This window comes from Cygnus atratus, chromosome 30 (assembly GCF_013377495.2).
Source record: "Cygnus atratus isolate AKBS03 ecotype Queensland, Australia chromosome 30, CAtr_DNAZoo_HiC_assembly, whole genome shotgun sequence".
Taxonomy (NCBI): domain Eukaryota; kingdom Metazoa; phylum Chordata; class Aves; order Anseriformes; family Anatidae; genus Cygnus; species Cygnus atratus.
In genome coordinates this window covers 1-135,632 of record NC_066391.1, presented here as the reverse complement: position 1 = coordinate 135,632, position 135,632 = coordinate 1, and the positions used below count along the sequence as shown (strand labels likewise).

General features: G+C 59.9%; 5 protein-coding genes across 10 annotated transcripts in view; 4 read left to right on the top strand and 1 right to left on the bottom strand.

Moving 5' to 3' along the window:
* The window catches only part of SLC44A2 (solute carrier family 44 member 2), a 14,240-nt gene extending 5,216 nt beyond the window's left edge, over nucleotides 1-9,024 (top strand). For 2 of the 4 annotated variants that reach the window (XM_035572586.1, XM_035572585.1), the window contains exons 10-22: nucleotides 201-313; nucleotides 504-635; nucleotides 893-992; nucleotides 1,121-1,213; nucleotides 1,479-1,563; nucleotides 1,880-2,142; nucleotides 2,211-2,305; nucleotides 2,566-2,669; nucleotides 3,088-3,161; nucleotides 3,283-3,353; nucleotides 3,501-3,589; nucleotides 3,903-3,987; nucleotides 6,089-9,024. In XM_035572586.1, coding sequence (XP_035428479.1) covers nucleotides 201-313; nucleotides 504-635; nucleotides 893-992; nucleotides 1,121-1,213; nucleotides 1,479-1,563; nucleotides 1,880-2,142; nucleotides 2,211-2,305; nucleotides 2,566-2,669; nucleotides 3,088-3,161; nucleotides 3,283-3,353; nucleotides 3,501-3,589; nucleotides 3,903-3,987; nucleotides 6,089-6,195 — 1,411 coding nt within the window. In that variant the 3' untranslated portion in view covers nucleotides 6,196-9,024. Of the gene's footprint in view, nucleotides 1-200; nucleotides 314-503; nucleotides 636-892; nucleotides 993-1,120; nucleotides 1,214-1,478; nucleotides 1,564-1,879; nucleotides 2,143-2,210; nucleotides 2,306-2,565; nucleotides 2,670-3,087; nucleotides 3,162-3,282; nucleotides 3,354-3,500; nucleotides 3,590-3,902; nucleotides 3,988-4,384 lie in introns of all 4 variants that reach the window. The other 2 variants (XM_035572584.2, XM_035572583.1) reach the window with 1 other exon arrangement.
* Nucleotides 9,025-11,079: 2,055 nt separating this feature from the next.
* Nucleotides 11,080-18,965, bottom strand: LOC118261675 (uncharacterized). The gene is made up of 14 exons (XM_050716012.1): nucleotides 18,833-18,965; nucleotides 18,240-18,408; nucleotides 17,444-17,536; nucleotides 16,851-17,001; nucleotides 16,516-16,670; nucleotides 15,977-16,124; nucleotides 15,532-15,671; nucleotides 14,907-15,083; nucleotides 14,501-14,656; nucleotides 13,405-13,506; nucleotides 12,933-13,035; nucleotides 12,695-12,754; nucleotides 11,962-12,064; nucleotides 11,080-11,179 (listed from the first exon to the last, which is right to left on the bottom strand). The coding sequence occupies exons 7-14, from the start codon at nucleotides 15,583-15,585 to the stop codon at nucleotides 11,080-11,082; spliced, it is 855 nt and encodes a 284-aa protein (XP_050571969.1). The 5' UTR covers nucleotides 15,586-15,671; nucleotides 15,977-16,124; nucleotides 16,516-16,670; nucleotides 16,851-17,001; nucleotides 17,444-17,536; nucleotides 18,240-18,408; nucleotides 18,833-18,965.
* Nucleotides 18,966-29,766: 10,801 nt separating this feature from the next.
* On the top strand, nucleotides 29,767-91,262 carry BRD4 (bromodomain containing 4). Of its 3 annotated transcripts, none has more exons than XM_035572195.2 (22): nucleotides 30,518-30,623; nucleotides 44,516-44,609; nucleotides 53,283-53,399; nucleotides 55,042-55,360; nucleotides 56,664-56,801; nucleotides 59,009-59,144; nucleotides 63,707-63,990; nucleotides 64,544-64,903; nucleotides 67,056-67,184; nucleotides 72,788-72,997; nucleotides 73,715-73,914; nucleotides 74,940-75,241; nucleotides 76,536-76,646; nucleotides 84,134-84,186; nucleotides 84,405-84,789; nucleotides 86,267-86,812; nucleotides 88,643-88,755; nucleotides 88,938-89,097; nucleotides 89,209-89,339; nucleotides 89,719-89,930; nucleotides 90,156-90,432; nucleotides 91,179-91,262. In XM_035572195.2, exons 3-22 carry the CDS (start codon nucleotides 53,380-53,382, stop codon nucleotides 91,245-91,247), a joined length of 4,155 nt encoding a protein of 1,384 aa, XP_035428088.2. In that variant the 5' UTR covers nucleotides 30,518-30,623; nucleotides 44,516-44,609; nucleotides 53,283-53,379; the 3' UTR covers nucleotides 91,248-91,262. The 3 variants fall into 3 exon arrangements, with proteins under 3 accessions (XP_050571982.1, XP_035428088.2, XP_035428089.2); XM_035572196.2 differs by lacking the exon at nucleotides 30,518-30,623 and adding an exon at nucleotides 30,781-30,888; XM_050716025.1 differs by lacking the exons at nucleotides 30,518-30,623; nucleotides 84,134-84,186; nucleotides 84,405-84,789; ... (5 more) ...; nucleotides 90,156-90,432; nucleotides 91,179-91,262 and adding an exon at nucleotides 29,767-29,797 and having other exon boundaries at nucleotides 74,943-75,241; nucleotides 76,536-76,718.
* Nucleotides 91,263-95,960: 4,698 nt separating this feature from the next.
* Nucleotides 95,961-99,550, top strand: LOC118261373 (epoxide hydrolase 3-like). The gene is given in 7 exon segments (XM_035572194.2): nucleotides 95,961-96,179; nucleotides 96,181-96,207; nucleotides 96,743-96,828; nucleotides 96,909-97,228; nucleotides 97,806-97,909; nucleotides 98,075-98,223; nucleotides 98,740-99,550. Coding segments are annotated over 7 exon segments (1,125 nt in total). The 3' UTR covers nucleotides 98,960-99,550.
* Nucleotides 99,551-100,567: 1,017 nt separating this feature from the next.
* Nucleotides 100,568-132,974, top strand: NOTCH3 (notch receptor 3; the record flags this gene model as incomplete). Its single annotated transcript, XM_035572200.2, is given in 38 exon segments — nucleotides 100,568-100,634; nucleotides 102,666-102,747; nucleotides 104,206-104,348; nucleotides 105,274-105,378; nucleotides 106,031-106,153; nucleotides 106,894-107,127; nucleotides 108,143-108,298; nucleotides 108,887-109,072; nucleotides 109,637-109,750; nucleotides 110,236-110,349; nucleotides 110,711-110,944; nucleotides 111,274-111,384; nucleotides 112,002-112,194; nucleotides 112,763-112,908; nucleotides 113,551-113,670; nucleotides 114,172-114,324; nucleotides 115,144-115,223; nucleotides 115,225-115,373; nucleotides 116,243-116,444; nucleotides 117,194-117,347; nucleotides 118,643-118,827; nucleotides 119,244-119,376; nucleotides 120,176-120,412; nucleotides 121,546-121,658; nucleotides 122,212-122,232; nucleotides 122,234-122,511; nucleotides 122,513-122,594; nucleotides 122,596-122,768; nucleotides 124,291-124,647; nucleotides 125,859-126,007; nucleotides 126,312-126,525; nucleotides 127,222-127,306; nucleotides 127,833-127,995; nucleotides 128,458-128,762; nucleotides 129,574-129,666; nucleotides 129,668-129,722; nucleotides 130,387-130,484; nucleotides 132,000-132,974. Coding segments are annotated over 38 exon segments (6,582 nt in total), but the record flags the coding sequence as incomplete, so codon positions are not given.
* Between the last annotated feature and the right edge of the window lie 2,658 nt (nucleotides 132,975-135,632).

The following is a 135,632-nucleotide window of genomic DNA, read 5'->3' as shown; positions in this document are numbered from 1 at the left end:
AAGGGTGGCAGTGGGTGTAGAGACTGAAGTAAAGTAGGTCCTGAAGGACTGAGCTGTCCCCTTCCCACACCACAGAGGTCCACAGGAGTGGGAAGTGGCACGGGGTTTTTTGGAGCATGTTGGAGCAACTTCGCCCCCACCCCAGTCACCCTCTGTCACGGAGAGTTTCCATTTCTAAGGCTGCCTTCTTCCTCCCGCAGAGGCCTGGTGATCGCAATGGTGGCCAGCTTGATCTTCATCGTCCTGCTCCGCTTCCTGGCCGGGATCATGGTCTGGGTGATGATCGTGCTGGTGATCCTGGTGCTGGGCTACGGTGAGCGATGTCCTCAGTGGTTGGGAGCCTTCTCCATGCTCTCCCTGTTTTCCTTTCCCTATCTTAAGCAGGGTTTGCATGCAGAACCCCCCCAGGCAGAGTCCTTGGACCCAAATATCGGCGGGGTTGGGCAGCACCTCACTCTATGCTGTTGAGTGCCAATACGACAATTTTCTGCTTTCCACCCCAGGAATCTTCCACTGTTACATGGAGTACGCCAATCTGAAGGGGGAAGCTGGTTCTGATGTCTCCCTGACGGACCTTGGGTTTCAGACGGACCTGCGCGTCTACCTCCACCTGCGGCAGACGTGGCTGGCGTTCAGTGAGTCCCTGTCCTCCTGCGGACATGGAGAACGTGCTCGGGAGGGGAGAGCACAGAGACTTCGGGGCCTTCTTGGCCTCTTGGTGGCCCTCTCCAAAAAGCTGGGCTACGGAGGGTGGCTGTGCTCAATGCCACAGGATGGAGCATGTGAAGGCCGTGCTGGATGTCCCTCAGGGAGCGCTGGGCACCACGGTGGATTGGGAAGGCGAGGGTGGACGGTGCCCATGCGCTGACGGGGCTCCCCTTCTCCCTTCCAGTGATCATCCTGTGCGTGGTGGAGGTGGTCATCATCCTGCTGCTCATCTTCCTCCGCAAGAGGATCCTCATCGCCATCGCGCTCATCAAGGAGGCCAGCAGGTACGGGCCACCGTGTCCCCGGGTGGAGGTGGCTGTGGTCACCCGTTGCGAAGGGAGGGGACAACGAGGTGTCCCCGTCTTCATGAGGACTTCCATGGGTTCTAACCGCCTTCCCCCGTCCTCGGCAGGGCTGTTGGCCACATCATGATGTCGCTGCTGTTTCCGCTGTGCACCTTCTTCCTGCTGTGCCTCTGCATCGCCTACTGGGCCAGCACGGCCGTGTATCCTTTCTCCTTCCTTTTCCTGCGCGTTGGCTCCAGGGGAAGGAAGCCGTGGAGACACTGAAAGTCTTCCAGGGTGCTGAACTCATTCCAGAGTCAGGGATGCATCCGCTTGCAAAGCCGCCAGCTGCGGCCTCTGGGTTAAAAGAAACAAAACCCATCGTAGGGAAGCAGAAGATTGGCAAGAGTAAAGCTGCGCTGGGCGTGCTGAGGATCCAGGCTTGTGTTTTTGTGAAGTTGTGTCTCCTTAACTGCCGTGCTGCAGCTTCCTCTCCACCTCCAACGAGGCGGTCTATAAGGTGTTCAACGAGTCAGCGTGCCAGTTTTCTGGGCAGACCTGCAGCCCAGAGGTGAGGATGTCAAGAAATTCATTCCAATGCTATGCTTTACCCGTGAAAGAAAAGATTGTTTCTTACACAAAAAATACTTCGGTGGTCATTCAAGCCTGTAGGCTCTTACAAGCGAAATTCCACTTCTGAACTCATTTGCATCGTGCTGTTATTTTTCTTTAAGCTGTTTTATGTGCAAAGCTTGCTTTTTGATCTGAGCAAATGTGCGAAACGTTGAGCAGGATCAAGTCTTCTGAAAGCCAGCGTGGCTTTGGGTTGACCACGAGATGTTGTCGATCCGCCTCATGGTGCCTAAAATTCTTCTGTCCCCCCCCAGAAATTCAACACGTCCAACGTCACCAAGCTGTGCCCCGACGCCCAGTGCCTCTTCGCGTTCTATGGGGGAGAGACGGCATACCACAAGTACCTCATCATCCTTCAGTTCTTCAACGTCTTCATGTTCTTCTGGCTCGCCAACTTTGTGATCGCGCTGGGGCAGGTGACGCTGGCAGGCGCCTTCGCCTCGTACTACTGGGCCTTCAAGAAACCTGATGACATGCCTGCCTTCCCCCTCTTCTCCGCCTTCGGCCGCGCACTCCGGTACGTCCCTTGAGGAGCACCGCGAGCTTCTCGGGGTTTTCCATGTCTAACTGGAGCGGTTTTCCCAGGTACCACACTGGCTCACTTGCCTTCGGGTCGCTGATCCTTGCCATCGTCCAAGTCATCAGGGTCATTCTGGAGTACCTGGACCACAGGCTGAAAGGTACCAAAATGGGGCTGGGAAATGAGTAGGTGGGCACGGCTGGTGTCTCTGCGGTACCAGAGCCCCAGGGGGACGTCTCCCTCCTTGGAGATGCTCCCTTGAGGTGCTCCAGATGTCTGGAGGTGGTCGTGGGCACCCTGCTCGAGCAGGGGTTGGACCAGATGGACCCAGAGGCTGGGACAGGGACGTGGGCACCTTGAGGCTTGCAGAGGGCCTCTGGGTTCAGCTGCTCATCCTCCTGTCCCATGGTGTTCCTCCAGCTGCAGATAACAAGTTTGCCAAGTTCCTCTTGAGCTGCCTGAAGTGCTGCTTCTGGTGCCTGGAAAAATTTATCAAGTTCCTCAACAGAAACGCCTACATCATGGTAAGGGTCTGCCAGCGTTGGGCACCCAAGGGGTCATGGCTATGGGGGGTATCGGCATACGCGGGGCTGTCTTTGGGAGGCTGTTGAGACCTGTGCCTCTCAATTTCATGGGAAAACGAAGCTTTTCAGCATTTTCTAGCTGTTTTGCTGGAAAGCCTCAACGTTCACTGTGTTGCCTTGTCTTGGGCACGAACCTTTTCAGAGACACCGGGGTGGGGGGGGATTTGGCTTTTGGCCCAATTCGGGTGCTGATGCTTGACCTGCCGGTGGAGGAAAAAGTGCTTCCAGGTTTGGGATTCCTCCAGCCAGCTGAGAATTTTACTCAAGAGATGGGATGAATCGTGGCCTCTTCTCTGGGCTGAATCCTGCACAATGCTGTTCCTCACCTCTCTGCTTCCGTTTCTGTGACCCTTCCTAGATTGCTGTTTATGGCACCAACTTCTGCACCTCCGCCAGGAACGCCTTCTTCCTGCTGATGAGGAACATCATTAGGTGAGGTCCTGCTCGAAAGCCTGGCCTTAGGGCGAGTTCCTGGTGTCCAAGCCCCTCCTGCTGTCAAAAAGGCAGCCAAATGTCCGCTGGGAGCAAGCGCTCACATCTCTCTCATTCCCAGGGTGGCCGTCTTAGATAAAGTCACCGATTTCCTCTTCTTCCTCGGAAAACTCCTCATCGTGGGCAGTGTTGGTAAGTATTGGCCAATAAGCTTCTCCTTGGGGCATTTGCTGCACCCTGAGCCTTCCCAAACCCTGTTTTTTGGTAACGGGAGCCTTCCCCAAACCCCCTCGTTCTGCCCAGGGTCCTGCAGCCATTTATGTGATTTTTGTTTTCCAGGAATCCTCGCTTTCTTTTTCTTCACCCAGCGCATCAAGCTGGTCCAAGACACAGCGCCGTCCCTGAATTACTACTGGGTTCCTATTCTGGTGAGCTGCTTTCTGCTCTGCTGGGGAATTTAGATGTGACCAAAAGAAATCCTTAGCAAGAATGCCTTAAAAATGCTGCTCTGCTGGCTGTCTCTGCAGAGCTGCTTTGTGAAGGCTTATTTTCCATCCCCACTGAAATGAGCCTTTGTTTCGGCTGCTGGCTAGGAGGCGTCTTGCCATCCAGGCTGGCTCTGTCCACCCTTGCTGCAGACGCCTTTTGTTCCCTGTTCCTTTCTGTTCCCCCTCTCCCCAGGGAATTTGGGATTCTCTCCTCCTTGCCAGGTTCCACCTAACCACAGTGTTTCTCTTTCAGACGGTGATTGTGGGCTCCTACCTCATTGCCCACGGGTTCTTCAGCGTCTATGGCATGTGCGTGGACACCCTCTTCCTCTGCTTCTGTAAGTGTCCTCCTCCCGCTGGGCAGCAGAACCTCCCTCCGCCCCAGAGCCATCTGGATCCCAGGGTTTGCTCCCCTGGCCTCTCCGTAGGGTTTTCTCCCACTCTTTCCTTCCCTACCTTCCACCTGCCTTCCTACCAGCCTCTACTCTCCCCTCTACCTGGAAGCCCACAGCCTGTCTCTGGGTCTCTCTGTTTCGGTGCTTTGGTTTTGGGGGAACCTAACTGCTACTAACTTCAATTTTCCTTTTTTTTCCTTTTTGTTTTGTTTCCTTCCCTTCCTCATGTCTCTCCTCGCTCTTCTCCTCCTCTCACCTCTGCTCTGCCTTTCCCTGGCCTCTCCCACTGTTTTGTTCCCCTCTCCCCATCCCGGCTGCTTCTTCCTGGGGTTGTGAAAAGGTGAAGATCTGGAGAGGAACGATGGATCTCCCGAGAGGCCTTACTACATGTCCCCCGAGCTGAGTGCCATCCTGCTGAAGGGGACCCTAGAGCCTTCCAAAAGCACCGATAGCCAAGGCTAGGGCTGGCCCCAGGGTGGCTGCGTGGCCCCAGCAGCCTTCTCCTGCGGCCGCGGTTGGTGCAGAGCTCCCAGCTGGATGTCCTCCAGGTCATCCCGGCCGGAGGGGTGCTGGCTTCTCCCTGCTGTACCAACCCCATCTCCCCGCCCAATAATGAATACTCTTGTATGGAAGGAACAAATCTGGAGTTAATCTGGGCTCCTGCAGAGCTGGGCACATGTGGCCAGGAGCTGTTGAGCCATGCGTGCCCGGTGCTGGTGTGCGGCCAGGTTCGCTCCTGGGGTGGTGGAAAACCGGTGCCCCCGCTCCTCGCCCTGTGCCAAGCGGGTCAGCGCACCCGAGGAACCCCGTGCATGGTGGCGGACGTTTCGCTTTCAGTTCCTGCAGAGTGTTGGGTGTGAAGCAGAGCACGCCCTTCTCATGGGTGAACCCCCCCCCCCGCTGTTGTTGTAAGGAGGTTAAAAGGAGCAGCTGGCGGTGGTTGCAAACTGCCGAGGCTTTTACTCACAGCCTCCTGCGTTTAACAAAGATTTTGGGTCCTCCTGCTGGTGGAGCAGAGGTTGAGCCCCTACGTGGAGGCTTGCCCGGTGCTGTACGAGCTCTGCTTGCTCCAGAGCTGCTTTGGTCGGTGGTTTGGCTGATCTGTGGGTGGAGGAGCTGCTGGACCACGATGGCTTCGTGACGGCTGGGTCCTCTCCTTGTTTTCTCTTGATGCCCCAAGGGTGAGCAAGGCTTAAGGAACGCCATCCTTGGCGACTCACCCTGCACGCCATCCCACAGCTCGTGGTACAAACCCCGAGCAGACGGAGCGCCACCTCCAGCAGGACAAAGGCGCAGTGTTGATGCTTGGATTCCCATCCCGGCGTCGTCCCTTACAAAACGTCCCAGAGCTCTCTTTGCTCAGCTCTGACGCTGGTGCTTTGTGGTTTGTTTTTTCTGTTGTTGTGGTTGTGACTTTCTCGCTGGAGCAGCTGTTTGGCGCCGAGGCCAACCGGTGCGTTCAGTGCTGGGAATGCACCTAATTACTGCGTGCACGTCGCGTGTTGGCGAGGGCATTGTGTGCTGGGCGAGCAATGCTGAGCAAAATCCCTTTGTACTCGTCGCTGGAGCAATTCGGGACGCAGAAGGAGCAAAAATCACTTTGTGCTTGTGGCCCAAGCAATTCAGGACACGGGAGGAGCAGGGAGGGAGGTGGAGGCAGCACTCCGGGGTGACCTCTCCTCACAGCTCCTTCCTGCAGCACTATTTAAACTTTCCCAAGGGAAAAAAAAATAATAATTACGAAACCTTTACTTTCTTCCAAGTAACAATCAGGAAGTTTTCAGAGCACAGCACTCCCTTTAAAACAAGGAGCGGCTGTGACGGTTCGCACGCCGGGAGCCTTTAGGTGCAGCAGAGGGAAAATCCCCTCTCCCCACGATGAGCTGAAAGACCTTTATTTCCACGGGAGCGCCCCAAAGGAATATTTCTTAGCCGGGTGGCACAGTGCTCCTCTGCCATCTCGCTGCCTTTAAGCTCCGTGCCCTGGCCGTGCCAACCCCTGTCTGTGGCCCCCGCTGCTGCGCGGGGGGGTTTCTCGTTGCAGTGGAAGACCTGGAGCGAAACGACGGCTCGGCCGAGAAGCCGTACTTCATGTCTCCCGACCTGAAGAAGCTGCTGAAGAAGACGAACAAGGGCCAGCCGGAGGCGTAGAGCCCGCCGCATCCTCCCCGCTCCTCCGTTTTTTCCCTTCCCGCGCCGGGAGCAAGGTTGCGGGGTTGCACCCGGCGCTCAGCACTGCTTGTCCCAGGAGAAAATGCTGTCTCGATGCACCCAAACCACCAGTGAGGCTCTGCGCAGAGCAGCGGGGAAGGGCTCATTTCAGAGAGGACTGTGTGATTGTTAACGATCTGGCGTTAATTGCCAGGGCGGTATAACTCAGCACGGCTCAGCCCCTGCCCATCCCACGTTGGGATGTTTCTGGCCAGAACCTGCTGGCGCTGATAAAAGCAGCGTGGGACCGGCTCTGGCACGAGCACAAGGCAAAGTCCGGTCTTCAGGGGCATTGAGCCAACAGCAAAGTGAATTTTAAAGTAAATGAGAAATCCGACAATGCCGTCATGTTCAGGGCAGCCGTGCTCGGCTGCCTCGTAGCGCCTGGACAAACCCAGGCGTTGCAGTGACCGCCGAGCCAAGCAGCTGCCCTGGTGGTGGCTTTAGGCAGCTCTCTGGCTTGCTGCTGATTTGCAGCCCCCCCCCCCAAAATATTTGGGTGAAACTGGTTCCCACCTGGAGAGCCAGAACGTGCAGAAACAGCCTTGCTTCTCTTGCTGTCTTTCGAAGACTCTTTAGGGTTCTGCTTTGGGGTTTTTGGTGGGTGCAGATTAGAGAAGTAATCACTTTATGAATAAGCTCGTTATTGCTCTTATAACCATGTGCGAAGGTGGAAGGAAATCCCGGGTTGAAGGTGCCCAGCTATCCGAGGGGGCCATGAACTGGGACAGATGGGCGTACTCTGTGCAGTTATTTCATCGTGCTGAAAGGGCTGACAGCTTCCACCCCATCCTCTGAACAAATCCTGCGTTACGTTTTCCAAAATGTGGCAGCAAAGTGTCCCTAACACGTCAACAAAATTAGCTAGTGGTGCTTTGCCTGTGTGATGATCTAGGAAGACCCCCCCACCTGTCGGCATGGTAAAGTAGTGTGTGTATGTGTATATATATACATATATATCTATTTTTTTTTTTAGGTTTACATTAGGTAATTTTAAGCAAACCAAATGCCAAACAGGTTGCCTTATGTCCTGAGACGCCACGGGGCTTTCTGGACTTTTAGCTAGCTGCTTTTTCTAATAGGAAGGTGCAGACCTCTAGCAGCTTCCATCAGAAAAACAAGGGAGATTTTTGAGAAATAGATTGAAGGAGGTTAAATATCGCTGCCTCAGAGCATTAAAACGTAAATAAAATACCGAAGCTTCCTTTGAGCAGATCACGGGAGCTACACAGCCCTGCTGTTGTGAACGGGGAACTGCAGGAGCCACGTGTGCCAATTTCAAGGAGGCTTTGCCCAGGTGTAGTCACCTCCAAGGATTTTACCTGATTGCGCTTTATTCTGCTTTAAAATAAATTCGCTGAGGTGTGAAATGGAGAACTTAAGCAGCTCCCGAAGCACAGGGTGGGCAGCAGGAGGTTTGTGGGGCTGCAGGCACCTCCTTCTCTTAAAAATTGCAAAACTTCTTTATTACAAGGGTTTAAATTTGGTTAGCCACGTGTAACTGTAACTCGAGCTCAAAGGTATATTCTGCTTCTTTTATACGTATTTCTCAGTAATCTTTAGATCCCTGTAGTATTTTTGTAAGATACAAGAGACGTTTTCTATTTGCACTATTAACTGCTTTGGGGGGGTTCTATATTTTGGTTTTAGCCGTTTCCCGGTGGTTTCAGTTCTCCAGCCGTTGCTGTGATCCCTTCCAGTACTGCTTTAGGGACAGGTGTTGAAACAGTCATGTGCTGAGGTGATGCTAACTCGGGGGCAAAGCTTTAAAAAAAAAATAAAATAAGGCATTAAAGAGGAGAATCGTCCTCTCAGTTCAGGATAGGCGGTCAGTAGGTAAGTGGGAGCAATCATAGGAATGTATTAATTTTACAGCTGCAGTAGCAGCCATGAGAAAATACTTTCTGGGGCATGATTCTAGTCCTGAATTATTATTTTTTTTTTCCCCTTTCCTCTGGCATCCTTGCATATGTTTTGAGTTGTGTTTTTCCATTTTTTTTTTTTTTTTTTTTCCTGTTTGAAGTTTATGTATAGAGGGCAAATTCACTGCTTGCTCCTAGACATCAGCTGTTAACTTTTCATGCTTTGGTTGTGGAAATGCTGTCCAAGGTAACAGGACCATCAGTAACCGACATTTATGTGCATCAACATACACCACAGATTGTTAGGTCTGAAAATACGAAGGTTGAAAAAGGACTGTTAATATAGCAAAAGGTGCTCTTCGTTTGGGACATGGGGCTGGCTCTGCTGTGTTGTGTAAACTTGGGATTCAAGGGGCAGAATTAGGGGATCCTATTTATTTCCTGCTGAGGAAATGGTATTCACGCCACAGCAGGGTTTTAGCATCCAGAAAGGCTTCACTCGATGACTTCCACTGTTTCTTTCTGCAAGCGCGGGCTGATGCCTGCACCTGGGAGTACACCTCCTATGCCTAAGCCATGTATTTAAAAATATCTTTCATCTTTAGGAATAATTGCGCTCTTTTCTGTCTTGCGAGATGCTCCTTTTGCCCCTGTGATCCACGCATGCTCCTTGTTACTCCCCGAATCATCCCAGGGCCCTGCTTAAAAGCTGCAGGGCTGATGTTCTACACCCCCCTTCCTTTTAAATGTGTTTCTCCGAGGCATTAAGTACAGCTGCTGTGCACCGGGGCCCCTATGCAAGCACACACCTCCAGCTGGAACGTACGCGCGTGTTTCCGATGTCACATGCGGCGGTTGTGTTGATGTCAGCATTCCAACCAGAAATAAAGTGCCTATTTGGACCTCACTTCCACCACACGGCTCATTTGGGGCTCTGACGTGATGGCAAAAGCTTTGTCGTGTTCTCTGCAGCGACTCAGAGAGGGGTTGAGGGTGGAAGGGACCTCTGGGGACCCCCGCGTCCAACCCCTTGTTCAGTCAGGCCTCTGCTCAGAAATGGTACAATCGGTACATTCGCCTCACTCAAATTCTGTCAAACTTCCAGCTTTTCAAAGAGGCAAAGCCTGGACCTTTTTCTGGAAAGAGGTCTGGCAAAACCCAAGTGATGGGAAAGCAGGAAACATGCCCAACCTCGCTGAAGCTGGGAACTGTGTCGGTGGGGATGCTCCCGCTGGACCAAGTCGTTAACACCAAGCACCAGCTTCACTCGAGTGCCTCGGAGAGGTTGTGCAGGGCACGGGGCCCTGAACTGATCAGGCAGGCCGCAAAAAAGCGGTTTTGGGTGTGAGTGATCACGCTGTGTGATCTACCAGGCATGTTTACCCCGTGAACAGGCAGCAGTCTCCTGAGCATTAGCTCCTCTCCAGCACAGATCGCTTGAAAAGCAGATGAAAAAAGGCACCAGTTCGCAGCACTCTGCCTGCCTTCTGCCCCATGCTATGGAACAGCTGGAGAAAACACAGAGCGTGACTGTGTGGGTAAAAGAAACTGCTGGCTTTCACCCCAAAAATGGTAAAAAAAAAAAAAATAATAATAATAATAAAAAGGGTAAAGCTTGCTCAAGCACACTCAACTTTCTGCTTCCTATTTTCAGAGTCTGGGGCTTGATTTTTTTTTTTTTTTTTGACTGTTACAAGCTATTGCCCAAGAATCCTGTAACCACATGTGCTGGGTCTGGCTGGGATGGAGTTAACTTTCCCTGCAGCAGCCCATGCAGTGCTGTGCTCCACACGTGTAGCTAGAACAGCACTGGTATCACACCAGCGTTGTGCTCATTGCTGCACAATACTGGCACAGCATCAGGACTCCCTCCAAGCCCCCAAGAGCCAGCAGGCTGGGGGTGGGCAAGTGATGGGCAGGGGACATCACCAGGGCAGCTGAACTAAGCCCACCAAAGGGATAAAAGGTGGGAAAGGGGAAGGGGGGGGGGGGTAGCTGTCCTTCTTAAAACGTCCGTCCTACTCCCGAACAGCGTCTACGTGTATTGACGCCCTGCTTCAGGGACGGGGCTAAGCACCACTTGTTAGCGGTAAGTAGAGAGTAATTTCTTTCCTCTCTGTGCTTCCACATGGCCTCTGCTTGTTTTTTTTTCTTTATTCCCTCCAACCGCCGACACTTCACATTTTCCTTTAGTTAATTACTTTTTTCTTAATAATATTTGTGGCTAATATTTATTTTCCATTTAATTAAATTATCATTTTCTCAACCCATGAACTTTCCTCTTTTCTTTTCTTCTCCTTCTCTTCTGAGGAGAGGGAGTGAGAGAGCAATTGTGGTGGAGCTCAGCTGCCTAGCAAAGTAAAAACAAAATATAGAGTTAGGGTTGGGGTTGTTAGTGTTTGGAGAGAGAGAAAGAGCAGAGTCCTGTTGCGTGTGGGGTTGCATAAGGGCTCCCCAAGGGAGTTCAGGTGTACCCAAAGGCTTCCGTTGGGAGCACTTTGTCCATGGGCTGCAGGGGAATCTCCGCTCTGGCACCTCGAGCACCTTGTCTCCCTCCTTCTTCACTCACCGTGCTGGCTACAGGGCTCTTCTCTCACTGTTTCTCGCTCGCTCATCTCGCGACTGATGCATAGTGGTTTTTGTTGTTGTTGTTTTTTTGTTTTCCGCTCTTAGATACGCTGTCACACAGGCACCAGCAGCATCACTCACTGGTCCAGCTTTGGCCAGTGGTTGCTTTTGGAGCCAGCTGGAACTGGCCTTATCTGACACGGGGCATCTCCTGGTCCCCTCTCACCGAGGCCATTCCTACAGCACTGCCGCTACCACTGTTTATTTTCATTACCTCACCAACCAAGGGATCCCCCAGGCAGCACCTGCGCAGAGGTACACAAGTGGGGAGGCACACACCGCTGAGCTCGGCCCGTACCACAGATTCACTGACCCTGCTCTTTGCGCCTGTTTATCAAGGATTCATGCAGGTGGAGTTCACCACCGTGCTTTGATCTTTGCTGTACTCCCCATCAAGACAGGGAGAGAGAGACCTCCTCCTCGACCGTATTCCACTGAGAGAGGGAGTTGGGAGAATCTTATCAGGTAGAGATAGAGTGCTGATGGCATTAAACTAGGATGCCACTTAGTGTCTTTGCTAACTATGGCGCGTTGTGCAAATTAACTAAAGCAAGAAGCCTTGGGCCCCTTACCACGGTCAGTCTCCTAATAAGAGCGTGAGCCTGTCTTAAGAAACTGGTAGAAACTGGTCCTGCAGATGGACAAGAGCCAAGGAGCAACTGAGTCTGCGCAAAGACAAGAGGTCAACTAGCGGTGACGAGGAAGAGTCATCAATCCTCATCCCCACGACCCCCGACGACCACCACCAGGAGGCACTGCGCAAGCGCAGATGGGCGGAGTTTACGGAAATGACTCCTTGGAACTAATTTTAATAGGAAGCAGGGACGGGTTATGAATATGTATAGGCGCTCTGTGAAACTTCATGCACATGTAACTCTTTGCTGCATATAACCAAGGCAAGTCACCGCATCAGGTGCGCACGACTTTGGCGGGACTGCCCCCCATGCCGCCCAGCATTGAATAAACATACCTACTTTACAATCTCATTGATTGTGGAGTCCATTTTCCGCAAGTCACCCCTCCTAACCCATTCCCCACCACACCACCTAAAACCCTTACAGCTGCCCACCACGGCAGAGGCTGGAATGCTCAGCACACCATGCAAAGAATATCATGGCACTGCACATGTTGTTGGAGTTTTAATTGAATGCAGGCGTTTGTAGGTTTCTGCCTCTCCCTGGTTTAGGAGGGCCAGCAGCACAGTGCCCACAGGCACCATCTTGATGTTGGCTGCATCCTTGGATGTCTCAGGATGAAGATGGTCTGAGTTGCCAGAGAGACAACAGAGAGCTCCTCATCGTTCTGCAAGGGCTGGAGGACTGCAACGGAGAGAAACAGAGCAGAAATGAAACCCACCTGTCTGCAGAGACCGCGGGCAGCCCCTCCAGACCCTGCCACCTCACCACCTGTCACTTACTGGGAAGAGAAGGAGGGACCAAGGGGTTAGAGTCGGAGAATCATTAACTCTCCTGTGTTGGAAGGGATCATTGAGCCCAACTCCTGGCTGCACGCTGGGCAGCACAGGACCACGTATCTAACAGCTTTGTCCAAATGCTTCTTGAACACCCACGAGCTTGGGCACCACGCCTGCTTGCCTGGGGAGCCTGCTTCAGTGCCCGACCACCCTCTCAGGGAGGAACTTTTCCCCAAAATCCCATCTGAACATCCCCTGACCCGGCTTTAAGCCCCTCCCTCGCCTCCTATCACCGGTCACCAGAGAGAAGAGATCAGCACCTCCCTCTCTGCTCCCCATCACAAGGAAGTTGTAGACAGCAGTGTTTTGCTGTGAACATACTCCGAAAAAGCCCTTTTTCTTATCCACCCCGCTACTCGCCAGCTTCAACCCCAACTGAGCTTTTGGCCGTACAAACTTTCTCCCTTCCCTCTGAGAAAGGTGAATGCCCCCTGCCCCACCAGTCGTGGACCCACACCCCGCTGCCCTCACTCACCGCTGCAGATTTCGTGGATCTTCCTCTCGCTCTGGTCCTTGCAGTGCTGCGCGGCAAGGCCTAGGCACAAAGCTCCTGTCAGAACCCTGCAAGGTGCCCCCCAGGCCCACTTGCATGGGCACGGGGTGGCACGGGGCCCCTGGGGACCCAGTCCGGGGTGGGGGGGACTCTCTGGGCACTGCAGCAGCGGGGGCTGCCAAAGGCTGCCGAAAGAGGGACCCCGGGGGCTGTGGCTCACCGATGAACCTCACGGCTGCCTCCCGCAAGGTGACCTGAGTGTGCTGCAGGTACGGCAGGCTCTGCTGCAGGTATTCCTCCACCATTCTCTTGTCCTGCACGAGCTGGAGAGAGCACAAGGTTACGGGGCTTGCAGACCCTGCCCAGCTGGACAGACCACCCCCTCCTGCCAACACCCCCCCTTCCCCTCAGGCCATTCCCATCTCCCAGCCACCAGCCCTGTGGGGCTGAGGTTTGGAGAGAGCCGCTGGCCAAGGGGGCTGGCGGGTGCTCAGCCCCCTCCGTCCTGCTGCTGAGACCCAGGTGGGCCAGGGGCTCCTTCAGCTTCCAGGGGACGGGGAGGGGAGAGGGGCCTGCAGAGGAGCACTCTGGGCTCTGTGCTGGAGGGGAGGGAGCAAGGATGCGGCTTTAGGCGGCGTGCTCTGGGGAAGCTGGGCAGGATTATCGAGCTGGGACCAGGGCGTTGTCTTTACCAAGCACTCTGCGATCCTCCAGGTCTGCTCTGTCTGGGCCAGGCGCTTGAGCTCTTCCCGCTTCAGGAACGCTGCAGCGGTGACAAGGGCTTCCACGGAGGCCTGCAGAGCAGCAGAGGCTGAGGGATGGCACCACAGCCCAGGGAAGGGGACCTGGCAGCCCCCACCTCTCGGCAGGGCTGCAAGCCTTTCCCAGCCCGTGGTGGGGTAATGCAGTGGGGGGTGAGTGTGAACTGCGTTTGGCAGGGCTCAGCAGCTGAAGGGCACAGGAGGCATGGGCCTTCAGCTGCAGGCAGTGAGGGCTGTAGTTCCCGAGAGAGTGGGGCAGCCTGGAGCCAGCAGCACCTCCCCTGGGCATCCCCCAGCACGGCGCTTGGCTCCCCATCGGGGTCTGCTGCATCTCCTTTGTTCCCAGGCTGCGGGTGGCAGAGCTTTGAGCCCAGGCTGCAGGGATGGGGCCCCTGCGACTGCACCTCCCTTCCCACCACTCTCCCCTCTCCGGGCTGGGCAGCAAGCTGGCACTCAGCCCTTGGGCGTGCTGCACCCCTCTGCACGGACCAAGCTCTCTGAGGGCATGCTGATCCTGCCCTTGAGAGGCAGGCATTGGGGCTCAAAGACCCGGCCTCTGACAGCTGCAGGGACAACAAGGAAGCCTTGAGGGCCTCATGAGCACAGGCTTTGGAGGCCATGGGCGGCTGCTGCTGCTGCTGAGCCCTGTTGGGACAGGTAGGGCACGTCTGGGAAGTGTCTGTGCCCTGCTTCTGAGCCCCTGCTAGCACTGGGTCTTCAGGGACTCTTCCTAGGTGCTGCACTGGAGGAGGAGGAGGGCCGACTGGAGGGAACAGCGCTGGAGGGGACCCCGCTTCTCTGTCCTTCTGTGCAGCAGGAGGCCCAGAGGGAGGAGAAGGAACTATTGTATGGGCCTGGCATAAGAAAGGAGGGGAGCTCTGCCCCCATTCTCCATGACACAGGCGGTTGCACCCCAAGGGGACACACGTTCCAAGTGCCCGATTGCTTTCAGCCCTGGCCCTGGATGCCCAGGCAACCCCTGTGGTGTCAGTATGCTAGTCCCTCTAGTCAGGTGTGACATACGGACCTTGGCCACGCTCTGGGTCTGGTCACTCAGGTGAAAAAAGAGTGGGAGCAGGCCCCTCCGCACGATCTTCTTCATCTGTCTCTTGTGGCACCATAACACAACCTGCATCACTTTGTTGTAGAGGCAGATGGAGAGCTCTTGCACCTGGCTGCACTCCTGGTAGGGAGGAGGAGAGGAAGACTTCAGCAAGAGGTGCTCCCTGCCCGCGGTGAGCAGGGGCGTTAGGGCGGCTGATGTGAATGGAGGTGCTTCAGAAATCAGAGTCTGCTCAAAGGAGCTGCGGCCAGATCTGTAGCCACAGCGAAAGGACACAGCCCCACTAGAGGGAACGTCATAGGTCTCCGTCACGGGGGGCAGCTGTCATTGGAGTGCCCATTTGTGGGCTCAGGTCCCGCAGCAGCCTTACGTCATTAAACAGTGGCAGGATCTCCCCAGCCACTTGCAGAGCGATGGAGCTGGCCTGCTTCCTCTTCACATGACCCATCACGTTTCCGATGAGAAGCAGGGCCTTCATCTTGGTGTCAGCCTTGGCAGCCTGCAGGCCCTCCATGATGCCTGGCAGCAGGACTGGAATTTGTCTTGCCTGTATGAAGGACAGAGTTTCCTTTTGGAGAAACAATGAAAGGCCACCCTGGCCAAAACCCTGTGGTGCCAGAGCACCAGGCTCCCATCTTGCTTGTGGAGAGGCAGCACGAGAATTGCACCGGGAAGCAGCCACCAGACAGGCAATGGCCATGGGCACCCGTTGCGTATGTGACGGGAGCAAGGGTAGGAAAAGGAGGGCAGCTGAGCAAAGGCTCTGTGTCCCCTTTTCGGACCAGCCCCAAAAGGTACATGGCTTGGTAACCCTGCATGCATGGAAAGCTCCCCAGAGAGCTGCTGGGCCCCTCCATGGCCAGATCATTCCTTGATCATTTCTTCTGCGCCACAGAGCTGCAGGCAGAGCAGAGACCTCCCAGCTGGCCGTGAGTAGGCCATGATACCTTCAGGACACAGGCGCACCGGCCTTCACTTAAGTGTGCCCTGCTCACCATTACAGGTCTCTCTGACACTGGGAGGAGAACGCGGAGCACCAGTGAGTGCATCACTAGGCTGGGATGCTTCAAGAGCCTCTGGAGATGGCACACGGCGTCCAAGTCCTCTTGTCCAACGTCTCTGCGTGGGCCAGCAGCTGAAATGAACACAGCATTGAGAGACTGTCAGAGCCTGCAGGGCTGCAGGCACCGTGCAGCTCCTGGCTCTCCTGGCGGCTCAGGCCAGGGGCACCGGACCGGGGCCAGGCAGCCTGTCCTGGGGCAGCCGTGGCTGTGGAGGGCCGCAGGGCCCCTGAGTGCCCTGTGCCTGGCAGCACCCAGCAGCCTTTCTTTGCCTGCTCCTCCTGCACGTACGTCCTGGAGGAGCTGCCAGTTTGGGGGTAGACGGGCAGAGGCACACACACGGCCCTGAAGAGGAGCAAGGCCTCGTCCGGTAACTCACCGCCAAGTGACAGATGCAGTTGTCATCTGTGATGAAGCCAGAGAGCCTGCGCAGCTGCTGGTCCTGGAGCACGTCAAGTATCTCCCTCAGGACCTTCTCCATAGTCTGGTTCTGGGAAAACATTGCTTCCCACATGGCCAGGGCAGCGCTGCGAGGACAGAGCACTCAGTCAGCAGGGCACACTCCGCCACAGCGCCATGGCCTGCACAGGCCCCGCAGGCCCCAGGCTGTCCTGCAGCCCTGGCCCCGCCGCCCCCCTCACTTGGGGTGCCCTGAGAGCCCTGGCTGGGCAAGCAGGAGAGGGCAGAGATGACATTCACTGTGGGGCAGGCAGGGAGCGTGGTGGCGGGGATCCTGGCTGGCCTGGTCAGCTCTGGCTGCCCTGGCTGTGGCCAATGAACCGTGGCTGGGAAGCATGGCGGCATGGAGGGCCCTGCTCTGTCAACGTATCGTGGAGTTTTCTGTGGATCTGTCAGGCAGAAAGTCTCCTGTCCCCTCCCCTCCCATACAAGAAGCCCTTAAGGTTGTCATGCCAGTACCTGTCAGATGATGGCGAGATCTTCAGCAGGCTCCTGACCACCTTCTTTGGCCACTGGTTGGTCAGCCAGAGGATGAGTATGTCCAGACTCTGCCGGGCTGATGCCGTGCTGATGCACTCCACGCTTCCGTAGATGCATCTCATGATCTTTGGCACCTGGAGAGGAAAAAGTTGAGTGCAGCCATATTTGCAGCTACTACTGACACAACTGCCCTTCCCATCACTCTCTGATGGCTTCAGATGGCCTGAGGTGCCTGAGAGGGCTGGATTTGGGAGGGAGGAACCGGGGCCTGAAATGGGCTAACGGGCAGGGCAGTCCAACTACAGGCCACTTACATCGGTCAGCCAGGAGGCAGAGTCTTGGATGGCCATGTCCAACACACTGCTGGCCTCCCTGCTTGTCATATATGCTGGAGTCTCTCAGGGCTTCAATGGCCATGAGGATGACGTCTGTCCTCTGAGACGGCCGGAGGTATTGTCCGAAGTTCTACAAGGAGGAAGGGACGTAAGACACGTCACACCAAGTGCCCTGACGGTGCTGCAGAACTGAGCGGTGAGAGCAGCTCTGAAGACAGATGCCTGGCCGTGCTGGCAGCAGTGCCCACAGGAAAGCAGGAAGCAGGGGCTGCAGTCCCTGCGTGGTGGGGGCTGAGAAGAGCCCTCAGGGTGAGGGACTAGGGTTGGAGGCATGGGCCCAGTGTGCTGGCCCTGCAGATATCCAGGGCTTGCTGGTGGCCAGGAGGGCCAGGAGGAACTGCTGCTGTGAGGCTGGAGTACCGCCTATGGAGAGGTCCTACTCAGGGACAGCAGGAACGCTCGGGCCAGGAAGAGTGAGGCCACGCCAGCCGCACTGATGCTGGAGCCCTGTGCTCCCACAAGTCTCCTGCTGCTGATGGGACAGGTGTGCCAGCAAGGGAGGAACTCATTACCATGGCAATGTCAGTGGTAGTGGGTGAAGGAAGCCAGAACACGGCCTCTGGCTTCTTCTTGAGGCTCTTGAGTATCTTCTGGTGCTGTGCTTCCTAAACAGGACAGTGGAGGGGACAAAAGAAGATTCACAAGGACAAGCCACTTTTGTTAAGAGGCTTACCAACTGGTGAAAAAGAGCTTTTGAGTAGGAATGGCTGAGGAGGGAGGATATGATGCAGAGTCCAGGGCGGAAGTGTTGGACAGAGATGTAAAGCAAAGGTGGACAGGTGATGGGAACAACAGAGATCTCAAGAGAGCAAGGAGTGGCACGTGCCTCAGGTGTACGCACGCAAATGCTCCCGGCCTGGGACGCTCAAAGGCATGAGAGCCCTGCATGCAATCACACAACTAAAACGCTATTGGACTAACCGAGGTGTGGGGGATGGCTTGCATGGCTGGAGCGCTGTAGCGCAGGGATACAAGATCTTCAGGGGAGGTGGGGAAGATGGGGCGGGGGGGTCGTCTCCTTCGTGAAGGAGCAGCTTGGATAAATGGGACACCAACAGTCTGGGAGAGAGCATATGGGTCAGGAGCAGAGGTGAGGCAGTGCTGGTGGCATCGCGGTGGCAGCCTGTCCTTTAAAACCTCCCCGCTCAAGGAGAGGAAGTGAAATGAAGTCTTCCTCTCTCTAGGAAGACCACTCTAGAGGTAGCCTCTCTACAAGAATGATCCGTGGCACTACTTAGGAAAACAAGCAAGTGCATCAGGCAGTGCCTGTGTCTGGAGGGGAGGGCAGCCCAACACAGCTTCTCTTACTGTTTTTCCGGATGAATCGGAAGAGGTAATGAAGAGCATCCAAAGCCTCCCATCTTAGCTGCCAGTTTCTTGCAAGTGTGGCAAAGGAGGAGCCGTCCCACCAACTGTCCAGGACTGGCATATTGCACTCTGTGTATCTGTCCTTGTGTCCTCCAGAGATGCTGTGGATCTGGGCAAGGGAGAGAGAGAGGGAAGTGCTGTGGGAGGCAGCTGGGGCCAAAGTCCTGGAGCCAAGAGTCTGCCCAGGGCTGGGTCCCAGGTGTGTCAGAGCTCTGCAAGGCCTTGCCGGCCCCGCTCCCAGAGCAGCAGCCTTGGCCACGCCTGGTCTCTCCCACCATGCTCCCTGCGCACTTCAGTCCTGCACAGGACGGGGGGCAGAGCTGGCTCCTGAGAGTTCTCTCAGGGACGGGGAACATCCCCCACTCGGGGTCCATGGGAAAAGGAGGGATGAAGGCCCTTGCTTCAGGGCTGAGCCCTAGCTGAGGGCCCTAACCTGTAGCCGGGCTTGCCTCGGAAGCACCCCTGAGCTGCGGGCTGATGCGGTCTGCGGGGAAGGGGAGGTGGGCTGGCTGGAGGGGTGCGTGGCTCCTTACCTGCGGTGAGAAGCTTGCGGCTAGCCAGCTGGTCAGCTTCGTGATCCTCCCCACAGCCCTCTCGCAAATAGCTCTTCGCTGTGGGAGTTGGCAAAGGGCAGCAGAATCTGTGAGGGGAGAAATTGCTCGTCTGCCCTGGGAGCTGATGCCCGCTAAAGCAGGAGCATCAGTGCTGGGCTCCCGCACCATTCAGATCTCGGGAGGAAAGCACCACGGACAGGGAGGCAGTGGACAAGCAGCAGCACCAGGCGGTGACCAGTGCAGTGCCTCGGAAGAGGGGTCAAATTCCTGCCACTGCGCTGATGCAAAGAAAGCCCAGGAGTGCCACGGGCAAGGCTTTTTCTATGACACAGGAGGAGTCTGTGGAGGGGAAAGGTCTGCAGCCAGGGGATACTGGGCTGCCAGAAGACCTCAGTTGGCAGCCCCCGGTTCCCCCAAGGGGGAGGTGGGCACCCTTCCTGCACTATGCTGCCTGTGCGTGGCACTGAAGTAGGGTCTGTACATTCCGGAGTGGATGCTGAATTCCTCAGGGTGAGGAAGCGCCCCTGTGACCACCACTCTTGGCAAGTGGCAGACCTGCAAGATGTTCTGCAGCTCCCAGAAGCCGGTGGTGGGAGAATTTTTTATGAACAACTTCAGCATGCGGTCCATGGCGTCCAGGGTCTGCAAGGAAAACAAAGGGCTGGCAGCGGATCTCCAGTCCCTCTCTCTCTGCCAGGAGAAGGATCTGAATGCCGACTGCCAGGGGAGGACACGCATACTGCCTGGCCATGCCCAGGGAGAGGCTTGGGGCAGAAAAAGCTGCTGTGTGCAGAGCAGCCTGTGGCCAGATCCCAGGGAAGGGCAAGAAGGGATGAGGGTGGGAAAGCAAAGCTGAGCCTCTGCCCTGCCTTGGGTCTCCACTGGTCCCTCAGCACAGAGCAGCCAGGGATCAACCCAGAGGGATGGGTGTTCCAATAGCTCACCCAGAGCATACCTTGAAGTAGCGTATAAGGTTCGGGCCCTTCACATCCTCTTGTGAAGGATGCAAGAAGACGCTATTGAAGCACACATACATGATGCTGTTCTTACTTGCCATCCAGCACTGACTTTACATAGCTGCAAAGAAAGCAAGGGGCCTCGTTGTCACGGTGCTGGGAGCAGTGCCTCAGGGCCTCAGGGAGGAGGACACAGCGCTGCGGGGCCTTGGTCCCTGGGATGGGGACTGCCTTCCACATTCCAGAAGCCCCGAGGGTTGGAGAGCAGCGGCCCTGTGCATGGCACTGCCAGGCTCCTGCCTAGACAGGGGAAGCCTCGAAGCCAGGCCCAGGGCCAGACCGGGGGCTGGGCAGGTACCTCAAGTTGCCGAGTGCGAGCATGGCCTGCTGCCGCACCTCTGTGCGCAGATGTTCCAAGGGCTCCTCTTCCAGCAGCACCTGCAGAGCACAACCGGGATGGGACCTGGCATCTGGCGGCACAGGTCGGCAGCACCAGCAGAGCTGGTACAGGTCAGAAGGGCCAGTGGAGCCCCAGTGCCTCCACGCAGCTGTGGCACCCAGAGGGCCGCCCTGCCACCTCCCTGCTGCTGAGGTCTCCACTGGCGGGGCTTCTCAATGTCCCCAAGTCCGTCAGGGGCAGCTGAATGTCCGCACAACGTTTTGCCCCCGCCAAACCCCTCGAGAGGCCTGTCCCCACAGCTTGCCCTTGCACCCCTCCCAGAGCCACCAGGGGGTGTCCCATCACCTTAATATGCTCTGCCAGCTCATATTTGTTGCAGAAGACACTGAGGCCGCGCCACAGGCCCCTGTCTTTGGCAGTTCTGCACAGGTTGCTGATGCTCCTTAGGAACTGCATCTTCAGGTCTTCATCCTGGCAGCCGGGCGACAGAGAGACCAACAGGGAGTGTGAGAGGGGGGACCCATGGCCGGCAGCAGGACCAAAGCCTCGAGGGGCTCAGGGCTGTGCGGGGCTCCATGGAGGGCAGCAGCTCTGCCTAGCCAGCAGCCCTCCAGCATCCTGGCAGCAGAGCTGCGCGACTCTCAGGAGACACAGGCACAGCCACCAGGGCAAGGCCACAGCTACCTGTTGTGTGCTGCTGACAAACAACAGAATGAAGTACACGCTCTCCTCTTCTCTTTTGTAGACAGCTAACCTGCCAGCTTCTAAGAACACAGCAGAAGAAGGAGGGTTGTAGAGGGTGGCCAAAGGCAGGAGGGAGGAGAGGAAGGAGCTCTGGCCTCCCTCCAGCCCCGCGCTTGCTCCCCTGGCACAACCTCCCTGGGGGTGTCAGGGCTGGAGAGTGCCCGGGGGCTGGGCTGCCATGCCTGAGCACGGGGTTGTGGGGAAAGCCCCGAGTGCGCCAGGCTTCAGAATTCGCTTGCAGAGGCAGAAAAGGTCCCCATCCCACAGCACCGCTGCCTCCTGCCAGCCAAGAGGCCTCTCGCTGCCCACGCCTGGAGCAGGAGCTGGGTCCCCTCCGCTGTCTCCACTCTGGGGGAGGCTGAGCTGGGGCCAGCTCCAGGCCCAGAGCAGTCCCGGCCTTCAGGCACTATCATGCCCCCAAGCACAGGACCCCACTGCCAGCGTGCCGGGTAAAGGGGTCCTGACACTGAGCAGGGTGTTCTTGCTGCCCCCCCCGCTCACCAGCCCCAGCCCTGCTCGCCTGGACGGGGGCCCTCGCTCACCGTTCATCATCAGCTCCATGGTGCACTCCTCATGCTGTTCATCTGGAGATCTTTTCCACTGAGGAGCCCTGGCCTCCACCCAGGCCAGCCTGGGGCGTCTGGGGGATCGTCTCGCCTTCATCCTGCGGGGTGAGGGCAGAGAAGAGGCAATCTCAGGGAAATGGCTCGGCGCTGCTTGAAGACGCGGGCTATGCTCGGGGACTGCTCTGCAGCCTCGTGCTCCTGCCCTGTCCCGTCACAGCCATGCCGGACACTGGGTGGCCGGGGCTGGCTGCTCTGGCTTTGATACAGAGCAGTGGGGTGTGGCCAGACCATGTCACAAAGGGCCCTGCTGTGACCCGCTGCCGAGCCAGGGAGGGCCGGGTGTCCCCTGCACGGGGCACAGGGGCACCAGGCTCCTCTCAGGGTATGCCGAGGCCCCCGTTTGCTCTCGTGTCTCTTGCCATCCAGCGTGTCCCATAGCCCCGGGGAACACCCTTCAGCACACTGCGGAGCCCTGCCTGTCCCCGTCCACGAGGGTCAACGTTGAAGATTGACTCAACCTTAACAGACATCGTGCTTTTTGTGGCTTCTCTCTTCTCTTTGAAACAACGAGTATAAAACAGAATGTATGTAACATAGCAGGCTGAAGGGATTGCTGAAATTGATAAATTGTTGTATCGGCCTGACGCGATAAGACTCAGTTCTAGCCACAAAATCGAGGCTGAAGAAGGAACACGGTGCCCAAAGTAGAACTTAATTAAATTAGCCTTTCTTTGCCTGCTCCTCCTGCACGTACGTCCTGCAGGAGCTGTACATTTGGGGGGTAGGTGGGGAGGGGTGAGGGTTGTCATATTTACCCAGATATTACCCTTTACATAATCGTAAACCCTAACCTTAATTAGGACCCTAAAAAACAAGTATGGCGCCAATTTCTCCCCTCAAAAAGTGCTCCCAACGGAAGCCTTTGGGTACACCTGAAGTCCCTTGGGGAGCCTTTACACAACCCCACACGCAACAGGACTCTGCGCCTTCTCTCTTGCCAAACAACCCTAATGGTACCCTATCTATCTTATTCAAGAGATTGCTCGTAGGGCACCCTAGAGTACCCTGGGAGGCCTCTAGGGGATCCTAGAGGAAACTGGGGGTCACTGGGAGGTTTCCGGGGGAGCTAGAGGGCACTGGGTGGCCCTGGTAGACCTGCGGAGGATCTACAGTGCAGGGAAGGACCACAGGAGGCCTCCAGTGTTCTTGAGAGTGTTCTTAATTTTTTTTTTTGGCGTGTAATCTGTTATGCTCCTAGATTATTTTTGCCTATGTAAAGGAAGGTTTGATCTAATTCCGGTTGAAATAGTTTCAGTTACTTGTTTGGTCATATTGTCCTTTCAATGTTCAAAGCCGAAGCAAAAGCACGGGAATTGTTGCTTCTAGAAACAGCCCAGTTCTCTGTGCTGTGATTTGTACGCTGTTGAGCTAAGCCAGATAAAGAAAAACAACACAGCTGCTGCTCATCCTGCTTGATTTCTATTTTATTTTTTATTTTTCTTATTTTTTATTTTTTGCTTTGCCCCTCCTCTTTCCCAGGTTGGGTTCCAGGTGGGGCCTAATGGTATATAAGCCGCAGGTGTCCCATCAGAGAGCTCTCTCTGCCTGAGCTGCTCTTTGGGGTAAGTGCTTTGTTTTTCCTTCAGCCAGGTGCAGGGTTCTTTAGGTGTGTCAGAGTGTATGGGCTGATGCGTTTCCAAGTTAAGAGAGGTAAGCACGTCTTTTTGAGGTAACAGCTAGTAGGATCTTTCAGAGTAAAGCAACCTATGTAGTAGTAGGTGCCTACTGGGCTGGGGGACGTGGGTCTGGGGCTTCTTGGCCACTGGGGTAGGGGAGGAAAGAAGAGGAGTGGGTATAGGCTGTTTGGTGGATTGTCACGTTTGTCTGTTCTTTCTCCTTGGTCTAATCCACATGACCTTGGCTCGGCATGGCGAATGGAAGTGCTAAACCTCGATAGGGAAGATGAGTGGAGAAAAGTTGGAAAATGGGCATGATTTTTCATTTGGTAGTCTATTGGTCCACCTCTGGGTGACTCCTCTTTTCAGCGGATGAAGAAGAAACTGTCAACATCCTAGTTAGCCTCTGTGGTCCACACTGAGGATGGATTCAGACCCCTGAGAGTTAAGTCAAGGGCAAATACTGTGTGTGGTGGGGGGTGGTTGGCAGGGGGCGGCAGGGAGTTGTCCAGCGGTGTTCTATCTGCTTGAGTAGCAGAGCAGGTCAGTTGACTACTGTTTTGCTTCTGAGAAGGGTATTGCATTGGAAGAAGTTTAGCTGGCGTGCCGGTGCCTGATGGCACTTTGCTTCTGCAGGTGAAGAGGAGCCTTGTGCCTGAAGCAACGTCCTGGCTAGCCTTGGCGTTCCTTGTTGAGGATGGAATCTGCCTCCCAGCATTGCCAAGGTAAGCTGGGGTTGTGAATGGACACATAGGGCAAGGGTACGTGCTTCTAAGTTGTTGCAGCGGAAGGGGCCTTTCAGGATTGGTCACGGTCAGGCAGAGAGGGAGTGTGTGTGGGGGGATTTGTCAGGTACAGTGAGAGCATGTGCCACGCAGGGCAGTTCCAGTTTGGAAGGAGGCAAGGCGCAGAGTCCTGTTGTGTGTGGGGTTGCATAAAGGCTCCCCAAGGGAGTTCAGGTGTACCCAAAGGCTTCCGTTGGGAGCACTTTGGGAGAAATTGGCAACGTACTTTTTTTTTAGGGTCATAATTAGGTTTATCCTTTGCGTATACCTGAATAATGAAGAATTTCCTCCTCATGTCTTATCTAAATCTATCCTCTTTTAGTTTAAGACCTTTCTTCCTTTTCCTGTCTTTATCTACCTGAGTAAAGTGTCCTTTTCCATCCTTTTCTATAAGCCCCTTTTAGCTATTCAGACTGTGATGAGGTCTCCCTGGAGCCTTCTATTGTCCAGGCTGAACATCCCCAGCTCTCTCAGCCTTTCTTCACAGGAGAGGTGCTCCAGGCCTCTGATCATCTTTGTGGCCCTTCTCTGGACCCGCTTTATCAGGTCCACGTCTTTCTTGTGCTGAAGAACTGAGTAGCATGGTTTAGTGGTGGATTTTGGTACTAGGTTAAATGTTGGACTAGATGATCTTAGAGGTCTTTTCCAACCTGAATGATTCTATTATGTTACGGTTCTATGAAATGAAATTAAAGACAAGTAATTTTACCTCCACCAAAATAAATGTCTCCCAACAATTTAAGAAACTGCTGGGCATTTTCATCATTAATTTGTGTTCCGATGCTTGGAACGATGGATCTTACATTTTCATGGTTACTGATACAAATGTAGGAAGTATAAATTTTGGACCAGGTATTACTCTGGAAACAGCAACCCCCAATTCTTCCCATTTGTTGTGGGGAGCCATGATTAGATGGGCTAATCATCAAAACCCCTCCACCTGGGGGGAGTGGAGTACCTTGAAATGGTCCAATTTATCCTCCCTTTAATCAACTTTATTCCAACAAGCCATTCCTTCTCTGTTCCATGGTGATGGCCCTAGAGGAAACAAGCCAGTCCCTGGTCCATGGAGTGTGCTCTGAATTCCTCATGACAGTAAAAGGGACTCCTCCCAAATTCTGACCACCAGTGGTGGGAATCAAATCTGGCATCCCTATTCATGATCCAATCATGTTTATGGAGACCCGTGCCTCCAACTGCCCCTCGTATGCTGGTGGCACCCAGGAAGATGTGTAGCAGTAAGCAGGATATGCATCGCTGCCTCCAGAACCACACAACCCAAAAGAGGTTTAGTCAGGCCAACTCCAGGAGCAGTGTGAAATACCCCTACACAGGTGCACACTGAGCTACAGACCCAGAACGCACCCACCTTTTGTGTTCGTGTTATAAACAAAGGCCTAGAGGCTGATTACACAATTGACTGACCATTGTTTGTGAACAGTTAGTAAAAGGGGGAAAAAAAAAGGAAAAAACAGTCAGTAAAAGGGAAAGGAAAATCAATGAAAGATCCAGTTGACCCTCTAAGTCCGGAACCAACATCTCCCGGTGCTACAGTAATAGCACAGACATTTCCAAAATCGTACCCATCATTAGCCCCACAAAAATTGGGAAACTAAAAAGGGGAGGGGAATAAAATACAGTGTCTCCCACTCGAACCATATGAGCTATTTCTGCCTCCTCCCCCACCATGAATGTACATTTTAATGACGAACACTGGATTGAATTCCTCAGACACTGGTGCACAACCATGACGATACCCCCAACCTTACATAATGCCTATGAAATCACCTGGTAATAATGTTTTGGCGGCTGGTGTGTATGGGGACACCTCTAAACATCAGACAGCAAAGGCAAAGCTCCAGTTGTCTAATGGTAAAACTGCCCACACTGCTGTGGCCTTAGAATCCCATTACATTTTAGGACTAAATGTCCTAAAGGGGCAATTTTGGCCTGACAGTATGGGTTTCTGGCAGACAGAGGTAACGTGGGGGGTCTACCTCTCAGAACAAGCCTCCCTGATTACCAAATAGTAATGTGGCCAATACCTCTCAATATCCTTTACTTTCTGCAGCCAAGAGTGCTATCACTGAATTATGGGAGACACAAAACTGAGGGAAGGGTGATACGTGTCCACTCACCCTGTAATTCCCTGGTACAGCCAGTCCATAAGATCACTAGAGAGTGGAGACTAACTATTGATTACTGAAAATTAAATAGAGTCACTGACCCTCTGGTCGCAGGCATCCTCTCAGTTGTAGAAATTACCTCTGGATGGCAGTATTTGACATCTAAGACGTGTTCTTTATGTTCATGTCTTCGTCATGCAATGGGATCAGATTTGCCTTCCCATGGCAAGGCATACAAAAAACCTCCACTCCACTGCCACAAGGATTTTGGTATAGCCCTACCACAGCTCACAACATCCTTGCTCAGCAGGAATGATTCCCAATGCTTCCTTCACAGATACCCCTAGCCCAGTACATAGACACAACTGGGACGTCGATGGAAGGCCCATGTGGAGCAAGGAGCTCTGGCACGAATTACGGGATGTTGCTCAGAAAATCTCTGATGGGCACGTGGATGCCCACCAGCCCCTAAACACTAACAGGGCCAGGTGGAACAACCACACCGACTTGCTTGGATAATGCCTTCTTAGCTGTGAAGCTTCTGTTTCTTTCCTGGGGCCCTGTGCCTGACGTTCTCCAGGCTACAGAACCCTCACTGGAACGAACATCCCCTGCTCACCTCGCACCGAGCAGCAGCCAACAGCTTCAGCCTCTCTGGTGGCCGGTTGGGCGAATATCTCCATCAGACTCCAGAAGATTTGTTACGACGGACTATCAGTCCACCAGTCCCTCGGTTTTCTTTGGTCCCTGGCTAAGCTACAATTTGTTAGATGAGAGTTCTGCACGCCCCCAGTTATTCAAATAAATGACGATTTATCCCTCTCATGGGGATATCGGATTGATATTGCTGAATATACAGTCTTCTGGTTATGTTCTGAATCTTTAGGTGGGCATAATTATAATGGGTTTATACCTGTGGGAGAACTTTCATCGTTACCATTGTATAATAATGGTGAATTCTCACTTTTTCTCTGACAACTGTAGTAAATAATTCAGTGCCCAGACAACTTCTGTCTCCCTGGTTTCTCTAATTGGGCTATTGACTATGCTACGTTTAATATTTCACAATACTTCCACTATGGAAACTGCTGTTCAACGAACCATTTGCACCTCCGGCTCTGGTCTGGAAGAATACAAGATGGTCCAGCTGACTAGTATGCTACTCCAGTCAAAAAAATATAATTCCACCGTATTATAATCAACGTTGTTTTGTTGGCGCTGCTATTATTTGCAAGCGATGGAGTCGATTTCACAAGACTCCTTTGACCTTTCTGCTCTCTTAACTGGCCAAGTGGCTGCTGCTAAATTCACGTCCCCGCGTTTCCATGTCCCAGCACCCAATGCTCGTAACGTAGAAGCACAGAATATCCCAAGTTGGAAGGGACCTTCTAGGACCACCGAATCCAGCTCCTGGCTCCGCACAGCACCACCCAAAAATCAAACCCTGTATCTGAGAGCGTTGTCCAAGCACTTCAACAACTCCAGCAGGCTCGGTGGGGCGGTCTGGGATGGTTCTAGGGGAGCCCAGGCAGCACTGGGGCACACTGGGATGGCACTGGTGGTCTCTAGGCCCAACTGAGGAGGCACTGAGAGTATTCTAGGAGGCTCTAGACAGCACGGGGGCAGGACTGGAAGCACTTGGAATGGCTGTAGACAGCACCGAGGCACACTGGGAGGGAACTGGTGGTCTCCAGACCCAACTGGGTGGGCACTGGGAATGCTCAAGGAGGCTATAGAGAGCGCTGGGAGGTTGTAGGCAGCACGGGGAAGTTACTGAGGGGCTCTGGACAGCACTGGTGGGAGCTGGGATGGTATTGAGGGGCACTAGAAAGCACTGGGAAGCTTTAGACAGTACTGGGGCAGGCACTGGGAGCATTCTAGGAGGGTCTACAGAGCGCTTGGGGGGGAACTGAGTGTTTGTGGGGGCTCTGGGCAGCACTGGTAGACACTAAGATGACACTGGAAGGCTCTGAGCAGTACCGGGGGGCACTGGAACGATACTGGGAGGCTCTATGCAGAACTGGGGCATACTGGGAGGGTCTTCTGCGGCTCTGGACAGCCCTGGGGAGCAGCAGCAGCAGCGAGACGGAATCAATTTCCCTGCAACGCAAAGAGGAATTTTTGTGCAATTCTTCCCCCAGCCCTTGGGCTGCTCATTCCTGCGCCGAGCCGAGCCCGGCCTCAGCCCCAGCGGGCGCTGCGGGAGCACCCCTGGGTGCTGCAGGCGGCCCCGGGAGGCGCACGGGGGCCGCGCTGGGTGGGGGCCAAGGGGCAAAGCCCTGCACGGCGCTGGCGCGGCGGACTTCGGCCCTGGAACGCGCCCTGCAATAACAAAGGGACAACGATTGGGGTGGGGGGGGGGCTGTGGTAGTGCACCCCTCATGCACTGCAGCCCAGGCACCCCCCCCCCCCCCAGTGTCCCCCCCCACCCCATGCACTGCACCCCGGTGCCCCCCCCCGCACCACCCCATGCATTGCATCAGGGGACAGCCCCTAGGGTCCCGACCCCCCCCCCCCCTTCCCACATGCACTGCACCCAGTACACTCCTCCTGTGCCCCCCCCCCCCCATGCATTGCACCAGGGAACACCCCCCCGATTGCTTCTCCCCCCCCCCCGGTGCTCCCCCCCATGCATTTCACTCGATCCCCCCCCCCAGTACTGCCCCCAATTCATTGCACTCGACCCCTCCCCCTATTCTCCACCCCCCCTGCGTTGCATCCCGGTGCCCCCCCCCCCCGGTTCTTCCCCCCCCCCGAGAGCAGCCCCCTGGTGCTTCCCCCACCCCAATGCATTGCCCCCCGGTTCTCCCCCCCCCCAGTGTATTGCCCCCCCGGTGCCGCCCCCCAATGCATTGCACTCGCTCCCCCCCCCGGTGCACAGCACCCCAATGCCCCCCCGGTGTCCCCCCCCATGCATTGCCCCCTAGTGCCCCTTCCGATGCCTTGCACTTGGTCCCCCCCCCCGGTTCTCCCCCCCCCGTGCATTGCATCCCGGTGCCCCCCCCCCCGTGCACAGCCCCCCGGTGCACCCCGGTGCTTCCCCCCCACCCAGTGCACAGCCCCCCGGTGCCCCCCCCGATGCCTTGCACTCGGTCCCCCCCCCCCCCCCGGTGCCCCTCCGGTGCCCCCCCTCCCGGTGCTGCCCCCGATGCCTTGCGCTCGGTCCCCCCCCCGGTGCCCCTCCGCTGCCCCCCCTCCCGGTTCGGCCCCCGGTGCCTTGCACTCGGTCCCCTCCGGTTCTCCCCCACCCCGTGCACGCCCCCCGGTGCCCCCCCCGATGCCTTGCCCTCGGTCCCACCCCCCCCGGTGCTCCCCCCCCCCGGTGCCGCTCCCGCCGCCTTCCCGCCGCCTTCCCGTGACGTCACGGCGCGGTGCGCTGGGGGGGGGGGGAGCAGGAGGGCGGGGCGGGGCGCGCGAGGCGCGGCGGTTGGCGGCGGGGGCGGGGCCGGCTGCGCCGTGACGTCAGGCGCAGCGCGGTGAGGTCAGTGCGGCGCCGCTGCCGGACCCGCTGCCCCTCGGTGCCCGGCGTCTTCCCCCCTCCCCCCCCCCGCGCCCGCCTCCCCCTCCCTCGGTGGAGGCGGCGACGCCTCCCGGGCCCCGCGGGACCCGGCCCCGGCGGGAGGGCGGCTCGCCAGGCCCGGCCCGGCCCGGCCCCGCCCGCGGCCGCCGCCCGCGGCCGCCGCCGCCTCAGGTAAGAGCCGGGCCCGCGTCGATGCGGCGGCGCCCGCAGCGGTGAGAGGGCGGAGGGGGGGGGGCACCGGGGAGAGGGGGCGGGAAGGGGGGGGCTCGGTATTCACCATCGCCGCTTACGTCGCCCTGCCAGCGTAACCCGCATTGCGTAATGCGGCCGCTGCGTCAGGGAGGCCTACGTAAACTGCGGCGGAGGCTGAGGCCTGCTGCGCAAACGGCGTAAGGGGGCGGCGGGGGCCGCGCGCGCCGTACGCCAGCGGCGTAGCGGGCCGGGGCGCTCCGCGCCGCCGACTGCGCCGCTGGCGTAGCGCTGGTCACGCGCCGGCTGCGTAGGCTGCGCAGCGGAGGGGCGGGCGGCGGCATTCTCGGCGCCCTACGCACTTTGCGCAAGCGACGGGCTGGCGGTGGCGGTGGCGCTGCGCCGCGCCCGGGGGAGGGGTTACGGGGCCGGGGAGGGGAGCGGCGGCTCCGGGGCCGAGCCGCGGGCGGGCGGGGGCGCGAGGCGCTCTCCCGGCCCCCCTCCGTCCCCGCTCTCTCCGGTTACGCCACTTGCGTAAGGCCGGCCGGCCTCCCCCGCGCGCGGCGCTGCGCATTTTGCGCACGGCGCGGGCCGGGGGCGCGCGGCCCTTCCCCCCCCTCCCCCCGGCCCCCCGAGCTCATCCCGCTACGCCGTTGGCGTACGGCGGGCGCCGCGGGCTGCGCCGTTGGCGGGCCGGTGCGCAGAGTGCGGGCGCGGGGCGGGGCGGAGCGCGGGGCACTTCCTGCCGCCGCCATTTTGTCAGCGGACGGCCGGAGGAAGCGGCGGCTGAGGCGCGGCGCGGCCCGCGGTGAGTGGCGCCGCCGTCGTCTCCCCCCCAGGCCCCTTCCCGGCCGCCCCCCGCCGTCCCGGGGCCGTTGCGGGGCTCCCCCCTCTCTCCGGGGCCGGCGCTGGGCCGCGGAGCCGCGCCCGGCCTGGTTGGGCCCGGGGCAGGCCGGGCCGGGGCCGCCGCGCCCTTGGGGCCGTCCGGGAGCGCTGCCGGGCCCGGTGCGGCCCCGGTCGGAGCGGGAGGAGCGGGCCCGGGTCGCTTTTAAGCCGTTGGGCCCCGCGCTGAGGTAACTCGCTCGCCGCTCGTCTGAAGTTGGGGGTTTGAGGTGCGCTGTTTTGTTTACGGTCGGGTTTAAGACTTTTTCTCTTTTTTTTTTTTTGCAGATTTCTATTTTTTTTTTTCTAGTCGGTAGAACTCGCGAAACGGGCTCGGGAGCTGGAGGGAGAGGGGTCGGGGACGAGGCCCTGCCACCCCCCCCCCCCCCATGTTGTCAGGGAGACCCCCGGTGCCGTGGGGAAGGGGCACCGGGACCCGTCTGAGCGTTCATCCCCTGGGGTTTTTGGGGGTGAAAGGGTGGGTTTTGGGGGGCCAAAGGGTGGATTTCGGGGGCCTGAAATGTGTGTATGGCAACGGGAAAACCAAGGTGTGTTTACAGCACCGAGACCTCAGTGAAAACGGGCTCTGGGTTCTCCTGGTCACTGCGGTCACTCGGTGTGCAAGAGGAGCGCCTTGGCAGCGAGGTGCAGCTCTGCACGGCTGGTTCGTGGCACACAAGGGCTCTTTGTCAGAGCCAGGCTGCTCTCACCTTCATTCCGAGCACATCCTCCTGTCCCCGGGTGCTCCTGTGTTATTTTCCTCGAGTGTTTTCCTTTGCAAGTGTTGTTTTCAACTTAAAAAGCTGAAGCTTCCTGCAAACTGCTGTCTTCAGCAGAAGTTTCCCTGAGGAAACTTTTGAGGCTGTCTTGCTGCTTGAATTTACTCCACGTGCTGCGTAAAAGAGTTTGTAGCGTGGTTTGAAAGATGCAGGGAGCGCTGTTGCTGGTGGGTTTTTGTCTGAAATGCGTATTATTAGCGGGACAGAAAGAATTAAGCTGACAAACGTGGTGTTAGTAACGAACCGGCGGCTCTGCCGGTTGGCAAGGACCGTGGCTGGTGACCCGTAGCTGTGTGCTCTTTCGCTGGGCTTCAGCTGCTCCTGTTGATTGTGTGCCCACAAATGCGGCGTCCTCTGGATCTGGGGGTGATTTGAGTGACTTAAAATGCTTGTCGTAGTTTTCAGAAACTTGGTTTTACCGATTTATGGCGTACCGGCTTCAGATTAAACCTAAAACGCTCCGTTTAAGCATCTCAATAAAAGTTTGGTTAGTTTGCTCGCCTGAATCCAGCTAAACTGCTTTAGGTGAAGCGGATATTGAAGGTTAAACTTCCTTGCAAACGCTTGAAGCTGCTGTTGCTTTAGTTCATAAGTAACTCTTATTCAGTGGGACTGCTATGAGTGGATGTTTGCAGAGATTAATACAACTTAAATTTGTATCTGTACGAGTTTCTAGCATTGAACTTGATGCTGTGTAAACTAAAGGTCACTCGAAGCTGTTTTCTGGAATGAAGCGAGGGCCCTTTAATGTTTTAAAGCACCAGGTTAAAAAAAATAAATAAATTTTGGATTCTCCACACCTCTCCCTCTGAACTTGGTGAACCGCGCTCGGCGATAGCGGCTGTAAATAAATGCACCGCGCTGCAGAAGCACCTGCGTGGGGCCGGCTGTTCCCACACAGCTTCTAATCTTTGCACCTTGGCAAAAGCAGGGATTACTCATTTTAAAAGTAGTAAAAACACAGAGCGTTGAGCAGGTGAAACGTGACTTTCCTGATTTTTTTTCCTTCCTCCCCCCCGCCCTGAACCACGTTAATTACCTAAGCTGAATAACTGTAGCTGCCGTATTATCTGATGATCCTGCAGTGAATGGGACCCAAACGGAGGTGACCAGCTATTAGCTAAATGAGTCTTGGCAGCCGAGCCCTCGTTAGCGTCAACGCCGTCCGTGTTTCGAAGAGGGAACGTGGTTTGGGGAGCCCCGTGGGCAGGAGGGGGTCTTAGGGCTGCGGTGTGCCTTTTACAATCCTCCTGCTCTGCCTTCCACGCTCGGGCAGCTTCGGTCGAGGCGGGCTCGGCTCCCCGGCCCGTGATCGAACGCCCTTGCTACGGTTGCCGACTCTTTGGAACAATTTCTCCAAGTAACCTCGTAAGGCTGGTAATTACCCGCTGGCGAACGCTCGGCGTTTGGCCGAAACTCAAGAATGCCGGCGGTTTGTTTGCACGGAGGTGTTTTACCTCGCTCCTCGAGAAACAACGAGCCCCCGACCGCTGCGGAGGTGCCTGGGGTCTGCTGGAAAGCTGTGCTTTTCCCCCGCAGGTTGCTGGGGAGGATGAATTTGTGCCCGAGCAGCCTCCTTCTGCTCGTCGGCGCCGTTGGTTGCCCTCCCTGGGCGAAGCAGCCCGGCTCTTCGGCACGCGGGTTGTTGGTGGACATCGCCTTCCTGCTGGAGAAGGGCTCGGAGGTGAGGAGGCGTCTCGTTTTAGGGGCTGGATCCCCAGAAAAGCGTCTGCTTCTCTTCCCTCAAACTCCTGCCTGAGGCCGGCTCGCGCCTCGCAATCCAGCAGGGCAGGGGGAAGCGACTTCTGGTGCTGCTGGAGGAAACCTCCCGGTCCGTGGGCCGTTTCAAGCCTCTCTAACGTGTCAGTTCCCAAGGCTTGGGAGAAGTGCTGGCCGTGTGGCTTGGTTTGCTGCGATCCTTTGCACTCCAAGGGTGCTGAGCTGCGGCTCGGAATCAAGGCTGAGCTTGCAGCACAGGCTTCGGGTCTGCTGTCGGTCGTTTGGAAGCCGAATATTGAAATAATTCGGGGAGTAAACTTGCCTTATCGGGGGTGGAGAAGGCCTGGCTGCAGAGCGGTGCCGTTCCTGCGCTGGGAGCTGAGTGTGGATAATCCCCAGAGACAGAAAAAGGGCCCTGGGCTCTGTGTCTCTGCCGTGCCAGGTCAGCAGCTCGGCGGTGTGGGCGATTTTACTGCTGTCAGCTTCTGCTTCAGCCTTCCTGAGCGAGCTGGGGCGTCTCGGGGTCGGCGGCGCCGTTCGTGGGCCTCAACCCTGCTCTCAGCTTCTGGTTCGCGACTGCTCCCCGGCCTCCGGTGCTTATCGACCAGCTCGGAGTGGCCGAAACGCGTTACTGGATGGCTCGGGAGAGCTCTGGGGGACTCCGCAGCCTCTTCGCAGGTCGAGGAGAATCTTTGGGGTTCGGTTTCTGTGCAGATACCCAAGGGTCACTCGGGGCCACGACCTGAAGCGAAGTTTCAGCGTGGCTGGGCTGGTCCAGGCAGCGGTGTCTGGTCACTTGTTGCTTCTGCTGACTTCAGTGGTGTTTAGGGAAATGACAGAGGGCTTCTGTGGGTGTCCAAAAAGCTTGCGGGGGTGCCCAAAACCAGCCTCGTGTACCCCGCTGCCACCACCCGAAGGATTAGGAGCGCGCTGCCTACCACGGGCTCGCTGGGCTCGTGTCCCCGCCGTGCAGCAGGCAGGTAAACTGAGGCCGTGCGGGTGCTGGAACGAGGCAAAACCTCACAGCGAGACCGCGAAATACCCAGCTGGGAACCGGGTAGGAGGACCCGAAACCACAGAGCCTGTTTTGACTCTTCCTCTTCACGCCTGCTTCGTGCAGCTCGTGGGAGATGTTGGCGCGCACGGTTCGTCCCGCGGTGGCTCGGTAGCGCAGCACGGCGCCTGCTTGGTTTGGGGCTGGAGGGAAATCGAGGTTTTTCTCCCAGTTTTCCTTAATCTGCCCTGCTGGCTGCTCTCGCCCGGAGCCACTGCGAAGCCCCGAGGAGGAGGAGCGGGATGGCGTGAATCTAGGGAAATGCAGAACAGCTCGAAAAATGAAAACAGGAACCTCTCGGTAGCGGCGAGGACTCGAGGCAAACATCCTGAAATCAGAAACCCCGTGGAAGGCAGCGTCCCGGAAATGGGAACCGGCGGTTTTGTCTCCAACCGGGCAGGTTAACATTTGCTCGCTGCCTCCTAACGAAGGCTTCAAGTCCCGGGAGAGCCCCTGAGCGCAGCGCATCGCTTCCCTCCCCGCTTGTGCACACGGAGGAGTTCCCCCATCCTCCCGAGGAGCGCTGGAGTCGGCGGCGTGGTGGCTCCCCTATCCACATCGGGGCTCAGGAAGCTGCTTTTAGCCGCCGAAACCTTTCTCCTGCCGCATTTGTGGTGGATTTGTGCTGAAAATAACAGAACTGCTGGAGCGGCCGTGCTGGAAGACGAATTAAGGATCCTAAAAAACGCCGCCGGACCTTCAGGCCGTGCCACGGGATGGCGAGCAGGGAGAAACCGTGGGCGCACGAACCAGAATTCACGGGCTGCTTTCCTCCCTGACCTGGAGGGGGGGGGGGCGTGGAGCACGTCCTGGGGGGTTATTTAAAAAAGGAATCTGGCGCAATTAGTGATGAGCGCATCGCTAATCGCGATACGCCGGGCTTGACTCCGAGCAGACCGCGCTGCATGTGGGCACCGCGCAGCCTCGGGAGGAGTTCTTGGAGCGAAGCCCGCGGACACCTGGCTGAAGCTGGTGTATTTCACCAGGTAATGAGCTCGTCACGGGCCTTCTCGTTAGCGGTGACCGAATGTTTTGTTCCTGTTCGGTGCGCTTTGTGCCTCAAAACAACAAAGCAATGTTTAGTGACCGTGGCCTGCGCCCAGATCTCAGGAGGGGACGGTGCAGCGCTGCAGAAGGAAGCTCTCGGAAAAGCTGCGGCGCTGGCGTTGAAAAATGTGAGTAATGGTGAAGGTATGTGTGTGCAATTAAGCAATTATGTGTTTAAACAAACCTAGGTACTTCTGCAATTAAGTAGTCTTTCACGGTATCATGTCAGCTTAATTGAATTGTCTGCGCGCCGCTTTTAATGTTTAATAAGGGAGATACAAAAGAGAAAAGAGCTTGAGAACTTCATCAGGCCCCGCTCGCCAATTAACCAGCGCTTAAAAGTTCCTCGAACTGCTCCGCGTTGCCTGTCCCGGGGATGGGACGTGCTCGGATGGCCTCTCGGCGCTAATTCGGCGGGCTGGCGGGGTGTTAAGAGGCAGGAAGGGGAGGAAGAACCCCGCGAAACATCCCTGGGGCAGGAAGGTTCGCTAGGCTGGGTGCGAGCTGCGCGGTGGCCGGCCCTTCGCCGCCGCTTCGCTCCGAAATGGGGACCCAGGTGGAATAAAACCCGCAGTTCTGATTCCCTTTGACCCTGCTCTTGCATCCCTCGCTCCGTTGGGTTCGATTGCAGAGCTGGTTGCCCCATGGCTTTCAGTTTCCCCGTGCGTGTTATGATGAAATCTGCAGAAACAGGCTCTGCTTTGGGAACACCCCTGCTCACCGGCTGGCTCGGGCAGCGGCGTTACCTTAGTGCGATCTTACCGCGGGGCTGCGAGTAAAATGGGTTCTAAAAGCTGCTTTTATGGGTTTAAAATGGGCGTAAAGCTGCTTCGGCTCTTCCTTCTGATCGCTACCGGTAAAAGCAGTTTGAAAGCGTCGCGTTTAGGAAGGCACTGATTGCTGGAAGAGCCGATTTTTGGCTCTTTAAGGTAAAGCTGCAAAAAAAACCAATCTGGGGGGTTTTGTAGGGAGTCTTGCGGCACGAGCGGGGCTTCACCCCGCCAGAGGAATTGCTGACTTGCCACAGGAGGGCAAAGCAGAAAGAAAGGAGCAGAAATCCCTTGAAATCGCTTGCCTTGCCCTCTGGGAGCCTGCCTGATCTCATGCTCTGATCAGTCCTGGTGCTGGGAGCCAGGAGGCAGCTCGGCCACCTTCCCTCCTCTACGTGGGAAGAGCTCCCGAAGACTCTGGCCGTGAAATTTCCCAATCTGCCAGACCAACGGCAGCCCCGACGCCCCTGCAAACCCTCTGCAGAAACTATTTCTGTGTTTCGGGTCCCAGCAGCGGAGCCGCGCTCGCGTTTCGCCGCTCGTTGCAGGTAGGGCTGGCTGGCGGAGTGCAGAGTTTCCAAACACAGCGGCGAGGGGAGCGGGAGGAGGAAGGGATTAGAGTGCAGATCGCCGGTCCAAAGGTTGCTGGCAGCTTCGTGCCTTGTTTTTCTCTGGATTTGTCGGCAGCTTTCCGGCACGGCGGAAACCTCGTGCGCGGCTCTGTAACGGGTAAAGCGGGAAACGTTAAAAACCTTCGCTGATAATCCACGCGGGGAGCGTTTTTCCTCCGCTTCGAGCTGCTTTTCGACGAGCCTCTGCCCCGGAGCCGTTAGCAGATAAGCACGGGTGGGGAGAGGAGGAGGAAGGAGGCCGCTGCGGAGTCGCTGACAAAAGCCAGGAGCAGAATCGGTGGGCACGAAGGGAGTGGGAGAGGCGTGGAAGAGGTGCTTGAAGAGCTCCTCCCGCTCGCCGGCCGGCCGGGGAGAGCTCCCGCAGCTCTCGCTCCTCGGTGAGGGGTTTGTGCAACGCGACCTTGTGCCTGCTAGCAGATATTTGTTTGCAGAGCTGCGGATGATCGCTGCTCTGGTCTCGGGGGTGGGGGGGGGAAATTCCAACCGTGCGCCGTGCCCGCGGACGGAAAGGTGAATTCCCGGAGCGCTTCGCTGTCCCCTAACCCCCGGTTCGTGGACCGGGCTGTCGCCCTCTCGCTTCCGAGCCCGGGGGGCTGCACGGAGTGCTTCCTCGGGAGTCTCTCGGGGTCTGGAGCTGTGCAAAAAGGAGAGGTGAGTGCCCAGCGGGGGGAGGCAGCCCTTCCCCGAAACGCTGACCGGGCACGGGGGGCGTAGATATGAGCGTCGTGCGTCCTCGCCTCGCTGCAGGCTCACGGCAGCTCTCCTGCTTTAACCATCCTGCTGGATTTCAAGTTTTTTTTTTTTTGTTTGGCCCTTTCGAAACAGATTTAACCAGTTAAGCGCGCCGCATTTTTCGCATTTTTAAAATGTTTGCCTTCCGCCCTTGCTTTTTTATCTGCTATTTTGGGGCTGACCTTGGCTTGTCCTTCCTACCTCCGCTTCCAGTTCGGTTTCTCCGGGACACCCGGCTCTTCGGGAGCCCTGTGTTCTCGCGGGCTGCTGATAGCGCCCGCAGGATGCGGTGCTGAGCGGCTGTGGGCTCTGCGTATCTGCAGATGCGTGCCAGAGGAGAAGGAGGCTTCCGAGAGCTCTGGGTGAACTGAAAAATTTCAAGGAAGCTCGAGGAAGCTGACAGCCCCTCCGTAATTGAAGGGTTTAGTAATAAACTCAAGTGGGAACACGTGGTAGCTGGTGGAGGAAGGTGCTCGGCAGCCCTCGGTCTGTTGGGCCCCTGCTTTTTTTCAGTGTGCTCAAAAAATCACGTAGGAAATCGGGGGAATACTGAACTTGCCGATTTCAAAACGGGTCCGAAAAGGACCTGACGGTGCCGAAGGGCTGGCCAAGAGAGCAACAGCTGGGTTAAAGCCCGAACCCCGAATTTCAAGCTCAGTAGGGCAAAACGTGTCCTGACAACGCTGAGATCTGGGATTTCGTCCGACAGCTCCTGAGGAGGCTGACGGGGCTCCTCTTTTTGTTGCAGACAGGTCCCAGGCGCGTGTTTGGTGTGCTCCGTGCGGAGGTTTCCCCCTTCTCCTCTCCCAGCGCCGGGATGGAGAGCGCTTTGCTCAGCCCCCACAGGCTTCAGAAGCCCTCTCAATCACGTGGAATAAGTCAAAAATGGCTCCGTCACCCCCAGACTGTGTCCGGGCTCTGTCCTGTAAGCCTGTCGTGGCTGTTGGAGGACCAGGCTCTCTGGGGGTTTCTGTGGCTGACCAGAGTCTGGGCTGGATCCTCTTTCTTTTTGACCCTTTTCAGCACGGTTAACGTCAGCTCCCGGGGCTGAATTGTCCTGGGTGCCTTCCCCGGGGCTTTGACCCGGCGTACGAGGCAGAATTCAGAACAAAACAAGTCACTTGCTCCCTGGTAAGGATCAGCAGGAGCGGTTCGGCGCTGAGTAATCTCTCCCTCCTCATACCCAGGAGGACGTTTTCTTCCCCGCCTCGCCGGTTAAAGTTTATTTTACCGGAGCTGGGAAGGGTGTGATACCTGGCAGGTGAGCTCGGGTTACTCATTACCCCGCTGGCTTTCTGAATTCACCGCTAGGAGCTGCGGAGCTGCTCGGGGCGGGCTGACCCTGTGGTCGCTGGCCGAGCGCCGCGCTTCTGCGGAGCCGCTCGCTCCCGTTTCACGTGGGAGCAGAAAGGAGAGCGCCGCGTTCCTTCTCCTGGGCGCTGATGGCACTGCCCGTCCCCTTCAGCTCGTGGAGCTGGTGAAACGCGGCGCGTGCTCAGATTTCCGGGCCAGATGATCGCTTAACCGAGTCCAAGTTCCCTCTTGCGCTGAAGCGGCGGGGTAGAAAGGGAGAGAAAGTCTTCGAACGGCAACTAGCAGCTGCTAATACTTCCTAAACCTCTTATTTACAGGTCTTTCGAGGCTCTGCAGCTCGGTCAGAGGAAACTGGGAGCTGGTAGACTTGTGAGTCTCTTGACCAGGCAGGCATTGAGCATAAACCCACCTCTGCTTTGGACACCTGCTGGGATGAGGCTTTGCTTTTCCTTTTGCCCCTTTGTGCGGGGGCTGTTTTTAGCTCGTTAATCCCTGAAACAAAAGCGGTGATCGCATCCCGGGAGCCATCAGGTGGGGCTGGTGGAGAAGTGGCTGAGCTCACCGAGCCTCCTGCCGTTTCAGAAGCGCAGGGTGGCTGAAAGCAGCCGTGTGGGGAAGGCGAGGAGCTCCAGCACGGAGGCTGCGCTTGTGTGAGCGCCCTTAGCGCGGGGGAATCCCGGTGTGGAGCTGCTCGCCTGGGGCTCGATGGCTGAGCTGCACCAGCTCCCTCTTACGCTCGGTTTGTCTCATCGATCGCGCTCCGAGATGCTGTCGGAGATGCGTGCGCGGGTGACTTCCACTCTGTGGTTGAGGTTTGCGTGCTTTGAAGATCTGAGGCCGATCGCTTGGTGCCCTGCGTTGATCTCGGGTAAGCTTTCGCTGGTTTCTGCCCTCCTCGGTTTCGGCAGCGTCAAAGCAAGCTCGAGAGCGAGCGGCGAGGGTGCGTAGAGGGAGGCAGTGCCCGGAGCCTTCTGGGCACGAGCATTTTCCAGGCACGAAGACTTCGGAAGCGCTGCCTTTCGCCATCGTGCCGCTTCCTTCAGTCCTCGCAGCCTGAGTTTTCAGCCCGTGGATCTCCCATAGCTGGGTACCCTGCGTCTCCTATCGCTAATTAAAGGATTTGAGGCGAAATTGGTCTCGTGTCAAGGTGTTTTACAAGCTACAGCATGCTTGGGGGGCAGTAGGCGGCTGGTGACCAAGTGAAATCTCGTACCTGGCGTGTCGAGAGCTTTGCCCTTACATCGGTGTCGTGACTCTCGGGTGCTGCCAGACCTGCGGGGGTCAAGTTTGTCCTCTCAGGCTCGAGGGTGAGACATCGGTCCCTGCTCTGCGACAGCTTCTGAGCGCCCAAATTACGCGGCTGCCCCAGGGCAGCAGCTGGGGAAATGTGGCCAGGGCTCGGCTTCGTGCGGCTTCGAGTGGGGCGTAGAAACTACCGAGAGCCTCGGCCCTAAGGGGCTGGGAGAAGGAGGAGCGCTGCGTTTTGTTCACCCCGTGGGGTGGTTTGAGGCTGATTTGGGGCTGGATCACCTCGCGTGGGGCACCGGGTCACTGCGTGCTTGGGTCGAGGGGTCCGCTGGGTCCGAACCTCGCCTCAACTCCAGCTGCAGAGCATCACCCCGCTGCGTCCTCCCTTTCATAGAAGGATAAGATCGAATTTCGTCGTTTTTTCCACCAGCCTCATCGATTTGTAGCCCAGTCTAGAATATCCCGGCTTGGAAGGGACCCATAAGGATCGTCGAATCCAACTCCTTCGGCTCTTCCAGCACCAGATGCAGTCCCCGTCCTCTAAATACCAGAAATTCCTCGCTCGGGGCAGCGAGCCGGCGTGACGGGCTGTCACCGCGCCGCTCTTTGCCCTCGCTTCGGGTCTGTTGAAACAGCTGCTTTCTTCTTCTTTTCCAGGTATTGTCTCGCTTTAAAATTGCCAGCAGCTCTCTTGCGGAGGCATTGTGAAGCGCTCCTGCCGCAGAAAATTGCGGTGTTTGCTCTCGAATCAAAAGGGCCGCGTGGTGTTTGTGGCTCGCGCCCCGGATCGCCTTGACTGCGGCCGGTTTATGGCAGAGCTGGAACTGAAACCTGGCTGCTAGGCACAGGCTGGTGCAAGCGGCCTTCTGCGCAGTCCTCAGGCAGGTGCCGTTTCATTTAAAAGCTTAAAAAGTGATTTTTTTTGGGTTTCTGAGCGCTTCGAAGATCTGTGATGGCAGGAGGGAGCCGGGATCCTGCCCAGGAGCTGAGGCACCGCTAACTCCCGCTTTTCGCAGCGCCTGCTGATGGTTTGGCTGGTTTGGGAGCTTTTCCTAGGAAAAGCCCTGCCCACAGCTCCTGCTGGCATTGCCTGCACGGCCCTGGCGTTGTCGGCGTTGTGGCTGCACCTGTGTTGGCTCAAGGGGAGCTCTGGGATCCAGGTGCATTGTCCCAAAAACTCGCGGCTCCGTGTCCCCAAAACGGGGGCCAAGCAGCTTGGTGCCAGCCGCCTTTTCGGTCAGGTCCTCCCGGTGTCTTCCACCTTCGGTGTTTTTTTATAATTGCAGCCTTATTTTCCGATTGTTTTCAAGTGAGGTGCGTGATCAGGTTGCACGCACGCTCCTTTCTTGTTTTGAGGAGGGAACAGCCCGGTCGGGGGCCAAAAAGGCACCAGGAACGGGAGCACAGCGCGCAGGCGGCTTCGTTCCCTGAAATCAGCCCCCTCGGCCAGGCAGGCAAGAAATTAAAAGCCTCGATGAGGAGAGAACCTGTTTCAGAAGCATCCTGCAGGCAGCAGAGCAAGGGGGGTTCGGCGGAGGAGCTGCTCGGGTCTGGGAGCCGAGCCACCCGGCGCCGTCACCAAGCCCTCACGCCAGCTCTGTGCAGGAAGCCAAGCGTGCTGCAGGCTGAGAAGGTAAAACAGAAGCACGGGGAATATCCAGGCTGTGTCCTACACCTCCCTCTGGGGCAGAAACACCGCGACCCGTCACCAAAACATCCCGTTCCCTAGAAGACAGGGCAAGCTTCCCTTGCTCCCCGAAGCACGCCGCGCTTGGTGTCGGATGCGCATCTGGAGCCAACGCTTGCGTGACCTTGGAGTTTGTGTTGTGCTGCTTATCGCAGGTGGCATCAAGGTGTGGGGTTGTCTTTGGAATATGTGTTAACTCTTTCCCCTTATGCTCGGGAGCTGCTGGGAGACTTGTTTCAGGTGGGTTTTTTCCCCAATTTCTTCGTTCTAGAGAAGCGGGAAGCGGCGATTTAATGTGAATTTAGGCCCAAATGCGTCTCACTATGAAATCCTGGTGGGGTTTCTCTGCAGTAAGGCAACGCCTGTGCGTTAACAATGGCTTGAGTTAGCAAAATCCAAGTGCAGAACGTGGAAAATATTGGGGTCTTGTGACCGTTTGCAGCTGAATTCTCTTTTTTGTCCCGGAGCTCGACAAATCCTGAAGAGCGCAGCCTTCGCTTGCCCGAGCAGCCTTCAGATAAGTCTCCAGACAAAATAAAACTTCCTCTGGCACAACGTCTGCTCGGGACGTTGGTTTTGACTGATGCGGAGCTGGTTGGCCTTGTGGGTCGAGCCGGTGCTGATCTGCTGCCCCACGGGGGCGAGAACCTGGAGCCTCGGCTGTCGGCTTGTGCAGGAGGACGAGCTGCGACCTCCCGGCTGAGAAGAGACTCGAGGAGCAGAGCTGAGGAGCGGTCTCCGGCCTGGCAGCGATGCTCCAGCTGGAAGACGTGGCCTTGCTGAGGCTCTGCCGCCCCGATTCTTCTCCAAAAGCCTTCCTCGCCCCGCAGCGAGGCGTGTAGGGCATCGCAGCGATCGAAGGAAGAGCGCAAAGCCCATCCTTGGTGCTCGCTGCTGGCCGGGTGCGTGTTTCAAGAGCAGAGGAGGGACCCCAGGGACGTGTCTGCACCTACAGGGCGCAGCGAGCCGCGGGACGCCCAGCGTGGCCATTAATCCGCCCGGCGTAGCTGCCAAGTTTTACTTGAACCTCAAACTCTGCACGAGGTGAGTAGTTTCGCCTTCCCGGGCGTGTTTCCTCCCAGCTGGGAAGCGTGGTGGCAAAAACCTGCTTCCCTTAGGAATTTAGGAAATTTAGAAATTTAGCTTTTAGGAGAGGACCGAGGGCATCGCTGACCTAGCGAGCGGGGCAGTAGCTCTTCCACCTTCGTGCCCGGGTTGCTCCCGGTGTTGGGTCCGCACCACAACCTGTGATTTCCAGGATGATGGGGTGCTCCCTGCTGGCGTTTTGCTAGCGGGGTGGCTTGTCTGGGGCCGGTATTGCCCTGGAATCAAGAGGGAGGAGTTGCTGCCTCGTGTCCGTGGGCCTGCTAAATGATGATTTCGCCTCAGACGTCGCAGGGAAGTGCCTCTCGCTGTTCCTCCGAGCTCTTCAGGCCTCAGCTGAGGTGGTTAAAGGTTCACCACTCACACGTTGTGCTTTTACAAGCCAAACTAGAAATGTCTGCCCTTACTGCTGAGGTCAGGTAAGGGAGGGAGCCCTGAAGTGCAGTTTTACTGGCGGAAAGCAGATCTGTGTAGCTTTGGAGGATGGATCTAAACCTTGGTAAGGTGATTACTGTAGCTTTCCGCGCACCTTTTCATAATGCAACTCTTTTTCGATAGTGCACGCGTACCTTGCTGGTACTGTAAGGGTTTTTCCTGATCTTAGCCTTTCTTTGGGGGGGGGGGGGAACTTGTTTTTATTGGCTGTTTTGGTGTTGATTTTTGTGACAACCATCACACCCCGCTCTTGTTCACGTCTCGCCTTGCGTGTCTGCGTTAATCACAGCTAAAACGGTTTTGCCTCGAGTTAACGGGATCGCCAGCCTGCAAACGGAACCTCTTCATGCAGATTTATCCTGATGGAGGGGGAAATTCAGTACTGCGTCTTGGGCTCCAGCTCGACGCGTCCTCTCTAGATAACACCAGCCTTCTAAATCGCCTTGTTTTAGTTTGCCTTTGTAGCAAAATGTCATTGGTGATAGAATTTGTTTTAGGGGTACCCGCTACAACTGGGCGCCCCCTCTGCAGGCGCGTGAAGTGCGGTGGGGGCAAGGAGCTGCTGGAAGCAGCTCGTGGGCGGTTTTCGGGAGGGCCAACGCCTCGCTCCCGTCACCCTCAGAGAACTTCAGGAGTGGCAGGGATGTTTAAAGGGTTCTGGTCACGATTGCGCTCCTCTTCGTAGTCTTGTTTGCGGGGTTTTTGGACAAACTCCGTGAAAAGGTGGTGGTTGCACACAGGAGCTGTTGCTCATCTCGTGTCGGGGCTGTGCTGCAGCTTTGAGGCCCCTTGCGAGGAGCTAGCCTGGGCTTTGGCAGCTCACACAGCCGATAACCAGTTAAATAACCAGTTTCAACACCCAGAAAGGACTTTCTGGACCGTAAAGACCTTGCTGAGCAATCTCCGAGTTACTCATTCTGGTTTGGGAAAGCTTGACGCTTTCCTGAAGCCTGTGCTGACTGGATGGCTGAAGAAGAGGTGTGTGGGGCTGGTTAACTCGAACACGATCCCGTTTCTTGGTACATTGGGACCCCAAAGCGTGAGTTGGGGCTGTTGTCTTGCAGGTTGGGGGCTGTGGGGTTTCTTGCCCCATCCGTGCCTGCGCCGCGATGCCTTTCCTCGGGATCCTGACGTCCGTGCTGTTGCAAACGGACTGCCGCTGCTTACCCGACTCGCCAGGTTTTTTCCTTAAAAACCAAAAACTGGAGACCAAAAGCCAAAGGAGAAACGCTGCGCGACGGGAGCAAGTTAATGTTTCGGATGTGCTCGAAGTAACACCCGTTTCTTTTCCTTACAGACTTTTCTTTCGGTAGTAGCTTCAAAAATGAAGGTCAGAGGGTTCAGCTGGTGAAGAAGTCCCGAACACCTCGAAGGGTCGACTCTGATTTAAGGTAACTGTCGCAGCGAGTTCCACTACTGTGCAAATAAGTTGGGGGGTGGCAAGGTGTGGCTTATTTCCTGTGTTTTGGGGGCAGAAATGTCTCTTCTGGGGCAGTGACGGTGACCAGAAGCCTGATGTGGCGGTGAGCTCAGAGCACGAGCTCTGCTGACGTGGGGCCAGGCTCCGTCCTGGTGGCTTTATTACGTGGGGGGATTTCAGTGCCTCGCTGACAGCAGGCAGGAGAGGAGGCTCGCAGGAGGGACAGGAGCAGGGGAGAGCTGTGAGGAGGGAGTGAGGGCGGTAAGAAGCTCCCCAGCTGCGCTCTAACTCCGAATTACCCATCTTTGACCATTTCTCTGGCATTTTAGAACATCAGACGCATCCTGGAGGTATCTAGCTTCCCCTAGCGTACCCGTACACCTTGCGTGCTTCTCCGCCAAGGCTCTGAGTGAGGCTGGGGGCTCTGGCTGCTGTCAAGCCCGCACCGGCTGCTTCTTGCTCCCCTGGGTGTTTTGGGGTCCTTGTCTCGGAGTTGCTGTGTCACCCGGCTCAGGAAAACAGGGCGCAGCCGTAACGCCTCGCGGTGCCTCTTCTCTGAGAGCTCGCTCTCCCAGAAGCGCTTTGTTTCTGGTAGCTTGCCATCAAAATGCTCAGTAAAAAACGGAAAATTACCCCAGGTATCCAACTATTGTTGTTTCGTGACTTCAGCTTTAAAAGTTCCCGGTTGGCTTTGACACCTGAATACTTTGGCACAAGCGGAGTGGGAGGAATATTTACCGCCAGTCGCGTATGGTTACGGCCACGGCCCGGGCACGGCTAGCGATTGGCTTGCTCAAGTCTCCTGTGGGAAAATCCATGTTTTAAATACGCATGCCAGCCGTTCTGCGAATGCTCTGACCTTGGAGCTGCTTTTTTTTTTTTTTGATAGCGGACAGCAGGAAGGAAAATAGGAAAAATAAACCCTCGCTCTTTCCAGGAAAAGGAAAGGAACGGCTCTTGTAAAGGCTAGGCTGGCACAGAGGGCGTCGCATCTCCTTCAATCGCCCTTTTCCTGGAGGGTAGGAATAATACCTCCCTTGAGCCGTGTCTGTGGGGTGCTTCACACACCAGCGCTGGTGATGAGGGATGAGTGGAGCGGGCAAAAGCTGCTGCTCCTGAGCTGTGGGCTCGGCTCCCTGGTGGATGGAGGGAGGAGCTGCCGCTTGGTGGTGCTGAGGGCGTCTGGGTTCGCCGTGCTGGGTCTTTGTCCGTGAAGTCCAGCTCTGCTCGTGAGCCCCTGGTGCTGGTTTACAAGCCAACGCAGTTGCTTTTCACAAATGTTTTTGGTTGCTGGGATCATTCATTTTCAGGAGCAAATGGATCCCGTCCAGAGAATCGCCTTGGTAACTGAACGTGGGTGCAAAGAGGATCTGTTTGAGTTGTAAACTAAAATATGTAACCGCGCCGAGCCAGGAAGAAAGCTGATAAAATATTCACTGCGAATTTTCTGCAGCGTGGCCCAAAAACTGCCTCCAAATTGTGAGGCCGTACCAAGTGCAGCCTGCTTGTTTGGAACATTTCTGCTCGGCTCAAAGGGGCGGTGGAAGTGAAAAGCAGCGGCGGTGCGGAGCCTGCCGTGCTGAGGAGGATGTTGGTGGCCCTGCAGGCGAGGAAGGTCTCAGCTGTGAGCCATCACCTCGATTTCCTAATGCCCCATCTCTCCTCTGCTTCTTTTTGAAGCACTGGTGTTCGTGAGCCAGCTTGCCACGCACGTGTCCTGCTCGAACATCCACCCTGAAGAGGTTTCTGGGAATCTAACGCCGTGCAAAACCCAAACAAGCGACAAAAGCTGGGCTGGGTGTGTGCTGCTGGACGTGTGGTTGGTGTAACTTAGCTCAGTAAAAGCTGATTCCTCTCTGGTCTCTCAGGTGTGGCAAAAGCTTTCCTTTTCCTCTTCGTTCCTTTTCCTCCAGCGGACTGGAGGCTCTTGGTGGCAGGGACCTCAGTGCTGAGCATGTGGGAGCCGTAGTGCAAAAAGCTGAGGATATTTAAGGTCGCGATGCTGGGTGTGAACCCCCGCAGACCTCGGTTTGATGTTACCTCACTCACGGAAGGCTGAGCCTAGGCAAAGGCTCCCGGAGAAACAGCGGGGACGAGGAACAAACCGGAGGGAGGATTTTCCAGCTGCAAGGCTGGTTCCTGTTGCGTGTCCTTCCTGGAACAGAAGGGGAATCCCCAGCACTTAGGATGCAAGAAGAAATAAATCTCTTCTAGCAGTGAAATCTCTTCTAGCAGTGAAACCTGCAGTACTCAGGGCCCAGAACGGGCCGGAGCAATTCAACGTCCGACCCCGGAGCTCACACCGAACGCGAGCGGCCAGCATCTGAGGCAGCCAGAAGCTGTGAAATTAAGCAGGAAACGCTCAAATAACACCCGTACATCCAGGTAGCTGCGGAGGTCAGCGCCCACGTCGGCGTGCGAGCGAGGATTAGGGCTGCTAATAACAGCCTCCTGCAGCATGACCGCTGGATCGGCTCCAGACAATGCCGTCTGCCCGGTGGCATGAATGCCGCTCTCCCCAGCTGCCTAAATCGGTCAGATGGAAAAGTAATCCTGTTTGTGCTTCCCCACTGACACAGATTGCGTAATTAAAGTGGGGCAGATCTGCTGTGAATTTGAATTACCTTCCAGCGTATTCTTTTTTTTTTTATTCTCCTCGTTTATAGCCGAGGTGGGATTGGAACTGTTAGGAGTTACAAAGGGCAGCAAATGTCCACCGCAAGCTGTTGCGTGAGGATTTTGTGGTCTCGTAGCCTCCCGTTTCTGCAGGGCATCGCTGGGATCCTGTGGAAATGGAGCCGCACAGAGCTCCTCCAGGATAAGGGCTGCAAATGCCCAGATGCAGCTAAATTCACTTAAATTGTGCTTTGCTGCCCAGAACGTGCTTCCTGCTCTGGAAACTGCACTGCTGCAGACCAGAGGAGGTGAGAGGGAGCCGGGGGGAGCTGCACAGACCTGATCCAGCAGGGATCCAGAGATCTCCGCGATAAGGTCGTGGTGATCGCGGGAGATCTGTGGGCTCCAAACCTTCGCTCCTCGGCCCTCCGGGCTGAGCTCGGGTCAGACGAGGACGCCTGCCGTGTGGATTTGGTTAATCCACTGCAGAACCCAGCCTGCTCCGACGGCACCGTGTGGGTGTTCCTAAAGCCATGGTAAGGGAGGGGTAAGAGAAGGAGGCTTTTCCACACCTGTACCAGGAGCGTGGGGATTTGGCTCTGAGTAGTCTTGGAATAAATCAGTCCGATTTAGCTTGCTGGCTCGTGAGGCGGCTGTCGCTGTGGCCTCGAGGAGAGTCGGGGAGTTCTGGCCTGCTTGAAAACCCATGGCATTTAAAAAACCCGTGGCATTTATTTTAGGGGTATTTTCAGAGCTGCCTTCAAGAGCGCTCTGCGTTACGGTTGTAGGGTCCTGGTGGCTAAACCCCGAAACGTTGGGTTAGTACAGAACATGCTGCTTCCACCAGCTGCCGTGGAAGGCACGAATTTCCTCCGATATCCCAGCTGGGATATTGGTTGAGGTGAGTAATTACATCTCAGGTGTTGAAAGAAGCCGCAGCAGTGGCAGCGTCCCCCTGCTGCCAGCGGCTGCGTTATAAGGGACTCTCCCTGTCAGATCAGTTGTGCATCCCCTTCCTGGGCTCAGAGAGCAAAACCCTAAAAAAAAAAAAAAAAAGAAAAATACACTCGTGTACCTGCGTGCTCGCTGCACATCAGCCTCTGAGGCTGAGTCACGGCCTTAAACCCTCGCTTACGGTCTCGGTGGAAGCATTGCAGGGTGAGGTCAGACTTGGTCCCCTTCTGGCTTTCACCCTCTGAACGATGCTGGGAACCAGTTTGCAAACTGGAACGGGTTTGGGTGTTGTGGTGCTCACACCTGGCCCCACGCGGGTTATTTCTGTCATCCAGCAGGACTGGAGCACGGCTCCAGGTCATGACCAGCACTGGTGGGCTGGGGCATTGCCTCGGGCACGTAACCGGTGCTGTATTTTGGGGAAAAACGCTCGCTGGGAGGCACGAGCAGAGGTGAGAGGAGCAGAACCACTTCTCTTTTCCTTCTGCTTAATAAAAACAGCCACCTTTAGTAAACTAGCCCCGGTTTGATTTTGATTTTTCCCTGTGTAGGAAGTCTGGGGTCTTCTTAATAGAGACGAGAGGCTCGAAAAGAAGCCTCGGAGCTCACTTAAAACATTTGTCCTTTGTTTCCTTGCTCTCGTGAACTGCCTGACGGGGCTAGAGGCTTGTCTCAAAGCTGCTCCTTGTCCCAAAGAGGCGTAATTTCAGGTCTTCTGCCCTCTTCCAGCTCGCTGTTGTAGTTCCAGTTTACTCCGCAGCCCTCGCTAGCCAGCGCCCTGCTCCCTTTTCCCCATCAAGTCCTGCGGAGTCGAGTTGTTTCGGTGCGAGCACAGACGCCAACTTCTTTTCCAACCACTGCTTCCCCACCTGTAGAAGCTCCCTGCTTTTACAAGCTGAGCTTTTACTGCTTTTATTTCTTGGCCTCCTCAGCTCCATGGCGTGGCTGATGCCCCGTTACCCCCGTGGGGGCGTCGTGACCGAGCCTGGGGCGCTCTGCTTCTCTTAACGGGGCCGATCGGTGTCTCCTGGAGCACTGCACGGGCCCCGGGGTGGAACAGCCCGGTAGCCACGTGGGAGGCGCAGACCCCATCCATCTCCATCAGCATTTTACGAGGCCTCTGCAGTGTGCCCGGCTCCCTCCTTTGTTGCTGCCCGCCCGGGGAAGTTCGCCGCTGAATCGCGGTGCGGGAGCCTCAACGCCGGCTCTGGTCGCGTCTTTGGGATGCAGCAGGAAGCGGGGAGGGAGAAATCCCTCTGCAGGCTGGGCTTTACACGTGCTTTTAGGCTGATAGCCCGGCAGGTCCTTGAGGAACAAGTGCTCTCCCATCTATCCGTCCCCCTTTTTGGTGAGCTGCACGTAGGGGGAACAAAAATAACGCTTATCAGCGTGGGAGCCGGGGGAGCGCATCTCAGGGATTTTCGGCCAGAACTCGCAGCGTTGATTCGTTGGAAGATGGTTTTGGCAGGGAACAGCATGTGCTGGGCACCAGGAGCCTGGTTTTTAATAACAGCAGCAGCAGCTGAGCATCCGTGTCCTAAAGGGGGGAAGCCGCTGCGCTCGCACGGCAGCGTTCAAAGAGCATTTGCAGGGATGTCAAGCGCAACAGGCTGAAAACAGCCTCGAGGAGGCTGTAAAGGGAAGAATTGGGAAGTTAGGAAACATCGAGCTTGCCCCATGCTGTTAAAGCTCGGGTCTCTGCCTTCCCTTTTGTGTATTTAAGATACGGGGATGCTCATTACACGTGTTGATCCCCTCCTCCTGGCTCAGCAGGGTGAGAACTAAAGGGAGTGCTGGCCACCACAGATCTGATCGTTATTCCCATTATTCCTTTCAGCTGCCGGATTTTGCAGCCCAGCCTTCTTTTGCAGGGTGTTTGTATGTAATAGAGGCAGGGATGGGATTCGTCGTACAGCTGAAACTTTGCGCTTTAGCTCTGGATCTCAGTTTGCTGTTCCCTTCACCCACGCACCGCTCTGCACGTTTGCTCCTCTCCTTTATTTTCTGTCTGCGCTTTTCCTGCAACACCACCCCGGGGCATGTGCGTGCCTGCAGCGAAGCTGTCCCCAACACGGGCTTGTGCTGGGCGTGAGTCAGAAGTTTTAAACGCTGGCTTAACTCCAGCCATTCCCTTCCTCTGCATCCCCCTGGCTGAAACCTGGGCCTTTTTTGCTTTAAAACGACATCGGTAGCGACTGGGAGCGATTGGGACGGCGGTGGAGGGCCAGGGGCTTGGCTCCGGGGTCCGCCGCCCTGCAGCCTGGCTTCGTGCGCCGGTGCCGGCAGTGAATCAGCGCTTTGGGGGTGAGTCACGGCGCTGTCATGTGCGGTTCCAGCTGGGGACGAGCCGAGAACAAAGCCTGCAGGAGACAGCCTGAAACCGGAGCAGGGGGCGCGGGCTCCTGCTGCTGCGCCTTCCCCTTTGAGCGAAGGCTCAAATTCGGTCACTGCTCCACGCCCAATCTGCTCCAGCTCGTCCCCGCGCGCCTGGTGCAGCGGGATGCCCCACGAGACTGCGCTGCCTTCCTGCTGCTGCTGCTCAGTCAGGGGCATCTTAAACCTCCTGCGTCATCTGAAAGCAGTGCTCACAGGACGTCTGTTTACCTGAAATCAGAGCGGGGGTGCTCTGCCAAGGGCCCCAAACCTTGGGTCTGGTGATAGAAACCCATCCCTGACCCGCTGGGCTCTTCGGGGCAGGCGCTGAGCTGCCAGCGAGGGATGTGTTGGGGTGGCTGCTGTGAGCGGGCGGTCATCCCCAGCCTGGGCTTTGCCTCTCCGCCTTCCTCCTGAAGGCACCGCTCAAAATAAAACCCGCTTTCCGCTTCGCTAGCACCCACCCGGGGGGGCTAATGGCCTCAAAGGAACCCCCGTAAAAAACCTACAAGGTCGCTCTGCTGCTTTACAAGGCTCGTTTCTTTGGGGCTTTTGTAAAAGCTTAATTTATGACCTATTTGTTTAGGCGGAGAGGAGGGAGGGGAAGCACGCTGGAGCGCAGCCTGCCGGCTCCACTTTGCCCCCTGCTGCCCCGCGCGTGGGTCTCAGGGCGTTTTTGGGGCCGGTCACTGCCATAACGGGAGCGACCCCTTTGGGATTTCGTCCTGCTCCTGGGCCTGCCCCCTCTGTTCATCGCCCGCCTCCTGCTTTGGTCTGAGCCATCGCCCTTCCCGACACGAGCAGCGCATGGAGAAGGAGCAGCAATGTGTGGATAAGGAGCAGCAGCGTCTTCCTTGCCTCCGCTGCCCTCTTGGAGCGGCTCCCCCACAACGCTTGGGGTGTTCCTAGGGCCTTTTTCTGCCACCCCAGCCCTGCGCAGCCCTTCCCTGCCCGAGCTTTTGCCAACCTTTCAGTTTCCCCCCGCACCTCCTCAAGCGTTTCTGCCTTCCTCCGCTGCCTGCTTCTGGACCCCTGCCTCTCCCCGATGGCTTTGTCCTCGTGCAGGGACGCTCCCGGCCTTCCTTCTTCTGCCCAGCGCCTAAATTCTCCGGAACAATTTCCATCCTGCTCCGCTCGGCGGTGCGCAACGGAGGAAAACCCTTCCCCGGAAGCCGGATCCCTGCCTCGGCGCAGCCTGGCACTACCCTCTGCCGGCTCCCGCGCCGCATTACAGCCCCGTCCCGCCTCGCGGGGCCGCCGGAGGAGGACACAAAATCGGGTTCGTTGCAGCCAGAGCTCAACAAACTCAACCACGTGGCTCGGGGGGAGCGCGCCCCGCCCGAGTTCGAGCCGCCCCGCGCTCGATAGCATCTCGGCGTGAGGCGGGGATGAAATGCAATCTGCCCCGCTTCGGGGAAATCGGGCTGGAATGCGTGATGAGCAGATAAGCACAAAGCAAGGGGAGGAGAAGCTGCCTGCGATATTCTTGCCCACTGGCCTGAAACAACCCTTCCCGGAAAGCCATCCAGCGCTCAGGGCCGCTTTTCCTGCTGCGTGCTTCGCCTCATCTCATCCCACCTTTATTTACCGGCGCACGGAAAGCTTTTGGGGTGGTCTGGTCGCAGGAACGTGGCAAGCATCGCTCCGGGTTTTCACGGTGCCATAAATCACCGAGAAGGCACAATGTGGAGTAGGGTGTTCGGCCTCTTAGTAAGGCTTCCCGCTCACAAAACGTGGTGGTGGTGATCCGTCAGGGGCTTTGTCCTCTGTGTAACCTATATTGATACCCACAGCCCGAATTTATAATTGGTAATACGGGTTACACCTCACTGGACGGTGAAGTTGGGGTTCACACCCTCCATCCTGCTGCTCTTTGCAGTTAACTGCGGGTACTGGGCTGCAGTCAGCTCTCCAGCGTCGGTGTTTTGGGTCCGAAAACGTTCCCTGTCCCAGTCGCCGCGTTTTTTTAGGGAGAGGTGAAAGGAGGACCTGGGAATACCCTGACCACACGCAGCAGCATGGGTGATTCTGTGATACTTGGGTAATAACGCGAGAGGAGAGCTGTAACGTAACCACCCGCACAGAGGAGAGACTCAAAGCATCCCTTAGTGGTGAGAGAGGGCAAAGGAAGGGTGGAAAATGGTGCATTTCCAGCTAACGTGCTTAAAAAAAGGCACGGGTGCCTTAGAAGGAGTTCCCAAGAAGAGACTGCTAGGGTCTTTCAAGTCAGCAAGAAGACAGTGAAAAAGATGGAGAGTTAAACTGGGTGCAACGCTGAACTGCCTCGACAGGTGGTTAGCATCTCCTAAGTGGAACGGGAAGAAATTAAAACAGTTAGGACGTGTTTTCCCTTGTCTTTAAATAAAAATAAACCTCCTTCCTCTGACAGTTGGCTCTCGGAGAGCTGGTGTAATAGGGAGCAAAAGGAAGACACCTGATTGTAGGCCTTGGGGTGATGAATTTGAGGAGGGAGCTTTCCAAAAAGGTGGCAGATGCCCGGGGAAGCCTCAAACAGCAGTGCCCGTTCCTTGTCTGCGTGTCGGTGTCTTGTGTTCGCAGTGATTGAGCATCCAGGTGTCTGCGGGCTCCTCTGCTTTGCTGAGAGCCAAAAACGGGCTATTTGTATAAAGAAAAATACGGTTCTCTGGAGGTAGCCTTCGTTTTTGATGCCTCAGATTAATTGCTTTGTTTGTTTCATCAGATACAGTATCTAAAGGCATTTGTGCCTGAAGCCACGGAAGATAGATGGACAAGCCAAGCAACTTCTGACTCTGCATCATTTTCTGGGGCAAAGTTATATGGCAATGTATCCTACAAGGTAATGTAGCCCCTGCAGTGAGTAAAGAGGGATTCCTTTGGCTTGGCTGCTGGGTGATAGGGACAGTGCCTCACTCCTTCCCCACGCCACCCTCATGTCCGACCCAGAGGGATCAGCACAAACCCAGAAGCAAAATTCAAGGAATTTTGCAAAGAGAAAATCCAAATTGCTTCCAAAATCACGTCACCTTTGAGTCAGGTCTCCCCCGCGATGGGTCCGCGTTGTTACTGGGGAGGAAAGCCAGGTGCCAAACAAAGCTCTAAGCGAGAGGTTTCCCAGGACAGCTGAGCCAGCAGCTCGCTGGATGTGACACTTGGGATCTGCATGGCAAAATCTGACACCAGTGACACATCCTAGGGGAGCAGAGGGCACAGCTTGGGCCTGCGGGCAGCGTCTTTGCTGAGAGGTGCTTCGGCTTCCTCAGAGCCCTGAAACCGAAGCCCGTGGTCCTTGTGGAGGCCACGCATGTATGTCCAGACCACGACCAGAGGCACGGGGGCTGCTAATGGCATCAGAAAACGGGGCCAGATGCTGCTTGTGAGCGTTATACTCAAGGCGAAGCATATGTGCAGAGGTTTGCTCCGCTGAGTTGGTGCCTCAGCACGGAGCAGGTTTTCCACACCACACAGGGCTGGCAGAGGAATGCATTAAAAAAAAAGTCCATCCTCACCCAACTGAGCAAGGACTTTATGGCCCCGTGAGCAAAGATGTGCCCCGGGGCTGACGATTCCTTCCTCAGTTTCCCCAGGCGTCACTCGAAACCGGTGAACAAAGCTCTCATTTAACTCAGTCTTGCACAAAATGTATTATTGTCTTCTCTGATTGCTTCAAGCGTGCTATGTTGGCCCAGCGTGACGTTATTGTCACTTCTGGGTATGTGCATGGGAAGTGTTGTCCCTGGAGGGATGCCTTAGAGTCAGCAAAAATGTCTTTTTATCAATTTTTATCAACTTTCTGGTCTTCAGGACGACGTTAGAATTCCCTACCTCAAGCAGATAGCATGCACGCCCCACACAAGCGGGTCTGCCTGCTCTGTAGTTCAGCTGAAGCGTACTAGGGAGGTTTAACGCTCGCTTAAAAGAACAAATTGAGCAGCAAATTTTGGGGGAGCCGGCGTGGTGGTGGAGCAGGGAGGAGCTGCAGTGCTCCGGTGAACTGAAATGGGGTAAAACTCATTGTCTTGTGCTCCTCCAGCCAGAGCGCTGTAACGAAAGGCTCGCTGGCGCTGCCTTAACTTCTCTGCTTGTGTGGACGAACCAAACCTTTCAAAAAAACAACCTGTTTTTTTTTTGGCCGGAGCCGAAACTCCGTGTTCTGGGGCACCTGCAGAGTGCTGGTGGGGGTTGTGCTCGTTTTAGCCTCGTAACTGAGAACGTTCAGCGAGGCCGCGGCCGCTCTGGAGCCCTCGCTGAGCAGATCGGGCAGGAACAAGGATACGCCTCAGAATGCCCATTATTACCCCAGGATCTAGAATCCTGACCCAGTTCATTCGCTGGGTGCCCTCGGACACCGTGCCAGCGTCCCCAGGCGCGCGGGGTGCCTGAGCTAGCCTCCCGAAGGTGCGCCGGGTTTGTTTTAACGCAGCGCCTCGCCGCAAAAGCCGGCTGGGAAGTGACCCGTGTGCGGTGCCGTTGTTTTGCAGGGTGTCTGGTGAGGAATGCAATGGGATCAATAGCATGTCTGCGGAGAGCGGCCCCGGGACGAGACTGAGAAACCTGCCGGTGATGGGGGATGGACTGGAAGCCACCCAAATGTCTACGACGCAGGCGCAGGCGCAACCCCAGCAAGGCAGCACCGTCGGCGTCAACCCCCCTCCGCCAGAGACCTCCAACCCCAACAAGCCCAAGCGCCAGACCAACCAGCTGCAGTACCTGCTCAAGGTGGTGCTCAAGACGCTATGGAAGCACCAGTTTGCGTGGCCTTTCCAGCAGCCCGTGGACGCTGTCAAGCTGAACCTCCCTGTAAGTAGAGGCTGAGCGAGCAGCCCGAGTTTCCCCTCGCGTAACGGTGGGAGGAACGGAACCGCGCGCGTCCGCCCTGCCTCCAAAATCTTGTAAGAAAAGAGCCCCGAGAGGCCAGACTTTGGGTGGTTCAGCTCCCGGTCTGGCTTTTACAATCAGGAGCAGTCCTTCGGCTGGGACACGGAGGAGAAAATACGAATAACATTTCAGGAGCCGGTTGATGTTTGAGGCCGGGTCACCAGCTAGCCGTCTGTCCCTTCCTAGTTAGGCACCAAAGATCGTTAAGCGATAAATCCCTCAGCTTGGGCTCTGCCTTGCTGGTCCCGAAGCCCCCACCACGTGTGCCTTGTGCAGTTTGGTCCCCGTCCCTCCTGGGCAGGAGGAGTTGGAGAGCAGAACCCAAGGAGCCAGCAAAAAGCACAATTTCGAGCTAGCTTCCTGTAGTAAATCACGACAGCATCCCTGCTGTGTGTCTAGATCCTGTTGGTTCCCACCAGAGGAAATTTGTTCCTCTCCAGAAGCTCTCCTTTGTATGACGTGCCTCTTTTTTTTGCAACCTGCTATGATAACACCCACTTCTCTCGTCTGTTTTACTTTGAAGATGTAATAAATATATAATCTATTGCCTAAGCATCAGGCGATTTAATTTCTTTGCATTGGTAACAGTCTCACGGTTGCATCTAGAGATCGCTGGTTCTATAGCAACAGACTTTCAGCCCCTTTTTCTAAACATGATGCCTAAAATAGAAACACCTTCTCGTGTATTATCTGGATGCACTTAACAGGCTCGAAGTAAATCTGATTTCCTCGCTCCTCCGTCTGTTACTGCATTAGGCGTGTGACCTGTTGCGAAGGGTCATTTGTTTCAGATTTTGGGAAACTGCTCGGCTCCGTTACAGCCCCAAAACCCACTTTCTGTGCTTTTTTGTGCCTCTGTCTGCTGAGGGGTAAATTACTCGCCCGTGAGGCTGCTGTGCTGAGTTACAAACACCTCGCTCCCTGGAGGACAGCACAGCAAAACCACTGATCGCCCGTGTTTGCCTTCTCCTACCCAGAGCAGACTGGGGTACGGGCTGAAAAGTGTTTGGTGGAGTTTTGCCTAATGTTTAATTATAAATCACACCTGGAAATTAGCTGATGGGGGCTAAAAAAAAAAAAATTGAGGAGGGATGGAGACTGTGCCGGAGCTGGGTTTGGAGAATCTAATCCAGGTGGGCTCGGTGCTGAGCTGGTCGAGGTCTCACCTCCGTGATGGTGATGTTTTTGGGTGCCAGGCTGACTCGTACCTCTTTGCCCTTTGCAGGATTATTATAAGATTATTAAAACTCCTATGGATATGGGAACAATAAAGAAACGCTTGGAGAATAACTACTACTGGAACGCTCAAGAATGTATCCAGGACTTCAACACAATGTTTACAAATTGCTACATCTACAATAAGGTAGGAGAAGTTCCCGAAAATGTATTCTCTGTGGGAATCCTCCGTTCTCATTGTACCAGCTCAGAAACGCTTGCATTTGTATTTTTAATGGTCCTTAAAGGGAACACCGAGATCGGTTTCTTTAGAAAAACAAAGGGGATTAAGGTGGTGGCAGTTCAGGCACGTGTGTCTTCTGCAGAGAAGCAAGGCAGGGACAGAGCTGGCTTAGCAGCATTCCCTCCCAAAAGAATTAGTGGAGACGATCAGTTCAGATGTAGTTTGTTTTACAAATCGCTTTTCAGAAAAGAAAAATTACTTTTTCTTGGGATATGACTTGAGCAGAGCTACAAGTGTGATCAAACAAGTACTTGGAAGCAGCCTTGTAGGTCTGTCTGTCCTCCTTATTTTCTGTAGCTTTGTTACAAAGCCATCTGGGTGGTTTGAAACCCTGAAGTCTGATGGTGGGGAAAAACAAGTCGATATTCAGAGCAGTGCGTTGGGTTGTGCCGTGCCTGGCTCTGGCCTCACGATGCACTGTGGAAGATTCCCTTGACTGAGAAACAGCTTTGTAAACACTCGTGCAAATGTCTGGGGCGCAGGAAGGAGCATCTCGAGCGGGGCGTTTGCCACAAATGGTGGCGTGGGCAACGGAGCCCGAGTGGTTTTGGTACTCCACGAAGATGGGGAATCGTCAGATTCTCCGAGACTGAAACGGGCAGATGTCAGCTGCACCGAGCACAGGAGAGGCAGCTCGTTACCGTGCTGAGTAACACAAGAACAGCAAACACAAACCACAAGTTTACTGCTGGCTTCAAAATGAAAGTCAGGGAGATGCGGTCAGGGCGCCAGGCTTTTCTCCAGCGTTCCCTGCCTGCCTCCGTCCTTCCCACGGCTTGCCTGAGCGGCTCAGTTCCCTCTCGGTTCCTGCTCTTCTGTTTCTCCCAGGTCTCGTCTCTGGCCCTCAGCCTCTCCCTGTTGCTTCACCCCTGCGTGTTTTGACCCTTTTCTCCTCCTCCCCTCAGAAATGTTGCACAAGACCTTGTCCTACTTTGCTCCCAATGCACTGTCGTTAGTGGAAGTGCTAATGGCAGCAGCTCCCGTGGTTCCTTTCCTCCATCCTTGATTATCCAAAGTCACTTCTTTCTGTGCTCCTCTGATGTCCATAATGACTGCTACAGGCCGCTTCTCCAGGTTTGCACACCACCCACGCCCTCTTTAACCACATAACAACTTCTGACCCTTACATTACTGGGCATGTTTGACTTTCTTTGGGTTTAACGTTTTTTTTTTTGGTCTTGTTTTGGTCCTTCACAATCATGCCCTTGGCCTTTGCCTTTTCCACTTCGAGCCAGCATGATGCAACTTGAATGGGGCTTCAGATTATTCACACACACTTCCTTATTCTTTGCTGCCACACACTTGCATGTTTTCCCTGCTTTCTCCCTGATATCCCCGGTCTTCCCGGTTCTCCATTGGTCTCCCCGGCCAATCTGACCCATCGGCAAGCGCGGTTTTAACCGTCCTTGTGCTGATCCACGGGGCTGGGGCCGTCTTGTCGTCTTATCACCCTGTCTTGACACCAGCAGCCGTTCGTTCATCATCTTCTCATCAATCCAGGCTCTTGTTCTCTTGTCGCGTGCCCTTCCCTCGCTGCCTCTTTTTCTCGCTGTCAGCAAAACAAGGCAAAAAGACTTCAGACCAAGATCCAGTGCTTGTTTTTGCCCACTCCTCCCCTCCGCTGGCCCTCCTCCCTCCGTTCAGGAAGCAGCCAGTGCTGCAGGCAGGTGAGGTCGGCTCACTCCGAAGTGTATCTGGTTGTGCTCTGTGTTAGGTCCCTGCCCACCCCCTGCTTTAAAATGCTTCAGGGCAAGGACTCTTCTGTCTGTTGAGACTCGGGGCAGTATCCCCTTCACTGTTGGGCTGTATCGCAATGGAAATAGTGCAAAGAAAGGTAGAGATGCTCTAAGGGAAAGCTCCACGAATTATTCAGCTGGGAAATGATAAGAATTACAGCATGCAGCCTGGGTTTCACATCTCTCCTTTGCCTCACAAAAGCTGTTCTGAAATGTTTCTCTTTCTCTTTTTTTTAATTTGCGGTTACAATTAATGTTAAATGGAGAAAAGCACGAGCAAAATCTTCAAAGCAACGCTGATTTGTTTAGATTCTAGCAGTCCTCTCTCTGTAGATGTGTGCCTTGTCTAATTTATTGTATCTGTTATTCATCCAGCCAGGAGATGACATAGTCTTAATGGCAGAAGCTCTAGAAAAGCTTTTCCTGCAGAAAATCTCCGAAATGACCCAGGAGGAAACTGAAATCGTTATAGCCCAGACAAAAGGAAGAGGACGCGCGCGGAAGGAAGCAGGTACGCTGCTCGCCCTGCCGTTGCATCGCGTTTGCCGTCAAGCCACGCTCACTGCCACGCCGCGTGTCGTGGCCACGAGTCCCCGCATACAGACCTGGCTCTTCCCGCTTAAATCGGGGCGTTTAATTGAGGGGCTAAAGCCCACCAGCGCTCCACGGGCTGGCTGCGGTCGTCGGTGCTCGCAGGGTGCCTCGCTCTGTGGAGCAGGGGCCTCGAGAAGGATCTCGAGCTGGGGGGGTAAGGAGCGTGGCCACCCAAGGCTCTTGCATATGTGCGTGAGACTCTTGTTGGTGAAAAGGAAGGGCTTTGCAGTGTCTTGAGACTCCCTTGTCCATGGCTTCTTTCCTTTTTGGGGGGCGGAAGAGTGCTGGGGACGGACTTGGCAGTGATCAGAGCACTGCTGAGGCACGTGCGTGGCTGGGACCAGTGAAAGGTTGTTGTTCCCCGCCTGCCCAGCAAGGTGAAAAGCTGAGAACGAGAGTCAAAGTATTTCGGTTGTACGGGCAGGAAGCTGAGGGGGATTACGAAATACCACTCGCAGTGCCTCTAGGGTAAATGACAGCTGTTAAAAGTAAACGAGCAGCACGCACGCTGCCGGATCAGATCTCGGAGTCATACACTGCTTTCTGTGTACGTCCGGACGTACTCAGTGTTGTAAAAAAAATGCCGCGTTCTGTCCGAAAAGAGTCGGTGACCGCAGAGCTGAGAATGATGTTGAGAAGCTGCAGCTAAAGAACGATGACTCTGGGAAGCGAAGGCTTTGCAGCGATGGGAATCCTCACGTGGGCAGCAGCAGAAACCAGCTGCAAGCATCCTGATGCGCTGACGTCCTCCTTGCACACACGCAGACTCCTTCGAGTCGCAGTTTTCTTAGCTCGTTCCTTAATTTTGCGGTGATTGTGGACATACCGTGTGTGTTGGCACTAAAATAACTCGGCGTCCTTTGCAAGGACGCGTTGCCACATGCGCTAGTCCCTGAAGTGGAATTCACTTTGTGCAGACCTGCCTCTGCTCCCCTAAAATCCCAGCTGAGGCCTTTTTTTGGGGCTACTCCTATTTTCCGACCTTTAGCCGGGCTTCGGCCGGGGTGAAATTCCAGCCCAAACACTTGAGGCCCTGCACAAAGTTGAACTGCAGCACGTTGAAAGCCATTTAAAAGTTACAAATCGATAAAATTACATTCCGTGCTTTTGTCTGTGTACATCTTAAGACTTAATGATTTAGGTTTTTTTGTTTTTTGAAGCTTTTTTCCTGGATTAGTAAATTATGGGACCAAAAGGTACCATTGTGCTCATCCAGTCCAGTCCTCTGCCTGCTACGTAACGTGAAAGAGTAGTACCAACACCGCCTCGTTTAGAAGTCTGTCTTGTAGAAGAACATCTAAAATAGAGTGGAAAAAAAAATCTCTACTGGCACTTTTGAGAAGGAGTTCGCTAGCTAGTTGCCACGTTACATATTTTTCGTAATATGTCTCTGCTCTAATCCCTGAACCGCTGTCTCCTCTTTAAGTAACTTTGTTATATTGAAGACTCCCGTGTTTTCAAATCTGTGTTCTCCCTAATAACCGGCTTCTTTCGCTATAAGGAATGTTTCCAATCTCTTAGTCCTCCTTTACAGCTCTTCTGTGAACCCTCTCCAGTTTTTCACATAAATAACTGTGGACACCATAACTGGACACAGATGTGACTGCTACTAGAATACTGTGCCAAATGCAGAGGTAAAATAGCCTTCCGATTCCCCTGTTTACACCTCAAGGATTTCATTAGCTCATTTTTGGCCATAACATCACCCCAAGAGCTCAGCTTCAACCGATTACCCCCCATGCCCTATAGTCTCTTCCCGACGCGGAGCTGGCAGAGCGAGACGTCCGTCCTGCGGGGCCGCGCCGCGCACCTCGGTCTGCGAAGGCGCCAGATCATTCATAACGGGGCTGAGAGCGTCCCGGCCATGACCGATCTCAGCGGCACCCCATCAGAAAGCATGTTCACTTTGGTTTGGAGATCCAGCTCTTGAGTTAACGTGTGTCATGTCGACCTTGTGCCATCCTCATTTCTCTGACCAAAACCGCTGTGCGATTCCGAGGCGATTGCTTTATCAAAGTGTCACGCGCAGGAGCGTGCCACTGGCGAGCTTGCAGTGGCACCAAAAAGCTGCTCAGCTGCTTTGCCCCGATTTATTTACTGTCCGTGAGCTTGCACGAGCATCCTGTAACCCTTGCGGAATGCTTTGTGCTGTGAACCTCGCGGCCGTCCCGATCCTTCCTCAGCCTCGCCGTCAGACCGATGGTGTTGCGATCGAACGGGCTGTTTTCTGAGGTTTCGAGCGAAAAGCAGCAGTGGTGGCCCAGGGAGCTCCGTGGGCAGCCCTCAGAGGGCGCGGGGGCGAGTAGAAGCCAAAGTCTGACCTCGGGGGTTGCTGTCGAACCCCCTCCTTGGGAGCTGCTGGAAGAGAAAGTGCTTCTGTGCCATCAGCAGCAGTACTTACGAAGTCCCTTGAGCCTTTTCTGCTCATTGGTTGTCGTCTTTCCGTACCGGAGGGACTTACCTTAGGTGTCTTTTTTGTCTACAACACCGAAAGAAAAAAAGAAGTCACAAGTTCTAACATCTGGAACTGCTTTAATCGTCGGGGCCTTATGCGTTTTTCCTTCCCTTTGCAGTTTTCCTCTGCTTGCCACTAACACGTCTTCACTGCTAGCAGCTCCTTGGCCACGGGGAGCAGATTTGGAAGCTGACTGATGAAATTTTTCCTGCACGAGACGTGTGACCCGAACACGATCGCTTGCATTTGAGATTTTTTTTATTGCTGTTTTTTTTTTTGTTTGTTTGTTTTTGTTTTTGGCACTCTCCCCCATTTCTCTACCCTGTTATCGCATTCTGACCGTGTGTGCAAGGAGAAACCCTCCTCGCTCAGGAAGTTTGTTGACCGTGACCTTTCTCAGCAGCCCTTTCTTGTACTCCTGATGCCGTGAGGGTTAGCATTCACAAGCACGCCCGCTGCGTCGCCTCGGCCCGCGGCTTGGTAGGGAGCTGAAGCGATGCCGCTCGCTGAGGACGAATGCTCGGTGAGCTCAGCTCACACCAGAGCCTTCGCCTCTTGTTTTACGAGCTCTGCTTCGGCTCGGGGAGCGGTGGGCTCAAAACGTGCTGGAAAAACGATGCCTGCCAGGGTTTTTGTGAAATAACCCGTTTGTGTTAGGAACTTCTGCAAGGCAGGAGGCGAATCGTGTCTGCTCTACCTGGACATACCGCTGCCCAGCTGCTCTCGATCATATCTGTGAGTAGCACATGCGCTGGAGGATGCGCTCTCACTTCCCAAAGCTCATTCCTGCTCCCGGCAAAGCACAGGAGCGTGGTCATCGCTCTGCTAGGAGCTGAAAGCTCCCAGGTTTATGCTGCCAGCAGGCTGCAGTTTCTTTTTTGCGGATGTAAGCTCAGCAGCTCGCCCGTTACCACGCAACGTTTCTCCGGTGGGATCGCAGCCGCTGCAGCTCCCGGGAGCAGGTCTGGCTGCAGCTCTTCTCTTAACAAATGCAGTTTGGGGACAGCCTCGGAAGGTCTGCTGGGTGGTCCGAAAGGCACGATACGGTGAGCACCCGCTGACGTATCCCTCGCGGGAGATTCTCCCTGGTGAAAGAGCAGCCAAAACCCAGTCCTTCTGGACGGGTACAGCTCAAGAGCCCGGCTTTCCCTTGGGCATACAAATTCAAGGCCTCTCAGAGGGCCGTTTGATACCTGGCAGGAGGTGCTCCTGTAATAATGAGCCGCTGCTGCCAATCCGCCTGCGGGACTGGGGACTTGGGGCTGGATCTGGCTTTGCTGATGCCTCCGTCTCGCGCTGCGTCCCGGCCAAGCATTGCAACTCGGAGGGCGTTTCGCAACGCCTTCCACCGGAGAGTTTGGAAACTTGCTGGGAGCTTTGCCCTGCAAAGAGGCAGCAGCTCCGGTCTTCCCCGGTGCCAGGGTCAGCGCTGAAGTTTCCTGCTCTCCTGTCTGGTGTTCGAACCTCTGCGGTTGCTCCGTGTTTGATGTGATCTAGCGATGAGTTTGCTCGCTAGCTGTCGGGAGAGATTTCCCCAGGACAGAAGGGGTTTGGAGGAGTTGAGCCACCAACCAGTAAGAGATTCCTGCTCTCGATAACAGAGTATGGTTTGGCTCCAAAATTAGAGTCAAGAACCAGTGCCTAGGACAAAAGGGCAGGCAGGGGAAGATGACAACACTCAGCTCCGTACCCTGCCTCCCCAAAATCTTCTGTAAGGAGAAGGGGAAGAGAGTACGCCTTTGGCCTGGTCCTTGGTCCTTTGCTGAAGTGGTTTTGGTACAGTTAGGTCCTGAGTTTCTTCACCATTTCACCTAGCAAGCTGTACAAATACTTCTCATTAAGGAAAACGTGACGACTGTTTGTCCCTGACTGGTTGCTCAAGAACAGGATCTGCAAAGTATTAATTATCTAACGAGCAATACTATTTAAGTGGCGAGAGCGCTCGTTATGAAACATTGTTTTCCCGTTAAAGCGATTGAGTTGGAAGAGAGAAGCAACGCTTTTCCTTTCTTTTCTTTCGGCAGTGACATCCAAGCCAGGATCATCGACGGTACAGAATGCGACCCAGGCGGCGTCCCCGGCGCAGACGCAGGCTCCGCAGCAGAACCTCCAGTCCGCGCAGACGACTCATTCCTTCCCTTCTGTCACCCCCGACCTTATCGTCCAGATGCCAGTAATGACGATGGTGCCTCCTCAGCCTCCTGCGCCACCTCCGCCGGCCCCCCAGGCCCCCGCTCCGCCGGCTCCAGCCCCCCAACCCATCCAGCCTCACCCTCCCGTCATCCCCACACCCGCTCAGCCCGTGAAGGTGAGTGGTTCCTGCGGTCGTGGCTCGGGATCGGGGTGGTTCGGTGCCTCAGCTGGGTAGGAAGAGCTGCAGCGCTGGTGTCCGTGCCAGGTCTCCACCGCTGGAGTTTCATTTTAAGGCAGACGACCGCAATTTGGTCAAAAGATTCCTGTTTGGAAAAGGCTTCCTCCTCTCTGTTGAGTAGAAAAGGAGCCTGTGGGGTCCCCTCTTAGACACAAGTTAGCCAGCACGAATTCCACCCAGCCTCGCGTGGAGTTCATCCTCTGGAAACCTTCCTTATTTAAGCCGTACGTGACTCAGGACGAAATCTCAGCATAGTGAAGTGACTCACGCTCTTGACCTTTCTTGGTACGACAGAGCTAATCCGCATGGTTTTCTGCAGAGCTCGGTGCAGGCAGACAGTATCTCGAGTATTTAGGGGAGGCCTTCCAACTTCCACCCCGTAGCGCTGCCTCCGTGCTGCAGCTTGAGCCCGAGTCGCTCTACGAGGAGCACAACTCGGTCGAAGACAGCGTACGGCCCTTGGTAATCCTGATTTCTTTCTTGCTTGTAGACGAAAAAAGGAGTGAAGAGGAAAGCAGACACCACAACACCGACGACCATAGACCCAATTCATGAATCATCATCGCTGCCTGCTGAACCCAAGTCCACCAAGCTGGGGCCGCGGAGGGAAAGCAGCCGACCGGTGAAGCCCCCGAAGAAGGACGTCCCAGATTCCCAGCAGCACATGGTAGAGAAGAGTAGCAAAGTGTCCGAGCAGTTAAAATACTGCAGCGGCATCATCAAAGAGATGTTTGCCAAGAAGCACGCTGCCTACGCCTGGCCCTTCTACAAACCTGTGGATGTGGAAGCACTGGGACTGCACGACTATTGTGATATCATTAAACATCCCATGGATCTGAGCACGATCAAAGTAAGCTCAGCTTCACGGGAGGTGTGGGGAGGTCGGGGGCTTGGCGGGCGTGGATCACGCAGGAGACGACGACTCCTCCCGGCGCGTGCGCACCCAGCACCTTCAGATGTCTGCCAGGCTTTTCTTGGCCCTAGGTTTCTCGTACATTCGGTCCCTCTTATTGCCTGTTGCTGTTATCATGACATTTGGGAAAAAAAAAACAAACAACCCATCATCCTTCCAGAAGGGCTCTTAGGAAATGCTTGCCCGTTTTGGTTTTTTTATAGAAAATTTCCATTACTGTCTAAATCTACGCTTTCTGTTCTTAGCCCAGGAGATGGCCTCAGAGAGCATAAATTACACTAATCAGGGAATTGGATTTTAAACAAAACATGTTCTATTCTCTTAAAATAAGGGCCCGTGTTCCTGAAGTTGTCTGAATCAGCCTTCTGTTAAGCAGAGGTAGGTTCTGCTGCCGATAGGCTGGCGTCGCGGATTTTAGAAATGTGACTTCAAAGTAATCCACGTTTCCACTTGAAGCATTAATTCGTTATTTACAAGTCTTTTACTTCTCAGCTCTGTGATGAACTCACCTGTAAGCAGAAAAGGTTAGGGCTGAATCCTGCTTCACCCTATTTGGGCTTTTATTTTACAACGAGAGGAGGGAATTCTTCCTTCCCGCAGCCTTCTCCTCACTGAGGTTACGCCAGGTCTGTGCGGGGATTTCAGCTCTTCCTTCACTGCTGCACTCAAACCGTTTTGCTGAAGGGTGACTTAGGAGCACGTTTCTCTTCCCCTCTGTTCCGTCGAAGGAGTTGCAGTGGCAAAAACCGTTTTCAGCCTCGCGTTTGGGATCTTTCTGAGCCAGAGCTTGGGAATGCGTTATGAAATTCTTTGCTTTGGCTCAGTAATGCAAGCACGGTCCGGGCTGATAGGCACATACCATGCTGCCCGGAGTAATTGCCACCTGGCTGCGTGAAATGAATTGCTGATGCTGGCTCCGGGCGCTGGTGGCCAGATGTTTCCCCTCTGCAAGCGCGCCATCAGCTTCGGCTTCCCTCTTGGCAAGCGCGGCAGAGCAGCGAGCGAGCCCTCGGGACTGTGCTCTCCTCGTCTCCAGCGGACAAAAACCGAGTCAATCAGCAGATGGTGCAGGCAAGTGTTGATAAATCAAGATCTTCATGCTCCTTGGCTTCGTACCTTGGCGCTCACGTCCCGTTCGGTAATACACAGAGGCTCGTTTCCAGCCGTGAAGCTTTGTAGCTCAGGCTGCTTGCCCTCTGATCGACAGCAGGCTGCAGGGCTGCCTTGCAGAACCCCCCAACGCTGCAAACAGAGCGCTGGTGGTATCGCCGTGCGCCTGTCTGAGCTCACCCTTGGCAGACATCACCGAGACAGCTGCTCGGCTTTCTCCGTTTGCTTGTTTTCAAGTTCAGCCCCTCTTTCCCAGAGAGGGCGTGAGATCTGCACGGGGCTCGGGAAGCCTCCGCGCTCAGCTGGCGTCGCCCACCGCTCCCGGCTGGATGCGGCACCATCGTCTCAAGCCTCTGCCAGAGGCATTAGAGCAGATCTGGCTCCTCTTAGGTCAGGTGTCGGCATCCCACTCTGCAGAGGTCGGCTTTCTTCCAGGATAGGGAGGCTAGATGGCGAGCTTGGGAACCCCAAAAGCGGGCATGGCGATTGAATCCTGTCCCCAGTGTCTTAGCCTCAAACAAAGCTCCTTTTTCAGCTGACTCTTGAGCACAACCAGCTCTTCCTCCCAGGGAATCCATCTGAGCAGAGCTGGTTTTTGCTAAGAAATGGCCTTGGGGGTGTGCATGGAGGTTCAGTGCCTGTAGGTCAGACAGAGCCAGGGTTCAGTGGGCGATCCTGGCTGCGAGCGCTGCTTCTCTGATACATCCAGCACCAGCATTCATTGTCATCTGAAGGGGGCCTGAAGAGCACGTTGCCCCCTCTTGAACACACCCTGAGTTATCCTTAAAGATGCCCATGGTCTGCTCCATTTTTTTTTTGTCAACCTGGTGCGATTCTTCCTTATTTGTTCCAGTGCAGGGAGACGCTTGGGCTTCCAAAGCCTCCACGGGTGCCACGGTGCTGTGTTTGTTCACTTAATTGGATTATTGCATTTACACCCTTAATAGCTGAAAGTTCTTTTTTCTCCCCTCCTTTCTAGTCTAAACTGGAGAACCGGGAATACAGAGATGCTCAGGAATTTGCAGCCGACGTGCGATTGATGTTTTCCAACTGCTACAAGTACAACCCCGCCGATCACGAGGTGGTGGCGATGGCACGGAAACTGCAGGTAAGACCCGCGTCGCGTGGCCACCTTCAGTTCTCAGGGAATGCCTGCGTCTTCCTTTCCTAATTGCTCTGGCACAAGTGGTGCATCATTTCCAAATAACATAAAGAAATAACATAAAATAACAAAAAACGTAAAGAAATGCCGGCACGGTAAGCAAATCTCGCTGTGGAAGCGATAGGAGCGGGCTGACTCAGCCCGATTTGTATTTGCCTCATTAAACTATTTTGTTTCGTAGCATCTTTTTCTTGTCCTCTTATCTTTTTGGTAAAGGAGTGGGAAAAAAAGGTAAGGCTCTGAAACGTCTCTTTCCTCCTCGAGAAACCTGTAGAGAAAATAGGGATCGTACCCCCTTCCTGGTGCAGTCGTTGCAGTTACCTTCTTGATCATCCTTACAGTGCAGTTTTATACTCCACTTGCTCCTGCAACCTTTGTAATGAATGGTGTAGCTGAAAAAGAAGCCGCGTACATTGAGCGACGTTTTTGCTTGATGCAGAAACTGGTATTCCAAAAAAACGCCACAACATCTGGGTTCCCTTGTTTCACTTCAGTTCAGAAGCACGTCGCTCCCGCGGGTCTGAGCGAGACCGAGCTCTTTTCGGGAGCCGTGCAAAAGCTTCTCTTAGCAGTGGTTCTTCACCGAGAGCCCTCGGCCGCTCCTGCTTTGCACGTTTGACCCAAGCATTTCGGCAGCTTTCACTGAGAAACACTTGGGGATTCCCTGTCTCTCTGTTTTCAGGCAGGTCTTTCACTTAAATGCTGATTTCTCCCCCGTTTTTGCTTTCTGAGGGCTGTGGGTGCAGCTGTCGTTTCCTAAAAATTCATGCCGTCTGTCTCTTGGTCCGTCCTGGATAACTTTAGCGCGTCAAACCCGACCCAAACTGAGCGGCAGGAGGCCTTCACGTGCGGTAACCTCCCAAAAGCCGCGTGGAAACGCGTGCCGGTAGTGGAAGGAGGGGATGCAGGATGGGCTCAGCGGGGCTTGTTCACAGCACACAAGGTCCGGGCTGGACGGGACGAGAAGTGTGCAAGGACACCAGGGCTAAAGCTGCTGGGAAGAGGCTTTGTTCACGTGCTCATCATCACCGTGGGGCTTGCTGGAAGGATTCAGCAGCAGCTTCAGCACGGATGGGCACAAAGCACAGGCTTCTTTCTTAGCAAGATAACACAGCGTCATCAGAAAAAGCCCTGCGGAGATTTTTGCTGTTTACAGTTCTTGCCATCCCTGCACAAGAAAAGCTGAAGTCGAGCTGAATGGAGCGGGGGGACTATTTGAATGACAAGGCGTTGGGGTCTCGCTGTATGAAAGGAGGAAAAAAAAAAACAGCGTGGCTTGCTTTTAACCTTCAGAAAGCAGGGATCTGATTTACATCAGAAAACGCCAGAGCTGGGAAAAACTTGAAGGACATGAGGTTCAGGGAGGAAAAAAAAAAAGTAGAAACTGGATATTAATAGCTTTGGGTTGGGTCTGTAATGATTACAGAGTAGTTTCTAGAGGAAGTAATAGGAGAAGAATGCTTCCAGATTGTTCCTGGCTCTGTGTAAACTCCTGTGTCCGGTGCCCAAGGCTAGCATCTAGATTTTAATGGGGATGTTCCCAAACGTTTCACACTTCGCACTGGAGCAGCCTTTTCTCTCATCTTCATGGCATGGCGGCTGTCAGGAAATCATGAAATCCCTAGAAATCCCTGGGAATTGGTTGACCCCTGAGAGGTTTCATCAAGTTTAGGGTCGATGTTTCCTCGTGATGCTTCTGTAAAATCAGCTGTGGGCTGGTTGAATTTGAGATAAACGTACACTGAGTTAAATGTGTGTTTCAGCGCGCTTTTGATGTGAAATGCGTAGCATTCAGCATCTGTTGGTGGTGTGGTTTTTTTCCCCCTCTGGATTCTGTGGTTGACAGACGGCTGAAAAACACGATGCTCGCCCTCTGGCCACTCGTTCTCTTGTTTTGGTCCAGTGAAGTACTTCACAGCCACTTCAAGTGGCGTCCTACAGTGTTTTCTAACCAGCAGCAGAAGGAACCAGCTGGATCTGATCTGAAATTCTGGTCACTGTTGTCGCAGGCTGCAGAGCTGTAAAGAGCTGCGCAGAAACTTGAGACTTTTCTTTCTCTCACCCCATCCTATGGGGAAAGTCCTCAGCAGCCGACACTGCCAGGTGATACCCCATGGAGGCAATAAAGGACGCATTAAGCTCTTTGCAACTGGGATTTTAGTCACCTGAGTCAGCCCCGCAGGCAGGCTCAGGAGCCCATCCCTGCCCGGAGCCACTCGGGAAACTCTTTTCCCAACACAAAGGTGAAAATCTTGCTTTTTGAATGCAACGCCACGACCATGTGTTGGTGGCAGACAGGGAAAATGTCCCCGTGGCTGCTTTGTAAAGCTGATTTTTATGTTCCGCAGGTTGGAGCCGGTTACTTCAGCTCCTTGCATTCCCTCGGGGCTAATAACGTGTCTTTTCACCCTCCTTGTGTGGCCGTGCATAAAGATCCCCCGAAAGTGCATTTCAGGAGGACTCCTGGCCGGTGTTTGTGGCTCTTGGAGCTCCCTGTCGCGATAGGGGTGGGTGCCAAAGCCCAGGCAGCCGGGCTAGCAGCTCTCCCTTCGCTTGCTCCCTGCGCAGAGAACTCATTTCGGGTGGGAAGGAGCCAAGCAGGCGAGCGAGGTTTCTGGAGCACTGCTGAGGTTTGGAAACCAGGCTGAGGATGCAAGTCTGGGCACGGGTTGGTGAGTTACCATCAGCCAGGAGCGCCGGGCGTTGCTTAACAGATAGCCCTGGTTCTGCCCACTCGAGTTATTCACCTGTCCTTGCATCAGCCGTTGAATTAACCCTGTCCAAATCTCTCTGTTCCCACTTTCTGGTTGGAAGCTGATTTTCTAGGAATTTCGGTGTTAACAGGAGCTCGAGCTCCCTCGTGGTTGTGCCACTCGAGCGTGAAGCTGGGAATTGCGCATTAACCAGCCGAGGTGGCCAAAACAAATCCCTCTGCGTGCAGTCACAGCCCCGGGCACTGCCTTTGTCCTGGTTGATGTTTGTCCAAGCGAGGACAGGCCAGTGGCACCGGGGATTTGCATAGCAGTAAGAATCCCTGATCACAAAGACGTTAATTAGCCTGTTACCTGCTTCCTCGTTAGGGTTTTTTTTCTTTCATCTGTTCCTGGTGAACGCAGATGGAGTGCTAGGGGGTTTCCCAAATGTTGAGGGCTTTTTCATACCCCAGGTGCTTCTGAATTGATTGATTGTTTTTAACTTGGCTCAACTGGACTTCAAATCAACCTTCCTAAGCGTTAAGTGGAAAGCTAGACAGGCATAAAGATCTGGGAAGTTGTTATTCCTGACCCGAAAGAGTTTAGAAATTGTATGTAAGCAGCGTTTTAGCATTGGCTGCCGGCGGCGGTAACGAAGCACCGGACTTTCTGGTTCATGGCGAGCAGTAATTAGTTTGTAAACACACATTAAGTGCAGTGACTCAGCGCCTTGAAGCACTGCAGCTTGTTGTAGGGGGAGCGAAGTGACAAGCACTCTTGCACGCCTCTGTCGTGCTTCAAGCCGTCTGAAAGCTCTCCTTTTCCTCGACTGTGTGCTCTGGAGCACTTTGTGCTTGCAGCGCAGCAAGGGAAGCAATTCCTTCCCCTTCCAGCCTTGCTGGTCCCGTGTGTGGGAACACAGAAGAGAATTTGGCATTTCTGCCAGCAGATGGAAGCAGCGAAACAACATCTGCAGCGCCCGAAGTGTGCACTGAACAGAGGCACGGGAGGTTCAGGACGGAGAAATGCCGCCCAGCAGCGCTCCACCTGCACAAAAGGAAGAAGGAGGGACGAACAAAGGAGCTCAGGGAAATGCCGAGCGAGTTTTAAGCACCACCAGGTCCTTAAATGAACAGTGAGGACGAGCCTGACCTGAAAGTCTTGGAAGCCTTGGGGCTGAAGAAGGTTGCTCCTCGTGTGTGAGCATCTCATGCGCTCAGGTGTGGGCTGCAGGGAGAGGGAATCCGGTTGTTGTCTGCGCTCGGTGGAAAAACATCTCCTGTTCAAAGGTGTCACAGGTCCTCGGGTGTGCTTAATAGCTGCTTTGCAAGGCGAGGCATTGGAGTTCCGTGCTTAAAGTCAGCTCGGCGTTCGAGCAGGGGATTTAATGTCACTGGGCGTTTGCCTTGCTAAATGGTTTTAAGTAAGTCACAGAAACCTGCATCGATTTGCGTGCAGCTAATGTTTACGGACTGCAGGGGCGCAGAAGGAAGCCGTGGACCTTGGGTGGTGGGTTCCTGCTCGGCGCCGCGCACCCAGGACACGGAGAATGTCGCCTCCTTTCCTTCGTACATAAAAAAGGAAGAAAAAATACAACGAGTTCCCGAAGCTGCTTCGTTGGCTCCTCTGCTTACCGGCTCAGCATCGCTCCCTGCAAAGCCCCGAGGCTCAGCTGGATCCCCTCCTGGAAGCTCCTCTTCTCCTTGGAGCCTCCAGAAGGAGCCTGGAGTGACCAGCTGAGCTCTTGCGGAGCTGCCTGGCTTCTAAACAAGTAAACGCAGGGGAGCTGAGCCCATTTTCAGGTCTCGCTTGCCCAAAATGTGGCATTTTTTTCTGCAAGTGCTTCTCCCATGGCGAGGCAGTTCAGGTGGTAACGTGCCCCATCGAGGGGCGTGCCCAGGGACAAAACCAGCTCTTTTTCTGTTGCTTTGGCAGCGTGGGCATGTACAAAACAGTCGGAATGATGTGAAACAACTCAGGGATCACAACCTTGGCTGGAAGCGTGGCATCGAGATTAAAGTCTAACGCAGGTGACACTTGTTCCGGGAAACTCGATGAGAAAACAAGACTGGGAGCGGTGTGGGCGCGGGCAGGGATGGAGAGGACCCTGCTGTGGTGGGAGCAGCCTGGCTCAGCTCACAGCTGCACCCACGCCTGGTCCCTGCCTCCTGCTGTGGCCCCAGTCCCTAATAAGGGATCACCGGTGGCTTCACCTCGAGTACTGGGAGCGAAACGGCGCGAGCACACACACAGCCTTTCACTGGAACTGCCTCGATAAGAAACACAATCAGCCTTTCACTCCTTATCTCGCCGGCTTGTCTTAGGTTTAAATTAAAGCGGATCTTAATCGGGCTTTAGAGAAAAACGACTTTCCCAACCGTGGGGTAGCGGTGAAAATAACCCGGCTTCATACTCGTGAGGATAATGGGGGAAGTGTTTGCACAAGCGTTTGATTTAATCGAGGTGGTTTTCGCGGCACGGCCGTAGGAGAACGGGCAGCAGCAGTTTCACTTAGGAAATCCAGCCTGTGTCTGGGCTGTAAAGGAGAGGGAGCGAATGGCAGTGCTGGAGCTGAGCTCATCAGCGTTGCAGCTTTGAAAATGAATCTTGCCTTTCTTGCCGGGAAACTTTCCCCCCAAACCATCCTGGATACAGTCAAAATTCCAACCAGACTCGAAGGGCAGACTTGAAGTGTTGAGGAAATGATGCTGTCTGCAACAGACGGGACTGTGTGTGTGTGTGTTTGTTGCTCGGGTAGAGACCACAGGTATGTAGGGAACACCCTGGAGATGCTAACTGCCTTTGTAGTCCGGTGCTCTGCCAAACCCTGCCTGATTTTTTCCATGTTATTTTCAGGACGTATTTGAGATGCGCTTCGCTAAGATGCCAGACGAACCAGAAGAACCTGTGATTCCAGCCTCTTCTCCCGTGGTGGTGCCACCTCCAACCAAGGTGGCTCCCCCTTCCTCTAGCGATAGCAGCAGCGATAGCTCCTCGGACAGCGACAGCTCGTCGGATGACTCCGAGGAAGAGCGAGCTCAGCGGTTAGCAGAACTCCAGGAGCAGGTACCGTGTCCGTCCCGACAGATTGGGGGTGCCCGGGGTGTCCTTCTTCACCTCGACCGCCTCAGGCAGCTTGTTTTATTTAGCTCACAGCCTTGGGACCGCTGTCTGATAGCGAGTGTCGGCTGTAAAGTGCTCTACGAGCTGTAAAGGGCCAGTGGAGTACGGAGGAGTGGGTGCAGTTCAGAACGGTCCTCCCAGGGCTCTCGCAGATGCACAAAATAGTCCCCAGCTGCAGGAGCTCACTGCCCGTCGTCAGGTGCTGCCGTATAAGCGGGCTGAATGCCTTCAGGGCTGCCTGAGCCCTCAGGAGGAGGATTTATCCGCTGTGGCCAGCTGACACTCTGCGGGGGAAGGCGATGAGATAAAGAGCAGGCAGCTCCAGCTTGCGTCCTTCCAGTTTGTGACGTTGTTGGCACTGGGAAGTAAAAGCGTTGACTGGTGCTGAGGAAGTGAGCAGCCCGCTTCTGCCCTAGCGGGGAGAAAAGCTGTGCCAGGCTCTATAAAAAAATTGCCTCCTTCCTGTTGCAGAGGTCAAGACACTTAAATATACAAAAATCAGTGTGTTGAAAAGCTGGAAGAAGTGACCTAGTTAGTAGTAAAAGATAAGAAAGCACAGGTGGTACAGAAAGATGGAGAGAAGAGAGAGAGAGGTGATTAATATGGAGAGAAGGAGGTGCTGGGCAAAAGTATCTTGATCTTTGTGTGTCTGCCTCTCAGCTTAAAGCAGTGCATGAACAGCTTGCAGCCCTGTCCCAGCCACAGCAAAACAAACCAAAGAAGAAGGAGAAAGACAAGAAGGAGAAGAAGAAGGAGAAGCACAAAAAGAAGGAAGAACTGGAAGACAGCAAGAAAAGTAAAGCCAAGGAACCGCCACCCAAGAAGGCTAAGAAAAGTAACAGCAACAGCAGTACCTCCAGGTCAGCCCTGTTCCTGTTCCGTCATGTTTTGTTGCGCTGAGGAGCATGACACTCGTTTTTTTTCTTGTGATAATTAACTTTCTTACACACAGGATTCTTGAAAAGTAACTCCTACGCCTTTGGTAGGGCTGGCTCGCAGCAAGGCCCCTCGCCTTCGCGCTGGTGCGATCGGTTTGAGTCGCGGGCACGAGTTCAGCAGCAGCACCTGCTTGTGCTGCTGTGTTTCGGTGTCTGCCTGCTGGGGCTGCTTTTAGCACGTTAAGTACAGGAGAGAAAACCCCGCAAAGTCGGGCTGCTGCATCTCAGCGCCCTGCGTTCTCTAGTTTTCCCACCCCTTCCTTTTGTTGGAGCTGGAGGTTTTGAACGAAGAGGTAAGGTGCCAAGAGCCGAGTATCTGCTGCTCGAACGGGAAGGGGATGTTGTGCCTTGGTATTGAACCCTGAAAAGGAGGTGAAAAGGAGGAGTTTGGCATATTTAGCTGTAACGAGATGAAATTAAGGAGTTGTTGCTTCTTGTGAACGTATTTCTTTACGGATGCTGGCTTTTGCTTCTGCCTGCATGCAGCCTACAGGGAGATTGTGCTGCCCTAGTGCTGCTGCGGTGTCAGACTCCACACAGCAGAAGCCTTTCCAGCAGGGAAATGCGCAGCATCAGTTAGGCTTTCGTCCGTCCAAGCGCAGATGTGAAGAATTAACCTCTGGAGCTGCTCATTTCTGTCTGAGTTGAGGGAACGTTGGACGGGTAGCTCGGACTCAGATGTCCAACGGGTAGCAGGCTGAGCATCCCGCATCCAGCCTCGTGGCTGGGCTGGAAAATAAGAGGATGCCCTTTGGGATTGAAAGGAAACGTGCAGAGAGCTCCCTCCTGCACCTCGTGCCCGGTTTGTTCTCTGTTTGATGCCGCAGCGGTAGTTGTAAAATAAGAGCGACGTGGTTGTTACACGATGTTAGAGCCAAGCAGCTGCTTTTTGAAACGTCTCTGTGTTTTGGTGTGCTCTGTAATAACATTTTATAATTATTCTTAAGTAGTAAGAAGGAGCCTGTGACGGTGAAGAACAGCAAGCCCCCTCCAGCCTACGAGTCTGAGGAGGAGGAGAAGTGTAAGCCAATGTCCTATGAGGAGAAGAGGCAGCTGAGCCTGGACATTAACAAACTCCCTGGTGAGAAACTGGGCCGAGTTGTCCATATCATCCAGTCAAGAGAACCCTCGCTTAAAAACTCCAATCCCGATGAGATTGAAATTGACTTTGAGACATTGAAACCCTCCACGTTACGGGAGCTGGAGAGATACGTGACATCGTGTTTACGGAAGAAGAGGAAACCTCAAGGTACCTGTCAGCCTCAAAGCTGTTCCCCTCATGTTCCAGCCGGGTGTTCCCAGCCGGGTGACAGATTTGCAGAGAGAGATGGGTGCACACGTGCCGGTTTTTAGGCGTTGTATATCCTTGCTCAGTGAAAGAGAGGAGCTACTACTTCTCTAGCAAAAGGAGCAATGCCACCACAGCGTGTCTGTTAAATCCTGCTGCTGGACCTGAATCCAGCTGCTCAGACACGAGGCTGCTGATCCTCGGCCTCCCTCTAACGTAAATATTTTCTTCCAAATCCTACCGATACGAAGCGTGCAACTCGCTGCCAGTTAGGTGGAACGGCACCCGCCGTTTCAGCCCGAGGCAGGCTGTTTTTATAAAAACCACGGGTGCTCTTTCTGACGAGCAGCAGCCTTGTGGTGGGGCAGGGGAATGGAGGTGGGTGGGGGGACCACGGTGTCCTGCAGGGCACGGGGCTCGCTTTGAGCTGCCTGCTCTTCGGGCTGAGGCTCCCGACCTCGCCCCTCCTCTCTGCCAGCCTCTGGAGGCTTTTTATTCCACTTTTCAACATCCCCGTTTATTCACGGCTGAGGAACTGATAAGCATTTTGGTTACTGAAATGAAATCTTGGGGGATTTGAAAGGAACCTCCTAGCTGCCCGTGGGCAAGGGGGGGGGTGATCACAGCGTGCTATAAACCAGAGTGGAAAACAAACCTACCCAAACCTCGGGAGCTTGCTTTATGTTCTTGCACCCGATTAAAACATTTAGATAGTTGTGTTTCGGTTTAGCAAGTCGTAAAGAGGTACAGCAGGGCCCGAGGGCTCTTCAGCTGTAGCGACCCGTTTTTATTGGGGCTTAAGCTATTAAAATAGGCAGCTGCGTACTTCCCGCTGCCTCAGCCACCTGTCTGGCTGCCTACCTGGGCCAGGAAGGCAATGCAGCTAAAAAAACAAAGTGAATTTTCAGCAGCGAGAACCCGCCGCTGCTGGGCACAGCGAGCTCGGGGTGGCCGCGAGTGGCGGAGAGGAGCCCGGGTTCGGCAGCAGCCCTGGCCTGACACGGTGGGAGGGGAAACCCCCATCATTTTCCGCCCCTTAGGAAATCGCCCCCTGTAAGACCTCCGAGGGCCTGCTGCAGCCCAGCTCGTGCAAGTCAGCGGTGGGAATAAGCGCAGCAAAATCAAGGGGGGTTTGCCACGCGGCCCCCCGGGGGTCTCGCTGTTAGCAGCAGTCAGGGAGGAGCACGCAGCAGGAGGCAGGGTTCCGGGGGGCTTCTTCTCCTTCTGACGCTTTTGTACTGTTGTCTTGTTGCAGCAGAAAAAGTGGATGTAATTGCTGGTTCCTCTAAAATGAAGGGGTTCTCGTCCTCAGAGTCTGAGAGCACCAGCGAGTCGAGCTCCTCCGACAGTGAAGATTCAGAAACAGGTTAGATGCAGCTTATTTAAAGACTCAGTCCTATACCTGTTTTCTGTATAAATAAATATGTTTTCATTACCGGCTTGGTCTTTAATTTTTTGTCTTTGTAATCAAACCAATGTACCCAGCGGAGATGCTGCATGTTGCCTGTCTCGGGCCCTCCGTGTACAACTTGGCAGTAGCGCTGTTGTCTCTGGCAGTTCTCGAGCGCTACGAGATATTTTCATAAGCTTTCCTTTCTCAAGTTGGATGTGGGCGCAGGAGCCAAACTGCGGCATGTGCCAAGGTAGCTCTTTGTCTGGCTGATGACCTAGATCTGTATTTTTAGAAAGCCGCTCTATTGTCCTCACGGGAGGCACGAGGCGTTCTCACCAGGAACGCTTGTGCAACAGAGCGGTGTGGTGGAGAAAGACTTGGGAAACGTGTGTTATTTGTGTATAAGAGCCTTTTTTATGGCGTCGGGCAGGTCTGTGTAGAAAAAGTAGGGTAAAAACTTCCAGGGCAGCGTCTGCTCTGCGTAGCTCTGTGCTTCTGCCTTGGTACGACCTCAGCCTTTTGTCATTCGGGCTTGGATGAGGCTGCCCTCACCCTCTCGCGAAGCGTTGCTCTGTCCTCTAACATCACTTGCTGGCGTTCCCTGCTTGCTTTTACGTCAGCAAAGCCGTGCGGTCGACTAAAGCTCTTTCCCCCTCTAGCTGCTGACCCAGCTTGGCCTCCAGAGGTGACCCCGGGCTCTTCCCAGCACGCAGGTCAGCAGAAAGGCTTCTGCACGGCTGGGAGATGCATGAGGCAGGAGGTATCCTTCCTCCTCTTTCAGAGCAGGGCTGGCTCCGTGGCACAAACGGCACCAGGACTGAGCAGAAATCCGCTGGCGATCCTGCCGGCCTCCAGCCTCGCGTCCTTTCGGTGGGAGGAGAAAAGAAACGCACGGGCTGGAGGCTCGCGGATCTGCAGCTCTGAAACCAGCAGGGCCTGAGAGCTGTCAGAAGGCTCCTCTCCGTCTTCCTTTCTCCTCCAAAAACGCAGCGGCTGGGATTGATTGGACTTGCATTGGAGCCAAGCTGGCATCAGTTCCCGTAAATGCTTCAGTTTTTAGGGATGTGTGCGTCTGGGATAACGCTGGAGTGTGCTATCTTTTAACGTGACATATGGAGGTTGCATGCTTTTGCCTACTTCCACGTATTTTTAGTAGGATTTGCTTGGGGTTTTTTTTAAGGAACTTGAAAGGTTTTGTTGTATTGGACTAACTCGTAGGTGGCGATCGGAAGGTTAAATCTGGCGGTGACAAATTCCAAGAGGGGAAAGGGGACCCGTGCTCCTTGGCAAAGCAGTGAAACAAACCGGCCGTGTTTGTGCTCGTAGAAAACACTCGGGCCGCTTATTTCCATTTATCTCCTCCTGCCTGCAGCTCTGTGTGGCTTTGCCAGGGGCTCGGAGCCCCCCTGGCCGTGTTGGGCACCGCGCGTGTTCCCGAGGGCTCGCCGCGCCGTGCGGCCGCTTGGCTAAGCGCCATCCTGCTTGTCCGCGGTCCCAGGTGGGACGAGAGCTCTGAAGGGGCCGTGTTTTGCTGCGAGCAGGCGCTGGAGGGGACAGGCAGAGCTCTAAACGAAGCGATTTTAGTAACTCCTAGGGTGCAGAGGGCTCGTGATGGAATAGACTGAAGCAGAAGCGAGCGCTTTTCTCCCGGGGGTGGCATCTCCACGCATCCCTCCCAGGGATGCCGCTCGCCGTCTCGGGTCCTAGAGCCGCAGCGTGGTTGGGGTCGGAAGGGGACCTTAAAAACCCTCGGGTTCCAGCCCCCCGCCGTGGGCAGGGACACCTCCCACTAGACCCAAAGTTTCATCAGGGGCCGTTAAGGGGCCGACCCCACCTGAACCCGGGCTGCCGGTCCCGTTTCCAAACGAAACGTGGAACGAAAAAATCGCCCGCGGAGGCGAATCTGACGAGGGCGATGTGGTGCTGGTTGGAAATTCTTCTTTGCCAAAGAGGCGGCGTTGGACCGCGCACCAAAATGGTGCCCAGCCCTCCCTGCTAATGGAATTAGGTGGGGATAATTGGGAGCTGTGCTTGTGTAACAGCATCAAAGCCTCCCACAGCCCCAAATCTGCTCCAGCTGACAAAACCGGCCTCTGATGAAACTGAAAATGCTCTTTTTTCTCCCAAACCGTGCCTGGTGATGGGGCTATAGATGCAGAGAGGGAGAAAACAATTTGCAGATAGAAGCCCAAACCTTTGGATTTAGAAGAGAACTGCATCAATGATGCAATGTGGCAAACAGAAGATGGTTAAACTCCTTTTTTTTTTTTTTTTTTAGTAATTTACAGGCATCAGGGCTTTGGTTTTCCTAAAAAAGCCAAGCCTCCCCTCCTGATCGAACACCACGAGCTGCCGAAAGCCCTCGCTGGCAGCGTGGCCGGGTGCCTGCAGAGCCACTTCGTTCCCTCTAATTATTGGGGCCCTGTTTAATTGCTGGGGGGGGGCTGCATGTTTCCGATGCCGTGCGTAACCACGCTTTCGGTGACACGGCAGCCCTGTCCTTGTCCCCGGTCCCTGTGGACCTTGGAGCAGGATGAGGCCGTTCCTTTTTACTGTTGTTAAATATTCCTGTATTTACCCCAGCTCTTGGAAACTGGGGAGGTGGAGAATTGGGTTTGCCACATTGGTAGGCTTCCAAAGTTTGCTCTCCGATTTGAGTTAGGGTCAGGCATCTCACGAGCTTTTCTGTGTCTTTTTTCTCTGGCCACTTCGTTTGGCTGCTGAGCTGCTGCGCGGTGGGATCACGCCGTGGGTTTTGCGCAGTAGACGTTGGGGATGTTAAAACCTGACACATGCTGATGCACGACTTCTGTTTTACCTCAGTTTGCTCTTGCTTTGGTTCAGCGCTTTGAGAAAAAAAAGCCGGGCAGGCTGTGCTCACGGGTGCAAGCAAAACTAGATGCCATAAAGCCGTCAACGAGAATTAACTGCAATTAACTGCGAACGCTGTTGACTTGCTTTGAAGCTGCACGCAGCTTTGCTGTCGGGCAGCGCTCTCCCACGAGCTGTCTCTTGCTTTTTGCAGCCCAGAGCTCGTAAGACGAGGATCCTTTTTCCTGGATCCTTTTCCATGGGTCCTTTTTCCTGGATCCTTTTTTGTGGATCCTTTTTCCTGGGTCCTTTTTCTCCTGCTCAGTTACGAGCGATGTCTCCAGCCCTCGGTTCAGTTGCCAGCAGAGCGTGTTGTGTTTATTTAAGTCGGGAGCGTTGTTCTCCTCCTCTAAACCCGCAGGTACGGCGATACTCTGAAAGCAGGAGGCTTCAAAGGGTGGTGGGGGGGAAACATAAATACGGGCTTTGTCGTGTAAGAGACGAGACCGAGCAGCCTTTGCCTTAAGCCCTGCGAAACCAGCGGTGCAGAACGAGAGGGTTATTCCAGTCTAACTCGTCGTAATTAGCGCCCAGGTGCATGCAAACGACCCCGAGCTTTTGGGGAAAACAGCCGTGGCTTTTACACTTCTCGGGTAGCAGCAACGGCCTCTTGGGTTTCGTGCTTGTGGATTTTGTTGTTTGTTTTTTGTTGTTTTTTTTTTTTTTTCAAAATCTCCCTGTTTTAGCGAGTTTTGAACGAGATCCAAGCATGTAGGTGCGTAAGGGCTTTGCTTAAGGCACAGGTGCAATGGCAGCGGTGTCAAACCCAGGGCTGGTGCAGGCAGTTTGTTATTAAGGAATCAAAAACCGGGCTGTGAAATGGGAGAAAGCCGTTTTTGGGCTTTCAGCAAGCCCGTGCTTGGAGCTGTTTCTGCCCTTGGGAAGAGAGGAGCTAACGTTAGGCGGTGTGACGAGGCGGCGCGACATCTCGCCGCTGCCAGTGGCTCGGGTTTTGTCGTCACGAAGCCGGTCCTGGTGTCCTCTGCGATGCTCTCCTGCTTGCTCAGGGCAGCTTTTATTGACTCGAGCAAGTTTTTATTTAACCCTGGATCCATTCTGTGGCCTCGAGAGAGGGCTGGCGCTGCCGTGGCCGAACTGTTGGTTATTCGAAGCGGGTTTTTAGGAAGGATTTGCTCCTTTCCGCCCCCTTTCCTGGGCCATTTCTGGGCTCGGTCCAGCTGGGTGCCGCTCGTTTCGGCACCACGAGCCCTTTCCACGCTTCCATCGCGATGGTTTTGCCTGGATGGCAGAGGGCAGAGAGCTTCGGGCGCGTTTTAGCCTCGTTTGCTGATCCCGCAGGTCCTGCTCTCCCCCAGAACCCCAAATCCCCCTGCTTTTCCCATAGATGATTCCTGCCTTTTTTAGGAGCTCACAGGCTTTGCTGCAGCTGCGAGGCTGGAAAGGGGAAACCCAGGTTCAGGTTTTCACCTTAGGTGCTAAAAAACCACCCAGACCCGACCCCAGGACCCCTCGGTGGGGCCGCAAACGGCTCCGCGGTCCCAAAACCTCTTTGAGTCAGCTTTTCTACCCAGGGGCAGCTCTGCCGATAAGCAATAGCCTGTTCCCAAGTTGTTTCTCGTGCCGTTTTCCTTAAATTCGGGTCTCTTTTAGCCACTTGTTAAAATGTTCTCCGCGGCCGAGCCGTTTGTTCTGCCGCGTGTTATTTCCCTGCGAGGCGCAGGGGGGGTGGGATCGTGCTCTCTTTTATTGGAATGTATAACTGCATGTTTCTTCAGCAAACTTGTAACTCTAGCTCTCTCGAATTGCACCAGTGTGAACTGTTTGAAAGTTGGAATGGATTTGACCAAGAATGGACTGTTTTCGTACCGTTTTTATTCAGATTTCTTCCAGTTAGTGTTTTATCTGCTACAAAGAATTACTTTATACAAATCTGTTTATTTTTATATCTTGTCTGCATGCTTTTGGATTATAACAGCCATGTAACCACAACCTCCTTCCAAAAAGAAAAGAAAAAAAAATTGTATAGTTTTTTTTTTGTTCGTTTCGTTCTGTTTTTAAATAATAAAATAAATAAAGTGTTTGGCTTGCTCCAGAAAAATGCACCTTTTGTATAATCCTGGAATCGTAGTTTTTAACTATTTTACGTGGAGATGGAAGTCTTGCCGCTAGGGAAGCGTACGTTAGGGATTTGCTATTCGGGACAGATGTGGGTGGGAGCAGGAGCCAAGAATTTAGGGAAGAAACCCTGAAGAGGGGAAGGTGCCGGAGAGCCTCCAGGGAAGGCGTGCGCCCGCGGGAGCCGCTTGGGTGCTGAGCAGCTCAGCACCATCCTCCTGCTCTGTCAAATGTGCTGAAATGACATCATGGAAACTGCATTCCTGTGTTTTTCGGTGCTTTCACCCACGCACACAAAGCAGAGTGGCAGGCCCGCCGATGTTCTTTTTCCTTCAAGCTCCCAGCTGCTTGGACAGGGCTCGTTTTGGGCACAAAACCCCTTTTTTTTGTTTTTTTTTTTCCCCCTTGGGGAGGCCCCCGCAGCTTCGCCGCCGGTTGCCCGCCGGTTGCCCACCAGTTGCCATCGTGCCAAGCCAGTGGAGGATGCTCAGTTGCCCATCCTCAGCCAGGGCTCGGATCTTTTTGCACCTCTGCAATCGGCTGTGGTGCCGGAGAACGCTTCCGTCGCATCGTGGCGTGCTCCCAATGCCGAGCGGGACCAGCGCCGCTTCCCAGCCTGGATGGTCGCCTGCGATACTGAGTGTACACCGGAGACGCCGTGCGCCCTGCCTGCACCGAACCTCATCCAGGACGGTGGGGAAATACGCGAGCATCTCCCCAAAGAAGCGATGAGAAAAGGTGGCGGCTTCTCAGCGCTGGATCCCCGTCCGTTCTCGCCGCGGTTGCTTGCTCTGACCCCACCGCTGGCCCTCGGGGTTTTCCCCTTCCTCGTCTTTCGGCCTCGAAGCCGTGCGGGTTGGCGTCTCCAACCCGGATTAGAGAGAAGCGCTCTGCCACGATGCTCGCGTGGCTTTTTTAGCCCCAGCCCATCTCCTTCGAGGACACATCTTAGTTCCACGCCACCCAACGCTTTTCTCTTCTCTTCCCCGATACCCACAGTCTGCAGTGCACCTTCCTCCAAGTTTCAAGTCCTTTCCCTTCCCACGAGTGCTTTTACCCCAGATAAGGCAGAAGCAGGGCTCCTTGCAACCCCCCCATATCACTGCTCGCTGTGGGGCTGGGAGGCTTTTGGCCACACAGCCCCGTGGCCGCGCAGCCCTAGGTAAGTGGAGCATCCACAGAAGTCACCCATTTCTCAGCCCGTCTTGCTTTTCCCTGCATCCACAGCCACCTTTCCCTTTGACCAGCTTCCAGCCACAAATTCATCCCTGTATTTTTGCCCTGGGAAGGCGAAATCTCCCGGAGCTGGGCTGCAAGACCTGGAAACGGCCACCACGCGCTCTCTTCCACTGGATCTGCAAGCGTGGAGATTTCCAAAGGGGCTCTGCCACCTTCGTGCACCCACATCAAACAATTCTTGCCGTCCGAAGGACTCTTTGCGGGCATGTTGTCTGCAGCAGGGGCTGGACACTTTTGCTGTGGTTGGTGCCCTGAGCTGAGATTTTCCTTTTCTTTCCAAATTGACATTTCTTTTTGCTTCAGCCTCGTCATCTGCAAAATCAGAGCACGTTCCCTTTGCTTTTGGGTGTTCGATGATGCCCAGATCTTTGTGTCCTCATCAAAACCTCTTCCACTATGCCTCAACCCAGGAGAGGAAGAGGAGGCGAGCCTAAAAAATTAGCCAAAAAAACGGGCAAGGCTGATTTTACCAGGGCTGTCTCAAGCCACCTTTGGAAATGGTGTTGGGGTCGAAATTCCCTCCCGTGCCAAGCACGGCTGAAATAACGCCACATAAGGCCAAAGGAGTCGAGCGCTGTCAGGCTGGAATTTGCCGCCGAGGAATTTTTGGCTGGATAACCCGATATCGGACAAATGTATTTCTGTTGCTTCGCCGTTTCTTGGCGTGGACTTGCAGAGGAAATCCTGGGAAAGGGTGGTTGTGTACACGAACTTAGGCCAGTTGTTGCGATGATCGTGCTTTAAAAATATCTCCGGCTCTCCGCGCAGCACAGGGAGGAGGCGTGAGAGATCACCCTTTGTCCGCTCACACAGCCAGACCCAAATCCTCTGGGTTAGGAGGCAGGGTTGCTGTTTGCCTAGCTCCATTTCTTTTTTTTTTTTTTTTTTTTATCTCCTTGTGGTTCCAGCGTCTCTCTCCTTATCTCTGCCTCAGAGCGAGGCGGCATTCCTGGAATAGCTGAGTCTGGTCAAGCACAGCTCCATTGCTCTCTTGTGCTGCTTTGCCAAAACCCGAGCAGCAGAGATGCTGCTGGAGGGAGGCTCCCATCTCATTGCGTTCGCGTGTGGGTCCCGCAGCACGATGCTGAAAACCCCGATCCTCCCCGGTCCCAGGTGGGGAGCTCGGGAAAAGCCAGCTCAGGGGATTAAGTGGGTTTAAGTGGGTCATAGCAAACCGCTGCCGTGGGTTGGCCGCTCTGTTTCTTTCACCGTGGATGTGCGGAGCAGCACAGTCCGGGTACTAACATTTGCTCTGTCCCCTCTTCTCTTTGCAGAAATGGCACCAAAATTGAAGAAGAAAGGGCATTCTGGGCGAGAGCAAAAAAAGGTAGGACCCAGAGTATCCTCCCCGTCCCACTGGGTTGGGATCGAGTCCCCAGGGAGCTGTGGGGCCACGGGGTGTCCTGCCAGGCTGGCTCAAACACTCCAGCCCTCCAGCATGAGAGGCTTTTGCTTTGCTTGGAAGCCGTCCCACGGCCAGCCAAGTCATGGCCATGGGGTCCAATCCAGCAAGGCATTTTTGGGTAACGAGTGTTTGTTTCGTAGCATCACCATCACCACCATCCACCGGTGCAGCAGCAGCAGCAGCAGCCGCCGCAACAGCCCCCACCGCCGCCGCAGCAGCAGCCTCCGCCACCGCCACCGCCGCAGCCGCTGCCACCGCAGCAGCTACAGCCACAGCAGCCGCCGCCGCCACCACCCGTCCCTCCGCAAGCGCCGCCACCGATGAAGTCCTCCCCCCCACCTTTCGTACCCGCGCAAGTCCCCGTCATGGAGCACCCACTCCCAGGGAACATGTTCGACACTATGCCACATTTCACTCAACCCATCATGCATCTTCCCCAGCCGGAGATGCCACCCCATCTTCCCCAGCCACCTGAGCACAGCACTCCTCCCCACCTGAACCAACACGCGGTGGTCTCTCCTCCAGGTGAGCATGGTGTGGGTGCTAGGTACCGTACATTGGGTGCTAGGTACCCTGCGTTGGATGCTAGGTACCCTGTGTTGGGTGCTAGGTACCCTACATTGGGTGCTAGGTACTCAGCGTTGGGTGCTAGGTACCCTGCGCTGGGTGCTAGGTACCCCACGTTGGGTGCTAGGTACCCCGCGTTGGGTGCTAGGTACCCCGCGTTGGTTGCTAGGTACGCTACGTTGGTTGCTAGGTACCCCACGTTGGTTGCTAGGTACCCTACGTTGGGCGCTAGGTACCCCACGTTGGGTGCTAGGTACCCCGCGTTTGGTGCTAGGTACCCCACGTTGGGTGCTAGGTACCCCACGTTGGGTGCTAGGTACCCCGCGTTGGGTGCTAGGTACCCCGCGTTGGGTGCTATGTACCCAGCGTTGGGTGCTAGGTACCGCGTGTTGGGTGCTAGGTACCCCGCGTTGGGTGCTATGTACCCAGCGTTGGGTGCTAGGTACCTTGTGTTGAGTGCCAGCCACCTTGCACTGGGTGCTGGGCAGCTTTTGTTGGGTGTTGGGCACCCTTTGTTTGGTGGTGGACACTCTGCATGGGGTGCTGCACACCCTGTGTTGGGTGCTGGTCACCTTGTTGGGTGCTGGCCAACTTGTGTTGAGGGCCGGACACTCTACATTAGGTGCTAGACACCCCGTGTTGGGTGCTGGCACCTTGTACTGGGTGCCAGGTACCTTGCTGGGTGCTGGACACCCCATGTTGGGTGTTAGCACCTTGTACTTGGTGCTGGACACCCCATGTTGAGTGCTGGCACCTTGCACTGGGTGCCAGGTGCCTTTTTAGGTGCTGGACACCCTGTGTTGGGTGCTGGACACCCCGTGTTAAATGCTAAACACCCCGTGTTGGGTGCTGGCACCTTGTACTGGGTGCTGGACACCCCGTGCTGAGTGCTAGACACCCCATGTTGGGTTCTGGCACCTTGTACTGGGTGCCGGGTACCTTTTTAGGTGCTGGACACTCCATGTTGGGTGCTGGCACCTTGTACTGGGTGCCAGGTACCTTGTTGGGTGCTGGACACCCTGTGTTAGGTGCTGGACACGCTGTGTTGGGTGCTGGACACCCCATGTTGAGTGCTAGACACCCCATGTTGGGTGCTGGCACCTTGCACTGGGTGCCAGGTGCCTTTTTAGGTGCTGGACACCCTGTGTTGGGTGCTGGACACCCCGTGTTAAATGCTAAACACCCCGTGTTGGGTGCTGGCACCTTGTACTGGGTGCTGAGCACTTTATTGGGTGCTGGACACCCCTCGTTGGGTGCTGGACACCCCAAGTTGGGTGCTGGACACCCCACGCTGGCTACTAGAGCCACGAACCTGGGGCGGGAGGGAGAGGAGGGAGCGAGGAAGCGGCCTTGGCTCGCTCCCAGAGGGCGGGCGGGGAGGAGGCCGCCCGCGTCCACGCAGGCGGTGCCACCGTCTCGTCCCCTCTCTCCCCAGCTTTGCACAACGCTCTGCCTCAGCAGCCCTCGAGACCCAGCAACCGCGCCGCCGCGCTGCCCCCGAAGCCTTCGCGCCCGCCGGCCGTCTCGCCAGCCATCAGCCAGCAGCCTCTGCTCCCGCAGCCGCCTCTGCCCCAGCCTCCCCAGGTCCTGCTGGAGGACGAGGAGCCGCCCCCGCCTCACCACAGCCTGCCTCTGAGCACCAGCCAGATGCAGCTCTACCTTCAACAGCTGCAGAAAGTGCAGCCGCAGACTCCTCTTCTCCCTTCAGTGAAGGTCCAGTCGCAGCCCCAGCCTCCCCTGCAGCCTCCGGCGCACCCCGCGGTGCAGCAGCTGCAGCACCAGCCCCAGCAGAGGCCCATGCACATGCAGCCCATGTCCTTCCCTTCCCACATCCCCCAACCGCAGCCGCCTCCGCAGCAGCATCCGCCCCCGCAGCCGCCGCCGCCGCCACCGCCGCAGCCGCCGCAGCCGGCGAAACCTCAGCAAGTCATCCAGCACCACCCCTCGCCGCGGCACCACAAGCCCGACCCCTACTCGACCGGTGAGCGGGACTCGCGGCCGCCGGTGGAGAGCCTCGAACCCCGCCGGGGTCGCGTTCGGCGACGCCGGGCTATGGGGTGGTGGCCGGCGCCCCGTGTCCTCCGAGCCCGAGCAGCGCCTGGCGGTCCAAGACGGCGCTGGGCTCGGGGGGAGTCGCCACGGTCCGGCCCCAAGCCTGACAAACCCCTCGCTGAGGCAGGATCCCGGATTTGGGGTCTTGGCGCTGCCGTTGCCGAACGGGCCGAGCGCTGGATGTGGCCGGCACCGTCCCATTGCGCGCCGGCGTCGGCCGCTCCGCGGTTGTAGAGATCTCAGGGTCGCGCGTCCCCTTCGGGCGCCGTTTTCCGAGCGCTCCCGGGGAGGAGCGGAGGCTTGGCCTCGCCAGCGGGGCCTCCGGGAGCGCAGCCACTGAGCTGCCAAGGCGAGGAGGAGGAAGGATTTGGGGGAAAGCCGAGGACGGGCCGTGTCGTTGCCGGCGATCAACGCTTGGCCACACACCGCCGGGTGTTCCATGGCCCCCCCGGCCCTGTTGCTGATCCCTTTCCCGGCTCGGTCCCCCCGGGCCGTGTGCTGGAAGGCGCAGCGTGGCCTTTCCCAGCACGGAAAGCACTCGGCTGAGCGCTGGTGGGAGCGAGCGAGCTCCTTTGGCCACATCCCACCTCGGAGACCGTGCTAAGCCCGAGGTCTCCATCCCGTTCTTCCCAAAAAAAAGAAAATCGGCTCCTCCCTGCTCCCACTCAAAGCATCCTGCGGGGGTTGTCCGTGTTGTCACGGAGGACAGGGATCATGTGCGCGACCTGGCATCATCCACGTGGGGTGACGCATCCCACGCGTGGCCACGGCCTGGTTTTCGGGCACCCTGGCTCCCTGGGGACGCGGCCAGGGGACGCGGAGCGGCTCCAGCTCTCCGGGCTTGCGGTCGTGGCGTCAAGCTGCTCGTCGGTCCGGGTTTGGGGACCGGGGAGCTGCGGTTCCCTGCGTTTGGGGCACAGTTCGGTGGCCACACTGCGTGTCGCACCGTGGCCTTCCCCCCACGCATCCTTTGGTTCAAAACGCCCCCCGGGCACGGGCACACGCTCCTGCTAAAGACCCCAAAAAGCCACCCACGAGGGCTCAGCAGGGCCGAGGTTCTCTCCCGGCCTCCCGCAGCCTCACACGGAGGCGGAACGAGGCGGGAAGCGTTGCAGCCTTGCGCAAGGCTCCGCTCTCCCCAGCGGAGGCTGGACGAGGCTTGGAGCTGGCGAAGCCTCCGGAAAGCCTCCAGCGAGCGGCCTTGGTGGCGGCGGCTCCTTCTTTTCGCTGAGCTGTTGCCAAAAAGGCAAGCTTTTACACGAAACGAGAGGCGGAGCTGCCCGGGGCAGGTTCCCCAAAGCTTTCAGAAGCGTTTCCCAGGGTTGTATCCCAAGGGGAGCACTCGCCTCCTGCTCCCTTCACCAGGGATGGGGGCACCCAAGGGCGCTGCCCTCCACAGAAGCACCCCCTTGACACCCACTTTCCGCATTGGCGCCGTCTGATTTCGGGCTCGCCGACCCTTCCTCCTGGAGGTGGCGGGTGCCTCGGCCTTGCCCCTCCGCCGCCGGGCGCAAGGGGGGCAGCAAAAAGCATCCGTGCGGTTTCTCAGCGCCGCTTCTGCTGGCGGGTGACACCCCGGTGTCCTCGGGGTGGCTCGTGGTTCCCCCCGCGGTGGCCCGGCGTCGGTCGGTCAGACGCGTCGGGGTCGCCCGTCACGGGTCGCGGCGCTGGGCCGTCGGGGCGAGGCGCGCTCGGGGGGGTGATGTTTGGCGAAAGGAGCGTTGCTGCCGGCTAACCGAGTGGTGCTGCACTGTTCCAGGTCACTTGAGGGAAGCCCCTTCCCCTCTCATGATGCATTCCCCACAGATGCCGCCGTTCCAGGGCTTGGTCCACCAGTCGCCACCTCAGCAAAATATCCAGCCAAAAAAACAGGTAAAGGGAAGGCAGAGCCCGCACCTGGGGGCGCAGCCGGGAGCCGTCGCCTTTCCCCCCCCCCCCCCAGGGCGGATTGCTGGAGAGAGGAGGTTTGCTTCCCGGGGGACGGGCGAGGGGGCTGGCGAAGGGGTAGGGGCCATCGGTCAGTGCCTGACCCTTGTGATCTGCTAACGTGGCAGGAGATGAGAGCCGCCTCCGTCGTGCAGTCGCAGCCGATGGTGGTGAAGGAGGAGAAGATGCATTCGCCGGTCATCCGAAACGAAACCTTCAGCCCCCCACTGCGGCAGGACCCTCCGAAACACCCGGAGAGCATCAAGCCCCCCGCGCACATCCCGCAAAGTGAGTCCGAGCGCCCTGGTGGGTCGGCAGGCGAGGTCCCCGGGAAATCCTCCACGGGCTGGCCCCTGGGACCCGCGGCGCAGCCACTCACGGTGACGTTCGTCGTTGCAGGAACGGAGATGAAGCCCATGGAGGGCGGGCGGCCCGTAATTAGACCCCCCGAGCAGAACGCACCGCCGCCGGGAGTGCAGGACAAAGACAGACAGAAGCAGGAACCAAAAACGCCCGTTGCCCCTAAAAAGGTACGGCTGAGCTCAGCACGCTTTCGGATGGGGGTGGGGTACGTTCCTTTGCCTCGATTTTGGAAATTCCTCCCCAAAATGAAGCGGAGGGAGGCTGAGTGGGGGCATCGCAGCGGGAAGCCACCGGTCAGAGGGAGCTGGTCCCGCTTCTGGCAGGGTGCCGGGTCCTTCCTCTCACCCTTGGGGTAGCTGAAGGCTGCGTGCGCCCCCCGCTCCAGCACCCCCAGTCCTCCAGCCTTGAGCCCGGACTGGTGTCTGCCGGGGATTTGCCGGTTTCAGCCGCCGCAGGGGGTTTGCTGCGTGTTGAGCACGGTGCGTGCGGCCGCCAGCTCGTCCTGGTGGCGAGCCTTGTCCCCCTGACGTCTCCTCCCCTCCCCAGGACCTGAAAATCAAGAACATGGGCTCGTGGGCGAGCTTGGTTCAGAAACACCCCACCACCCCATCCTCCACGGCCAAGTCCTCCAGCGACAGCTTCGAGCAGTTCAAGAGGGCAGCGCGGGAGAAGGAGGAGCGGGAGAAGGCGCTGAAAGCTCAGGCAGAACAGGTGGAAAGGGAGAAGGAGCGGCTGCGGCGGGAGCAGGAGCGGATGAGGTGAGGGCGGCTTCGCCGATGCCCTGCCGGCATTTTTGGGGCCGAGGGGTTCCTCGAGGCTGGCGCGGCGCCGTACGCATGCCCGGCTGCCACATTCAGGTCGGGGTTGCAGGGGGAGAGGGGATGTAGTCCACGCAGTCCCCCCCCCACACACACCCAGACAGCAAAAGGGGGGTGCTCCGGGCACAGCGTGGGGTCTCATGGGTGCTGCTGGCGGCGTTGCAGGAGCCGCGACGACGAAGACGCCATGGAGCAGGCTCGCAGGGTGCACGAGGAGGTGCGGCGGCGCCAGGAGCAGCAGCAGCAGCAGCAGCAGCAACAACAGCAGCAGCAGCAGCAACAGCAGCAGCAGCAGCAGCAGCAGCAGCAGCAGCAGGTGCCACCGGCCACAGCCTCCGCGCCCCAAGGCCAGAGCTCACAGCCGCAGTCCTCGCAGTCCATGCTGGATCAGCAGAGGGAGATGGCCCGGAAGCGAGAGCAGGAGCGGAGGCGCAGGGAGGCGGTGAGTGCGGCCGCAGGGACGGGCAGCTCCAGGCCCCCGGCGTCCCCGTGCAATGGCCGAGGGACGTGGAGACCCCTCCCCGGTGTCACCTTGATGCCTCAGGTGCCACCTAGACCTCAACGGTGGTGCCACCTCGATGTACCCAGTGCCACCTTGATGCCCGTGGTGCCACCTTGATGTGCCCAGTGCTACATCGGCATCATCCCTGGTGCAGCCTTGATGTCCTCAGTGCCACGCTGACACCCCTGGTGCCACTTTGATGTCCCTAGTGCCACCGTGACACCCCCAGTACCACCTTGATGCCCTTGGTGCTACCTTGGTGCCTCCAAATGCCACCTTGACGCTTTTTGGTGCCAGCTTGACTCTCTTGGTGCCACTTTGATGCCCCTGATGCCACCTTGACACTCTTGGTGCCACCTTGATGCCCCCCCATGCCACCTTGATGCCCCTAATGCCACCTTGATGTCCTTGGTGCCAGCTTCATGCCCCAATGCTACCTTAATGTCCTTGGTGCCACTTTGACGTCCCCAATGCCACCTTGACTCTCTTGGTGCAACCTTGATGTCCCTGGTGCCACTTAGGTGCCCCCTGTGCCACCTTGATGCCCCTAATGCCACCTTGACTCTCTTGGTGCCACCTTGATGCCCCCGGTGCCACACTGATGCTCCCAATGCCACCATGACGTCCTTGGTGCCACCTTAGAGCCCTGGCGCCACCTTGACGCCCCCTTCCTCCTCTCCCCGCAGATGGCAGCTACGATCGACATGAATTTCCAGAGCGACTTGTTGGCAATATTCGAAGAGAACCTTTTCTAATAGCGCCTCGTTTCCTCCTCCTGACTCTTTCGAAACCCACCCCCCGGCAAAAAAAACCTTTGAACTCTCCATAGTGTTACCGGCGGCTGGGAGGGGAGCGCGCGCGCGCCCGCGGCCCCCTGCATGCTCGCCCGTCGCGGCTCTTTCAACGCGGCCTCCGGAGGATCAGCAGGGTCTGCCTTACAGCCCGCCATCCGCCCCCCACCCTCCCCGAAAACCGACGAAGACCACCGCCCCCGCGCGAAGCCTGTGGGGGGGGCCACCCCGGGGCATCGCCGCCGGCACCGGGCGCGCGCCCCCGTCGTCACTCGACATCCTCTATGCCAAACGTATTCGCCGTATATCCCAGGACTTCATCTTCGTCACACCTTTTTCTAGACGCCAGGGTCCTCCTCGACTTGCCGAACGTCCACGAGAGCGAGCAGTGCCGGGGTGGGGGGGGAGGGGTGGGGGGGGGGGCCTCTCTCTCTTCCCCCCTCCTCCTCCATGAGCCGGCGCTCCCGGTGCCGCCGTCCTCCCCACCTCCGCGCCCGCTCGCGAAAAAAGGGAAGCGCGGCGAGCGCGCGCGCGTGCGGCCGCTCGGTGGAGGCTCCGGCGGCGCGCGGCGCTCCGGGAACCGGAGCTAGACTACCAACCAAAGTCAGATTCTTTCAGTCTTTTCGTTCGTTCGTTTATATTTCCCCCCCTAACCCTCCCACCCCCCCCGCCACCACCACCACTGCCACCACCACCACCACCACCCCTTTTTTTTTTTTTCTTCCTTCCTCCAGAAAATTCGGCACTGCTCAAACTCTTCACCGGGTGTCATTCGTCCCTCTGCATCGCGGGGTGGAGCGGGGAAAAAAAAAACAGCGGCAGCGGGGGACGTCACCACCCTGCCACTAGTGTTTGTGGCTGTATTGTATAGTGAATATAGTTGGCATATATTTGTTTGAGGTTTTTTGGTGAGCCCCACCAAATTCGGTGTAAAGAACACACTGCTTCTATTTTGCTCAGTTTCAAACTTTTAGTCTATATTTTTAACTGTAAGAACCAGAAAGCCACGGTTTTTTGGTTTTTTGGTTTTTTTTTTTTTTTAAAGCGTCATAAAAAAATATGTTTAAAACGAACAAAAAAAAAAAAACACGTTGGAAAAAAAAAAGAAGAAAAAGGAAAAAGTTGAAAAAAAAAAAAAAAAAAAGGTTTTTATACCGGCTGCCACCACGGGCATGGGGCTTCCCCCCCCCTCCGCGGGCGGTGGCGCGCGTTCTTCGATTTAATTTTATTCTTCGAACTGTTCGACGTTATGTGCCATAAATACCCACTATACAGTACAATCCTGGCGCGTCAGTATTGGGCGAGCTCTGGAGTAACTCGATGGTTTTATTTCCTACAGTGAATATGCATCTGGTCTGTACCGATCATGGAATAAACGCATCTCTTTTTTTTTTTTAAACGCCCCGCGCCCGTCCGTCCGTCCGTCCGTCCCTGTGGGACCCCCGCGGGACCACTCCCCAGGAGCCTCCCGTGCACGTTTTGGGGTGAATTTCCCCAGTTCTTGGGTGAATTTCCCTGGTTTGGGGTGAATTTCCCATGTTTGGGGGTGAATTTCGCTGGGTTTGGGGTGACTTTCCCCAATTTGGGGGTGAATTTCTCTGGTTTGGGGTAAATTTACCCCGTTTCAGGTCAATTTACCCAGTTTAGGGGTGAATTTACCCAGTTTGGGGATGAATTTGCCCGGTTTGGGGATAAATTTCCCCAGTTTTGGGGTGAATTTCCCCAATTTGGTGGTGAATTTCCCTGGTTTGGGGGTAAGTTTACCTGGTTTGGAGTCAAGTTACCCATTTGCGGGATCAGTTTCCCCAGTTTGAGGGTGAATTTCCCCAGTTTGGGGGTGAAATTCTCTAGTTTAGTGGTGAATTTCCCCAGTACAGGGATAAATTTACCCAGTTTGGAGTAAATTTACCAAGTTTGTGGTGAATTTTCTCAGTTTGGGGATGAATTTAGCGGGTTTTGGGGTGAATTTCCCTGGTTTTGGGGTTAATTTACCCAATTCTGGGGTTAATCTCCTTGCTTTTGGGGTGAAATTCCGCAGTTATGCTAAGGGTTTCCCTAGTTTGGGATGAATTTCCCCAGTTTTGTGGTGAATGCCCCTGGATTGGGGTGAATTTACCTGGTTTTGGGGTTAATTTCCCCAATTTTGGGATGAATCTACTTGTTTTTTGAGTGAAATTCACCACTTTTTGCGTGAATCTCCTTGGTTTGGGGGTGAATTTCCCCAGTTTTAGCGTGAATTTCCATGGTTTTAGGTGAATTTCTCTTGTTCGGGGAGAATTTCTCCAGTTTTAGAGTGAATTTCCTCAGTTTATGGTGAATTTCCCTGCATATGGGGTGAATTTCCCTGGTTTCGGGTGAATTTCCCCATTTTTGGGTGAAATTCCCTGTTTTTGTGGTGAATTTCCCTGTTGTTGGGGTGAATTTCCCTAGTTTTGGACCACAGGTGGGTTTAGCCCCCCGATCCCGCACACCGACGGTGGGTGTCACCCCCACGCTGTCGTGATGTCCCCCGGAATCCCGCACGTTCTGGGGAAAAAAAGGGTGAAAATGGGCAAAAAGCTGCAGGGACTGTGCCCGTACCCAGGGTCCCCGTGCCCCCCTGGGTGGGTGCACCCTGGGGTGGGGGTGGAGGGGCCGTGGGAACACCCCTGCCCAACGGGGCCCCTCCCATGGCCACAGCAGGAGCTGTCCCCGTGTCCCCACATCCCGCTGTCCCCATGTCCCTATGTCCCCCTGTCCCTGTGTCCCCCTGTTCCCCTGCCCCATTACCCCCATGACCCCCTGTCCCCTGGCCGTGTCCCCCTGTCCCCGCATCCCAATGTCCCCGTGGTCCCCGGTCCCATGGCTCCGTGTCCCCTGGCTGTGGCCCCGTGTCCCAGCGTCACCATGTCCCGGTGTCACGGTGTCCCCATGGCCCCCACCCCCGCGTTGCTGTGTCCTCCTGTCCCCATCTCCCAGTGTCCCCCGTCCCTGTTCCCCTGTCCCCCTGTCCCCATGTCCCCCTGTCCCCATATCCCCATATCCCCCTGTCCCCATGTCCCCCTGTCCCCATATCCCCATATCCCCCTGTCCCCATGTCCCAATGTCCCCATGTCCCCTTGTCCCCTGTTCCCATGTCCCCCTGTCCCCCATCCCCCCATCCCATTGCCCCCCCTCTCCCCGTCCCCTTGTCCCTGTCCCATTGTCCTCGTGTCCCATTGTCCCCCCCCGTCCCATTCTGTCCCTGTCCCATTGTCCCCCCCTCCCCCTCCGTGTCCCCCTGGCCGGGTGGGGGATGGGCTGCAGGGCCCCCTTCCCCGCCCCTCCCCCCTCCCTTACTCGTTCCCCGCCCCTCCCCCGCCCGCCCCCACGTGACCTCTGCCCCCGCCCCTCCCCTTTTCCCCGCCCCCCTCCCTTCCCCCCGCGCTCTCATTGGCTGCCTTCCACGAAGCCCCGCCCCCTCCTCCCCCGCGCTCGGCGCGGGCCAATCAGCGAGCGGGGGGAGGGCGGGGCCGGGCGCGGCCGAGCTCGGGCGGGCGGAGGTGGCGCGAGAAGGTCGGGACGGGGCTCCCCGACCCCCCCCCCTGCGCCCCTGGTGTCGCGACAGCCCCGCGACAGCGACAGCCCCGGCGACAGCGACAGCACGGGGCAGGCCGCGCGTGGGGCTGCACTGGGGGCAGGAGCGAGCCCGGCGAGGTGACACCGCGGGGACACCCCGGGGCGGGACACCCGGGGGGGGACACCCCGGGGGGGGACACCCGGGTGGGGACACCCCGGGAGGGGACAGGGGACACCCGGGTGGGGACACCCCGGGGGGGGGACACCCGGGGACAGCCCGGCCCAGGACTGGGGGACGAGGGCTGGGACGTGGTGACAAACCCCCCCCGGCGTGGGGACAGCCTGCTGGGGACGGGGACACCTGGGACGGGACACCCTGGGTTGGGACACCCCGGTGACAAGGCCACCCTGGGATGGGACACCCTGGTGTGGGGACACCCTGGTGACAAGGGCCACTTGGGATGGGACGCCCTGGGATGGGACACCCCGGTGACAAGGCCACCCTGGGGACAGGGCCACCTGGGGTCGGGGACACCCTGGGGACAGGGCCACCTGGGGACTGGGACACCCCGGTGACAAGGCCACCCTGGGATGGGACACCCTGGGGACAGGGCCACCTTTGGGACAGGGACACCCTGGCGTGGAGACACCCTGGTGTGGGGACACCCTAGTGACAGGGCCACCCTGGGTTGGGGACACCCTGAGCATGGGGACAACCTGTGACAAGGCTACCCTGGGATGGGACGTGCTGGAGACAGGGCCACCCTGGGGATGGGGACACCCCGGTGACAAGGCCACCCTCAGCCTGGGGACACCTTGGTGCTGGGACACCCGTGGTGACAAGGCCACCTTGGGACAGGGACACCCTGGGGATGTGGGCACCCTGGTGTGAGGACGTCCTGGGGACAGGGCCACCCTGGGATGGGACATGTTAGGGACAGGGCCACCATAGGGACAAAGCCACCCCCAGACATGGGGACATCCTGGTGTGACAAGGCCACCTGGGGCACCCCAGTGCCAAAGCCACCTGGGGACCGGATGTGACAAACCCACCCAGGTGACAAACCCCCGCTACCGGTCCACCCCGACAGGTGCCACTCCCTGCCCTAGGTGACAGCGGTGGTGACATCGTTCCCTGCCATGCTCCTGTCCCTCTGCACGGCACTGCTGGCGCCCACGCGGGCGCTGCTGGCCCTGCAGCGCTTGGTGGCCCGGCTGGCAGTGGCAGCGGCGGTGGCAGCGGCCGGGGTCGCCTACGGGCTCTGGGGTCTGGGGGTGCTCCTGCGGCGGGGGCCCCGGGGGGCCCTGCGCTGGCGGGTGCGGGCAGAGCCCCCCCCGGGGCTGGCGGACGGACACCTACGGGGAGCACGGGCACCTGAGGCTCAAGGTGGGGGGGGGGGGGCTGGAGTGGGGTCTTGGGGGGCTTGGGGTTCCTGGGGGGGTCTTGAGGGTGCTGGGAGGGGCCCTGGAGGGGTTCTGGGGGGGGGGCTGGGGTTCCTGGGGGGGTCGTGAGGGTGCTGGGAGGGGCCTTGGAGGGGTTTTGGGGGGGCTGAGGGGGTCTTGAGGGTGCTGGGAGGGGCCATGGAGGGGTTCTGGGGGGGCTGAGGGGGTCTTTGGGGTCTCAGGAGGGGCTCTGGAGGGGTTCTGAGGGGGCCTGGGGGGCCTTGGGGGTCCCAAGAAGGGCCCTGGAGAGGGGTCTTGGGGGGTTTGGCGTTCCTGGGGGAGTCTTGAGGGTGCCAGGAGGGGCCTTGGAAGGGTTCTGGGGGGCCTGAGGGGGTCTTGGGGGTCCCAGGAGGGGCCCTGGAGGGGTCTTTGGGGGATTTGGGGTTCCGGGGGCGGGTGTGTCTTAAGGGTGCTGGGAGGGGCCCAACTTTTGGGATGGGGGCTCCCCCACTGACCCCCCACCCCTTCCCCCTCCCCAGAGTTCAGGGCTGCAGCTCCACTATGTCGCCCGGGGCCCCCCCACAGCCCCCTTGATGCTGCTGCTGCACGGCTTCCCCCAAAACTGGTGGGTAATGGGGACTTGGGGGGGGGGAGGGAGGTGACACCTGGTGTGGGGGGTGACCGGAGGTGTCCCCTCCCCCCCAGGTTCTGCTGGCGTCACCAGCTGCTGGAGTTCAGCACCCGGTACCGGGTGGTGGCCCTGGACCTGCGTGGCTGCGGAGCGTCCGAGAAGCCACCGGGCAAGGAGAGCTACCGGCCCGAGGTCCTCCTTGAGGACATCCGCGAGGTCATCGAGGTGCTGGGGACACCCGAGGGCCACACGGGTGCCACCGCCGGGCACCCCAAGTGCATCCTGGTGGGGCACGACTGGGGCGGCGTCTTGGCCTGGGAGCTGGCCGCCGGCCACCCCGACCTGGTGGAGAAGTTGGTGATCGTCGACGCGAGTCACCGCGCCGTCATGGCCAGTAAGGGGTGGCACCTGGCTCGGGACATGGGGTGGCACCTCTGGTGACCGTGGTGTGCCGTTGGGTGCCACCGTATGGCTGTGCCAGTGAGAGCTGTGCCGTTGGGTGCCATCCCTCGTGGCCGTGTCTTTGGGTGCCACCTCCCATGGCCATGCCATTGGGATGCCATGTCATGGCTGTGCCGTTGGGAGCCATCTCCTGTGGCCACACCATTGGGTGCCAACTCCCATGGCCACGCCATTGGGTGCCATCTCCTGTGGCCACACCATTGGGGGCCACCTCCCATTGCCGTGCCCTTGGGTGCCACCTCCCATGGCCATGCCCTTGGGTGCCATATCATGGCTGTGCCATTGGGTGCCATCTCCCATGGCCGTGCAGTTGGGTGCCACCTCCCATTGTTGTGCCGTTGGGTGCCGTCTCCTGTGGGCACGCCCTTGGGTGCCACCTTCCATGGCCATGCCCTTCGGTGCCTTCTCCTATGGCCACGCCGTTGGGTGCCACCACCCGCGGCCCTGCCCCCAGAGGCCGTTCCCTGCCTCGCGCCGCTGACGCCGCTGCTCCTCTCCCGGCACCGCAGGGTTCAGCGCCTGGCACCCATCACAGCTGCTCCGCTCCAGCTACATGTTCCTCTTCCAGCTGCCCCTGCTGCCGGAGCTGCTCCTCTCCATGGCCGACTTTGAGGTGGGTCCCCATCCCCACCTCGTCCCCCACAGGGCACCCGCGCCACCCTCCGTGCCTCAAGCGCCGCTTGAGGACCAGGAACGAAGCTGAGGGTGGGGAGCGAGAGTCCCCTCTCCCCGATTTGGGGCTGGGGGCTGCATCCAGACCCTTCTGGTGGCCCCGCAGCTCCTGAAGACCTTCTTGACGGGGCCTTGGACGGGCATCCAGAACCCGGCGCGGCGGCTGACGGAGCCTGAGCTCGATGCCTACCTCTACGGCCTCTCGCAGCCCGGGGGGCTCACGCCCCCCATCAACTACTACCGCAACATCTTCGGGTAGGTGGCGGTCCCCCGGGGAACACCGGTGTGGGGCGCTCTCACTTCGGGGTGCTGCTGGCTCAGGTCGTTCCTCTTTGGGTGCTCTTTTTTTCGGGTGGTCTTTTTTTAGGGGGCTCTTTCTTTGGGGGCTCTTCCTTTGGGTTCTCCTGGTCTGGATGCTCCCGTTTTGGGTGCTCCCATTCTGGGTGCCCCTCTTTTGGGTGTTCCCATTTTGGGTGCTGCCATCGAGGTGCTCCCATTGGGATCCTCCCGTTTCGGGTGCTCCCATCAAGGTGCTTCCATTGGGATCTTCCCATTTCGGGTGCTCCCATTGGGATGCTCCTATTGGGATGCTCCCATTTCGGGTGCTCCCATCGAGGTGCTCCTCATCTGTGTGCTCTCATTTTGGGTGCTCCCATTTCGGGTGCTCCCATCGAGGTGCTCCCACCGGGCCACTCCCCCATTTGCCTCCCCCCCCCCCCCAAGCCTCATCTCTCCCCTCCCTAACCCATCGCCCCTACCCCCACCCCGCAGGGATGCCCCGGTGCCCCGCGAGCGCCCGCCCTGCCCGGTGCTGCTGCTCTGGGGTGCCCGCGACGCCTTCCTGGACGCCCGCCTCGCGCCCTGCCTCCGCCGCCGCATGGCACCCACCGCCCGCCTGCACCTCGTCCCCAACGCCGGCCACTGGTTGCCCGAGGACCAGCCCGACACCGTCAACCGCCTCCTCTGGGACTTCCTGCGGGGGACGGAGTGAGCGGGGACCCCCCCCGCCACATGCGCACCCTGACCCCGGGGACGGCACCCTAGGGTGCTCCCCCAGTGGGAGAGAGGAGCTGGGTGCTGCCCGCGGGGATGGTGGGGACGTCTGGGTGGGGACACCGGGATCCTTGTGGGGACACCGATGTCTGGGTGGGGGCACCAGGGTCCTCCTGGGGACCTGGTGTCTGGGTGGGGACCCCAACATTTGGATAGGGGACCCCGGTGTCTGGGTGGGGACCCCAACATCTGCATGGGGGGGACACCAGCATGATCATGGGGACCCCAACGTCTGGGTGGGGACCCCGATATCTCGATGGGGACCTGAGGGTCCTCATGGGGACCCCAACGTCTGGATGGGGACCTCAACGTCCTGGTGGGGACCCCAATGTCCGGATGGGGACCCCGATGTCTGGATGGGGACTCCCAACATCTGGATGGGGACACTGAGGTCCTCATGGGGAACCCCAACATCTGGATGGGGACCCCGACACCTGGAGGGGGAGCCCCAGGGTCCTGATGGGGACCCCAACGTCTGGTCTGGTGCCTTCTGTCCCCAAGTGCCCTGAATAAAAGTGCGGTGACGCCAGTGGCTGGGGGCTGCTTGGGGGGGTGGTGACATGGGGGGGGACACACACATGGGGACCCCACGCTGCGCCCTCCTGGCACCCGCAGCACCCAACATGGGCACCCATGGGTGCCAATGCCAGCCCCAGGGGCCGATGCCAGCCACGGGTGGCAGTGCCAGCCCCCACCCAGGGGTGCCAGGCGGGCTCCCCCCCCCGGTGACAATGGCACCCCTCCAGGTGACAATGGCACCCTTGGGTGACAATGCCAGCCTGGCCCCACGCTGGAATGTGCCCGGGCAGCTTTTGGGGCAGAAACAGAATTTGGGGGGGGGGGGCAGCCTTGGAGGGGGGTGTCCCATTGCGGGGGGGGGGTTCCCCGGGGCAGGGGGTGTCCCACTGGGGGGGGAGATTCTCATTATGGGTTGGTTCCCCGGGGGGGGGGGTGTCCCATTAGGGGTTGCCCCATTGGGATGGGGGGGGTCTCCCTGCCGGGGGGGGGGTTACCCCGTGGTGGGAGGGAGTCCCTTGGTGGGGGAGGGCCCCTTAGGGGTGGGGGCGTCCCTTGGGGGGGAGAGGGGGGGGCTCCGTGCCCATCCTGCGCCCCCTCTCTGGGCCCCTCGCTGGCCCTGGGCCCTGCAGCTGCTGCAAACATCAGGGCGGGGGGGGGGGGGGCGATGGGGGGGGAGAACAGCTGCATGCCCCTCCCCCACCCCTCCCGCACCCCCTCCCCCACCAGCCCCCCCCCCCTTTAATCCCTCCTCCCCCCTCCCAATCCCCGCCTTGGGAGGGGGGGACCCCTCGGGGGGGGGGGGGGCGGGGGGCGGGGCCGGTTTTGTCCCGGGTCAGTCCCGCACGGTTTCGCCCCCCCCCCCGGAGCGGGTGGCTCCGCCCCGGGGGCGGGGCTTGTTTGGGGGGGGGGCGGGAGCCGCTGCGAAGTTTCCCGGGGCCGGCGCGGAGCCGCGGAGCGGGACCGGGCCGAGCCGAGCCGAGCCGGGTCGAACCGGGCCCCTCCATGGCTCGGTAACGGGGGGGGCGCCATGGGCCGGGCTCCGGGGGGGCTCCCGGGCCTGGTGCTGCTGCTGCTGCACCTCGGGGCGGCCGCAGGTGAGCGGGGCCGAACCGGGCTAAAGCGGGCCGAACCGGGCCGAAGCTGGCCAAAGGGCGGGGGGAGGCGGAGAGCGGCGGGGGAGGCTTCGGGAGGGAGCGGAGCGGGGCCGGGCCGAACCGGGCTGAAGCGGGCTGAAGCGTGCCAAGGGGAGGGGAGCGGCGGTGGCGGCTCCGGGACCCACCGCATTGAGCCGAACCGGGACAAACCGGGACGAACCGAGCCGAACCGCGTCGAACCGGGACGAACCGGGTCTAACCGAGTTGAACCGGGACGAATCGGGCTGACCGGGCCGAACCGGGCCAAAAGGCGGGGGGCGGGGGGAAAACCCCCTTTTGCCGCTCCGCCACCGACCGGCCCGGGCCGAACCGGGACAAAAGGGCGGGGGGAGGACACGGAGCCGGCCGGATCGGCCCGGTTCGGCCCGGTTGGGCCCCGGGGGAGGGATGGGGGGAGGCGAAAAGTTTCCGCGGGCAGCGCGGAAAAGTTTTGAGAGAGGCCGGGGTTGGAGCGGGGGGGGGGCACCGGAGAGACCCGGACCCAACCGGGCCAATTTGGTGGGGGGGGGGAAGCGGGGGGGGCCAGTCCCGGGCCTCGGGACCGCGCGGGGGGGGCACGGCCGGGACCGTGGGAACGTAGGGGGAGGGGCGGGGCTGGGGGCACCGGGGCGGGGGAGGGGGCGCGGGATTGTTGGGGGGGGGGGGGGAACCGGACCGGGACTGAGGGGGGGGGGGAGGGGGGAACCGGGACCGTGGGAACGCGGGGGGGGGGGGAGCGGGGGGGGCGCAGCGGGACCGTGGGAACGCGGGGCCAGGCCGGGGGGGGGGCGGAGCGTGGGAACGGGGCAGTGATTTGGGGGGGGGGGGGGGACGGACGTGCAGTGACCGGGGGGGGGAGCTGGGGTTTGGGGGGTCCGCGGCGATTTCGGAGGGAAGGGGGCTGCAATGGTTTGGGGGGGGCGGCGCGCGGTGATGGGGGGGGGTCCCGGGCTTCAAATGCATTCGGGGGGGTTGGGGGGGGCTCTGGGTTTGGGGGTTGGACAGCGATTGGGGGGCAGGCAGCGATTTTGGGGGGGGGAAGGGATTTTGGGGGGGGGGGACAGCGATTTTGGGGTGCGGTGCCCCCGGGCAGGGCGCTTTGCGGCAGCGCACACGCGCGTGCAAGCTGCGTGCAGTGCAGGGATGCAGTGGGCGTGCAGTGTGCTGCAGCTGCGCTGTGCACGGGGGCAGTGCGCGTGCAACGTGCGCGTGCAGTGTGTGTGCAGTGCGCGTGCAATGTGCGTGCAGTGAGCATGCAGTGTGCAGGCAGCGCGTGTGCAATCTGCGTGCAGTGTGTGTACAACGTGCGTGCAGTGTGCGTGCAATCTGTGCACAGTGAGCGTGCAGTGTCCGTGCAGTGAGCGTGCAATGTCCGTGCAACCTGCGTGCGGCGCATGTGCAACGTGCCAGCAGTGTGCGCGCAGTGTCCGTGCGGCGTGTGTGCAATGTGCAGTGCGGGTGCAGTGCGCGTGCCATCTACACGCAGCACGTGTGCAACGTGCGTGCAGCGAGTGCACCGTGTCTGTACAGCGCGCGTGCAGTGAGTGTGCACCACATGCGTGCAGTGCGCGTGCACCACGTCGGTGCAGTGCGTGTGCGTCGCGTGCACTGTGTCGGTGCGTGTGCACCGTGTCCGTGCAGTGCACGTGCGGTGCAGCCACGCTCAGCCCACCCCTCCCCTTTTTCAACCCCCCACCCCACCCCACAAGGGGGCACCCCAGGGTGCTGGTGGGGTAGGGGTGGGGACAGAGGCACCCACTGCCCCCCCTCCCCCCATTTCCTAACCCCGGGGGGGGTTCATTTTGGGGGGGGGGGGGGGGGAGGTAGGAATGGGGCTGGGGGGGCACGGGGCAAGGAAGGATCTGTGGGGCTGCTTTGGGGGGGGGGGGCTGTTAGGGGCGCTGGGGGGTCAGCAGGGGATTTATGGGGCGGGGGGCTACATGGGGGGGGAGGCTATAGGCCTGACCCCCCCGCGACCCCCCCCCCATCCAGTGCTGCCATGCCCGGAGGGGACAAACCCCTGCGAGAACGGGGGGCAATGCGTGCTGCACCCCAACGGCCGCACCGCCTGCCTGTGAGTGCCCCCCCCTACAAAAAATGGGTGCCCCCCCCACCCCAAAATGGGTGCCCCCACCCCCAGCTCCGTGCCCCCACCCATTGCCCTTATCATGGGGTGCCCTATAGGATCCCTGTGCCCCCGCCCTTTTACAACCCATAACCCACCCCATAGCCCCCCCAGCTGCCCCAAAGCCCCCCCCATATGGGTGGCCCCCCCTCGTTGCCCTGACCGTGGGGTGCCCTATAGGATCTGCATGCCCCCCCCCTTTTACAACCCATAACCCACCCCATAGCCCCCCCCAGCTGCCCCAAAGCCCCCCCCAAAAATGGGTGCCCCCCCCCATATGGGTGCCCCCCTCAAGCTCCGTGCCCCACCCCCCCTCCCCTGTTACCCTGACCATGGGGTGCCCTATAGGATCCGCATGCCCCCCCCCCCTTTACAACCCATAACCCACCCCGTAGCCCCCCCCCCAAGTCCCCCCCCCCATAGCACCCAATGCCGCCGGCTGGGTGCGGGCCCCCCCCCCCTTCCATGTCCCCCCCCCACCCCACGTTGCCCGCGGGGCCGGGTGCGGGCAGGGCGGTGCCTGCCCGGGCAGGGTGGGGGGGGGACAGGATGGAGAGGGGGGGGGACGTGGGAGCTGCCCGGGGGCACGTTCCCAGGGTGCCCCCCCCCCGTCACCCTGCACCCGTTCCCCCCATGTCCTGGGGGGGTCCCAGGGGTGCCGTGGGGGTCCCGTGGGGGTCCTGTGGGTGCTGGGGATGTGAGGGTCCTGGGGTGGGGGGGGGGGGGCATGGGTGCCAGAGGGGGGGGTCCCATAGGGGGTGTGAGGGTCCCATGGGTGCCCGGGGGGGTCCCATAGGGGGTGTGAGGGTCCCATGGGTGCCCAGGAGTGGTCCCATAGGGGATGTGAGGGTCCCATGGGTGCCCGGGGGGGTCCCGTAGGGGGTGTGAGGGTCCCATGGGTGCCCGGGGGGGGTCCCGTAGGGGGTGTGAGGGTCCCAAGGGTGCCCTGGGGGGGGGGGTCCCATACGGGGTGTGAGGGTCCCATGGGTGCCCTGGGGGGGGGGTCCCATAGGGGGTGTGAGGGTCCCATGGGTGCCCAGGGGGGTCCCGTAGGGGATGTGAGGGTCCCAAGGGTGCCCTGTGGGGGGGTCCCATAGGGGATGTGAGGGTCCCAAGGGTGCCCTGGGGGGGGGTCCCATAGGGGGTGTGAAGGTCCCATGGGTGCCCTGGAGGGGTCCCATAGGGGGTGTGAGGGTCCCATGGGGGTCTGGGGGGTCCCATAGGGGATGTGAGGGTCCCATGGGTGCCCTGGGGGGGGGGTCCCATAGGGGGTGTGAGCACCCTGCAGGGGTCCCAAGCACCCCGTGAGGGTCCCAAGCGCCCCGCGGGGGTCCTATGGGTCCCAGTAGGGGGGTGGGGGGGTCCCGTGGTGGGCGCGGCGGGGGTCCCATGGGTGCGGTGCCGCAGGTGCCGGCCGGGGGCGCTGGGGGAGCGGTGCCAGCTGCGGGACCCCTGCGTGCCCTCGCCCTGCGCCCACGGGGGGCTGTGCCAGAGCACCCTGCACGACGGCGCCCTGAGCCACCTCTGCCTCTGCCCCCCCGGCTTCCGCGGTGAGTGGGGGTCCCTTGGGTGCGAGGGGAGGCGGGAGGGTGCCCCCCTAGTGGCTGTGGCACCCGTGGGTGCCCGTCGTGGAAGGGGGTGAGGAGGAGAGGAGCTGGGGGTGCCCGGGACGCCCGAGGGGTGAAGGGAGGTCCCAAGGGTGAGCGTGGCACCCAAGGGTGCCCAGTAAGTGCAGGCAGGTCCTGGGTGCCCATGGGTGCTCAAGGCAGCTGGGGGTTCCTTGAGGGCACCCAGGAGGTGCCGATGGCACCCATGGGTGCCTACTGATGCCCATGGCACCCATGGGTGCCCAGTGGAGCCATGCAGGCCCCAGGTGCCCGTGGGTGCTCAAGGCAGCTGAGGATTCCTTGAGAGCACCCAGGAGGTGCTGATGGCACCCTTGGGTGCCTGCTGATGCCCATGGCACCTGTGGGTGCCTGCTGATGCCCACAGCACCCATGGGTGCTCAGTAGACGCAAGCAGATTTGCCGTGCCTGTGGGTGCTCAAAGCATCCAGTGGTTCCTTGAGGGCACCCAGGAGGTGCCGATGTTCCCATGGGTGCCCAGTAATGCCCACAGCACCCACGGGTGCCCGATAGACGGAGGCAGGTCTGCAGCGCCTATGGGTGCTCAAGGGCACCCCAGGGTGGGGGGGCAGGGCAGATGTTCCTGTGGGTGCACAAGGGGGTGCAGCCAGCTCCCATGGGTGCCTGTGGGTGCCCCTAGCACCCATGGGTGCCCAGTAGAAGCAGGCAAGCCTACCACATGGACGGGTGCTCAAGGTACCCACAGGTTCCTTAAGGGCTCCCGGGAGGTGGAAATGGGACCTGTGGGTGCCTGCTGCTGCCCACAGCACCCATGGGTGCTGAAGGTATCCCTTGAGGCCCCACCCTGGGGTGCTGACCACCCCCTTTTGTCCCCCCCCTCCCCCCCCAGGCCCCTCCTGCTCGCTGCCGGACCCCTGCACCCCCTTGCCCTGCCTCAACGGGGGCACCTGCCGCCCCCTCGGTGAGGGGGGCTTCGAGTGCAGCTGCCTGCCCGGTGGGTGCTGGGCACCCATGGGTGCCCTTGCTGGGGGGGGGGGGGGGGGAGGGTTATGGGGGGCAGGGCTGGTGCGTGATCTGGTTTGGAGGGTGCAACTTCGGGGGGGGGGAGTTTGGGGGTCCCCAGCACCCATTGAGCTCCATGGCATGGGGTGGGGGGCCCTCGCACCGGGGGGGTGTCCCCAGGGGGTCCCTGGGACTGGGTGGGGGGCCCTAAAAGTGGGCAGGGGGGCCTGGCACCATGGGGGTGTCCCTGGGGGTCTCTGGCAGTGGCGGGGGGGGGGTCCTGTGGGGTCCCTGTCACCGTGGGGGTGTCCCTGGGGGTCTCTGGCAATGGGGGGTGGTTCGTGGGGTCCCCGTCACCGTGGGGGTGTCCCTGGGGTTCTCTAGCAATGGGGGGGGGGTCCGTGGGGGTGTCCCTGGGGGTCTCTGGCAATGGGGGGGGGGGGTGGTTCGTGGGGTCCCTGTCACAGTGGGGGTGTCCCCAGGGGTCCTTGGCACATCCTTGGCACCCCATGGGGCCCTCCGGTGCCCATTGGGGTCCCCCAGCATGGTGGGGTTTTTTTTCGGGGGGTGGGGGGTGGGGGGGGACACACAGGTGGGTTTGGGGATTCCCTCTAACATGGGGGTGCCCCCCCCACCCCCCCCAGGGTTCACGGGGCAGGGCTGTGACACCAACGTGGACGATTGCCCCGGGCACAAGTGCCAGAACGGGGGCACCTGCGTGGACGGGGTCAACACCTACAACTGCCAGTGCCCCCCCGAGTGGACAGGTACGGGGGGGGGCACGGGGGGGCGTACAGGGGGGGGCGTTGGGTGGTGGGTCAGGGTGCTCGGGGTGGGTGGGTGGGGGTGCTCGGCCACCCATGGGTGCCCCAGGTGGGCGTCAGGGGGGACAATGGGGGGTGGGTCGAGGGGGGCACCCAGGTGGGTCACATTCCCCCACCCCACCCCCCCCGCCCTTTTACCCCCCCCTTGCCCTTTTACACCCCCCCCCCCCCCGCCATTGTAACCCCTTCCTCGCCATTCCCCCCCATGCTTCTAACACCCCCCCGCACACCATTTTAACCCCTTCCTCGCCATTTTGCACCCCCCCCGCCATTTTAACCCCCCCCCCCGGCCGTTTAACCCCCCCCCCCGGCCGTTTAACCCCCCCCCCCGGCCATTTTAACCCCTTCCTCGCCATTTTAACCCCCTTGCCCCTTTAACCCTTTCCTCACTATTTTACCCACCCACACCCTTCCTCCCCTCGCCATTTTAACGCTTTCCTCGCCATTTCCCCCCCCCCCCCGGCCATTTTAAATCCCCCCCCCGCCCTTTCACCCCCCTCACCTTTTTACCCCCCCCTTTTAACCCTTTCCTCGCCATTTTAACCCCTTCATCACCCTTCCCCCGCCATATTTTAACCCCTCCCTCGCCATTTTAACCCCTTCCTCGCCATTTCACCCCCCTCCTCACCCTTTCACCCCCCCCCCCCTTCTCGCCATTTCCACCCCCCCCCCCCCCCCCCCAGGCCAGTTCTGCACCGAGGACGTGGACGAGTGCCAGCTGCAGCCCAACGCCTGCCACAACGGGGGCACCTGCTTCAACTCGCCGGGCGCCCACGTCTGCGTCTGCGTCAACGGCTGGACGGGCGAGAGCTGCGCCGACAACATCGACGACTGCGCCACCGCCGTCTGCTTCCACGGCGCCACCTGCCACGACCGCGTCGCCTCCTTCTACTGCGCCTGCCCCATGGGCAAGACGGGTGAGGGTTCTGGGGTTGGGCCTCGGTTATGGGGTGGGCACCCAGGAGAGGAGAGGTGTAACGGGGTGGGCGCCTTGGGGTGGTTTGGGTGGTAGTGGCATGGGGTTGGGCGCCTTGGGGCGGTCCTGGTGTGGGTTGGGTGGTGCTTTCGTGGGGTGGGCTTCACCCCAAGGGCACCCAGTTGTGGGGTGGGCACCCAGAGAGGAGGGGTGTAACGGGGTGGGCGCCTTGGGGTGGTTTGGGTGGTAGTGGCATGGGGTTGGGTGCCTTGGGGTGGTCCTGGTGCAGATTGGGTGGCAATAGCATGGGGTTGGGCACCTTGGGGTGGTCCTGGTGTGGGTTGGGTGTCAATGGCATGGGGTGGGCACCCCCAGAAGCATCATGACATGGGGTTGGGCACCTTGGGGTGGTCCTGGTGCAGGTTGGGTGGCAGTGGTATGGGGTTGGGCACCTATGGGTGGCTTTGGCACAGGTTGGGTGTCAAGGGCATGGGATGGACATCACCCCATGAGCACCCCCAGAAGCATCGTGGCATGGGGTTGAGCACCTTGGGGTGGTCCTGGTGTGGGTAGGGTGGCAATGGCATGGGGTTGGGCACCTATGGGTGGCTTTGGCACTGGTTGGGTGTCAATGGTACAGGGTGGGCATCACTCCATGGGCACCCCCAGAAGCATCATGGCATGGAGTTGGGCACCTTGGGGTTGTTTTTGGCATAAGCTGGGTGTCAATGGCACGGGGTTGGGCACCTTAGGGTGGTCCTGGTGCGGGTTGGGTTTCAATGGCATGGGGTGGGCATCACCCCATGGGCACCCTGTTATGGGGTGGGCACCCCCAGAAGCACCACGGCACGGGTTGAGCACCTCGGGGTGCCTCTGGCTCACAGTTGGGTGCCTTTGGCACGGCTTGGCCATCACCCCACGAGCACCCTGGCTGGGGGTGGGCACCCAATGTGTGTGTGTGGGGGGGAGTTCCCATTGTGGGGTCCCCCCCGCCGAGCCCCCCACCCCTTTTGTAGGGCTGCTGTGCCACCTGGACGATGCCTGCGTCAGCAACCCGTGCCACGAGGACGCCGTCTGCGACACCAACCCCGTCAACGGCCGCGCCATCTGCACCTGCCCCCCCGGCTTCACCGGCGGCGCCTGCGACCAGGACGTCGACGAGTGCTCCATCGGTGGGGGGGGGGGGGGGGCACCCGTGGGTGGGGGGCAGCCATGCAAGGTGGACCTTTGCGTGCAGAGAGCATCCCCAGCATGGGTGGGGGGCACCTACAGGTTGGGGGGCGCTCAAGGGCGGTTGGCACCCATGGGCGGGGGGGGCACCCATGGGTGGGGACCAGCCATGAAAGGGGGTCGTTTGCGTGCAGAGAACATCCCCAGGGTGAGTGGGGGGCACACATGGGTTGGGGGGTGCTCAGGGGCGGTGGGCACCCATGGGTGGGGAGCACCCACATGAGGAGGAGATTTGCGTGCAGAGAGCATCCCCAGCATGAGTGGGGGGCACCCACTGGTTAGGGGGTGTTCAGGGACGGTGGGCACCCATGGGTGAGGAGGGCACCCATGGGTGGGGGGAGCACCCATGAGTTGGGGGGGGGGGACCCATGAGTGAGGAGCACCCACATGAGGGGGAGATTTGCGTGCAGAGAGCGTCCCCAGCATGAGTGGGGGGCACCCACGGTTTGGAGGATGCTCACAGGCAGTGGGCACCCTATGGGTGGGGCGGGCACCCATGGGTGCTGACCCCCCCCTCCCCCCCCCTCCAGGCGCCAACCCCTGCGAGCACTTCGGGCGCTGCGTGAACACCCAGGGCTCCTTCGAGTGCCGCTGCGGCCGGGGCTACGCGGGGCCGCGCTGCGAGAGCGACGTCAACGAGTGCCTGTCGGGGCCCTGCCGCAACCAGGCCACCTGCCTGGACCGCATCGGGCGCTTCACCTGCATCTGCATGGCCGGTGGGTGCTGGGGGGGGGCGCTGGGGGGGGCCTGGGGGGGTGCTGAGGGGGTCCTGGGGGGGTCCTGGGGTGCTGGGGGGGGATGGGGGGCTTTGCCTGGATCTGTATGGCCAGTGGGTGCTGGGTGGGTGCTGGGTGCTTCATCTGCATGGCTGGTGGGTGCTGGAGGGGGGGGGCAGCGGGGTCCTGGGGGGGTCTGGGGGAGTCTGGGGGGGCTGGGGGGCTTTGCCTGGATCTGCATGGCCGGTGGGTGCTGGGAAGGGCTAGAGGGGTCCTGGGGGGGGGGTCCTGTGTTGCTGGGGGGGGTCGTGGGGGGGGTCGTGGGGTGCTGGGGGGGCCGGGGTGCTTCACCTGCGTCTGCATGGCCAGTGGGTGCTGGGGGGGTCCGGGGGGAAGGTCCAGGTCCGGGCCTGGGTCCTGGGAATAGGATTAGGGTGCGGTTATGGGGTTTTGGGGGGGGGGCACCCAGGACAGGTGCTGTGACGGGCATGGGACCTGGCGGAGGAAGGGGGGGGCGGCACTGGTATGGGCAGGGGGGGTCAGGAGCCGGCGGCCCCCTCGCAGGTTTCAGCGGCCCCCTGTGCGAGCTGGAGGTGGACGAGTGCCAGAGCAGCCCCTGCGCCAACGGCGGCCGCTGCACCGACCTGGTCAACGGCTTCGCCTGCTCCTGCCCCCCCGGTGAGCACCCATGGGCGCCCATCAGCACCCATCAGCACCCACCCACCAGCACCCACCCATCGGTGCTCCTGGCTTTGGGTTCATTTGGATTTGGGGTGCTCCTGGTGTTAGGGGTGCTCTTGGGGTTGGGTTCATTTGGATTTGGGGTGCTCCTGGGGTTGGGTTCATTTGGGGTTGGGGGTCCCATGGGGTTGGGGTGCTCCTGGCCTTGGGGTCACTTAAATTGGGGTGCTCTTGGGGTTGAGGGGTGCTCGGGGGGTTGGTGTCCTTTGGATTTGGGGTGCTCCTGGCTTTGGGGTCATTTGGAATTGGGGTGTTCCTGGGGTTGGGATAATTTGTGGTGGAGGTCCCATGGGTTTGGGGTGCTCCTGGCTTTGGGGTCCTTTAAATTGGGGTGTTCTTGGGGTTGAGGGGTTCTCCGGGGGGTTGGTGCCCTTTGGGGTCGGGGTGCTCCTGGCTTTGGGGTCATTCGGGGTCCCGTCCAGGCTTCTCGGGCCCCACGTGCCAGACGGACATGGACGAGTGCGCCAGCACCCCCTGCCAGAACGGCGCCAAGTGCATCGACCGGCCCAACGGCTACGAGTGCCGCTGCACCGAGGGTGAGCCCGCACCCATGGGTGCTCCCAGACCCTGGCAGTGCCCGCCCTGCACCCATGGGTGGCCCCTGGCATTGCAAGCCCTGCTCCCGTGGGTGCTCCTGGCCCCTAGCGTTACAAACCCTGCTCCCATGGGTGTTCTTGACCTTCAGCATTGCCCACCCTGCACCCATGGGTGCCCCTCACCCCTGGCATTACAAACCCTGACCCCTGCCATCGCCCACCCTGCACCCACGGGTGCCCCTGACCCCTGGCAGTTCCCAACCTGCACCCACGGATGTCCCCTGGCATTACAAACCCCGACCCCTGGCATTACAAACCCTGCACCCATGGGTGCCCCTGACCCCTGTCTCCGCCCCCCCAGGCTTCGAGGGCGCCCTGTGCGAGCGCGACGCGGACGACTGCACGCCGGACCCGTGCCACCACGGCACGTGCGTGGACGGCATCGCCAGCTTCTCCTGCGCCTGCGCCCCCGGCTTCACCGGGTACCGCTGCGAGCTGCAGCTGGACGAGTGCCACAGCCAGCCCTGCCGCCACGGGGGCAAGTGCATCGACCGCATCGCCTCCTACCAGTGCAACTGCCCCCCCGGCACCGCCGGTAAGGGACGGGGTGGGGGGACTGGGGAGGTAGGGGGGGTGCCCGTCTGGGAGCGGGGTGGGGGGTGGAGGTGGTGGTGGGTCCCATCTGGGCGTGGGGTGGGGGCTGGAGGTGGTGGTGGGTCCCATCCGGGCACTGGTTGGGTGCTGGACGTGGCGTTGGGTCCCACCTGGGCACGGCGTGACACCATGGAGCAATCACTGGGTGCCGCCACGTCCCACCTGAGCACGGGACAAGAACCAGCCCAGGGAGGGGCCCACCTGGGTGCCTGGTGGTGCCCGGCCCCGTGGCGGGTTGGGTGCTGACCGCCCGCCACCCTTGGGTGCCAGGCGTCAACTGCGAGGTGAACCCCGACGATTGCGCCAGCGACCCCTGCGTCCACGGCGTGTGCCAGGACGGCATCGGCCGCTACGACTGCGTCTGCCAGCCGGGCTTCACGGGTGGGTGCTGGGTGCCCTCGGTGCCCATCGGGTGCTCGGCGGGGTTTGGGGTGGCCTCGTTGCTCTCCGGGTGTCACCACGGGGCTGTCACCCATGGGAAGGGACTTGAAGCAATGTCTGGTGCCAGTGCACCCACGGGTGCCCGTTTGGAGGAGCCATGGCACCCACCAGCCTCTGCTTGGGGTTGCGGTGTTGGGTGCCCACGTGGGGTGCCCCTGTTGGGTGCCCGTGTTGATTACCTGTGTTGGGTGCCCATGTTGATTACCCCTGTTGGGTGCCCACATTGGGTGCCGTCTTGGGTGCCCGTCTTGGGTGCTCCTGTTGATTACCCCCTTTGGGTGCCCCCATTGGGTGCCCACATCGATTATCCACATTGGGTGCCTCTCTTGATTGACCACGTTGACGACCCATCTTGGGTGCCCTGTTGGGTGCCCCCGTTGATTGACCACGTTGGGTGCCCCCGTTGATGGACCGTTTTGGGTGCCCCTGTTGGTTACCCTTATTGGGTGCACACACCGGGTGCCCCAGTTGGTTGCCCCATTGATCATCCACGCTGTGAGCCCCTGTTGGGTGCCGCCCCAATTTGGGTGCCCCACCGACACCCCCCCGACCTCCAGGCCCCCGCTGCAACGTGGAGATCAACGAGTGCGCCTCGAACCCGTGCCACGACGGCGGCACCTGCGTGGACGGCGCCAACGGCTTCACCTGCCTGTGCCCGCCGGGCACCCGCGATGCCCAGTGCCGCCCGGGCACCCTGCCCTGCCACAGCAGCCCCTGCGTCCACGGCACCTGCCGTGACCACGGGGATGGGTGAGCACCCACGCCACGCGGTGGGGCTGACTGGGTGCCTGAGGTGACCCACGGGTGTCTGGGTGGGTGCCTGGGGCTGTCCATGATGCCCAAGGGTGCCCAAGAGGGAGCCCAGGGGTGCCTGAAATGTCCGTGGGTGCACGTTGGGTGCTAAGGTTGGCCATGGGTGCACGTTGGGGTGCCCAAGGTTGCCCGTGGGTGCATGGTGGGTGCCCAGGGTCGTCCATGGGTGCCCTTGGGGGTGTCTGAGGTTACCCGTGGGTGCCTGGGGCTGTCCATGATGCCCAAGGGTGCCCAAGAGGGAGCCCAGGGGTGCCTGAAATGTCCGTGGGTGCACGTTGGGTGCCCATGGGTGCATGTTGGGGTGCTCAAGGTTGCCCGTGGGTGTACATTGGGGTGCCAGGGCTTGTCCGTGGCTGCCCCTCAGGGTGCTCGTGGGGGTGCCCGTGGGTGCCAATGGGGGTGTCCATGGGTGCTGGGGCTGGGTACCCATGGGGGTGCCAGGGGGTGCCGTTGGCCCCCCTCCCTGGCACCCCACACCCATATTTACCCCCCCCCCTCATCACAGGTTCTCGTGCGAGTGTGAGCCGGGCTGGGGGGGCCCCACGTGCGCCCAGCGGGGGGACGCCTGCGCCTCGCGGCCCTGCCGCCACGGGGGCACCTGCACCCCCCTGGGGGGGGGCTACCGCTGCGCCTGCCGCCAGGGCTACCAAGGTACGGTGGGGACACCTCGGGGACACCTTGGGGACCCCCCCCACTGCCCACCCCCTGATCGTGGCGTTGTCCCCTCACCCAGCCCGGGAACACCAGTGGGACACCCTGGGGACCCCCCTCCACGCACCCTGGGGACACCTCGTTGGCCCCTGGTCCCCATGTCCCCGGCTGTCCCCACCACATCCCCAACTGTCCCCACGTCCCCAAATGTCCCCACGTCCCCAGCTGTCCGCAACTGTCCCCTCCTGTCCCCCACGTCCCCAGCTGTCCCCACATCCCCCCCCCCCCACGTCCCCAACCGTCCCCAACTGTCCCCGTGTCCCCCCAGGTGCCCAGTGCCAGGTGGAGGTGGACGCCTGCGCCTCGGGGCCGTGCCGCAACGGGGGCACCTGCGTGGGCAGCGCTGGCACCCACCGCTGCCTCTGCACCCCGCCCTTCACAGGTGGGCACCCGTGGGTGCTGGGGGGGGCACGCAGGGCGCTGGGTGCCCGGTGGCTGCGTCCCGTGTCCTGATGGGTGACGGTGACCGTGCCGTGATGGTGCCACTGCGCTGGGTGCTGGTGGCCCCCATGGGTGGCACCGTGCCGGGTGCTGGGTCCCATGGGTGGGCCACATCCTGACGGTGTCCCCGCGGTGGCGCAGGGCGCGCGTGCGAGGTGGTCCTGGCCCCCTGCGCCCCCGACCCCTGCGACAACGGGGGCACCTGTGCCCCCACCGCCGACTACGGGGGCTTCACCTGCCGCTGCCCCCCCGGCTGGCAAGGTACCAGCACCCCGAGGTGCCCCTGGGTCCCTCCTGGCCACCCTGGGTCCTTCCCTGGTAGCTTGGGTTCCCCCCAGCACCCTGGGTCCCCCCCCCCAGCTTTTTTGGATGCCCCTATCCCCGCTGGGTCCCCCCGAAGTCCCCCCCACCCTTCTGGGTCCTCCCCCTCACCATCCCCAGCACCCCTGGGTCCCTTCCTCCCATCCCTTGGACACCCTTGGGTGTTCCCCCAGCACCCTTGGGTCCCCCACTCTGACACCCCTGGGTCCCTCCCCCCATCCCACATCCGTGTGTCCCTTTGGGCACCCTTGGGTGCCCCCAGCACCCCTGGGTCCCTCCCTCCCATCCCTTGGACACCCTCGGGTGTCCCCCCAACACCCTTGGGTCCCCCACTCCGACACTCGTGGGTCCCTTCCCCCTCCCACGTTTGTGCATCCCTTTGGGCACCCTTGGGTGCCCCCAGCACCCATGGGTGCCCATGGCCCCACCCCCCACCCCCAGGGGAGCGGTGCCAGGAGGATGTGGACGAGTGCGGGGCCAGCCCCTGCCAGCACGGGGGCACCTGCGCCAACCGCCCCGGCACCTTTGGGTGCCTCTGCCCCCCCGGCTACGGGGGGGGTGTCTGTGAGCACGACCTCGATGACTGCGACCCCGGTGAGCGGGACCCCCCCCCCCGAGGGGACAGGGGCTTGGGGGGGGGGCACAGAGGGACGGAGGGGGGTGGGGGGTGTGTCCGGGGGGGCGTATGGGGGTGCTACAGGGGGTGGGGGGGGCAGTTGGGTGCTGGGTGCGTTTTGGGGTGGCACAGAGGGGACACAGAGGGACGTGGGGGGGGGGGGTTGGGGGAGTGTGGGGGGGGGGCATGTGGGGGTGCTATGGGGTGGGGGGGGATGTTGGGGGACTGGGTGCGTTTTGGGGTGGCATGGAGAGGGGGCTGGGTGGGGAAGGGTGCATGTTGGGGTGCTGGGGGCGTTTTGGGGTGCTGGGTGCATGTTGGGGTGCCGTTTTGGGGTGTTGTGTGCATTTCGGGGTGCCGCGTTGGGTCTCTGTGCCCATTTTGGGGTGTCACATTGGGGTGCCATGGGACAGGGTGCAGGGAGTGTTTTGGGGTGCGGTGCACATTTTGGGGTGCTGCATTGGGCGCAATGGGGCAGGGTCAGGGTGCTGCTGTATTGGGGTGCCCTATAGGGGTGCAGGGAGCATTTTGGGGTGCTGCACTGGGGCTCTGTGCATATTTTGGGGTGTCACATTGGGGTGCTGTGCACATTTTGGGGTGCTGCGTTGGGGTGCCATGGGACAGGGTGCAGGGAGTGTTTTGGGGTGCTGCATTGGGGCTCTGTGCATATTTTGGGGTGTCACACTGGGTCCCATGGGGCAGGCTCAGGGTGCTGTATTGGGGGTGCCACGGGGCAGGGCGCAGGTGCCCTATAGGGGTGCAGTGAACATTTTGGGGTGCCCCCCCCCCCCCTCCAGACCCCTGCCTGAACGGGGGCTCGTGCCGCGACGGGGTGGGGGCCTTCACCTGCGCCTGCCCCCCCGGCTTCACGGGGCCAGCGCTGCGGCACCGAGGTGGACGAGTGCCGGGGGGGGCCCTGCCGCAACGGGGGCACCTGCACCGACTACGTCAACGGCTTCGCCTGCGCCTGCCCCCCCGGCTGGACCGGCCCCCGCTGCCAGCACGACGTCCCCGACTGCACCGACAGGTACGCCCAGGGGTGCTGCGCCCCGCCCCGTGGCACCCATGGGTGCCCACCGGGTGGCCCCAAGGGCAGCCGTGGGCGTGCGGAGTGCGCGGTGGTAGGTGAAGGTGGTGGCACCCATGGGTGGCCCCAGGTGGCCCTGAACCCAGCCATGGCCATGCAGCGTCCCCAGTGGTAACTGAAGGTGGTGGCACCCATGGGTGGCCCCCGGGTAGTCCCAAGTGCAGCTGTGGCTGTCTGGAGTGGATGGTGGTAGGTGAAGGTGGTGGCACCCGTGGGTGCCCCCAGGTGGTCCCAAGCGCAGCCATGGCCGTGTGGAGTACACGGTGGTAGGTGAAGGTGGTGGCACCCATGGGTGCCCCCCGGGTGGCCCCAAGGGCAGCCGTGGGTGTGCGGAGTGCGCGGTGGTAGGTGAAGGTGGTGGCACCCATGGGTGGCCCCAGGTGGCAATGGGTGGCCCCAAACCCAACCGTGGCCATGCAGTGTCCCCAGTGGTAGCTGAAGGTGGTGGCGCCCATGGGTGGCCCTAGGTGGCCCCAGCCGTGGCCATGCAGTGTCCCCAGTGGTAACTGAAGGTGGTGGCACCCATGGGTGCTCCCAGGTGGCCCCAAACCCAACCGAGGCCATGCAGTGTCCCCAGTGGCAACTAAAGGTGGTGGCACCCATGGGTGCCCCCAGACAGCCCCAAACCTCCCCCTACTCACCCCAGCTGCACCCCTGCCCATACAACCCCCCCCCCTTCACCCCTAATTGCTGCCCACCCCCAAACCTCCAGTGCATGCAGCACCCATGGGTGCCACGCAGCACCCATGGGTGCCACGCTCCCCCCCCCCCCCCCCCCCCCCAAAAAAAAATCCCTCCCCCCCCCCCAGCTCCTGCTTCAACGGGGGGACGTGCGTGGACGGCGTCGCCTCCTTCAGCTGCCGCTGCCCCCCCGGCTTCACGGGCGCCCACTGCCAGTACCCAGCCGATGGGTGCCGGGGGCAGCCCTGCCAGCGGGGGGGCACCTGCGTCGCCGCGGGGGGGTCCTACCGCTGCCTCTGCCCCCCCGGCTACACGGGAGCCCAGTGCCAGGTGAGCCCCGGGGTGCCGGGGGTGGGGTGGGGGGGTCCCTATAATTCGTCCCCATGTCACCCAGTGAGGGGTGGGTACACGCCCCCCCCCCCCCCCCCCAAAGCCTGGCACCCTGCGCACCCACCCTCAATAGAAATTGGGGTGTGGGTGCCCCCCCCCCCCCCAAAAAAAAAAAAAACTTGGGGTCCCAACACCCTAATTTCCCATTAAATGGGTGCAGGGGGTGCTCGGGCACCCCAAAACTTGGGCACCCCATGCCCCCCCCCCCCAATTCCCCATAAGTGGGGTCCGTGCCCCCCCCCCCAAAAAAAAAATGGGGTCCCAGCACCCCGATTTCCTATTAACTGGGCACAGGGGGTGCTTGGGCATCCCAAAACTTGGGCACCCCACGCCACCCCCCCCCCAAACCGATTCCCCACAAGTGGGGTCTGTGCCCTCCCCCCCAAAAAACTTGGGGTCTCTGCCCCCCCCCCCCCAAAAAACCTGGGGTCCCAGCACTCCAATTCCCCATGGGCTTTGTGCAGGGGGTGCTCGGGCACCCCAAAACTCGGGCACCCCAACCCCCCCCAACCGATTCCCCACAAATGGGGTCTGTCCCCCCCCCCCAAAAAAAAATAAAAATGGGGGTCCATGCCCCCCCCCAAAAACCTGGGGTCCCAGCACCCCAGTTCCCCAGGGGCTGGGCGCCAGCAGCTGGGTCCCTTGGGTGCCCCCCCCAAACTGATATGTCGTCCCCGTCCCCCCTCCAGACCCTGCAGGACCTGTGCCAGCCCCCCCCGTGCCACAACGGGGGCCGGTGCCAGCAGGAGGGGGGGGCCATCACCTGCCACTGCCCCCCCGGCTGGGCTGGGACCCACTGCGACGTCCCCAACGTGTCCTGCGCCGTGGTGGCCGCCCGCAGAGGTCAGCGGGGGGCAGGGGTGGCTCCCAGTTTGGGGGGGCTGGGGGCACTGGGAGGTTACTGGGGGACTGGGAGGGGTGACTGGGGTGACTGGGAGGTTACTGGGGGGACTGGGTGGCCCCCAGTTTGGGGTGCCTGGGGGCACTGGGAGGGGTTACTGGGGGGACTGAGAGGTTACTGGGGACACTGGGTGCCCTCCCAGTTTGGGGGGCTGGGGGCACTGGGAGGGGTGACTGGGGGCACTGGGAGGGGTGACTGGGGGGACTGGGAGGTTACTGGGGACACTGGGCACCCTCCCAGTTTGGGGGGCTGGGGGCACTGGGAGGGGTAACTGGGGGCACTGGGAGGGGTGACTGGGGGGACTGGGAGGTTACTGGGGACACTGGGTGGCCCCCAGTTTGGGGGGGCTGGGGGCACTGGGAGGGGTAACTGGGGGCACTGGGAGGGGTGACTGGGGGGACTGGGAGGTTACTGGGGACACTGGGTGGCCCCCAGTTTGGGGGGCTGGGGGCACCGGGAGGGGTGACTGGGGGCACTGGGAGGGGTGACTGGGGGGACTGGGAGGTTACTGGGGACACTGGGTGGCCCCCAGTTTGGGGGGGCTGGGGGCACTGGGAGGGGTAACTGGGGGCACTGGGAGGGGTGACTGGGGGGACTGGGAGGTTACTGGGGACACTGGGTGGCCCCCAGTTTGGGGGGCTGGGGGCACCGGGAGGGGTGACTGGGGGCACCGGGAGGGGTGACTGGGGGGACTGGGAGGTTACTGGGGACACTGGGTGCCCTCCCAGTTTGGGGGGCTGGGGGCACTGGGAGGGGTAACTGGGGGCACTGGGAGGGGTGACTGGGGGGACTGGGAGGTTACTGGGGACACTGGGCACCCTCCCAGTTTGGGGGGCTGTGGGCACTGGGAGGGGTAACTGGGGGCACTGGGAGGGGTGACTGGGGGGACTGGGAGGTTACTGGGGACACTGGGTGCCCTCCCAGTTTGGGGGGCTGGGGCACTGGGTTGGGGCATCGAGCCCCACCACCTGCCTCAGCTCTGTCCCCCCCCCCATGGTGTCTTCCCCCCATCATGTGTCCCCCCCCGTTGTGCCCCCCCACCATTGTGTGTCTCCCCCCTTGTGTGCCCCACCATGGTGTCCTCCCCCCATCATGTGCCCCCCCATTGTGTGTCCCCCCCCATGTGTCCCCCCCCCTTATCCCCATGTCCCCCCCCTCGTGTGTCCCCCCCTCTTGTCCACCCATTGTGTCCCCCCCTTGTCCCCATGTCCCCCCCTATCGTGTGCTCCCCCCCCAGGCGTGCCGGTGTCCCACGTGTGCCACGGCCGCGGGCGCTGCGTGCCGGCGGGGGGGGGCCACCGCTGCCTGTGCCAGGGGGGGTTCGGGGGCCCCTACTGCCAGACCCCCCTGGACCCCTGCCAGCACAACCCCTGCCGCCACGGCGCCGCCTGCCGCAGCTTCGTGGGGGGGTACCACTGCGAGGTGGGTGCCGGGACCCCCACCCCCCCCCCAAAAAAAAAAAAAACACCCATGGGACCCCCCCCGGGTGGCAGGGGGGGTGGGAGGGGGCTTGGGAAAGCGGTGGTCCCGAGTGTCGCCGAGAGAGGTCGCGGGGTCGGAGCCGCTCCCACGGCACCCATGGGAGATTTTAGGGTGGGGGGGTCCCATGGGTGCCCCCTCCCTCCTGTGGGTGCCCTTTGGGGACACGGCGCCAAACTGGGGACACTGGGGGGCCTCCCAGTTTGGGAGGGCTGGGGGCGCTGGGAGGGGTTACTGGGGGGACTGGACACACCCATGGGTGCTGCCCTTGTTGAATGGGGTGTGTGGGGGGGGTGCCGGCCGCCGCGGGGGCACCCACGGGCGCTGGGGGGGGGCACCCACGGGCGCTGTCCCCGCAGTGCCCCCCGGGCTACACGGGCCAGGACTGCGAGCTGGAGGTGGCCGAGTGCCAGTCGCAGCCGTGCCAGCACGGGGGGACCTGCATCGACCTGCCGGGGGGCTACCTCTGCTCCTGCCCCCCCGGCACGCTGGGTGCGTGGCCCACACGTCCCCCTGTCCCCAATGTCCCTGCGACCCCGTGTCCCCACGTCCCTAAGTCCCTGCGTCCCCACATCACCACAGCCTCATGACCCCAAGTCCCCACTGTCCCCTTGTCCCTGCGTCCCCACATCCCAAGTCCCCGTGTCCCCAGGTCCCCTTGACCCCTTGTCCCCATGGACATCCGTCCCCAAGTCCCTGCGTCCCCACATCCCATTGACCCCTGTCCCCATGTCCCTATGTCCCCTCGACCCCAAGTTCCCCTTGTCCCCTTGTCCCCAGGTCCCCTTGTCCCCATGGACATCCATCCCATGTCCCCATGTCCCCTCCTGTGGTGGCACCACCGGGGATCCCCACGTCCCCTCCCATGACGCCACCTCCACGTGTCCCCATGTCCCCTCCTGGTGGCACCACCCAGGGTCCCCACATCCCATGGTGGCACCAGTGGGGGTGCCCGTGTCCTATCCCGTGATGCCACCACCCCATATCCCCACGTCCCCCCCGGTGACCCCACCACTCCCCATGTCCCCCCCCCCCCCCCCCGTGATGCCACCACCCCCATATCCCCACGCCCCCCCCGGTGACCCCTCCACACCCCATGTCCCCCCCCCCCCCCCGTGATGCCACCACCCCATATCCCCACGCCCCCCCTGGTGACCCCTCCACACCCCATGTCCCCCCCCCCCCCCGTGATGCCACCACCCCATATCCCCACGCCCCCCCCCGGTGACCCCTCCACCCCCCATGTCCCACGCTGACGTCCCCATCGTGTCCCCCCCACCCCCCCCCGCAGGCGTCCTGTGCGAGATCAACGAGGACGACTGCGCGGGGGGGCCGGGCTGCCAGCACAACGGCACCTGCGTGGATGCCGTGGGGGGGTTCACCTGCGCCTGCCCCCCCGGCTTCGGGGGCGCCCGCTGCGAGGGGGACGTCAACGAGTGCCGCCGCCACCCCTGCCACCCCCGGCACAGCCGCGCCTGCGTCCAGGGGGACAACAGCTACCGCTGCCTCTGCCGGCCCGGCTACACCGGTACGGGGGGGGGACATGGGGGGGGACATGGGGACATGGGGGGAGTTGGGGCACATGGGGCCATAGGGAGGTGGGGGCTATAGGGGATTATGGGGGGATATAGGGCCATGGGGACATGGGGGCTATAGGGGCTGCAGTCCAGGGGGACAACAGCTACCGCTGCCTCTGCCTGGCCCTGGCTACACCGGTATGGGGGGGGGGACATGGGGGGGGGACATGGGGGACATGGGGGGAGTTGGGGCACATGGGGCCATAGGGACAGTGGGGGCTATAGGGGATTATGGGGGGATATAGGGCCATGGGGGGGACATAAGCATATGGGGGGGGACAGGGACTTGGGGGGGGCTGGGGGGGACGGGGACATGGGGGGGGGGGTGGGGGACATGGGGCCATAGGGAGGTGGGGGCTATGGGGGATTATGGGGGGATATAGGGCCATGGGGGCTATAGGGGCTGCGTCCAGGGGGACAACAGCTACCGCTGCCTCTGCCGGCCCGGCTACACCGGTACGGGGGGGGGGACACGGGGGGGGCATTGGGGGGATCATGGGGGACATGGGGGGAGTTGGGGCACATGGGGCCATAGGGAGGTGGGGGCTATAGGGGATTATGGGGGGATATAGGGCCATGGGGGGGACATAAGCATATGGGGGGGGACAGGGACATGGGGGGGACTGGGGGGGCATGAGAGGATGTAGGGACATGGGGGGGCACATGGGGGGATATAGGGACATGGGGGGGACATGGGGGGGACATGGAGGACATGGGGTGGTATGGGGGACATAGGGACATGGGGGGGACTATGGGGGGGATATAGGGACATGGGGGGGCACGGGGGGGGCACGGGGGCGGGACATGGGGGGGTGGGGGCTATGGGGGGGCAGAGGGACATGGGGGCTATGGGGGATTATGGGGGGACAGAGACCTGGGGGGGCATGGGGGGTGGGGAGGCTGGGCGGGACATGGGGGCTATGGGGGGGGGACATGGGGGGGCTGGGGGGGGCATAGGGACATGGAGGGAACTACGGGGGGACAGGGACGTGGCGGGTTATGGGGGACAGGAACCTGGGGGGGGTGGTCCACATCCCCCTGACCCCCCCCACTTTGTCCTGTGTCCCCCCCCCTCCCCCCCAAGGCCACCGCTGCCAGAGCCCGGTGAACGCCTGCGAGTCGCAGCCCTGCCGCCATGGGGGGGGCTGCCAGCCCACCCCCGACACCCCCCCGGGCTTCACCTGCCGCTGCCCCCCTGTGAGTGACGGGGGGGGGGGGCTGGGGGGGGGACACGTGGGGGGGGCTGTGGGGGTGGGTGCCCCCATCCCATGGGGGTGGGTGCTGGGGGGCTCGGGGGGGGGGGGGGGCATGGGGCTGGGGGGGGGCTCATTCCATGGGATTGGGTGCTGGGGGGCTCGGGGGGGGGGGGGGGGCATGTGGCTGGGGGGGGGCTCATTCCATGGGATTGGGTGCTGGGGGGCTCGGGGGGGCCACGGGGCTGGGGGGGGGGCATTCCATGGGGCTGGGGGCTCAGGGTGCCATGGGGGTGGGTGCCCCCATTCTATGGGGCTGGGTGCTGGGGGGGGAGGGGGCTCGGGGGGGTGCCATGGGGGTGGGTGCCCCACCTCTGGGTGCTGGGGGGGCGGGGGTGGGGGGCTCGGGGGGAGGGGGGGTGCTCCACAGCCCCACCTGCTCCTGCCAGGGGCCTCTGGCTGCACCCCAGCAGGTGCCCCCCCCATCAATCCCCCCCCCGTGACCCCTGTTTTTTTCTCCCCCCCCCCCCCGCCTTTTTTTCCTTCCCCCCCCCCAGGGTTTCGGGGGCCCCCAGTGCTGAGCGCCGGGCCCCCTCCTGCCGCCACCTCTCCTGCGCCAACGGGGGCCACTGCCAGCCCCCCCCCGCCGGCCCCCGCTGCGTCTGCCCCCCCGGCTTCGGGGGTCCCGAGTGCCAGCAGCGGGTGCCCCCCCCCCAAAAAAACACCACCTGCCCGGCCTCCCCCTGCCTGCACGGCGGCACCTGCGCCCCCTCCCCGCGCCCCCCCTTCGCCCGCTGCCTCTGCCCCCCGGGTTTCGGGGGGGCGTGGTGCCAGGAGGAGACCCCCGCGACGCCCCCCCCGGCCTGACGGGTGCCCCCTGGGGGGGGGGTGCGAGGAGCTGGGGGGGGACGGGGTGTGCGACCGGCACTGCAACACGGCTGGGCTGCGGCTGGGACGGGGGGGACTGCTCGCTGCGGGTGGGGGACCCCTGGCGCCACTGCGCCCCCCCCCAGTGCCGGGGGCTCTTCGGCAACGGGCGCTGCGACGGGGGCTGCGACACCCCCCAGTGCCTCTACGACAACTTCGACTGCCGCCCGCCCCACCGCGCCTGCAAGTGAGTGAGGGGGGGGGGTCCCCGGGGGGGGGGTCCATCCTCACCCACCCCACCCCCAGACCCGTTAGGCACCCCCCCACCCGTGTGTGCGCCCCCCCCAGGTGCGTGCGTGGGTCCTGGGTGCTGTGGTTGGGTGGCTGGTGTGACCCCCCCCCCATGTCCCCTGTGTCCCCCCCGTGTCCCGTGTTCCCCCCCATGTCCCTATGTCTCCCCCCATGGCCCCCGTGTCTCCATGTCCCCATATCTCCTACGTCCCTATATCCCGTGTCTCCTTATGTCCCTCTATGTCCCTATGTCCCGTGTCCTCCCATGTCCCCACGTCCCCTCATGTCCCCACGCCCCCTCATGTCCCCACGTCCCTTTATGCTCCCCCATTGCCTTGTGTCCCCACGTCCCCTTATTGCCCCTACATCCCTTTATGTCCCCATGACCCCCTGTCCCCACACCCCCTCATGTCCCCACATCCCCTTATGCTCCCCCACCCCCTCGTGTCCCCACACCCTTTATGTCCCTATATCCCTTTATGTCCCCATGCCCTCCGTGTCCCTATACGTCCCCACACCCCTTCATGTCCCTATATCCCCTCATGTCCCCAGTGCCCCTTTATATCCCCACATCCCCTTGTGTCCCTATATCCCTTTATGTCCCCATGTCCCCATGCCCCCCATCCCCCCACACGCTCTCATGTCCCTATATCCCTTTATGTCCCCATATCCCCATGCCCCCCCATTCCCTCATGCCCCCTAATGTCCCCACGTCCTCTTATGTCCCCTATGTCCCCCTCATGTCCCTATGTCCCCTCATGTCCCTATGTCCCCTTATGTCCCTATATCCCTTTATGTCCCCATGCCCCCCCACCCCCTCATGTCCCTATGTCCCCTCATGTCCCTATGTCCCCTCATGTCCCTATATCCTTTTATGTCCCCGTGTCCCCATGACCCCCCCATGTCCCCACACCCCCTCATGTCCCTATATCCCTTTATGTCCCCACGCCCCCCTCATGTCCCTATATCCCTTTATGTCCCTGTGTCCCCATGACCCCCCATGTCCCCACACCCCCCTCATGTCCCTATATCCCTTTATGTCCCCATGCCCCCATGTCCCCACGCCCCCCCCATGTCCCCACACCCCCTCATGTCCCTATATCCTTTTATGTCCCCGTGTCCCCATGACCCCCCCATGTCCCCATGCCCCCTCATGTCCCTATATCCCTTTATGTCCCCATGCCCCCATGTCCCCACGCCCCCCCCATGTCCCCACACCCCCTCATGTCCCTATATCCTTTTATGTCCCCGTGTCCCCATGACCCCCCCATGTCCCCACACCCCCTCATGTCCCTATATCCCCTTATGTCCCCACGCCCCCATGTCCCCACGCCCCCATGTCCCCACGCCCCCTCGTGTCCCTATATCCCTTTATGTCCCCACGCCCCCCCCATGTCCCCACGCCCCTCATGTCCCCACATCCCTTTATGTCCCCCCACTTCCCCCCACCCCCCTGACCCCCCCTGCCCCCCCTGCAGCCCCCTGTACGCCCAGTACTGCTCCGACCACTTCGCCGACGGGCGCTGCGACCAGGGCTGCAACAGCGAGGAGTGCGGCTGGGACGGCCTCGACTGCGCCCGCCGTGTCCCCGAGGCGCTGGCCCGGGGGGTGCTGGTGGTGACGGTGCTGCTGCCCCCCGAGGAGCTGCGGCGAGCCAGCACCGCCTTCCTGCAGCGCCTCAGCGCCATCCTGCGCACCTCGCTGCGCTTCCGCCTCGACGCCGACGGCAACCTGATGATCCGGCCCTATTACCGGCCCCGCGGGAGGAGGAGGAGGCGCGAGGTGGACCCCCGAGAGGGGGAGACCCCCGAGGGGGAACACGATGAGGTTATAGGGTGAGTGGGGGGGGTGGGGGCGTGGGGGGGAAGGGGATGGGATTGGGGGTGGGGGGGACGTGGGATGGGATGGGATGGGTGACATGGATGGGGTGGGGGATATGGGATGGGATGGGGTGTGGTGGGGTGGGGGACATGGGGTGGGATGGCGTGGGATGGGGTGGGGTAGGGTGGGATGGGGGACATGGGTGGGCTAAGGATAGGATGGGATGGGGTGGGGGACATGGGTGATAAAGGGATGGGGTGGGATGGGGGACATGGGTGGGATGGGATGGGATGGGGTGGGATCAGATGGGGTGGGATGGAGTGGGATGGGGGACATGGGTGGGCTAAGGATAGGATGGGATGGGGTGGGGGACATGGGTGATAAAGGGATGGGGTGGGATGGGGGACATGGGTGGGATGGGATGGGATGGGAAGGGGTGGGGGACATGGATGGGGTGGGGGATATGGGATGGGGGCCATGGGTGGGATAAGGATAGGATGGGATGGGGTGGAGGATATGGGGTGGGGTACATGGGTGGGAAAGGGTTGGGATGGGGGATATGGGATGGGATGGGGTGGGGTGGGGTGGGGGACATGGGATGGGATGGGGTGGGGTGGGGTGGGGGACATGAGTGGGTTGGGATGGGGTGGGGTGGGGAATATGGGAAGGGATGGGGGCCATGGGTGGGATAGGGATGGGAATGGGGTGGGATGGGATGGGATGGACTGGGGGACATGGGATGGGATTGGGATGGGGAACATGGGTGGGATGGGATGGAGGATGGGGGTGGGGTGGGGTGGGACAGGATGGGACAATATAGAATGGGGTGGGGGACGAGGGTGGGATGGGGGGTATGGGATAGGGGGATATGGGATGGGATGGGATGGGGGCCATGGGTGGGATAGGGATAGGATGGGACGGGATGAGATAGAATGGGGTGGGGGGCATGGGATGGGATGGGGATGGGAATGGGAGACGTGGGTAGGGTTCAATGGGATGGGACGGGACGGGACGGGATGGGGGCCATGGGTGCTGGGTGCCATGGGGCCACGGGTGCTGGGTGTCACGGAGCATGGGGCCTCGGCTGCCGGTTCTCTAGGGCCACACGATCGTCACCCACTGGACCAGGGGGCTCACAGGGCACCGAGCGCCAAGAACCGGGGAACCCCGTGGGGCCGTGTCCCCGCTGCCCCCGGTGTCCCCGCTGACCGCGGTGTCCCCGCAGCTCGGTGGTGACGCTGGAGATCGACAACCGCCTGTGCTCGCAGGCGTCCGACAAGTGCTTCCCCGACACCCGCAGCGCCGCCGACTACCTGGGCGCCCTCTCCGCCCTCGAGCGCCTCCATTTCCCCTACCCCATCAAGGCCGTGCGCGGTGAGGGCCCCCCCGGGACAAGGGGCAGGGACCCCGAGGCAGGGGAGGGCCCCCCCCCCCCGGGGACAAGGGACGATGAGGGATGGGTGTCCCCAGTGGGATGGGTGTCCCCATGGTGCCAGCACCCCGATGGTGTCCCCAGTGGGATGGGTGGCTCCATGGTCCCAGTACCCTTATGGTGTCCCCAATGGGATGGGTGGCCCCATGGTGCCAGCACCCCACTGGTGTCCCCAGCACCCCGCTGGTGTCCCCAGCACCCAGGCGTCCCCGTGGTGCCACCGCCCTGACCGTCCCCATCCCGCAGGGGACAAACTCCCCGAGGAGCCGGACCCGGTGCGGCTGCTGCCGCTGGTGGTGGTGGGGGGCCTGATCCTGCTGGCCATCGCCGTGCTGGGGGTGCTGGTGGCGCGGCGCAAGCGGGAGCACAGCACCCTCTGGTTCCCCGAGGGCTTCAGCCTGGCCAAGGGCAGCAACAAGGACCGGCGCGAGCCCGTGGGGCAGGACGCCCTGGGCATGAAGTGAGGACTGGGGGGGCACTGGGGCAACTGGGGGGCACTGGGGTGGGGGGATGGGGGAGCTGGGGGGGTAGTGGGGCAACTGGGGGGCACTGGGGTGGGGGACTGGGGGAGCTGGGGGGGTACTGGGGCAACTGGGGGCTCACTGGGATGGGGGGATGGGGGAGCTGGGTGGCACTGGGGCAACTGGGGGCACTGGGATGGGGGGATGGGGGAGCTGTGGGGTACTGGGGCAAGTGGGGGGCACTGGGATTGGGGTGGGGGAGCTGGGGGGCATGGGGCAAATGGGGGGCACTGGGATGGGGGGATGGGGGAGCTGGAGGGCACTGGGGCAACTGGGGGGTACTGGGATTGTGGGGTGGGGGAGCTGGAGGGCACTGGGGCAACTGGGGGGTACTGGGATTGTGGGGTGGGGGAGCTGGGGGGCACTGGGGCAACTGGGGGGCACTGGGATGGGGGGATGGGGGAGCTGGAGGGCACTGGGGCAACTGGGGGGCACTGGGATTGTGGGGTGGGGGAGCTGGAGGGCACTGGGGCAACTGGGGGGCACTGGGATTGTGGGGTGGGGGAGCTGGAGGGCACTGGGACAACTGGGGGGCACTGGGGATGGTGGGGATGGGGGAAGCGGGGCGGGTACTGGTGCAGCTGGGGGTGCCCCACCCTGAGTGGCTGACACCTGCCCCCCCCCCTCCCCCCCAGGACGATGGGGAAGGGCGAGAGCCTGGTGGGGGAGCCCTCGGAGGAGTGGCCAGAGGGCACCTGCCCTGAGGCCAAGCGGCTCAAGGTACGGGGGGGGGGGGTCACCGGGAAGGGCACTGGGGGGGGCACGGGGTCTCGGTACCCCCCCCAGCAGGGCGTCCCCATAGCCCCAGCTTTGGTCTTGGTGCCCTCGTGGGCAGGGGTTCCAGCACCCCGATTCTGGGTGCCCTCATGGGAGGGGGGGTCCCAGAACCCCCCAGATCTTGGTGCCCCCATGGGTGGGGTCCCAGCACCCCCATGTCTGGGTGCTCTCATGGGTGGGGGTCCCAGCACCCTCGGTTCTGGGTGCCCACATGGGTGGGGGGTCCCAGAACCCCCCAGATCTTGGTACCCCCGTGGGTGGGGGGGTCCCAGCACCCTCATGGGTGGGTGGGGGTCCCGGCTCCCCACGCTTGAACACCCCCATGGGTGAACGAGGGGTCCCAGCACCTTCACCCCGGGCGTCTTCACGGGTGTGGGGGGGGGCCTGGGACCCCCGTACCCCAGCACCCTTGTGGGTGGGGGTCCCTCACTCCCATCCCCCCCCCCCCGTGACGGCGGGGGCCCGGCAGGTGGAGGAGGGGGGCGCAGAGCCCCAGGACCCCGTGGACTGCCGGCAGTGGACCCAGCACCACCTGGTGGCGGCCGACATCCGCATGCCCCCCACCATGGCGCTGACGCCCCCCCAGGGGGAGTTCGACTCCGACTGCGTGGATGTCAACGTCCGCGGGCCAGGTGGGGCAGCGGGGGGTGAAGAGGGGGGGGGGTGGCTGGGGGACCCCCATGGGGATGGGGGCGTTGTAGGGTCAGGTAGGATGGACGTGGGGCACGGGGGACCACCTATGGGTATGGGGGGGCATTGTAGGGTCAGGTAGGATGGATGTCGGGCATGGGGACCCCTATGGGTATGGGGGGGGCATTGTGGGGTCAGGTAGGATGGACGTGGGCCCTGTGGGGCCACCACAGGCATGGGGACACCGCGGACCTTGTAGGGCCACCATGGGGCCATCACGGGTATGGGGAGACACACAGGGCCAGGAGTAGGATGGGACGGGACGAGGGGGCTACCACGGCTTTTGGGGCCACCTGGGACCTGGTAGGGACTGACGTAGGGTCTGGCGGCCACTGTGGGCGTGATGGGGGTCCCCAAGGGCACCAGGAGACCCCCCTAGCACCCGGCCCCGGGTGTCCCCGCAGATGGCTTCACGCCGCTGATGCTGGCCTCCTTCTGCGGGGGCGGCGTGGAGGCCGAGGTGGCCGAGGATGAGGAGGGCGAGGACGCCTCGGCCGGCATCATCGGCGACCTCATCTGCCAGGGCGCCAGCCTGGGCGCCCAGACGGATCGCACGGGCGAGACCGCCCTGCACCTCGCCGCCCGCTACGCCCGCGCCGACGCCGCCAAGCGCCTCCTGGACGCCGGTGCCGACACCAACGCCCAGGACAACACCGGGCGCACGCCGCTGCACGCTGCCGTCACCGCCGACGCGCAGGGCGTCTTCCAGGTGGGGGCACCCGGCGTGGTCGTGGGGCACCCAACGTGGTTATGGGGGCACCCAACATGGTTATGGGGCACCCAGCATGGTTATGGGGCACCCAGCAAGGTCCTGGGGCACCCAGCATCATCATGGGGCACCCAACGTGGTTATGGGGCACCCAGCAAGGTCGTGGGGCACCCAACATGGTTACGGGGCTCCCAGCGTTGTCATGGGGCACCCAGCGTGGTCATGGGGCTCCCAGCAAGGTCAGTGGTTGTAGGGCATTGCCTGCTGTCATAGGGTCAGGGGGTGCCTCCATGGGTCAAGGGGGGCCTCCATGGGTCATGGGGTGCCACCATGGGTCATGGGGTGCCTCCATGGGTCAAGGGGGGCCTCCATGGGTCATGGGTGCCACCATGGGTCATGGGGTGCCTCCATGGGTCAAGGGGGGCCTCCATGGGTCATGGGGTGCCACAATTGGTCATGGGGTGCTTCCATGGGTCATGGGGTGCCACCATGGGTCATGGGGTGCCTCCATGGGTCATGGGGTGCCACAATTGGTCATGGGGTGCTTCCATGGGTCATGGGGTGCCACCATGGGTCATGGGGTGCCTCCATGGGTCATGGGGTGCCACTGTTGGTCATGGGGTGCCTCCATGGGTCATGGGGCACCCACCAAGACCACCAGGAGTTGGGCGCTGCCCCGATGAACCCCCACGTGCCCTGGAGCCCCCCCGTACTCCCCAGCTCCAACGACCCAACTGTGGGGCGCCCCCCTACCCCTAACTCCACCCCCCCCCCCAACTCCACCCCTCCCACCCCCCCCCCCGTCCCCCAGATCCTGATCCGGAACCGCTCGACCGACCTGGACGCCCGCATGGCCGACGGCTCCACCGCGCTCATCCTGGCGGCGCGGCTGGCGGTGGAGGGTCATGGTGGAGGAGCTCATCGCCTGCCACGCCGACGTCAACGCCGTCGATGAGACCGGTGGGGGCCACGGGGGGGGGGGGTACCCCAGAGGTGGTGGGGGGGGGGGGGGGGGAGGGGGCCTGGGAGGTGTCCTGGGATTGTCCTGAGGGGAGGGCTGAGGAGTGCTGGGGGTGGTATAGGGGGGGGCATGGGGGTCTGGGAGGGGTTCTGGGGGTTTCCATGGGGGTCTGGGGAGTCTGGGGGGGGCTGGGGAGGGGGGCTGGGGGGGCTGGGGCGGGGGCTGGGAGGTGTCCTGGGGCTGTCCGGGGGGGGTCTGGGGATGTCCGGGGGGGGGGGGTCTGGGGGTGTCCAGGGGGGGTCCTGGGGGTGTCCTGGGGGGGTCTGGGGATGTCCGGGGGGGGGTCTGGGGGTGTCCAGGGGGTGTCCTGGGGGTGTCCTGGGGGGGGCTGGGGAGTTCTGGGGGTGTTCTAGGGGGGGGCCATGTGAGTCTGGGGGGGGTTCGGGGGGTGGTCTGGGGGGGTTCTGAGGGTTTCCATGGGGGTCTGGGGTGTCTGGGGGGTGCTGGGGGGGGCTGGGAGGTGTCCTGGGGGGAACCTGGGGGTGTCCTTGGGGGACCTGGGGGTGTCCGGGGGGGTCGTGGGAGTGTCTGGGGGGTCCTGGGAGAGTCCATGGTGTTCTGGGGGGGGGGGTCCCAGTCTCACCCTCCCGTGACCCCCCCCAGGGAAATCCGCCCTGCACTGGGCCGCGGCCGTGAACAACATGGAGGCGACGCTGGCGCTGCTGAAGAACGGGGCCAACAAGGACATGCAGGACAGCAAGGTGGGGGGCGACCCCGCAGGGACCCCCGCCCCCAGTGGGGGCCCCGCAGCGTCCAGCTGCCCCCCAGCCCCCCATTCCCCTGGGGCCCGCTCACCCCACACCCCCAGGAGCTGCCCCATTGACCCCAAGAGGTGTCCCAGTGATCCCATTGATCCGAAGAGGTGTCCCATTGACCCTAGGAGACATCCCAGTGACCCCATTGACCCCGGGAGATGTCCCCATTGACCCTAGGAGGTGTCCCATTGACCCCGGGAGATGTCCCAGTGATCCCATGGACCCCAGGAGATGTCCCCATTGATGCCATTGACCCCAGGAGATGCCCCACTGACCCCAGGAGATGTCCCATTGACCCTCGGAGGTGTCCCAATGATCCCATTGACCCCCAGGAGATGTCCCCATTGATCCCATTGACCCCAGGAGATGCCCCATTGACCCCAACAGGTGTCCCATTGACCCCATTGACACCAAGAGGTGTCCAATTGATCCCGTTGACCCCAAGAAGTGTGCCATTGAACCCCTTGACCCCAGGCGATGTCCCAATGATCCCATTGACCCCAGGAGATGTCCCCATTGCTCCAGAGAGCTATCCTATTGACCCCAACAGACGGCCCCATTGCCCCAGCTGCTGCCCCATTGATCCCATTGACCCCAGGAGATGCCCCATTGATCCCATTGACCCCAATAGATGGCCCCGTTGCCCCCAGCTGCTGCCCCATTGATCCCATTGACCCCAGGAGATGCCCCATTGATCCCATTGACCCCAACAGACGGCCCCGTTGCCCCCAGCTGCTGCCCCATTGATCCCATTGACCCCAGGAGATGCCCCATTGATCCCATTGACCCCAATAGACGGCCCCATTGCCCCAGCTGCTGCCCCATTGATCCCATCGACCCCAATAGACGGCCCCATTGCCCCATCTGCTGCCCCATTGATCCCATTGACCCCAGGAGATGCCCCATTGACCCCAATAGATGGCCCCGTTGCCCCCAGCTGCTGCCCCATTGATCCCATCGACCCCAATAGATGGCCCCATTGCCCCAGCTGCTGCCCCATTGATCCCATTGACCCCAGGAGATGGCCCCATTGCCCCCAGCTGCTGCCCCATTGATCCCATCGACCCCAACAGACGGCCCCATTGCCCCATCTGCTGCCCCATTGATCCCATTGACCCCAATAGATGGCCCCGTTGCCCCCAGCTGCTGCCCCATTGATCCCATCGACCCCAATAGATGGCCCCATTGCCCCATCTGCTGCCCCATTGATCCCATTGACCCCAGGAGATGCCCCATTGATCCCATTGACCCCATCTGCTGCCCCATTGATCCCATCGACCCCAACAGACGGCCCCGTTGCCCCAGCTGCTGCCCCGTTGATCCCATCGACCCCAACAGACGGCCCCACTGATCCCATTGACCCCAATAGACGGCCCCACTGCCCCCAGTAGCCTTCCCCGCCGCCCCCCCCCTCATCCGCCCACCCCCCCCTCCCCGGTTCGCTCCCCCCCCCCCCCCCAGGAGGAGACCCCGCTGTTCCTGGCCGCCCGGGAGGGCAGCTACGAGGCGGCCCGCATCCTGCTGGAGCACAGCGCCAACCGGGACATCAGCGACCACCTGGACCGCCTGCCGCGGGACATCGGCCACCAGCGCCGCCACCACGACATCGTCCGCCTGCTGGACCACCACGGGGGGGGGCGCAGCCCCCCCGCCACCTCCGTGCCCCCCCCGGCCTTACTGGGTCCCCCCTCCGCCGCCTTCCTGCCCCCCAAAAAGAGCCGGCGGCCCGGGGGGGGCAAAGGGGGCGCCAAGGGGCGCAGCAAGAAGGCCGAGTGCCCCCCCGGGCTGGAGAGCTCGGTCACCCTGTCCCCCGTCGAGTCCTTGGGGTCCCCGTACGGCCCCAACCCCGCGTCCCCCGGGCTTTTCGGGGTGCCCCCCCCCGGGCTGGAGCCGCCGCCGGGGCCCCCCCCTTCCTTCGCCGTCGCCCTGGGGGTCGCGAGGCTGCCGGGGGGAGCCGGGGGTCCCGTCGTCCCCCCCCCGCCCTCCTCGGCCCGTTTGGTGGCCGTCCCCTACGAGTGGCACGGCCGAGGAGCCCCCCACCCCGGGCCGGGAGGGGGGTGCGGGCTGGGGGCCCCCCCGCACCCACCCCTGCCCCCTCCCCCGGGGCAAAGCTTCGCCCCCGCCCTGCTGCTGCCCCACGGCGCCGTGGGGCGCGGACCCCCGCCCCGCTCCCCCCAGGGCGGGGGGGGCGGGGGGGGGGCCCCCCCTTATTTCCCGGGGGGGGGAGAGGAGTACGGGGGGGCCTTCCTGGGGGTGCCCAGCGAGCACCCCTACCTCACCCCCTCCCCCGAGACCCCCGAGCCCTGGGCCAGCCCCTCGCCCCCCTCCCTCCCCGACTGGTCCGAGGCCACCCCCAGCCCCAACCTGCTGGCCCCCCCCCAGACCCAGCTGCCCCCCCCCCCCGCCCCCGCCCCCCGAGCAGGCCCCCCCCAAGAGGCAGGTGTTTGCCTGAGGGGGGGGGGAGCACCCCAAGGGCCCCCTCCCCAGCTTAGGGCCCCCCCCCCCCAGGTATGGGGATATGGGGACACCCCCACCGTGGGGCACCCCCGCCAGTGGGGACACCCCCAAGGGGACCCCCCCAAATATGGGGACCCCCCCCCATAATAGGGACCCCCCCAAGTATGAGGACACCCCCAAGGGGACCCCCGAGCATAGGGACCCCCACCCCCAAGGGGACCCCCCCCCAAAAGGGGGACCCCCCCCATAATGGGGACCCCCCCATAAATGGGGAACCCCCCCCCATAATGGGGACCCCCCCTATACAAGGGACCCCCCCATAATGGGGACCCCCCCCAGCACCCAAGTGCCACCCCCAGCGTGGGGACACCCCAGGGACCCCCCCCCCCACCATGGGGACCTTGGGACCACCCCCCCCCCCAGCCTAGGGACCCCCCCCATAAAGGGGACCCCCCCCAGCACCCAAGTGCCATCCCCCCCCCCCCCAAAAAAAAAAAATTATAACACATTTTTAAGCCCATTTTGGGGGGAAAAAACGTTAATTTCCACACTGCCCCCCCCCCATTGTGTCCCGGGATGCCCCCCCAGTCTGGGACCCCCCCCCCCATTTAGGGGACCCCCGCCCCCCCCATTTAGGCCCCCCCCCCCATGTCCTGGGACCCCCAATTTGGGGACACCCCCCCCCTTAAAGGACACCTCCCCTTGTGCCCCCCCCTTTATGCCCCCACCCCCCAATTATGCCCCTCCTCCCATCCCTTGCCCCCCCCCCCCCCCTTGAGCCTCCCCCCCATTTTCGGGCACTTCATCACATTCCAGCCCCACCCCCACCCCCCGGAGCCTCCCCACGCCCCCCCCCCCCACTGGCAGCTCACCCCCCCCCCCCGGGGGGGGGGGCACCATGGTATGACGTCACAGCGCCCCCCCCTTTTCCCTGCTTGGGCCCCGCCCCCTCGGGACACCCCCCGGGGCGGGGCCAGGCCCTGTACAGCCCCCCCCGCCCCCCCCCCCCCCAAATAAAAGGCTCGTGACCCCCCCCCCCGCCGTGTGCTCGCTGGGATCGCCCCCCCCCCCCCCTTTACACGCGCGTGTGCACGTGAAGCCCTTGCACACGCGTCCCTTGCACATGCAGCCCTCGTGCAACCCCCCCCTCCCGTGCACAGTTCCCCCTTGCACGTGGGAATGTTGCACGCCCCCCCCCCGCACACACACCCCTTGCATGCACACGTACACCCTTGCACACGCACACACGCACACCTTGCACACGCACCCTTTGCACACGCAACACTTGCAAGTTTTGCACGCACACCCCTCGCAAGCAGGGGCACCCCCCCCCCCTTGCATGTCCACCCCCTACAGGTGCATTTTGCACACCCTAGCCTTTGCACACCCACCCCTTGCACGTGCAACCTGTTGCACACTCGCTCCTCAGATGCATGCCCCATGCACAAATGCCCCTTGCACTGCGCATGTTTTGTGCATACACCCCTTTGCACGCCTGCCCCGTGCACATGAATTTTGCACACCCAACCCTTGCACACACCCCCTGTGCACAAACACCCCTTGCACCTGTAAGGTTTGCACACCCACCCCTTGCCAGCAGGTGCACCCCTGACACACCCACCCCTTGCACATGCAGTTTGCACATGCATCCTTGCACGCCCACCCCGTGCACACTCATCCATGCACAAACACCCCGTTGCACACACAGCCCGTGAATGCCCACCCAGTGCACACTCATCCATGCACAAACACCCCTTGCCACACACAGCCCGTGAATGCCCACCCAGTGCACACTCACCTATGCACAAACACCCCTTGCACACCCACCGCGTGCACACTCGCCCATGCACTAACGCCCCTCGCACACTTACCCCGTGCACACCCACCCATGAACACCCACCTTTTGCACACTCACCCTTGCACACCCATCCCGTGCACACTCACCCATGCGCAAACACCCCTTGCACACCCACCCTGTGCGCACGTGCCCTTTGCACCCTCACCATCGCACACCCACCCTGTGCACACTCACCCATGCACAAACACCCCCTTGCACACGCATTCCCCCCCTTGTCCCCCACCCCCGTGCACACCCACCCCTTGCACAAGCAGTTTCTCGGGGGGGGGAGGGGCAAGAGGGGGGGGTCTGGGGGTGCCGGGGAGGGGGGCACCATCCCCCCCCCCCCCCCTTTAATCCTCTCCGCGGCGGCTCCGGGGATTAGCGGGGGGTTGGGGGGGAGGGGGGGGGTTGGAACTGGTGGAACTGGTGGAACTGGGAGGGGGGAGGGGCGGGGCACGCCCCGCAGCGCCACCGCGCCCGGTGTCCCCCCCCCCCCGCCCCCCCGGGTCCCCAATGCTCCCCTCCCAGTGTCCCCCCAGTGCCCTCCCAGTGTCCCCAGTGCCTTCCCCAACGCCCCCCCCCAACGTCCCCACGCCCCCCCCGTGCCCCCCCCCCCCCCCCCCCCCCCACGTGTCCCCAGCCCCGGCCCCGCGTTGCCATGGCCGCTGGACAGGAAAATAGGGCACGGGGGGGGGGGGCGGGGGGGGCACGGCCACGGCCACGGGGGGAGGGGACACGGCCACGCGGGGGGGGGGACACGGCCACGCGGGGGGGATACCGGGGTGGGGAGGGCCACG

What these genes read in the sequence shown, in the direction of transcription:
- LOC118261675 (XM_050716012.1), bottom strand. Translation starts at nt 15,585, where the DNA reads ATGCACTCACTGGTGCTCCGCGTTCTCCTCCCAGTGTCAGAGAGACCT. An exon ending in TGTCAGAGAGACCTGTAATG is followed by an intron (nt 15,084 to 15,531) that starts GTGAGCAGGGCA and finishes TCCTTCATACAG; the next exon opens with GCAAGACAAATTCCAGTCCT. An exon ending in ATGCAGCCAACATCAAGATG is followed by an intron (nt 11,180 to 11,961) that starts GTGCCTGTGGGC and finishes TCCCTCTCTCAG; the next exon opens with TGGAATACGGTCGAGGAGGA.
- BRD4 (XM_035572195.2), top strand. Translation starts at nt 53,380, where the DNA reads ATGGCAATGTATCCTACAAG. An exon ending in AGCAACAGCAGTACCTCCAG is followed by an intron (nt 73,915 to 74,939) that starts GTCAGCCCTGTT and finishes ATTATTCTTAAG; the next exon opens with TAGTAAGAAGGAGCCTGTGA. An exon ending in CGCCCGTTGCCCCTAAAAAG is followed by an intron (nt 89,340 to 89,718) that starts GTACGGCTGAGC and finishes TCCCCTCCCCAG; the next exon opens with GACCTGAAAATCAAGAACAT.